This window comes from Apteryx rowi, unplaced genomic scaffold (genome assembly GCF_003343035.1).
Source record: "Apteryx rowi isolate R43461 unplaced genomic scaffold, aptRow1 scaffold_27, whole genome shotgun sequence".
NCBI classification, from domain to species: Eukaryota; Metazoa; Chordata; class Aves; order Apterygiformes; family Apterygidae; genus Apteryx; species Apteryx rowi.
In genome coordinates this window covers 1,905,919-2,040,593 of record NW_020449085.1, presented here as the reverse complement: position 1 = coordinate 2,040,593, position 134,675 = coordinate 1,905,919, and the positions used below count along the sequence as shown (strand labels likewise).

The 134,675-nt window shown below is 41.0% G+C and overlaps 2 protein-coding genes across 2 annotated transcripts; one reads left to right on the top strand and one right to left on the bottom strand.

Annotated features, from left to right (window-relative positions):
• Positions 1-14,647: 14,647 nt before the first annotated feature.
• On the top strand, positions 14,648-57,668 carry NPTN (neuroplastin). Its single transcript, XM_026068362.1, has 9 exons — positions 14,648-14,730; positions 24,234-24,634; positions 29,473-29,641; positions 34,130-34,224; positions 43,146-43,279; positions 44,879-45,152; positions 55,292-55,313; positions 56,053-56,126; positions 56,601-57,668. The coding sequence occupies exons 1-8, from the start codon at positions 14,648-14,650 to the stop codon at positions 56,111-56,113; spliced, it is 1,239 nt and encodes a 412-aa protein (XP_025924147.1). The 3' UTR covers positions 56,114-56,126; positions 56,601-57,668.
• Positions 56,695-86,891, bottom strand: REC114 (REC114 meiotic recombination protein). The gene is made up of 6 exons (XM_026068361.1): positions 86,691-86,891; positions 85,542-85,631; positions 68,771-68,854; positions 63,758-63,970; positions 61,381-61,449; positions 56,695-57,908 (listed from the first exon to the last, which is right to left on the bottom strand). The coding sequence occupies exons 1-6, from the start codon at positions 86,889-86,891 to the stop codon at positions 57,747-57,749; spliced, it is 819 nt and encodes a 272-aa protein (XP_025924146.1). The 3' UTR covers positions 56,695-57,746.
• Positions 86,892-134,675: the final 47,784 nt, after the last annotated feature.

The window sequence follows — 134,675 nt, the reverse complement described above, 5'->3', positions numbered from 1 at the left end:
CGGGGCCGCCGGTGCCGCGCGCCGGTCGCCCCCGCTCGCAGCCGGCCGGGAGGAGGCTCCCGCGTGGCCCGGGCGGGCGGGCGGGGGGAGCGGCGCGCGAGGGGCAGCGGTGCCCGGGACGCGGCGGCCGCTCGCTTTTGCCCCCCTCGAGGCGCTCGGGAGGCGCCCGATGCCCCGAACGGCGTGCGGAGCGCTCCTGGTAAAATGGAACATCGCTTCCCGCCTACTAAAGCTGCATCTGCTGAGCTGCTTTAAATGATTTATAATGCAATAAAATTGTAGTTTCTTAGCAACTAAAGGGATCCTCTGATAGGACCACGGAAGGGAAAAAAACCCTGCTCCGGTTCTTATAGGGTAGTGTGATCTAAATCTAGCATAGCATACCTCCTCCCTGATGAGTTTGCAGCCAAGTGCATGACAATTAGTGGCAGAATGAAGCGGGGCCAAGAGGCTGGCCTAAATGAGTGCAGTCCTAGCACTTGGAGGAAGATCCTGCGGAGCTTATAAAAATGCATGTCTTATCATGTGATCCTAAAGCTGAATGTGCACCGTGAAGTCAGTTCTGTGCACTCCCAAAGTGCGTAAGCAGAGTCCTTCTGGTGAGTGCTTTCTTATGCAGCATCATGGTAGACCTGAGAAAGGGAACGCGTTAGCGTATCGACGCTATAAAGGTCAGGGGTATTTGCTTCACAGGAGACCCAGATTTGTGTGCGCTGGGAAAACCTGTCTAGATGGAAACGATACCTTATTACTATAACAGTGGAATGCAAGTTTTCACCCTTTCTCATTCTTTCTCCCTCCCTCCTTTCTGCTCTGCAGATACTATGTAGACCTAGCAGTTGCCCTCTCTTGAGGTGAGAATTTTACCTTGCAGCATGAGGTCAGCTTCACTGACTGCATGCTCTAGAATAACCATGAGGCTTTCAGTGTGTTTGACAACTGTAATAGAAATGTAGATTATAGTAATAATGGCCTGAAGATCCAAGATATGAGTTATTGCCTCAGTATATGCAGATTTTGCAGTCTGAAGCAGAACTGAGCCCCATGTCTGACTACGTTAACCAAATAGATGCAGCTTTGGTAGCCACACTATGTGAATGAAAATTGTGGGCTTCCTGCAAGACCAGGCACTTTGTGAGGAGCCTAAAGGAGTCTGGGCAAATTCCACTGGAGTTCAGTGGGAATTAAGCATCCGAGTCCTGCGAGCTCCCAGGAACGCGCTGGTTGGATGGTGGTGCGGATAAAGTCTGGTTCTCTGTTGCAGGGATGCAGTCTGATTGCTGCGACAGCTCTGCTATCTGAGCAGCATCCTGGCAGAGTTATCTGCCTATGTTATGTTTCCCGTTTCAGTTGGCTGGAGGGAGGTGAGCGGTCTTCAGAAATGCGAGCTAAATGGGTCGTGTGCCTGAAGCTGTTCCTGTGCGGAGTTAGCAAGCAAGGTGTCAAGTGCTGGCAGCTGGTATAAAAATTCTGAGTAGCCAGTTGATGGGCAGTGCAAACACTTGTTGTTTGACAGTGGTTACATGTCTGAAGCTCAAAAATGGAATAAATTTTTGGAGGTGGATGGAAGGCTTTAGGCTTTCCATGTGTTAGTCAGGACTCCCATTGCTGACATGAAGTTAGCCAAGCAGTACCAAATGTTAGCATGAGGTAAGACTGGAGACCCCAGATATATTCTGAAAGCTCATTAATTTTTATTTGGTTAGCTAGGGACATCCTAGCAATTATATGGTAAGGGAGACTGAGTTTCTGGGCTGAGATAGAAGGAAATGTGCATAGGTGCGTGAAAGTGGTCTCGAAAAGGAGCGGAGCGCTGAAATTGTGTAAAGCAAAGGGAAAGGTGGAGATCCTTCTGAAAAAGGTTTATTGCTGCTAATTGAAGTGCTACTCCAACCTGAATGTGAAAAGGAATTTAAAGATTGTAGGCAAGATTGTAGGAGCTGTTTTCTTTCGGCTAGTAATGGCCAAAGAGACGCTTACCGAAGCAGAACAATTCCTCTGTGCTTTCACATGAAGCATGTGTACAGCCATTTACTGAACTGTGCATACTTCTTGTAAGTCATTGGAAAAATATTGTTCTTTGAATAGGTACGTCTAAATACATCAGTGACAACTTGGTTAAAAATCCCTATGTGAGTAGTGACAGGTACGCTCTTCGAAGGATCCCGGAGCGCGTACCCAAGAATCGCACCATCTTTTATTGATACGTAGCCATCGCTGTAGTGGAAGGCGATGCTCCAAAGTGTTTTTGAATGTAGAATAACACTATGGCAGCTTAGGATGAAAAATGAACAGTAATGTACCTGTTGAAACTGCAGGAGAGGTCACAGTGTTTGATGAAACCACTTGCTTCACCATAAAATATGTGCTGTGGAATCCTGAGTGTCTGCAGGAAGTCGGCCTCTCTTCTGCTTCTGACAAGAGATCGCCACTGAATTGCCAGTGATTCTTTTTTTAGAATTAATGTAGCTCAGAATATTTGTAATTAGAATCACCTACAGATTTAAGCCTAATAAAACTGTAAGTTGTTTTTGGGGGCGTTTGTACGCATTCTTTTTAGAGCTCTTACATAAACACCTGAAGATCACAGAAAAATTTACATGTCAGAAATTTAAACTTTTCCTGAGGAGTCTTCTGAGAAACTTGTCAGGTTCTGCGAGACTGCGTTTCCGATGCATACTAGTTTGTCGCTTGTTTGCGGAGCGTGGCTTAGACGAGGTGGCAGAAGGGAGGGAGAGAAGAGAGATGAGGAAGCATGAGGAGGAACAGCTGGAAAAAGTCAGTCTGTAAAGAAGATCCGTGTAAACCCATACTTCCCAACGGATTTTTGTTGGAAAATTACTTTAGCGCTTCAAACCAGATGCTATTCTCCTGATTGACCTGGATGTTTGTTGTTAAAATGACATGCCTTTTCTGGTTGCTGTTTTTTAACCGTAGCAATATATTTGCTTCTCCAGCTACTTGCTTAAAAATAAAGACTTCAGTGTACTAATGCTTTCACTTTGGAGTGTTTGGATTTAAAGGAGCATGGCTATATTTTTACTGTTGTCTAAAATAGATGCTTGCGCTGCCCCTGTTAAATCCCCAGCGTTTCTCCAGTGCACCAACGTGAGCTGATTTGTTGTCAATTTTTAAAGTTAGTGCTTCCCTTTTCAGAGCTCTGGTCTGGCAAAGTGCATCTGAAAACAAACTCAGTCACGTTTTATGTAGAGGAGTGAGTTCTTAAACATCACTTATTTTAAAATATTGTGAATGCTGATTTAATAAAGCTACATAGGATATTCAAAGCTAGACATAAGGACAAATAAAGGAATTTAAGTTAGGTGGTACTTGTTTTATATCTGCTCTTTTCATACTCTGATTGGATGAATGAGAGGGATCTAGCTGATTTAAAAACATAATGTGGCTTTTCTGATGGCAGAAACCAGTATAGAAATGACCACAAAATTGAGGAGTAGTTGTCTCCTCTTAAAAATGCAAGCAGAAAATCTTCCTTTTATGCTTGCAATGCTCTTTCTGACTGCTGGTTCTCATCCATTTTGCGCTGATTGTATTCTGACAAATGATTTTAATGGTCCCTAGGTAAAACTTAGAAACAGTTTCATGCAGCATTTATGGAGACTGAGTGTGGGCTGAGCATGGAGAAAAATGTTCAAAGTTCTATTCTCTTTCCCACCATTTCTTTTCTTCTTCCTCCTCCAACTCCCCCATAGGAAACTTAAATACAAGCAATATGACTAATGTGTATACACTTGAAAACTGCAATAAATTCTAGCAGATCTCTGCTAACAGGTTAGGAGGGAATAAGCACTGGTACTAAACATCTCAAACGGTATTTTTCATTCTGGCAAAAAACAGTTCAAACCCAGGAACTCAGTGGAACTACTTTTAAATGGTGACATTTGCTCAGAGCTTTACGTACCCTAACAGTATGATGCTTTATGAAGACTACTTGCTGTTACGCTCATGAATGAGGCGCATTCTCTCCTTCACAATGAGCCGCTTCTCTCTCTGTAAGTACTACTTTAGAGGAGGCAATTGTAAAACACAGCGTTGTAAGGGACAGCGCTAGCCTGTGATTCATCCTTCTGTTGCAAAGCCAGAGCAACTGTGTTTGTGCTGTTCTTCTAATGATGGAGGTGCTCCAGCTCCCGGTCACAAATCTGTTACGATGAAAGGTCGATAATCTGTTTCTGCTTATCTATTAGCTGGAAAGATCTTCCATGAATCTAACCTAAACCCGCTTTGCTATCGTTTTAGGCTTTTTATTCCTTATTCTAAACGGTGTGGATATGGGGAGCAGTGTATTTACTTGTCATCAGCAGCTACTTTCAGCGCTCCTCCAGGTTAATTATCATGGTTGTTCTTCATAAGTTGCATCTTCTTGACCGTTCCTGTTGCTTTTCTGTGGATTTTCTCCAGTCACGTTTCTTGGAGTGTGATATGTAAAACTGGACACGATTCCAGTTGGGACCAGACCAAAGTTCAGCAGAGTGGAAGGATCACTTAATGTGTCTTGCATATGGCATTCCTGTTTGCATCATCATACAAATGCTTTTGTACAATATAACATTGTTGACTCACGTCCAGCGGGATCCCTTGTGGTCGTCAGATCTTATTGTGCAGAGCTGCTTCTTCACGTTCTATTGCTACCTAAACCAAGTAGTTCATGTATGTTCTTACTAAAAAGGCATCTTATCTAGTTCTGATGTTTTATCCCAGTAGTCAAAATTATTCTGAAATCTTATTCTATCTTCTTGAGCACCCACCACTACTTCAGCTTGCTTCTAGCCCATCATTGGTCTTATATTAGGCTGTTTTCCACCTACTCATTTACTTACTATAATGTAGCTTCATGAACCATGTGTGTGTTTTTTAAGAGATAGAGTTTTATTTTTGGTTATGAGACTCTTGTATGGGGCAGTATTAAAAGCCTTAGTAAAATTAGGAGTCCTCCACAAGTACTGTAGGATGGCTTTAATTAAACCCAACAACCTGACAGCATCTAACTTTCCGAAGCAATCTCTGACGTGTTCCTAGAGCTCTTCCCCAAGACCAGGTCCTTGTCACTATAATACTGCCGCTTTGAATGGCATATGTGATGGTAGGAGCTTCTTCCAGGCTCTACTGTTCACCTGAACCTTCCGAGCGTGTCAGAGTTGTGCAGGTTGTTTGCAGGAACCCATCTGTGATTCAGGTGCTACTTCTGTCTCAAAGCAATGAACTAGATGTGCAGATTTAGAATCTGATTCTATACACGGTGGATGAGTTCAGTCCATTAGATGCTTGAGGATGGCCTTTGCGTATTTGGTAAAACTCATTTTAAAAGGAACTGTTTATTTGTATTTCAGAAAGATTGTGGTGACTTGCATCTTTTTTTGGGGAGGAAAGAGGGGGTTAATGCACAAATATGAAACCAGACTTGCATAAAGTTGAGGGGGTTAGAATGGCTGTTAAAACATAACTCAGAAATTATCAAAAGTCCGTATTAAAAATCAGATCCAGTTTCTTAAAATGTGGTAATTATCTGAAACATACTTATGTGCCTTCAAAAATCTTACTTGATATATTAAATAGAATTTTACTCTAGGAGTTAAATACTTTTTTATGGTCTGGTACTGCATTGTCTTTTTTATGTTGTCTTAAAAGATCCAATCTAAATACATCTAAGTATAATTTCAGCCTGGATTGAATGTCTGTATTTGTGTCAAAACTTGAAAGTGTTTTCCCCCCTAGTAAGATAACTATTGTAGACTTCTGAAAAGTCATTCCAGGTTGATAAGCTTGAAGCTTTTCTGGGTCATCTCTGTGGTTGAAGTCACAACTTCCGTGCTGACGCAAACTCATTCAAGGAAAAAAGACAGTAGCTTTTGAAGCTGTGAAGGGTTCTTCATCATCTGGCATCGGAAGCTGTAGAGCTCTGCCATAATTTGGAATTAGAAGTATTTTGAGAGTAAGATGCAAGATGGACGTTAGGTGCTGATCTAATGATTGAGTCTCCAGAGAAGGCTTGGATGCAATGTTTTTATAAACTATGTTAGCTGTTGATAACAGATTGGAAGCCCTCTTATGTGTGTCTACATACACATACATACATATGTATGTATATATACACACACACACACATAAACACACACAAATAAAAGACAGGTGGGGTGTGACTTTCTCAAAGAACAAATTTTCCAAGTGATAGCATCCAAACCAGACTAACAGCAGGTAACTAACTGAACAAATTTGCCATGTGAGGTGTGTCTGTATAGAAAAATAAGATTGTAATGTCTTGTTCTGTCTTGAATGAAGAATAAAGCAGGTTTTAGAATCCTTTAATTTGTATAGGTTTGTTCTACATTGAATGTTTTAAAATATCACACTAATGAATCTATTAAGCCAAAGTACTCCTGAGCTTGTTGCCCGTAACTGCATTGCTACGGGAACCACTGCTGGGTTTGAGTATACGTAGGGATCACGGTGGCTCTCCCTAGAGCGTGTGCGCTTGTCTGGAAACCTAAACTACTACACGCAGTCTCTAAGAAGCATGTTGAAGACACGAGAACATAAAAGGAAGGGGGGCTATTCTAGACTAGAAAAGGGAAGACTTGAAAAGATCCCATGAGTCCGTAACTTCAGGTAGTAGCACAAGTGGGAAAAAAAAGACTTAATTCTGAGCGGTTGGTAAGACTGACAAAAGGCTACATTTGGAACCGAGAAAGAAAAAATTGAGCTTAAATGTCTAGCAAAAGAGCTTGACAACGATTTTGTCAGTGCAGTAGGCTCCCAAAGGACATCATAGCAGAGCAAAGGCAGATTGAAATAATTCAGCGAAGGCAGCAGCAGGAGTTAAAAACAAACAGAAAAAAACCCCACATACACACTTGAGTGATTAAAAAAAAAAAAAAGAAAAAAGAGATAGATATTGTGCTGACTGATAGCTTCTAAATTTTTTTGACCTAGTTTATGTTAGATAAGCTGTGTGATAGTTAAATAATCTACCTTAACAGGTTCAAGCTGTAAATGTAAAAACATTTTAATCGATTTAGGCTATAGTTGAAGTGGTTAAGCATGACTTAAGTGATACTAAACTGGTTTAAATGCAGTTCACAGAATCACAGAATCGCTGAGGTTGGAAGGGACCTCTGGAGATCATCTAGTCCAACCCAGTTCCAGATTGGAGTTCAGCTTGTTTCTTTTAGTCTCATTAAACTCATGCAAGTCTCCTCGGGTTAAAAAGCCTATGTCTTTCTGTAGTGCCAAGCACAGTATTTAACAACTGTCCTAAGTTTACAAAATATTAGATGATACCTCACTTCGGTAAAATCTGAAATTGCTCTTACAGTCCAGAATTGGAAGAGCAGTGAAGGTGGCTTTAATAATGGCTTTGGCCATTAGGGTCACTTGCCTTGGAAAGGAAAAGCTGCCTTGACACCGGCTCCAAGATTGTGAAAGGCAGTATGAGAATTGGATGTGGTTCTTTTGCATGTTATTCCTAATACACTAAAGGATAATTAATAGATTTTTGGATGAGAAGGTGAGGAAGAACTAAAAACTTGACAGGTAACTGTCATCGGAGGGGGAGGTAAATGCGACTTGTGAACTACTATGGTCAGTGATACCACCTAGCTTTCCGTGGCGCGATGAAGGGCGGCCCCTTGCCTTAAGGGAGATGTCGTGTTCAGTGTCTGCATATGGTAACAAGGGTTCTGCAGCAAACGTTTTTTCCCCGTTATGACTGCGAGGCTACATAAGCAATGAGTTTGGCAGTTAGCTGCGGTTGAGGCTTACCGCTTCGCTCCAAGAGGTGCCTTGGGGAAGCGATTTCAAAATCCCGAAGCGGCTGAACACGCAGCTTTCGGGGCTGAGGAGCAGCCTGCGCCATGTCTTTGGCAGTCTCCCCTGGATGGACTCCGCTGCCACATTCGCGTGTCTTGGGAACCGGGCTTGCTCAGTCCGACGGATTTTTTTTCTGCATTTTCATGCTTTAAGAAAATCTAACAAGTGGCAGAGCTATCGCTGGCTGGGAAGTTGTATAATATGAACAATCGCATTAGAAGCAAGGGTTTGTAACTAGCCTAGTAGTAAAATCTGAGCGTGTTTCAGGTGTGCTGGAGAAATGGGTGCGGATGTTTCCAGAGGGCAGAGGAGAGAACGGTCTTTGCCAGTTGGCTGAACAGCTAGGCATTTCAGGCATACCTGGAGAACTTCTTAACAGTTGCTCTGTAACTGCTGTTAACTATCAGTACTAGGAGGGAACTCTGCTTGCATTTTGGGTGGCAATGGGGGAAAGATCAGATTGCCGCTCCCTTTAGGCTTCCTGCGCTTCACTTTGAGAAGTGGTGTATTTGGTCCCTGTAATCTAGAAACGAAGACTGCCAGTGATGGCAGTTTATCTTGTTTCCTTCTGGGTCCTTGCCCTCCGCTCTCACGAGCGTCACCCTTTTGCGTGCGCCTGGGGATGACCATTTGTGTCTGGTCTGGCACCAGGGTCTGCAGAATTGCCTAAAAGCTTCTCGTGCTACTTCACAAGATTGTCTGCTCTCCCTTCTGCTATGTTTGGGTTTTATGATGCTTTAGATTGCCTTCACCTTTGGGTTTTCTCCTTTTTTTCCTTCACCCTTCAATATAAGTGCTATCAGCTCTGACCTTTGCACTTTCAGAAGTGTTTGAGCTTTGCCCTATTTATGCTGTTTCTTTCTTTATGCAGAAGGTGTTGAGAAGATGACGCTTGAGTACCTGACACTAACAGTTCTGTCCTGCGAGAGCTTTTCTGCTTGTTGTCAACATGACAGTAGTATAAATGTTTTCATTATTTGTGTTTAGTTTGGTTGCAGTGTAACTCTTTATGTATATAAATATATTTTAGTTTCTCGTAGTCTTTTAGAGGGTCCGGTGGGTTTCTCTTCACAGTCACAATTAGCTCTCCATACTTCAAGTTTTGCAAGTATGGATTTTGCTGATGTTTACTGTGAAGCCAAAGCATAGAATTTTAGGTGTTAATAAATGAAGGTTTTGAAGGTAGCGGTGACAAAAAGGATGGAGTGCGAAGCGATGCAACGGTCTCTTCCTGGCTGTTTGCTTTCTGAAACAACTGCTTCAAGTAATGGGATAGTTTACAGCTCCCCTCGGTTTTAAGAGTACTGAGCTTAGCATCAGACTAAGTATTGATGATTCACCTTCAAATTTGATTTGTTAAAATTTAATTTTGAATTGACAAGTTTTTGAGCAATCTGCTGTGAGGTCTGTAGTGATTTATGGTCTTATTTAAAGGTAAGAGTTAGGTTTGTGCAAAGCTGCATGTTTGGGGTCTAAGAGTCTCCAAGCTCCTATTTCTAGAGCTGTCGGGACCAATTTAAGGACCTTAGTCTTGAGCCATGTAGAGTAAGATGAAAGTCATTTTAGGCCTCTAAGGAGGGAGTAGTTGGGAGAAGAGCAGAACAGACAGGGCAGGGAGAAATAGCTGTGAAGCAGCTATAAATAACGACCACGGCAGGAACTGCGAAAGGGGAGGGATGAACACAGTACTGCTTATGGTATTCTTCATGTGCTTTTCCCCATTTCTTCATCTTCTCCAGTCTTACCTTCACAATAGGATGCGGGCTTTATTTATTTATTTTTGGTCACTGACCTCCTATACAGTTTAAACTGTTTTGCTGAAAAAAATTGCATGTAGGCCACTGGCAAACATTCTCATTCTCTTTTTCTTTCTTCTTGCTCATTATCGCTTTATTTGTGCCTCTTCTAGGCTGGAAACTACTGCAGAGATGATTATCCTTTTCTTTTTCTGGCACCTATCGGGTGTTAACCTGGCATTGGCCGCTCAGTCGGTGTCATGGTACAAATGAGTGTGCCGTGTCCTGCATTGCTGCTGTGCTGTTTTGGGCCTTCGATGTGACAAAAAGGCGGATTTATATTTCCCAAAGGGTTTTCCAAATATCCTGCTGTAGTCTTCCTTTGCAAACTGAAATGAGATGGAAAACTACTAAATAAAGTTTTCAGGTTTTTTGTGGAAATGTAAACTTGCTCTAAGATGGTTATAAAAACATCGCCTCTGTTTTAGGAAATCCCTCAGTAGCAACCTTTTGAAGGCTGGCAGAGTAAGTGTACGCTGGGGGAGCATCGCTAAATGTTTGAGCTGTTCTTATGTTCTTCCCGAGGCCATCGCTGTTAAAGGTCAGGTACAGGATAAGTTCTTTTGATGCTTTGATCTGACCTTTGATAAGGTATTTGAAAAATACCTTTTAATGCTGTTGTAAAATACCGTACAATTTAAACGTGGTCTTTGATTTAAGAGCATGTGAAAGACTGTTCAGTGCAGTTATATACAACTCTTTAACAATGTTTTACAGTGCTATGGTATAAAATAGATGAATAAGTACCTTTCAATTTTAGTTCAGTTCAGAGAGACAATTCCAAAATACTAAAATAATAATTTAACCAAATTATTTAGATCACCATTCATATTCTTCTCAAACACTACAGAATCTCTAAAATGTCTAACATTCTTTTAAATAAATCTCACTCATGCAGTGGCATGATGGTTCAGTGTCCCATAGGACTGGTACATACTGACTGTATAGGTGCTCATCCTGTTCAGTAAGGCAGTTTAAGCACAGCGGGCAATTCTAGTGAGCTTTTCTTGGGCCTGAGATGAGGAAGAGGTAAAATATGTGTTGAGTAGGTTCTTAAGCTTGTCTTATTGATGAGGCGACACAAGTAGTTACAGTGGTAGCTCTTGCTTTTGGGTGCTCTCAAGGAGGCACTTGGACCAGGGGACCCAACCACAGCTATCTCGAGTAGTCCAGACATCAATTCTAACAGTGCAGGCCCCTGAGATCTTGCAGATCCGTTTGGTATTTTTTCTTCTTCTTTCCTATCTCATGAATTTCACCATGAAGTCATCTTAAACCTTGCCTCTCAAGCTTCTGGTTTTTATTCCCATCAAGCTATCCGCATGAAGTGTTGTATCGGTGATGTGACAATATTGCTGCTGAATTCAAAAGATCAGAAGAATTTCTGATGAATGAGTGTTTGACTACTGCTTACTGAACTGTTGGCAGGCTTCTGTCATTCTTTCGGAAGCATTCTAGCAAATACAGTTATTTTTCTTCTGTACGTAGCATTGGTAAATTGACGTTGCTATTTGGTAAATATTCATGCTTACACTGAACAAAGGAACAGATTTCTGTCAGCGTTTTCTATCTTCTCTGTTTTATTCTACCCATTTGAAGAGTCTGAATGTGCGTATCCCTTAGCTGAACTGCGGCCTTTGTCGTAAAGAGGAGCAGGGGGTAGTCTTGGGGTGATCAAAGCCGAAATGTCAGCTGAGAATTCCAGTCTGCCCTTAACATTGTAAGGTTATTCTTCTTAGATAGAGAACCCAGAAGCTCAAAAATGGATTACTCTAACCTTGAGTGAAGTTATTGCTGTTGTTGCCCTTCTGCACATAATTTGAGAGGCGCAGGGGCAAAGTCACCAGATCTAAGTGGTTAAAGTACCCAATCTGGGCAATCACTGTTAGACACTGTATTAATCTTGCCTAATACTGAGCTTGAGTTTTCTCTCATAAATAGCCATATTTGACGCTGTGTAGGAGCTGCCCTTAGAAGTTTATTTGCGTGCAAGGTATCAAACCAGAGTCAGGAGGCCTTGCGAGGTCAAGCCACCAGTCCAAAGAAGGATCCGATTTATGACGCAGCTCAGATGCAGCTACAGATACTGGCACAAAGTAGTGTGAAGGACAAAGCTATTTCTACTGGAATGTCCTATATACAGAGCGTGAGGTATGGAGAGACAGCTCGCTGTGGACGTCTGAGTTAGCAGTGACTTCCTGTGGCCAAAGGCATGTTGTTAGAGTAACAGGCATGTCAGAGCGAGGTGAAGCTAAACGGTGCTGTAGAAATGGTTTTGGGGGAAAAACTATTGCAGAATGCAACTTAAAACAAGTGTCTCAGTTTGCAAAGCAGCGTAAATCTGGCAAATAAAAAGAATTGTGGCATCCTTGCTTCTTAATTTCCTTCCTGCCTTCCTCGTTCTTGTAAGCAGAACACTGTCTGGTGTTCTCCATGTCTTGGGTTGTCCATTGCCGCTCATGTGTACGCTGCACCTTGTTTGACCGGGAAGATCAAGACCTGACCTGCTGGAGAGATGTTTCTCTGGAGTTAATAGGCAGTGATTCTCTCCAGCTGTGGAGAGCATAAACTTTTGATGTAAATAAAGCATCCCTCCTCTAACCTGCACCCCCGGGGCAGGGGCAGTGTTTTACGTATTGTTGTTAGGCAGATCCTGCTCCGTTAAAAGTTGACCTCTCAGATTTGCTTTTTAAAATGTGTTGTACCTTTTTCTAATAATGCTTCTTGGGCACGTATATTTTTGCTGAATGACTTGTTCTCGAGCCTGCCTTGGATTGCATGACCTGTTACATAATCCAGCATTTCTGCAAAGGGCATTTCTTTAAAAAGGTCTGTGTATTAAAATGCCCTGCTTCCTCATCACAGATGAGGCTGAGAGCAGCTCGTACTTCTGCAGAATGCCTAAAAGGGAAAAAATAGGTTTGCCATTCAGTATGCGCTTCCTTCGTACTAAAGAAAAATGTAATCAGTCCCCTTTCAAACACACGTTTGTTGGTTAAGGAAAGGTGAAAACAGAATTGGAAAGTAGTTTAAACCTTGAGCTCTCTAATGGAATAGTCTGAGGATTTTAAATAACTAATCTGAACACAAGATTTTTTTGTTATCCTCACCAACCTTTTACAGTGTTTTCAATATTTTAGGATGCAAATCTGTTTGCTTTTAATATTCCTGAGATCTTCGGCATGCAGGCTTTAGTCTCTGTGTTGCATTTAAACACTGGACACACTTGAGTTGCTGTCTTCTGTGAGAAACACTAGCAGCTGAGCTGTTGGCAGCTCTGCTTTTCTGTGGAACTCTGGTTTTCTGTGTTTTGAAGATGAATTTATTCCCACTTACTTCAGTGGAGTGGGTTCCTGGTTGTTCACATCTTTTTTAGCAACGTACAGGAGCTGCGTCTCTGTGTTTTGGAGACATTCTTGTATGTTTTCTAGCTACAAAGAAAAAAAAAATCTGTAGTGACCTAAAAAAAAAAAAAGGAGTTAAAACTAATAAATGCTGTTTTTTCTTTTTTTTTCCCCCCTAACTTCTGTCAGAGAGAAGCATAAATGGAAAGAACTGGAGAATAATGCCAGCCTTTTCTCCCAACCTTTTCTAAGGATGAGGCAGGCTTAATCTTTGGAAAAAAACTTTTTGAGAAACTAGTCTGCAGATCCTCAGTGGAAGGCAATCTAGTTAAATGCTTCTCCATGGGATGAAGCCAGTCTCCTGACAAGGAGCACTCTTCTGAACAAGCAGGAATTTGAATGCATGCAAAAGCATCATTTGTCACTCAATTATCTCATTTTAAAAATGTTTGGCATAACATCCTGCACTGCACCAGCATCAGGAAACAACAAACAGTCTCGCTTCATTGAGGTGATTAGATTGGGCGTCTGATACTCGGAACCAGTTAAGTGTCTGCAGATAAGAGGACTCTGTGCCTTGAGGTTAGAATACTGATAGCTCAGGGTTTTACTAGAGGGAGGGTGCGAATGCTTAGTAAACTTGATTACAGCTTACAAATGTGTCTTTTGAAACCTTACTCGGTTGATTGCAGAATGAAAACTGCCTTAAATCACTTGACTCTTGCATCAATGCTGAGCCCTTCAGTTCATAGTCAACCCTGGGCAACGTTTGTAGCTCATCCATGTGGCATTCAGGAGCGGGATGAAGACAAACCCCTTTGCCATTGGCGTATTCTGATATTAAACCTGATTTGCACTCTGATGGCGCTGTCCTGAATTCAGCCGGGTGCCCTCTGCGAGGGAACTTGCCATTTTTCTGGGATCTGGGTAACGGCTTTGTCGTTCAGATTTGTTTAACTGACGTTACCTAAGTTGTTGGTCGGCATAAACTGCCAGATGAAGCTAAACAGTCTCGCCTGTTTAAGCACGCGACTGGAACGTCCCATAGCTAAATATAATCCTAATGAAAGAAGTAGCCTGCTTTCGTTACTTAGGATTTGTCCACGGTCTTCAGCTCTGGTATTTACAGTGTATGTGAGCTACTCTAAAGACTGCTATGAGCAGTTCTTGGCTGATGTCCTCTAGCATTTTCTTTGAGATAGGGCTTCTAAGGCACTGACCAGCTGTATGATCTGGATACTGTTAACCGTGCTGCAGAACAGGTAATATATGCTTCAGACTGATCAGAGCTAGCTTAAAATTGTTGCTTTTGATCTTTTGTTTATTTGGAGAGCATTGATCCTAGTCTTAAAAAGAAGCGAGGAATTTTCTGTACTTACATATATTTTTCTATACAAGTAGACTTTTCTATACTACTTCTTGCAGAAGAGAACACTTGATCATGTGTGAAGTGATATCTAAAATGTCTGTAATAGCATACCCTTCTTTAAGTGCATAAAAGGACATTAATAAACTCACACGGCAGTGAAGCTTGGAGTTCTCCAGATTCTCCTTCACTGCCTCTAGTAAGAAATTGGGGTTTAAGAGGCAAGCAGACTTTCTTAAGGAAGCGCTTGTAAACTGACAACGGGGCTTGCGCTCAGCAGAAAATGAGCTATGTTGGGAACTTCCGAATGCGCTATGGGGATGCGCCTGTGTGAAAGCAGCACCCACTTACCCCGTGTCTGCTCCTTGTGTGTCTTCCGAGTAGTTAATTTAGTCAGGTAAGACACTGCATTAGTTATCAGCACTTTTGAGCCCCTCTCAGAAAAATATAGGAATCGGCATGTTATATATCCTTAGCAAAGTTAGCAATTAAATATGAATGTCAAGGTTTTCTTCCTGTTTAAAGTGGAATGTGTTTGGGTTTTGTTTCCCCACTTTTGCCGTAACTAAGTGAGATATCAAGTTTCCCTGTCCTTTGTAAAGGACACAAGCTGGTGTTCCAGTTAGATCTTCAGACTATGATGTCTTGCAGTAGAAGAGATTCAGAAATGTGGATGTTGTGCTTTAAGTAGAAAGAACAAAGGTTTGCAATCTAACATGCTTCAAAACGTGACCGTAGCCAGCCAGCTGACGTCAACGTGGAGCCAAAATGAGGGAGTAGATGTTAATTTCTTGTCCTGAATATTTTTCACTTGCTAAGGTATTCCAGACTTGAATGTATTTTCAGTTCACTTACCTTATGCTATCAAAAATATACAGGCATAGGATTGCTGCAAAACAAGAACTTTCCAACTCATGAAAACGTGTACGTATATGAAAAAGGTGCTTGGAGAAGGTTTCTGGACCCCAAAAGATTATTTAGTAAGAATATATTTGGGGTGAAAGTAGCTTCCTGAAGTTGGAAAGACACAGCTATAATTCCCACTGCATGCCAATCTCGTTCTATGAACGGTGTTTTGACGCGTTTTTCAGGGAATTATAGTTAATGAGATCAGTTCGTGCACAGGTACAATGTGTGGTGTCAGCGCCCGTAAAATAGTAGTGGTGCTTGGAAGCATTTGCTGTGTGAAATAGAGTATTGTTTGTTTACGGGGAGGAAAATCTTAAATAAAAATTCCACAGGTTCCCCGTGTGTGGGAGAACATGAATGAACACCTTGTCATGTGTGTCGGAGCTCCTTGGCCTGATCTAAGTGGGTTTTTCTTTGGGGACAGGGGTTGGACCAGACCCTTCCGAAACCCTTTCCAGTCTGAATTCCCTGATTCTAACCTCAGAGCAGATCACCATGTCCCTTCCCTCTGCGCAGATGCAGGGAGGAAGGAAGCGTTCCTTGGCTACGGGGGACGTATTCCCAGGATGCTCTTGCAGCAGAGAAGGCTCTGAAGCATTTTCTGAAGCATTTACTTTGGTCTCTCTGAATTTTACTTTGGTAAATAATTGATATTAGTTTGTCCTTCACTCTTTTTTTTTTGTTTGTTTGTTTTTTATGTCAAACTGAGCAAGATTTTCTGATGCACAGAGAAATACAGAATGTTGGTCTGAATCCAGAAAATGTTAATCCTTACATCTGTGGACTTGGAGAAAGTAATCTTTAGGTTTCCCTCTCTGTGAAATGACTATAAAGCTGCAGCTTGGACTTGGGCATTTTGGCATGATACTCACCGTATAATGTTTTCCTTCATAACAAGCATAACCTACCTTTGTCTATATAAAGCTGCGGGAACTAAGTTCTTGTATTGCTCCAATTCTGAGTTTTCTCGTAGACCAACATACGCTCGTCTGGACGTCTGATCCAAATGTCCAAGTGCTGTTTTTAAAGCATCTTCTGTTGGATAAAGAGTAGGCAATGGCAAAGTAGACCACAGCAGTGAAGGCAAGTTCTCAGTTCATTGCGTTTATGCCATGCACCTAGGAGACTTGCTGCCGCTTGCCCGGCGGGGCACGCGATGTGCGCCAGTGCCGCGGCGCCTAAGGAGTTAAACTCGTGGGGCCGTACAGCAAAGGGGACAGCGAGTGCCCTGTGAAAATTAAACCCGGTTTTTATCACTTCACTGATAAGAGACTGGTTCTCCTGTGTTGAATGAATGGGAAGCCATTAAACCTGCTAGATGGTAGGCGAAAACGCAGCATGTTTTCCTGTTTCCCAGGGAATTTAAGTATCTTTCTCCCTCTCCTCCAGCCAGCATGTCAGCTGTCACTTCTTTTGTACGCATTTGACTCACTTGAAATGCTTTTTTCTAGTAAAGGTCAGGAGTGGAAAGAAACCGCATGTTAATTAGGCTGTTTTTTTCCCTCCTAACCGGAATAAAAATGCAATACTTTGTCAGTGATGCTGTCTTTTTTTTTTTTTCCCTTCTGGAAAATTTATCACTTAATTAACATCCTTCACTGGAGAAGAAAAAAGTCTTAATTAAGCAGAGTACCAGGTTAAGCAGCAGACACTCAGGCTTTCAAAGCCCAGATGATGAGCGTCTTCGGGAGGGACAGGGCAGGAGGGCAACTTAATGCAGTTTTCTTTTGAAATTCTGATGCCAGTTACAAGTGAGATTGTTGCCCTGTGATAAAGGTAAAAATAGGCTAAAGTGAGTGCAAAGCAAACCCACCTGAGAAGCACTCTGTAGACTACCTGAGAACATCCGTGCTTTCATGGTTTAATGAAGTCTTTATAGTTACCAGGTAAGTTGATCTCCCTTCCTGAAAGCAAAATCCCCCTGGTCACTCCTCTCCTGCTCCAAGCACACTTTGAACCCGTAAATACCTTAGAATGAGGCAGTTGTTTCTAATTCTTTGTACAAATGTAGCCATTCAGAAGCATCTTAAATGTCTGCACCTGGTTATATTGTAGTCTTCACTCTTAAATCCTCATAACTGCAATTTTTTCGTAATTCCAAGACAAAGGATCAAACGATTTGTCTGGTCATTCTGAAGCATTTGCTGGTGGTCATAAAACTTCTCTTGGTTTTTCCTATGCAGAGCCTGGGGTACTTGGGAAGTTTGGTTTTGTTTTTTTTTCCTCAAAACATTCTGCCAAGAGTTGATAATTCAAAATAACAATTAGGAAAAGGATATGAAAACAGTTCAATAAGGAGATCTCCCTGAAAGCTTCAACCTGCATGCCTGGTCTTGGCAGCAGAACCTCAACATAAAAAGTGGTGGCGTTTCCTAGAAGAACGTACCTATCTTGTCTGGGATGCCTTGGGTAGCACTAGCGGAGAGAACATCCGAAACTTCGCGTCGGCAAAGATATTTGGGTGTGCGGTGGTCTGTTCGGGAAAGGCCTTTCTGAAGTCATGTATTTACAAAAATGCGTTACAGTATGCTAAGAAGAACTTTTTTTTCTGGCTGTTCAGAGACAAGGGGGACAGAAAAATGGGCCAGACGAGATGTGCTTTATTCGGTGTATAAACATATGGGATTCCAGGCAAAGCTATCAACCAATATATATAAACAAACCCTCCCGACCCGTGCCGAAGGCCTGAGGGCTGTGGGGAAGCGGTGAAATGTGGGCATATGGCAGGCTAATGGGACAAGTAGGAAACATCAGCCCCGTCGCTGTTTACGTTATGGCTTTGGTTGTAAATATACACAGTCTGCAAAGCGTTCAGTCCCTAAGCAGTCGGCGTTTTAGCTGTGTATTGCAGGGTTGTGCTCGAAATTGGTTGTGTTTCTACCCTAGCTTTGCAAACACTTTTTATTTTATTTTTTTTTCCTTTTTGAGCTTTGAACTCTGTTTTTTCTTCCGCGTATAAGTGGAAACCACCATATGATGGAGACGAGAGGAGCGTTATCATGCTTGACAGATACACGCTGCCTTGCCTCTGACCGCAAAACTGCTGCGGTGTAGTTATATTCCTTGTGACCAAAAACATTTTTGGAAATGTGTTGTATTTCCTTAATTTGGGTCGCCTTTGTACATTTGTGTGCACGTGTTCTTCTATGAATTGGTTTAACTAGTCCTTCACGTCCCTGAGCTACATAACCCTCTTGTTCCTCTGTCTTTGTAGACTCCATTTTTAAGACTATCTGCTCTTCCTCTTTGATGTTGATGGACTTGCACTTTTTTCAGCTCTAACCTTCATCCCCAATACAAGTAATAAATCTAGAGAAATTATAGCTTGTTCTAAGTCTCATTAGGGCTTTTTGCAATCCCTGCGTTTCATTTACTCCTAGCTGCTTATGTCTTTTTGCTGGAACTGATTTAATGTTTTTGTCAACTAGCATTTATCCACACTTTCTTTTCTTAAGGCAAAACCTATTTTAAAAAATGTATTTATTTTAATTTTTTGAACTTAAAAAGATTATTATTCCCCTGCTTTGCCTTTCCAATACCACTGGCGTTGATGCTTTTGCAACCTAGTGTATCCTGTGTGAAGCTTCGGTAACAAAAGCTTGTCTAAATCGATAGCATAAACATTTTCACAAACGAAGGATGATTTTTGGCAGATACTGCCTTCTGGCTGTTCGTAGGTTGGTAGATAGCTGATCGTGTATTTTATGCTAATTGTTGATCTCTCTGTCCAGCTCCTTTTTTGTGTGTTCGTACTAGCAGGTAAGGAAGTGGGGAAGCTCTTTGGTCTTCATGATGCTCTTTTTAAGCTATTAAGGAATCTTCTTCTATGTAGTTTTTTCATTTGGGCTCCAGCCCAAAATGCAAGCTGCCTTACATGCTGTAGAAGCTAGGCTTGGCTTGAATTACAATTAAATATTTTTCTCTGTACCTCTAATATTATTAGGTCTAAATTCCTAGCTGCATGCTGTATTTAAGGCTCCAGTTGCAGGATCGCATCCGCAAGTGGATAAGGTCTGTTCCCTCTCCCCGCCACACGTTTCCATAGGTGACAGGTTCCTGACTGTCCCTGGCGCCGTCTGCAAGCAAACGGTGCAGCTACCGTGTGACGCTGGAAAGGGTATTGCTAGTATGTAAAGCTGTGATTAATTTATATGCCAAAGCTGGAACGTAGCTTAGCTTGGCATCGCTTGCTTTTGACCCGCAGGTAGCTCATAATTATTGGCAGAAGAAAAAATCATCTGAGAAGATGTCTTTCATTGATAAAGCCTCGTGAATGAAAGCAGTTYGCCTAAGAGCAGCGAGGCTAGGCTTTTACATTCGTTTCGACCCTCGATCTTTAGCCTTCTCGTCCCCTCTTCTCCTCTGAACCCTAGAGTGGTTTAACATGGAGCTTTCCTAGCTTTCTGGCTCTCGGAGTCTGCTGCACACGTTCCTCTTGCTGCATATGGAAACTTTTGGCTGCCCTTTCCATTAGCTCTTCGCTTCTCCCCGCTCCCACTTCAAGTCCACCTGTCTGTTTCAAAATACAGTTTTGTTTTGTTTTTTCTTACTCTGGATCTTCACTACGGAACAAACCGTAACTTGCAGCTCTAACAAATGAAGCGCCTGTGCTGTGCACTGGAATTTGTGCGCCTGTGGCAGAACTGCATGCAGAGACTAACCTGTTTCTCTAGTTTTAGAGTATTAGTCTTCTGCTTTCCTCACCTTTACCCTCGCAATTGGTGGGGGAAGATCAAAACTTCAATAAGCAAACAGTGCATTAGAAGCAATTTAGTATAATTGTCACTTGTTCTTCAGTGTCCTGCAGGCAGATAACAGTAAATTATTAAAAAAAAATGCTTGAAAACATGATAGTGTACTTGAATCGGTATACCTTCTGGACCATCTTGCGTTACTTTCCTTGCACTCTGATATATTGTGAAGATCTGTAAAGACCTTGCGGGATTTAGGGATATTTAATGACAGGTTTTCCCTTGTTCTTTTATGCACAATAGCAATTAGCCTTTAAATTTTTTTTTCTTTTAGTGAGGGAAAACTCACTAATAAAACAAAGTTATTAATGATGACAAAAGAAATACAGCTGTCGTTGACACTTTTTATCAAACCTCAATAAGAATTTTTTCTTAAAAGCACTTGAAGATGCTTATTCCCATTTTACTGAACAACAAGGATTCAAATAAGAGTTGGGCTATTCCGCCACTTCCAGTGGTCTGTATGATTTTACAGAGTGGCATTCTAGCTAATGTCTCCTGCTTTGCCCTTACCTTTGCCAGCTTTTGAGTGTTGGCCCCAGTTTTGCTCTGCTCTTCCGTACCGGACTGACACTTGTAAGCTGAAGCGCAGTCAGCGGAGCCCTTGCATCGAGGCCCTTAAAAATCATTCTTGCAACCAGTGCTTCCTGCAGGTTACGCTTCGAAAACTACAGGCAGCCATAAAATATGCATGAGAGCAGTTTTCCAGTTTTCAACTGATAATACTATAATCCCCTTAACAAAACCTTGACCTGTTGTCTTAATCGGTTTGTATTTCGATATGCAGCTGTTCGTTTTGTTGGGCGCCTGTTGATGCTCAGGTCTCTAGAACGGTGCAGAACACGGTAGTGACAACGCAGCGAGTCCTGTGCTGCGGCGACGGCCAAGTAAGGAAGCTGCTGGGCTTCAAAAGCCTCTTATGTAAGCAATGAAATCTGTGTAGTGTCATTCTCCAGCCTGGTTTTGAACAATTATGGAAAATGCCGACAGAAGTGCCAAAAAGCAGGAGTACTCGGCTCGGTAGATCAGGTTCTGGACTTCTGTTGTATTACAGAGAGCATTCCATGTTAAAAAAAATATATATATTTTTTAATATGTCTGCTTGGTACCRATGGATTTTAGCTCTGTTTGCAGCTTCTGGCAGGATATCTTAATCAGAAATGGCTCTGGCAGATGTACAGTAGCTGGAAGCAGGGCCTCAACTTAGTGATGCTGTTTGATGTATATTGCCTTGCTGTTTGTGAACTGCTGAAAATGCAAAACACTGACCGGAGGTTCTGCTGGAGAGTTTTAAATAGCACTGCCAGTCCTTTGTAATGCGGAGGTTTTATTAATCTGCGTGTGGAGGCTTTTCTACCACCTCTTCACATTTTCCCTTCCAGAATTTCCCTTCCCTTCCAGAATTTTCTCCRGAACCTTTCTGAAGAACGATTGTATCTTTAGGACGGGTGGGACAGGGGTGGCTCCCAACAAACCCAGTTTTTTGTTGTCACCATTATTAATTGTCTGCCCTGAAAACACAATTATTCCGATCAAGAGAGAAAGTATTGCATTGAAATTTATGATAATCTGAGTGTTTTTTCGAGGGGATTTGAAAGTGATGGAAACGTAGGATTTAAAACTTAAGCTCCAGGCATGTTTACTAAACAGGCCTTTTGATGCAGTTGTCCAGTTTAATCTTGGGTTTTTTGACTCTTTGTCAGCTTTGTCCGAGCACAAACTTCGAACATTTTTAACAGCTTAGCTGATAAAAAAAAAAAAATACAAAATCAAATTGACAGTCAAAATTGTCAAAACCTGAAAGGTTTTGACAGCTCGTGCCGTTCAAATTACGGATACCCCTTTTAACAAGAGATTTTACCATGCCCCTTCATATTACATGTGTCTGTTGTGTAGCCCGAATAGCAGTTCAGCTAATGGTTGTTTTAAAATATACATGATGCCGAGCGGTATCATGTTGACTGCAGAACATACTGGTGACTTCTTTCTACTGCTCTTTTGTCTTCTAAAGCCCCTTTCATCCCTGCCGCGAGGCTAGGTGAGATGCCTGTGATGCAGACGTGGTTTCTGAGTAGTCTGGGCAGCCGGAGAGACAGGATCGAATTGCAGCTTTGGGTCGCTTGGCCTTTGACTTCAGTGACCCATTTTATGACAGGGTGGTTCACTTTCCTTGTGGATCAGTGTTTACTGGAAAGTGGGAATCTGTAGAGTCGTGGTGACTTTCTGAGCAATCTTCCCTGAGGTACTGTCATCTCGCTGGCTGAGAGTGGCATTTCCAAATTATGGAAATGGTAGGCAGGAAAACAAGACTATCGTATCCAGGGGAGGGAACTAATAATTAAGATTTGGAAAGAAACTGGGTTATGCCATATGCTACTGCTTTAGCCTTTTGATTCTCGTAAACCACGTTCAAATAGATCCAGGTCCTGCTGCTTGATTTATGCCACCGTGGGAATACAAGGTCCTCACTCAGCGTCCCTTGAAATGGGGACAGTCCAGCAGAGCAAGAGCATAACCTGGTCTCTCTTGGTACCCCAAGCAGCAGTGTGATCCTTGTTAACCTCAAGAAAGAGCAACGGTGGTCTCGGCGGGGTTTGTAACCGCCAGCAATGAGGGCACTTCTGGGGGAATAGCTTTTCCTCTCTGTGCCTGCAGCAGTGGCTTAGTTGCAGTGGTGCTTCCGCTGAGCCTAAAGCTCCCCTGCCATCAGTGCTGGAGCACCAGGCTGGAGAATCCACGTCAGGCGAGCTTGTAATTGAAAGGCTTTCCGGCGTTGATCCGATTCTTTGAGCATTTGTTCCTGTAGCTGTTACCTGCAGCCAGCGCTCGGTCGCTCTGCGTGCAGCGCCGTGCCAGCGCGGGGCGACGGCTGCTCGTGCTGCAGAGACTCTTGCTCTCTGTTTTGTCACTTGAACGATTCTTCAGCGAAGCTTCCGTGGTGCGAGCTTCCCCGGGAATCGGCTGGCAACGTACCGCTGCGTTTTGCCGTTTCACGTGTCCTGTAAGAAATGAGGTGTGCCCAAACGATGCTGGGGGGAGCTCTTCGATGAGCGTGCACCAGAAGTTTTACCAGTGCTTTAAACCCACCTTACCTTTAAAAAATAAAATAAAATAACTGAAGTGTCATCCAGCCTGCTTCCTGAAGGTAAAGAATGGATTTGAGGAGAGGGACGAAACCATCTGTGTTTTATCGGCCGTGTGGCCCTCCTAGCGCTGCTCGCTGGCGATGACTCCTGCTGCCCGGAGAGCGTAGCAATACGGCAGGTTTTGCTGCATAATCTGTCTGGCCAGCTGCAGTCTAATCTTCATTGGGAGGAGGGGAGAGGGGAAGAGACTAGCTTTGAAGCGACCTTCTTCTCAACGGATACCTTTGAAAATAGGATTGAAGGGCACTTTTATGTGTGCTCATAACGCTGTCCTCAAGCTGGTAAGTAAGGAAGAAATTCATGCCATAAAAAGGGTTGTTTCAGCCTGATACTGAATTTTAGCACCACTTTTTTTTTTTTTTTTTTTAAAAAGCAAACATCGCTTCTTCTCTTGAAGCTCGCTTGGTGCTGTCAGTCTCCYGAGTAATGAACTGATCTTTTTGCCTGTGCACATACACCCCTAAAATCCCTTTTACCTTAGAAGGTTGTGAGACTTGCAGCTGTGGTGATGTAGCGACTTCAGGAAAGTAGGTCACTTGTATCTTGGGGAATTCCCTGCCTCCTGAGTCCAAAACAGATGGAAGAAAAGGTCTAAGCGGAGTTTACCGAGAGCTGTGTAGGGCAGAAGCTTGAGGGTTTTTTCCTTTTTTCTGTAGCTAGGCTGTATAAAACTAGCAAATTCTTCCGAGAAAGACGTCTGACCTTGAACACCCAACACTTGCCAATTACACGGTTGGCACAACTGAAAAGACGGCGAACCCGTCAGCTGGCTCTCTGTCTTGGAGTGATCTCCTAAGCYGCTAATCGCAAGCGGGGCACAAGCGGGGTGCGGTGCAGCACRCGGCTGCCCTGGGCCGGCTGCCCCGCGTCCATCCGCTTTGCCGCTCCGGAGCCGGGAGCAGCAGCGTTTAACGCCGTGAAGCCGGGCCTCCCGGGAGCTCCCCGCTAGCGAAACAACAACCTGCAAGTGCTCTCTGTCGTGCTTTTTTTTTTTTTTTTCTTCTATAAAAGTTATGTTAACAGCTGTTATTGTGGATGCTAATGTCTTATCTGATTCTCTGTTTTCTGCCACTCATTGCTTTGTTCTTTATAAGCTCTTTTGTTTTCTGCTGGTCTGTCACTGCGTTTCTGCTGCCCCTCCCTCTAGCCGGGTTTGTCAAGTCGCCCATGTCAGAAACTAAACTCACGGGGGACGCCTTTGAACTGTACTGTGATGTGGTTGGGAGCCCCACTCCAGAGATCCAGTGGTGGTATGCGGAAGTCAACCGGGCTGAGGCTTTCAAACAGCTGTGGGATGGCGCTCGGAAGCGCCGGGTCGCCATTAACACTGCCTACGGGGCGAATGGGGTGAGTGTGCTGAGAATAACCCGCCTTACGCTGGAAGACTCTGGGACTTACGAGTGCAGGGCCAGCAACGATCCCAGGAGGAATGACTTGAGGCAAAACCCCTCCATAACGTGGATTCGAGCCCAGGCTACTATAAGCGTCCTTCAGAGTGAGTCCGGCACCCTGCAGTGGTGGTACAGTAGTAACTAGAGGCAGTCTGGTGACCCTTACCCCTCCCGTTACCCTTGGTATAACCCTCCTCCACCTTGTCTTGTTGTTTTGCACCCAGACCTGTCCCTCCACTTGTAGAGCTGAAGTGTCTGCCATCTGTGTCTCTTCTCCTTAGGATCAAAGGACTTGGGAAAACCTATGGATCTGTTCCATAGCTCCTGTGTGAAAACTCGCCCAGTGTCGCTTTTCTGTTCCTTCCCTGCCCCCTTTAGTTTTGTAGTAGGTTTCCAGCCATCCTAATGCTGGCTTCTCCATGAGTGCCTTTATATTTGATTTATATATTCTTCCCAGATCTAACTGTTTTATTTTTATTTCTTCTGTTCTCTCAGAATTTCTCTGAATGCCTTCCGCACGTGGCTTTGGTTGCATATATACTTCTGCACAAATCTTTCCCTTTCAGTTACATGTGACCTTTAATGTGTAGATTTTTCCATAAAATCATGGTGTTTCTTTTCCTTTCTGAACAGCAGCATGTTTCCTAATGAGTTCTCTGATGCGGAAGCACCGAACTGATGCAGCTATTCTTAAACTAGGCTGTGAAAGGGGAGGAAAAAATTCCTTCCCCAATGTTAGACTTAACTTTAGCTGAATGAGTTTCATCTGAGAACGCAACTTTTGGCAACTGAAAAGCTTTCAAAAGTGGAGAATATGGTTGACCCAGAATTGCTTTTATTCTCTGTTTTTACAAGTCTTAAGCATCCTGCTGGCTTTTTAAGCAGTCCCTGACATGTTTGGACATTTATTTTATCAGAGTCAGTATAGAAGAACCCTATTTCATTTGCTAACAAGTAAATGTGTAATGAGCTGTGAGCAGTGTGACTGCTGTGTGGAAGGTACAGGAGAACTTGCTTTCTTGGTGATTTCTCAATGCCTTAAGGTGGAATAGTGGAAGGTAGATACTGTCTTGCCATTGCACTCTGTTTCAATAGACCTTTATGTGCGACTTTGATTTTTGTCTAAGTACAAAAGTGTCAAACTCTGTAATTATGTCTCAGTTATATTTTTGGGCTACCTAGAGAGGTGTGTCCCTAAGCACATCCACCTCTGGCTGCTGTTCCKCTGGGCATTCACTCTCTGGACTGCCTGGTGCCGCGACGGAGCGGTGTGGCAATGTCCCCAGCGCCGAGCTGGAAGAGGGCGAGCGGTCTGCTGCAGTCGGTGCTGGCGGATCAGAGAACCTCCCTCCGGGAAATGGGAAGAACATTGATATGTGTGGAAAAATAAGTAGAGAATGAACCCAATGGTGTGGATCTACTTAAAAATTTAAGTAGCATTGGGTTGTTGGGCTCAAACCTGCTCAGCTTTCAGCCTGAATGCTTGATCCCTCCCTCATCCTTTGAGGTCCCAAAGGACTCAGGTCTGTAGACCGTTTGTAATGCCTACAATAGCAAGAACTGCRTAATTTTAGGAAATGATACTACCTTAAGACAAAGCTTAAAAATTTTTTTCTGCAGGAAGTAGCATCTCCTGGAAATCCCCCCTCTCCATGCCCCTGCTAAGGCCTTTAGCTTCTCTTGCATATGGAAATATCCGAGGTGTTTCTGTTCTCCTCTCCTGGTTGTGCAGTCCATTTGAGTAACCTACGGAGGAAGAAAATCCTTCTCATATGTAAAGTCAGTAATGGTGTTCGTGTGGCATGAATTTGGAAGTGAATTACTGTGAAGATGTCTCCACATGGAAAGCTGGRTTTTCCCTCCTCTCTGGCCACTGAAACTAACCTGTTCTGGGGGTTGAAGCTTAACTTTTCCTCTTCATCCCCAGTTGAAGGCTTCTTGTCATATCTGCATCCAGCACTACTAATTCTGGAGTGTGTACCATGACTCATTGCTAAGTGCCTTGGACCCAGGACAATTCTTCTGGTTTTGTTTTTTATTCATGTTGATGTGAGGGACAATGTCCAGCTAATGCTTTTATGCTTTTGCTCTGTAGTACTGCATATATTAAGAGATCTGACCAACTGTTTGGGAAACGGAGCACACAGATATCAAGCCCCTGCATGACAATACAGAAAATAGAGATAAGGGGGGAAAGCAGACTTCCAAGCAGTTCCTGCAACATGGGAGGCATCTTATCTGAAGCCTCTCAAAATGTCTGTGCGGCCGCTTTGTGTGCGCAAACCCCAGTTTGCATTAGAAATGGGAATTTTCTGACTAAACAGTGTGGGAGTTTCTTGCTGCTGGTGGCCGTTTTGCTGCTGGCCTTATTTGACATCAGCACCGTGGAAGAGGAACGTCGAACATATCGGAAGAGCACAGCTTCTTTTCACTGTCATTTTAAATCATAGCTCGTGTCCGATGTCCCAAATGGCGTGCAGAGAGATCAAGTGCAACTGCTGATCTTAAAAATTAGCACCTGAGAACTGGAATCTGGTATCTATCTCGTTACTAATCTGGGTAATGGATTTCAGTTGTGAATGTCCTTTTTTATTAAAGGAAAAAAAAACAAGACAAAACTGATCTTGCACAAAATTGACAGTTTAAGTGCAGAAAGCATCTTCAGCATCCTGCTCTTGCAGTGGGGCATCTTTCTTTGGGTGTCTCTGTCCCAGGAATAATCCATTTGCAGTTTGTCTTCCAGAATTAAATCAGGCTAGAATTGCCAGCTTGCTCTTTTTACAGATTAAAATACAGTAAATGCAGGTAAAAGATGTAAGGGAGACTGAAGTTGCCTCTAGTCTCCTTTCATTTTTCTTCAATCCTAAAACTTCAAAATGTTGCAAGTCGGACACAAAAGCCCCCAGAAAGCTCCAGCAAAAGCTTTGTTATCAGTTGCCTTTACTTCAGTGTGTTACAAACTTGGGACAGATGTAAGTGTTTTTGGACATCACAGCTTAGCTGAGAGATGTCAGCAGAAATAGTCATTGAAGGCGGCTTTTCGTTTGTGTGTTCTGGCTYGTCAGTCTGAGGAGCAGACCTCAGATCATCCGTTACCAGCAACACGTGAAAACCAAACTACCACCTTCAAAAGCCTTCTGGACGGTGTCCTTGTTAACGTTCTGACTTCTGTAGCCTGGACGCAATTTCCTCTTGGTGACTTTTCCTTTGTTGATAGGATTTGTGTAAGAAATACCTTCCGATGGCCGCAGGCACGCTGCCCGCTTCCAGGCTCGCTGCCGGCCCGTCGCCCTGGTAGCTCGCGGGCAGCAGCGGCTCTTCCAGCTGCTCCCTCCGAATGTGTCGTCTTCTCTTTCAGTGGCCCCTGAGCCTGCGCTGCCAGCTTGCCCTTAAAAGGAAAATACTTTGTCTCTTTTGCGGACTGAAAAATTTTAAATAGCTGTGAAAAAAGTTCTGTAGCTGGCCTGCTGAAGAAAGGAGAAAAGGTTCTACAGGACTCAAATGGCTTTGTCAGCTTATTAGTAGATAAATGTTTTTTCTCCTTGCATCCCTGGACAGCAGTCTAAATACTGCATTGGAGAGACAAATGTTAAACGATGAAAAATGCAACGTTTTTGAGGGTACTGGTATTTTCCACTTCCCCTCATATAATAATTTATTTTCCAAGTGCATTATATCCAGAAGACTGCATGGGTATGACTGAATTTGTGCTCCAGATATGTTATGTGAAGCGTGTTTGAGTTTTTACAGACTACTCGAAACCAGCTGAGACCCCGTAGGCCTTCAGTAGCGAGGTCTTTTTTTCCAAGTTTGGGAGGAAGTTTGTCTCAGCCGGTTCAAAAAATTCATCAGTCTTATTTGTTAGGAAGCAATAACCAACTGCACAATTTTAAGAAAACTCGGTTGTCAAATTTAAGGAGAGTGCCCTAATGTTAGCCTTATCGCTTTTGAAAAGCCTTACCAATAAATAATATGAATKTGACCTTACCAGGTAAGATTGTAAAGCGAAACAGTCTGGCTTCAGTTACCTAGTGCAACTAGCAAAGTCCGAAACTCTTGTGCTCTGTTTATTAAATGAAGCTCAATTTTTTTTTTCTTCATTAATAYTTACATTTAAGGTTACTCTATAAACTAAATAGTTCCTGACTTTACTTTTAACATGGTACGTAATTGGGGTTTTTTTAGTTGTTATGCATTAAGGCCTGCTTTCAGCCATTCTTCATCAGACTTGTGCCTTATTCACGTTTGGTATTTGCTCTAATTTTAGACATCAGAGAAGTTGCACTGTTCAAAATATCTTGTATGCACAGGATGAAACCTTTCTTAAGCTTCATCGAAATGCAGCTTTGCCCGCTTGCTCTGCAGGGTTTCATACTAGCAGAGCTGTGCCTGCATCTTGCGTGGAAATGTGTCCTGGTGCAGACGGGGTATTTTTCTTAGGTGGACATTAGCCTTTCTGCAGAGGGGAAGTCCGGAAATGTTATTCACAAGATTCTAACTTTGAAGGCTTTTCTATATAGAAAAAGGGTTTGTTTTTAAACCCCAAAATAAGTAGAGGAACCACCTAATAGCCAGAAACAAATTGCTTCCCGAAGGGTAGCTGGTTTCTTACGTATTGTCACAGGACCTGCGCTTTCTCTTATGTTGAATAGCGTGTAAAACCAAGTAACAGTATTATACAGAAATCTATAGAGATGCTAAATATTAAAAAAGTCTAAAATAAATAATTCTCTTTTTTCCATAGAGGGAAGCTGATCCCTAAAGTGTTGCCTTCGCTAGTGGTCAGCTGCTTGCTTGTGACTTTCTTGGTGTTTTCCCAAATTAGTGCAGTGACGTTCCTTGTGTAGCCTCCTTCCCTTCCCAATTCCCCTCTCGCTTTTAGACTAGTGTGGCACGATCGTTAGCGAAGATTTGTTGCTATTTAACGTGTCCGTTGTTTCAGAGCCCAGGATCAATGCCAGCGAGGATGTAACCATCCATCCGTATGGTTCAGCCGTCACATTGCAGTGTAACCTCACCACAAGTCCCAGCCCCCTTTCTGCCAGTTACTGGGTGAAGAATGGAGAGGAGATCCCCGGCACCAGAAAATCTACAAACACTACAGAATACAAGTAAGTCAACTAGGAACCATCGTGATATTACGCTGGAGAACAAAAAACTTGGTAGACTTATGRCTTTGAAATAGATGATGGGATGTTGGGACTACCAGGTCCCTGGCTCAGCTTCACAGTGGTTAGACAAACTGCGTGAAGTGATCTGCGTTCAAGGCTCTGCAAAGAGCGCATCTGAGAGTCGTGTTAGAAGAACGATTCTGGAAAGGTTGTTCCCTATAGCTATCTTGTTTGAGTTAAGTAAACATGATATCAACATAAACATACCGTAAATTTCTCTTTGGCAAGTAGCCCATAGTTTCAGTCTAAACTCCTTTAGTGCTTCTCTAGACTACACATGATGTATGGACACAGGCACAGACACAAAGTCTAGTTTTCTTTTCCTCCGAGTATATTGTGCAGTCTATAGCCTGCTTATGTCTACATTGTGTCTGCATTTGTAGCTGTGATTTTTATCATGCAGGGAAAACGCTGCATGTAAATCACTGCTGAAATCGGCTGTTTTAGTTGTCTTCAAGCCTTGCAAGATGAAAGACCGTGTTCTCTGAGCTGTTACTGATGTGTCATCAGAGTACAGTACTATGAAATTTTACCAGATCTTGATTGAACCAGTACAGCTGTATCACTTGTGCTTCTTATTTGTCAGTACATCCATGTTTTAAGCATTCATCTGTCTCACATGTGCATGTTCCGGCTTTGTCTCCATACTTTCTATCTGAAGAGAGTGCATTCAGCCACCTCTTCCATTTCACCGCAGCAGAAATTCTTTGAGGGCTTCTATATTCCTGAAATGGGACTTTCTTGCTGTGCAGTTGATGAGAGCATGGGAGAGTTTGCTCAGTGATGACATCAGAGATCTATTCTGTACCTGTGGTTCTCTTGCCTTTTTTTTTTTCCCCCTTTTGTTTTCTTCTCTTGATGACAGTGTAGACAGCAAATACAACTTTCTCTGCAGTGTTAAGGTAGAATGGAGAACACTTAAGTAATTTAGTCTTTGGAGACACTAGACCACTTCTGACCCTCCTGTTACCTATTTTGCCAGAAAGAGGTGCCTACTTCTGGGCAAAGCCTGCTATTTACACAGCATCTGGTTTACTGTGCTGGTCTCACTGCACTAAAGGATGGAAGCAAGTCTTACGCTCATCTGATTTTTTTTCTCTCATCTCCAGCAGAATACAGTGGGCTCTATCACTAGTGTTGCTTTCTGGCACAGGATTAAGAAATACTCGTGATTTTCATTGCCTTAGCAGAGTATTCTCTCATGAGGTTCTGGAAGTTGTTTTTGATTCTGACAGAAAGTAGGTGTTCAAGTTTTTCCTTGGTTTTCCGCTTCAAATCACTTTGCATTATCTGTTCAAATTTGCAATTGGAAAAAAAAGTAAGTCTCATTTAGTTCTATAATTACATCCTGTTAGTTCTTCAGTGCAATGTTTTACACTGGGAGTGTGTTTTAAAGGGTCCACTTTCTTACTCATCATGTTTATCAGGGACCGGAATTTTATTTAGTGAGCCATCTTGTACAAAAGCACTTGAGTGATGTGACAGGCATGTTATGGCAAGATTGCTGAAAATCGCATGTTACTGTTCAAGAAACTAAGCATCAAGGCTGACTTCTCTATAGCTGTTCCATGCTAGGGTGGACTTTTCCTTCCAAATTCCTCTGTAAAGGAGGAATTAAACTTGCAGTTGTAACTTCCTGCAGAAGGAATAGATAAGGTGGGTAGTCTGTAAAACTGTTACCTCGTTCTTGGTGAATAAGGGTTTTAGTAGAGCCTGCTGCAAACACAGGGGCTGGTTGAGAATTCAGTGAATTTGCATTTAAAAAGTAGCTCTTGAATTCCTACTCATTTGCAAGCCGCTTTGCTGCACTTTGCTGCATGTCCTGGTTCCAGGCTTTGTGTCACTTCTTCTCTGCATGTGATCGCACTGCATTTGGTCCATTCCTTAACTTCTAGATTGAAATTATTATTATTATTTTTTTTTGATCCAGGAATATCAAATTCTGTCAGTGAGGATTCATGGAAGCAATGTCAATATGGATGTAATTAAAACAAGTTATTAAGTTTTAGCCCGAGCAGCTTTTTGATATTTTACTGACCAAAAAAAAAGTTTCAGGTTCTTGGTGTTTCATAGTGATTAAGCTGGTTTGCTATAAAATACAGTTATTACTTCAAATTCAGCTTTGTGTACCATCCAGAAAGCTTCAGACTCATAGGTTAAAACGTTTACCCTCTTAAAAAGCCCTACCTCATATAACGTTAATAGGGAACTCATGTAACATTAGAAATGGAACACATCTTCCCTAATTCGTCATTCCAATTTGATAAAGCTGTTCTTGCTGGAATGCGGCTATGTTCAGAAAAGCCAAAGTATAGCTTTTCAGCAAACCGTTCTAATAACTCTTGTTCATTTTTAATTAAAACTGTATTCTTTCACAAGCAGTGACAGAAAGCGTTTCTGGATGTCCCGTAGTTTGAGGAACGTAGAAATGGCAGATGGCAAACCTGTCACCTGGTCTCCATCTGTAGTTTGGAAGAGAAGAGTGATCACTTGCTTCTACGTTCCTAGTCAGTTAATTCAGAGTTGGGTGACAGGTTGCTGAGCTAAATGGAAGAAAATATTTCTTGCATCTGCTGAAAAATCTACAGCTGTGAAGAGCTGGGCCCTTCCTAAAACCACAGGACTGAGGGAAATTATTGGCCAAGCAAGCTTGTTTTAAGTGCTTGTCTGTCTTTAAGACGTTGCAGCCGTATCAGTTTGCACTTAAGTGGTTTAATAATTTATGGTAAGAATACTCTAGTAATAAGCTGCCATAGTTTCATACTTTAAAAATAAACCTCTGTAGAACTGAAAGAATGCAGTGTTTTATGCTCCCCCTTGTCCCTTAGGCGTTGCCTGTAGTGGATAAAAACTAGAGGTCAAATTGTGATCACTTAACTGTTTGGGTCCTTGACACAGTGACAAAAAGCCAGGTCTTCTCTGCCTTCCAGCAGAACTAAGAGCCCTTCACAATAGCTTAGGAATGGAGGAGATGGTTGCGTGGGGTTGTCCCWTTACAGGTAGGTGGGAAGTGCCCCTTTCCCACATTTTACCTGTAGTCTCAGCGGGCTTTAGTGTTATGAGTTGTTGTGCACTTCCTAAGGATACTTTGCCTGCCTACAGTTTAAATTGCAATTATTGCTGTGGTGTTTAATGATAATAGGGAGCAATCGTTGTTTCTCTTGTTAAGTCTTTAATTTTAACTCTAAAAAGTGGGTATGTTATTGCCTGTCTGAAAAGTTTATTAACTTTATTTATAACTAACTTTAGACTTTCACCAGTGACTCTGGAAAGTAAGTGCTGTAAACACAGTGAGACTTGAGTCGAAGTATTGTATTAAACTGGGGAGCTTTTTCCGTGTGTCTAAGCCGTTTCCTTGTGCAATTTAATTCTTTTATTACAATAGTCTTCTGCTTCAGGGTTTCTGTTCATCTGCATGCTATTCACTTAATGTGTTTAAAAAACAAAACAAAACAACACCAAGGTGCCTTTCAGTAAAGGGAGGGAGGGGAAGAACTAATGATTTGTTCTGTGCTATGGAAAGATGATATGGAAATAAAGATTCCACATCACATCATAGTATGTTTCCCTAGTCTAAGAAAGATGTCTTTTACAGGTAAATATCTGAAGAATATATATGTACAGCTTTTAACTCAGTTATATCCAAAAGCTTTTTTGAAGGACGGCAAAAGCTGGTGGACTTGAAATTAGCACCATCTTTAACATAAATTCTTGATTTTTGTGTTTATTGCAGCTCCAGTTTTCTTCTGGCTGACTTGCATCTATTTTTTCCTCTACTAGTTGTTGTTGCATTAGGGTCTTTTGTAATTTTAAGTGGCAGCAGACTCCAGTGCCGTGTCTTCCTTTTGTGGGTTGACCAGCTTTTGCAGTTTTTCCATGTCCAGTCTGAATCGGAGAAGACTATTAATGGACCAGTTGCATATCTCTTATTAAAAAAGAAAACAGCTTATGAGATGATGACAGTGTCAGCCTTGGTTATATTTGTAGTCTGACACATTTCAATTGGATGTGCTACAAGTCTTCTCCATGCAGATAGTACATATAAATCACATTCTCCTCTCAACGGGAGGCAATACCTGCCTAATCTTCCGTGCAGACTAGTGACTTGAAGATGTCTTGCATCAAACTAATTGTAGTGTATAATATAACAGATGTCAGCCTCTTTCCTTGCTTTTAAGCTCAATGCAGCTTCTCCAGCTAAAATGGTACTGACTTGCCAGATTAGAGCTTACCCTTTTTCTAGGCAAACAACATACTGTATTTCAAGTACGTACACCTGCACAACATACCTTGAATTAACGATTTATAGCTGTGACATTCAGTTGAAAGATTAAAGTCTTTGGGGAAAGAAAAAAATTCCTAGCCTGCTCATTTTTGGTTGCTAACACAGTACCTAACGCGGCTCATGTGTTCTCTCCCTGTCTGCAGGATTTTGAAGCCCAGAGCAGAAGAGTCAGGGGAATACTTGTGCGTGTTTGTGTTTTCAAACTCTCCTATAGCCAACGCCACTATAGAAGTGAGAGGTACTCGTTTTTTGTTTTGTTTTGTTTTGCTTCCTCTCCCCTGAAAGCGAAGTACTTTCACTGTCTTTGCCATCTCACTCGGTGTCCATACAAGACAGCCTAACTCAAGTGGCCTGTCCTAAGAAAACTTCCTCTTGAAATCATGGCTGTTTCTATCTAAYCCGTGGTTATAATTTCTGGGGAAGCCCTGCACCAAATCGCAGGGAAGATCTAACAAATACGGGATTATGTACGCTGCACTGGTGATCCTCACAGAGGGTACTTAAATTTACCTTCTAGCACATAGAATATGGCTGTGCTGATGCAAAGACATCTGTGGTTTCTTCCCTGTTTCACAGCATGGCAATAAATGAGGCCTTCTTCTGAATGTATTCAATGTGCTTTGAATTTCTCTGTGGTTCCTGAATGAAAAAAAGTATGAACCAGCATCTCAAGTAYGGCAGCTTGGAGCTGGTGTACTTCTAGGCTTGTGTCTGGCGACTCTGCTCCAGCTGCTGGGAGAGCCTGGGTTCCACGTTGGACGGGTGCCCCGTACCAGACTGATGGGGTTTTCTACTTTCATGCACAGTTGTTGTCCTGTGTGTTTTAGTGCTGTTCTGACATCTTTAGGAGCCTAAAATTGTGGACAGAAACTGCAAAATGCCAAAGTTGCCTGAAAGAGAATTTTGCACTGCAACAAATCAGTGTTCCTTGGACTGAGTTTTACTATAGACGCTGAACAAGAGAAGAGTGTTTCTTTTATAGACATACACAACAGAGGTAGCATGGAGACAAYAGTGTTTTATACAGTGTTTAACTGTATCTAGAATACAGTTATTGTTCCCTGAATAGCTGTGGAAATTCCTGGCCCATGTAAGGCTATGGCTCRCTTCTCTGCAGTAGCCGTTGTTTTCCCCTTGTAGCAACACAGAATGATGCATTATGTCAGCTTTTTAATCAAAGACTGATAAGATACCGTGAAATGTGTTAGTCTTGCAACCAGTTTATGCATGTCTGGGATTGTACTGATGCTTGTTTTATGAAGGTGTATTGTAAATTTGTTTGAGACCTAATTTAGTGTTGCTTACCATCTTCATTACGTCTCCAGCTCAAATGTAGAACTTCCTCTGCTGCTGTCCGGCCAATAGCAAGTGGGAAGGAGGATGGTTCATGTTCATTCCTGGTATTCCTCTACCAGTGATGGAGCCTCTCCTGATTTATTTTGTGATTGTTGTTTAAATTAGGTACCACAGATCTGTAGTAAAAGCTAAAAGCTTGCTGATTGACTGTCCTGATTTTTAAACAGTATTTTGGGGGTGTTCTTATGTTTTTAAGGATCTTTCATAAAGTAGCCTATCTAAATATACCCAGYGTTTAACCAAATCTGGCCCAGAAGGTATCTCTGCAAGGAGAAATGAASTCTGCAAAACATGTGCTCGTATGAATGCACCACAAATTCCTGTTGGCCTAGCCAAAAGGTGTAAAGTATGTGAACACACGAGGAACTGCCTATTACTGCTGAAAACGTGACCGCAGTTTCAAAACTAATCATTGCCTTGCTTAGATCAAGTTGAACTCAAGTTCATGCTGTACTTAGTGAGCTTGTCTTCTGGGTTTTCAAGAAGGAACATAAGTTTTTTGATTTTTTTTTTTTCTTTTTTGCATTCTGCTCTTATTCTCTTATTTTGCCAAATCTKCTAATACTATCTTACTTAAGATCTCACTCCTTTCTGCCTCTTCCAGCCTGTTTTCAAGGGCGACAACAGCCACTCCCAGAGACGGGAAATTTAGCTTTGATAGTGGATTGCATAAGACCTTCTCCAGCTTGGTATAATCTCTCAAAAGATCTTACRGAAACATTTGGCTTACGGCTCCTCTGCTGTACCACGGTGGGTGGGAGCATAGGGACACCTGGAGAGCTTGGCAGAGGGGATGCTACAGGGACACCGACTTCAGGATTATAGCAAGAAAATTCAATACATGTGATTGAACTACTGGCACAAAGGGCAGGAGCAGAAACGTAACTGATCGTACTAACAACTTTCCATGCATCATATATAAATACCAATGAGCAATCATCAGTTATAAGTTAATGACTCCAGCACCACTCCTTGGAGGTATAAAGCTTTCTGCTTGCTCAGCAGTCGTAATTAGAGGACTGGCTAACCCCGTTCTCTGGCTCCTCCTTACAGCGTCACAAGAGTTGCTTGGCCTTGAATTTTCCCTGAACGTAGAGAAGTATCAGGGGTTGTCTAGCGTGGGAAGCACCCTGTCAAGTCCTCTGCAAAGCAAATTGGAACATGTGTATTTTTAAACTGAAAACATGTTTTTCTTTCTAACTTCTATTAAATGGAAACTTATGTAGTGGCAAACTGAGACCACATTGAAAGCATGAGTTGGAGAACTCTGTGTTTGTAGTTTCCCTGCAATGCTAGGGCTGTACGTAAACTCATTCTGATCAGAATATTCATTTAAGTTACAGCTCCTGCAAGAGCTGTACAGCTAGAACTTGTACGGTTTGACATATGTTCTCTTGGATATAAATGTCCTTGAATACTATTYGTGCTAGTTGCACAGACTGCGCGAGACTTTTCCGCTCTGCAAAGGAAGGCATGCTTTGCAGTTCCTGCAGTTCGGTGGTGGATACTGTCCACCTCCTGCTAAAGCAGTTCTAGTTCTGCAGTCAAGCTGATTTCGGTACTGCTTCATTTGTGGACGATGTTACATTCTCGTTAATCAAGGAATGTATAAGGTAATACAGCAGTGATGATTGTTTGACCATGCAGGTGCCATCATTTAATGCTTACCGGCATGTGTGGCCTGTCACAGTATTTGTGTACACGCAAATGTACACAATTTTAATGGTTTAACTGGTGACTGTAATTGTGCTGCAGTTGCTAATTGCTGATGCACATAGAAAAGATGGTTCTGAGTCTGAAAGTGCCTGTGGACCAAAATAGTGACTTTTTGACAACTTGTGAACAACTTTAACAAATACCTCGCAGCAAATGAAAGCCAAGATACAGCAGTGCCATTTGCCTTTATGTAATATTGCCTATTTTGTTCCTGCATATCTGAGTGCTGTGTATATGAAGATAAAAATGCAGAAACATAAGTGTTGCTGTTAGAATTGCTACATGTGCTTGCATATTAAAAGCAGCTGTTCTTGGTAAAGGAATTATTAGGCTAGAACTAGTATAAAAGCTGTTGAACTGGAATACTGGGGTTTAATGGCGAYCTTTGGGAGGTCCCAGGAATGACTCAAGTCCGGCTTCGCCGATACGCTGAGCTTTGGATGAAGCGCCTGGCGCAGTCTTTGCACGCTCCTCTCTGATCCCCTCCGAGCTGTCAGGGGGGCATTGCACGAGTACAGCTTTAAGCGTGGAACTGTAAGCCGAGCAAATGTGGATATTGCAAGACTTCTGCCTTGGAATAGGGGTCTTCTCCCACCTTTTGCTTCTGCATAGAGGTCAGCTGGCTGAGAGTGTTGCTAGTGACCAGCCCATGTTGGATGATGCGGTTATTTGTCAGCAGGGACCGYGAGGATGATCAGAGTCACTAGTCAAGGTGCGGTGTGCTAACTCCTTTCTGTCTCAAAGTAAGCTGCTTTTAATTGCTCCATTGCCACAAAGTGGAAACACCTGCAGTGCTTTTGCTGCATGGTTACTTTGTTGGAGCTCTACTGAAAACTTGAAGACTCAAACAAAAAACCTCTGCAACTGTTTAAAGGGTTTTGTCTTTGCAATCCTTCTGCTCTTACCCAGAACTTGGGGAGGAAACAAGTTCACCCTGCGTCTTCTGATGCTCTTCAACCCATAGTCCTGGGCAGGGCAGCAGCAGTGTGAACACGATGGGGAGGAACATGCTTCCAGTTCCCTCCCGCTGTCCAGAAATAGTGCAAGGACCAAAACATCGAAGTACATAAGATGACGTAGTGATGGCGTACATCTCCTCTCTCTGCCCTGCCTTCTCATCAAAGGTTCCTCTCTTTCCATACCCCTGGACAAGCAGAGCTTTTTATTGCCTTTTCCTCTAAAGCCTTGCTGCTGTCATTGGATCAAGGAGGTTCTCCTGATTTCTCTCCTCATTCYCCACTCCAGAAAGCTCCTTCCTCTCCTCCTGTCCCCCCCAGGTAGTTGCTTTCCCARTAGCAAAGGCTCAAACAAGTCCCACTGCTGCTGCGAGAGCATAAAACTTAGCAGCTCTGTAAAATGTCCTGTCCTGTGCTGAGCCAGAGGCTTTTGTGTCACACACGATACCTGCACCCGGCACATGATTCTTCAGCCTTCGCTCTGGTGCTGGCCAAGTGGCGTGCTGGAAAATGAACGGTTATTTCAGCAGCCTTGGAAGATCTTGGTTTCTGATTCCTGGCTGTCTCRGGAAACCTTTACAGCAGTTTAACAATGTTGTGCCAGAAGTGAATTAAGAAATCTGGCATTTTCTCATCACAGCTGCATCTTGGAATAGTCCTATACATTGAAAAGAAAAAAGGAAAAAAAAAAAAAAAGGCGTTTCACGTTCTGTCTTCGCAGTAGCTTTAGTGCACCTTTTTAGCTCTACACCCAGACTAAAAAGGTAGAAATTGATAAGAATTCTCATGCAGAAAAATAAGACTTCTAGAGCCCTTTTACTAGGTCATCCTTAAGACATAGCGGTTTTGACATGCAAGAATATTTTTAGGTGCTTTTGCCCTTGCTTTAATTTGGTATTTTAATGGGAAAACTTGAAGGGGTTTTGTTAACTGGGACATGGTTGGGAACTGTTATGCATATTAGTTGTCCCCTCCTTTTTAGTAACTCCAGTCAAATATCTTGAAAATAACCTGGAAACAAAGGAGTGAATCCCTTTTTTGTATAAAAAAAATGACATTGCATGCCCTTTAAGGGAAAAAAAAAAAATCTTTTCAGGGCAGTATTGAAAGAATACAATTCCTGAAGTAGCTGTGCAGTGCGTTTTGTGCCTACTATGTACTTGATGCTTGAAGATGCAAAGTTTACTTAGGCACAAACCCTTTTTCTTCTGTGATGTTTTTTAAAACTATCAAAAGAATGATGCTTATAAGAAGTTTACTTTTCTGTTAAGAATGGCTATACCTATATTTAACTTTTTTTTTAACAATTAAATCCTGTCTGTCTTTGCTTTTCTATATGCTGTTTCAATCAAGTCTTTAGACTTTCAGTATTTAGTCTTCCTGTTCATAATGTAAGAATAAAAACCCTGCTTTATTTTATCAGGGGCATTGACTTGGTTTCATTAAAGTGGGACCTGATGGAGAATGTTTTGTCCACGTCTCCCCAGCGAATTGYATCTGAACTGGGAAGTGAATTCTGCTGAACGCTGCCGCTTAAAAGCGGAAGCGAAATCTAAATCCTTTATGAACAAAAACTGCTTCATTCTGTACTTTATATCTTGCTGGTGCTGGAGCAGAATAGTGTAAGAAATCTTGACTAGAAAGGCTGCACAGGAGAACATTGCTCTGTTGCTAATTCTGTGATTGAGGTCAGCTGCAGTGATATTTTAATTGTAGTTTGCACAGCAGAATGCAATTAGCCACATATTTTGGTAGAATAAGTACCGGATTAATATCTCAGATGTAGCTTGAAACCAGCTAGCATAGGATGCTCTGAAATATTAATATTCCATGTAGTGCTCCCCTCAGACTGTGCACAAAAATAGTCCCTGTCCTAGTAGAGCTGGAGATGGCTGCTGCGTGAGTGTGCCCGGCGACGAAAAAAGCAGAATGTATTCTTGTCACTTGTGCTCTCCTTGGGATAACCCAGCAAAGATGTCCTCTTCTTCGAGAAATGTAATTATCTCTTGGCTGTAGGAGAACACTAGGTCACCCTGCAGTGGAAGTTGCTTTGTCCTAGAAAGCCTTCCCTCTTCCTTGCTCTTTCTGTATCCATCAGCGGCCTCCTGGAAGAAGTGGGCCAGCTTCACGGTGCTGACGTACGGCATGTTCCTCCCCTGCCAGGTTCTGCTTTGCCTCTCTTTCTGCTGGTAGACAGCAAAGAAAAGAAGTGCTGACAGATGGAGGCTGTGTGGGGCTTCGCTTTAAGCTGATGAATCCTATTTCTTCTTTTCCTCGTTGGAATAATTTGCAATTGCTTTTGACAGCCCATCAGTGCCAGTTTGGGGACTGTCACCTTGCCACCTTAAGTCTGTTTCTTGTGCTCCACTTCTGGCCTTTCGTTAAGTTGGAAGTAATCTCTGCGTATCACCTTCAAGTAAGGGGAAAAAAAAATCGCAAGGAAATCATTGGGCCTACTTAGCTTCTGCTTAAATGAAAACTTTCCAAACTTAGCAGGGATGAGATGGGACTTTTCAATAGATCGCAAGATGAAATTGCTTCTTACTGAAGAACCACTTTCTTTAGGAATAAACATAATCTTCTTTTTGAGGCTGTAAACAGTGTTTCAAAAGAACATTGCAGGTGCTTAGTGGTTCTTAATAAGACATAATGCAGCCCACTTAACCCTAAAGCAGATTTCTTTTCTGCTTAGAGACCTTCAACTTGAAAATTTAATTTCTTCTTAGAAATACTGCCTGTGCCAGTATCTGTGGTTGCTTAGCAAGCCTGGGACGTTCTTTCCTTTCCAGCTGACTTCAGTTTATATATCTAAAAGCTACTTTTTGCATAAGACCAGAGAATTGTCATGGCCTGGTGTCTTTGTTCAGCTCGTGTTTTATTTCCTTCAGATTTTTCCTGTTCGGCATCTGTAAAGATACATTTTTAGAAGTATTTTTTTAAAAAGTCTTAGCATGGTTTTTATCATGGTTATGGTTAGCAGCACCTTGCAAATAGTCAGCGTTTGTCTAGCAGCATCCACTGATCTTGTTGTACCTTTTATCATGTATTTTGAAAATTGCTAGCAAAGCTCTTGTTTGTCCATGTGAATGCTGAAGACTTGAATCAAGTATTTCCTTCACCTTCTGCCTTATAAGACAGGGATGTTACAATCCCAATGATATTTCTCTTGGCTAATGAATAGCCCCTTGCTGAAAAGGTGTTCAGCTTAAAATCAGAAAAAGAATTTGCTTAACATGTTAAAATACTTAAAAATGGCATAAATCCTGTTAGGGCTCTGCCAGAAATCCCTGGGGTTAACTTCAGTTTCTGGTGGGCAGGGTCTGCTGCGGGATTGGGCTCCGCTTCCTCTGCAGCGGCCTCCAGCAGGAGGAGGCTGCTCGGCCTCTCGGTCCGTGCGAAGAACAGCTCCGGCTGCTGCTGAGTCGGAGCAAACCTTGCGTTAGCAAATGGGACTGGAAGTTAGGATTTCTGTCAGCAGCAAGTCCACATTTCTTCATGTGACAAATGGTCAGAATTTCTGCAAAGGTGGCAGATTAGAATTTTATTATTTTTATTTTTTTAAAATACCTGGGTAGATTCAAGAGGCTGGGTCGGCGAATGTCTCCTGCTGATGTCTCTTCAGACGAACAGATGTGTACTGAAGAATGCTGTAGCTTAAGTATTCTAATGAGCATGGGTTTTGGTGGTTCAGAAACCTGTTTTATGCCTCCTCTAACAGTATTATCAAGCAGTTGCATTCCTGTCCTAAGAAGATCTTCCAGGAGAGCGGCATGGGATATTTTATGCATTTGAAAAACCCTTGCATTGGAAATACAATTCCTTTAGCGCTTAAACTGGCTGGATGTTTTCCCAAAGAGTTGTGATGTAATTCTTGGAAGAGCAGCAAGTTGCTCAAGATGTTTTGCTTGTTCTTCCTTGCTGACGCTGATCAGAACTGTGAATTTTGTCTAATTCTTTTAACTTGCCCTTGTGGATATGGTGTCAGGAGCCCATGCTCCCTTTCTACCCCTCTCTGCAGGGGCTGCTAGTGATGAAAGGAACTTTCCTTGAACAGACCCTTGTAATAAATTCCCATGCCGGAGGGTCTGTTCCTGGAGCGCTCGGATTGGACTTTGACTGGATTAACAGATCAGCGTCCAGCGGTCACACAGCAGGCCACGTGTGACATAATTAGCAAGCCAGAAAGCAAATGGGCTTTGAAGGTGGTCCCTGCAGCACCAAAGCCATCCGCTTAAGCGAGGGTTCGGCTCGGGCAGTCCGCTGAGCCGCAGTAACCTCTCGTGAGGTGTTAGGCTGCAAGAGGCTGCTGTGACAAACACGGCAAAGTGAATGACGGGCACTATTTCTAGGCAAATTAATTCCGAATATCCTCCACCGGTATTCGAGGCTGTTTTGCTCCGGGTTGCCCCCAGCTTATCTTCCATCTTYCTTAGAGTATACATTTGTATATAGGCTGAATGAGAAGATTCCGTATTGGCGGGATTTTGACTTTTGCCACGTTACAGGTATCTGACAGCTCCAAGGAGAGGTATTGCTGTAAGATGTAAGAAGTGTGAAGTGTAACAAGTCGTAGCAAGTTGGTGGATCAAACCTAAAATCCCACCGAAAGGAATAACGGCTTGACTGAGCTTTCAGAAGCCCATGTTAAGACGGGATCGGTTCAAAATCCTGAAACGCTGGGCAAGTTGCAAGCAGAGTCCCTGCCTGCTGAGCTGCCAGGCCGAAAGCCCCTGCGGAACCACGGGGAACTTCTGAGCGGGGAGGGAGATGGGGCGCCGCTGGGCAGGGGGGAGCTTCCGTGCTTCCCGCGCCGCAGACGGCTGGGCCGCTTGGGCTTTGTAGGTTTGTGCTTTTCGGTAGGTAACTAAAGTGCGATGTTGAGATGTCTCCTCTGTCCCTCCCCTTGCCTGGCAAACCCATCCCGAAAGACTTTCTTGCGGAGCTGCAGTTGAGATGCTGGTGGGAGAGAGAAGGGAATCGCAATTTCCCTTTTGTAAGTTGGGTTCGGCTTGGGAAAGGTGATCGCTTCCGGGGAATTTGTCGCTTGCATGGTCTGTTCAAATTCTCAGGGCTTAAGATCGTTACTTCTTTAATGAGCAGCTTGTAAACACAGAGCTTTTCTGTTTTGCAGCTATTCCTGACATCACTGGCCACAAACGAAGTGAAAATAAAAACGAGGGGCAGGAGGCAGTCATGTACTGCAAGTCCGTGGGCTTCCCGCACCCCGAGTGGGTTTGGCGCAAGAAGGTCAATGGCGTGTTCGAGGTAGGTGAACTGTGATACCGGCACGAATTAACCTGCTGAAACCCCCAGTGCGGAAGGAAATGAGCACCTTCCTTTTGGGGGTATATTAGTGCCTCGTAATTTCCCAAAGTGCAGTTCCTCAAAAGTCTAAGCCATCAGTGAGCGAAGCAGAAGCTTTTCAGTAGCAGCAAATAGAAAATGAATAAATATTTATAACTTAGTTGTGCAAATGGAGTTGCTTATTGCATTGCTACTGGACTAAGCTATGAATTGCCAAGAAAGATGCAATATTCAGGGCACCTGCTGCAAATTACAAAAAGCGAGTTGTGAAATCTACCTTAATGCACTTAGTTTTAAATTTCCTAAACTGTTTCTCAGTTTTACTGGTTGAGCTCACAAGACTTAGTATGAGGATGTGACAGTGACACCTTTTAGTATGTAAGTGGCCGTATTTTTTCCATGTGGCAACTGGTCTGTTGAGTGACAGATTTGACCAGCAATTGAAATAGCAGAAGAGAAGTTGGAGTCTGCTAAATCCTGGAGCCCGTCTATTTTCACATGGCTGTGTCGTCTGCCACAGCCGTAACGACTCGCTTGATACATGGGGGAAAAAATGATCGGTAAATAAGAGGATGGACTGATTGCTCACTGTTAGGTGCTAGCTTAAACTTTTATGAGGACGCTGAACTGAACTGCTGTGTGAATGGCTTGTCAAGGTTTGCAAATCATCAAAGTCCCTTTGTGGTTCTGTAGATTCTCATGCATGGTGGKTTTTTTTTTTCTTATTTTTTTTCAGGTTATTTGATAACCTGAAAGTTATTTGATAAATTCATCCAAGGTTAACTTGCAGGAAGAACAAACTTGTGTCTGTTCTCTTGTTCTTTGTTCTGCCAAGGTTTTGTCCCTTTTTAAAACTTTAATTAAGCGTAAGCAGCTCTGGAACTCTCTGCTCCAGATGTCGAAGGGATGTGGTGCCCCAAATTTCATGTTCTCTAAATATGCCTGAAGTAGGCAGCTTAGGCTGCCCTGCGCACAAATCTGTAGGAAGTACCTGTGTTTCTCTGGAAAACATAAAAAATGCAAGATTTTAGTAGGCCCTTCATACCTTAAACTGTGTGTGTGTGTGTGTATATATATATATATATATATTTTTTAAAGGCTAATGCTATATAGAATAATCTTAATTTGTACTGACTTTTTTTTCTTTTCTTTCTTTCACCCTCTACATTGAAATCTGTTTTTGTCCCCTGCTAGGGAACCTACCTTGTATGCTGTTACTTGTCTCATGTTCAGCCCAACCTGTTTCATCCCATTACTATAAATTGGTGAATGGAATATAACCGTTTCTTTCAAAGCACAAGGCTGAGAACACTGTAGCTTACGTGATCACGACTGTCAGCATTTCATGGCTGATGCTGTTAAAGTAGTTGACCACAGCTTGTCAGTCAAGATAGCAAGTTTTTTGTTTTGAAGCAAAATTCACTTTAGTGAGGGGTACAGAGCAAATGCTGGCAGTGGGCTGTTCTGTTGTGTGAAGGAACCAACTTCTTTGCAAGAATTCCTCAGAAATAAAAAAGACAACTCCCGCTCTTTCCTCTCCCATCTTTCTCCTTTTATCAGGACATCAACAACTCCTCTGGCAGGTTCTTCATTACAAATAAAGACAACTACACCGAGCTCAGCATCACAAATCTACAGATAAACGAGGATCCTGGCGAGTACCAGTGCAACGCAACCAACCTGATCGGCTCCGTCTCTGTCACAACCATCCTCCGTGTCCGCAGCCACTTGGCTCCCCTCTGGCCCTTTTTGGGGATTTTGGCAGAAATCATTATCCTCGTTGTCATCATAGTTGTTTATGAGAAAAGGAAGCGGCCGGATGAAGTCCCAGACGGTAAGTGCTCTCAGAGCCACTTATAAGAAAAGAAAAAGAAAAGGCAAAGAGGACTTATGGCAGCAGAGCAGACTGGGGCTTCCTAGAAGGAAGGATCAGCAGCGCAGTTCGTTCAGCTTTGAGAAGTTCTTTGACTTGTCAGCTGTTCACTCTCCAGACGTTAAGCCCAGTAAGCATACATGGTCCAAGTGCTGTGCAGTCACTGGATTTCCTCAGGTTCTCCAGCTGTGGAACAGGAGGGCAGTGATTTCAGTATCTTTAAAGCTTTTGTTGCAGAAGGTGGGCCTAATGCCGCCTCCTGCCTTTCCTGCTTCAGTAGCCCTGAGATGCTTCCCCCACTAATCCCGACTGGTGCTCCCTCTTCAATCTGGCATCTGGTTTGGGCAGTGTGCGGGTTTGAAAGGGAACATTGCACTTGGAGGGATTGTGCCCACAGAGATGTTAAAAAACATTARATGTTTTCAGCCAAAAAAAGAGGCAGGGGGCAGCCTCTCTTTGGTATGTAACTGAGTTTGTAATGAATTTAAGGAATGCTCTGGAAGTTTTGTCTAACTGTAACGTCTAGCAGGTTATATTTTCTGAAGATCAGGTTATTTTACCGGGTTTGATGGTAGCATTGATAACTGTGTGGGGTATACAGAAAAGTTCTATTTGTTTTATCTTTGAGCTTCTGCATATCTTCCTCTTTTAAAGATGGGGAAAGGGGCAGTCTGAGGCTAAAATGAGTATTTGAGAGAACCGACTCAATGAACAGACTTGAATGTAACACCTAGTTGCTTACTACAGTGTTTACCAAGAAAACCTGTCCGAGGAGTCCGTGTGAGAAACGGATGGTATGCCGCTTTGCTTGCTGTAGCAACGCAATGCATTCAAAAAATGGAGCGGGAGCTGTATGAGACGCAGTGGGCTACGCACTGAGTCAGTCTGGGGAAGCACTGAATCATTAGTGTTTTCCAAGTTTGGACAAGCCTTCTAGCACGCTAGAAAACTTCCGAAGGCAACTGTGTGTCGTAACTTGTGCAGCAATGACTAGCTGTTGTCGAGCTGCACAAGAGAGTGATAACACAGCAAGACATTCACCTTTTGGGATGAAAATATAGGTGCTGAAGCAATGATCCGCTTGTGAAGTTTGGGCAAAAACGACTTCACTGGTCCTGAGCTATATTGCAGAGAAGGGGAGGGGAAACGGGAATCTTACTAAGCAGATAACAAATTTTAATACCTTGTCTCCAAATGGATCACTTTGGATCAGTTTGGATCACTTCCGTAGCAGACTGAAACTTTCTTAAACAAAGAATAGTGCATACCTAGAGGAAACTAGCTTTTTTAATCTTAACCACTTTAGTAGCATTTACTAACTGCTTATAGAGCATGCGATTGAGACTGTTGAAATTTTGTTGGAAATGCACCTAGGAACGATGTARTGCATGTATGTCTGCATAACTAACAGCTTTACAGTCGTTAAGAGGTTTGTACCGCCAGCGGTTTGTCTTCAAAGTGGCTCTTAACCAGCCCAGAAAACTTCTAAATGTATTTGAAAAAATAATTCAAACATTCTCTTGTGCTTCTCCCATATTGCTGGGCCTTGTTTGCCTGACCTTGGGTAGCCAGGAGGAGTCTCGCCTCATTAGTGGCTCTTCATAGTTCCCTGCATTTCACAAAGACTAAAAGTAGGTATTAATGGCTCTAATTTAATGTGGGAATACTCATTGTAATCAGCCTCAAATGGACTTAATCCAAAAGAAATTGGTTTTGATTTGACCGACTGCAAATATTGCCATGCCTGTGTTAGCCCAGTGGAGTACACCCCAGAGGTGAACTGTATATCTGAGTTCGCTACCTGTTTATTCCAAAGGCTGAAGTTTTCCTGACTGGTCTGGCCACTCTTCAGATGCTTGAGGAATCTCAGGATCATCATCTCTGATGGCAATGTCCAAGATGATGAACCAAGTAACTGAGGTTACTAAGTTTGCTTGCTTGGTTTGCTATTATTTTAAAGGCAGCTAAACTTGAGTTGTGGAGAGTGATGCGCCTCTGTGGTGGAGATGTTCTCTCTGCCTGCTTTTCTGGAGGAGGAAATCAAATACTGACTGTCACAGTCAACGTTTGTATATTAGGTTTGCTTGGATGAAGAGACACAATTGGCATAAAATCTACTCACCTTAAAAACTGACTTAAGTCCTACATTCCCTTGGTTTTCCTTGTGCTTTTTGTAATTGCATTTAAAACCTTCTGTGATATTGTGGTGGGAAGCACCCGATAAGCAGGGGCAGCGTTTACAAATGTGTATGTGAGAAATCCTTCAGAGCCTGCTGATTTCCACACTTGAATGTTTTACTGAAAACTCAGGTTACTCTTAAGTTTAYTGGTCCTTTTATACACATGGTTATGAAATGCCAAAGTTAATGCTTAATGCCACTGTGTGCTTATCATTCAGAATTTAAATTTGGTGCTTCCAAAATCATATATTCCCCTCTGCATGCTGCAGTGAGCAGGTAACATCAATGGTCTAAGGCTGGGCCAGTGACTTACACAGATGCCTATCATAACTCTTCATTAATTAGTACTACTCTAAACACCGTATTACTTAGTATAAATATCATTTGGAAACAGCTGTGGTCTCTATAGACTATCAGCTTGTTTCCAAGCTGTTTTTAGCGCTGGTTTTGACATTTTAAGCTTTAAGGACAAGGGCTGTGGTTGTATCAGATGTTCATATGAGGCTGCTGCAGCAATAAGCAGTGCAGTGACTGAGCTGTTAGTGCCTCCGCCCTTGCGTGGGCAGAAGCTGGTAGCCGAGTAACTTCCCTGATGGCCCTTTTTGCAGGACTTTGTATTTTAGCCTTGGACCTGTCCAAATTTTTCCTTAGAATCTGTGAGATTCCTTAACGTACCCCTCCACCACCCTGCTCCCTGGTCTCCCTCCTGTCCTGGAGTCTACTTAGCCGTAGGATTTCTCTGAAGCTCTTTGTTTTCTCTAGAGGARCAGATAGGAGCAGCCAAAAAGCCCAGTCACGTCTGAGGATGGATGGCCATTTCGTGTGTTACTTTGAACCGCTGCCCAGCGGATCGTTATCGTTCGGCTTGGCACGGCTCCCTGCTGCAGGCTGTCTGCCTTCGCTGATAAGGCGGCTGCTGCCGGTGAACAGCCTAAACGTTGGGGTGCAAGTTCTGTGCCTGCTCTCTCGCCACTCTGCGGCGCTTTGAGGTGGCCCGTGGGGTGCCTTAGATCCACCTAAGGGAGAGGAAGGGAGATGTCTCCCGTGTTCAGTCATTCCTCCCTGCCCCCCCCCCTTTTTTTTTTTTGAGAATTTAGGTGTATTGGCTAATGTTTGCCCCTTTGAGGGGATCTTTGAGTAATGGTTTCTGTGCAGACCTAGTGCAAAGATGACTTCAGATATTCTTATGTGTCCTGAAATAGAAATTACAGTTCTGGAGAAAAATGATTATGTTAAACTTGGCAACTTCCCCTGTATAAGGAAGAATGAAAGCCTTCCTTGAGCTGAAGGAACTGTTCGGTCGGCAGCCTAGAGGTGGTAYGCCTGCAGCCACGCCGAGCCTGACCGGTAGCGGCGTACGTAGCACGCGGCTGCGCTGTATTTATCCGGGGTCTTGGGCAGACGCCCTGGCCCACGCTGAGCTCTTGCCTCGTATGGTACCCAGCTGACCTAGATTTTAGGTCTAGCTCAGTTGAGCCTGCACAAGTTACAGGCAGCCTTTCAGGGTGTGCTGCATTTATACCCTCTGACAAAGCCAGCCCAAGCTGCAAGTTGGAGCGGGGTGGCCTCAGACTCGGCTAATAGAGAGGATTCACATCAATGCTTCTCCTACCTTTCTCTTCCCCAGCTGCACCAGCCTGCCCTCGCTAACAATTCACGGTGCCACCTTCCAGAAGCCGCCTGTCTTGCCGCTCTTTGAGAATGCTGTACTCAACCGCTTTCCCTGCCTCTAACGGATCATCCAGTTCGRAGCAGCACCATATCCTGAGGGTCCCCCGCTACCCCCGACTGATAGGGAACTGCTTTTAGAGGAATGTCATGTTTCCCAGGCAAAGCGCGGATAGTTAACCCTTCAGCAAACCACATTTGTAATGCCACTGGTTGTGTTTGCAGTGCACATATATACAGGCAAGAAAGTGTTTGCAAGAACATCGTAGAAAAGTGAAAGCTGCATTGGCTTAAAAAGAAATAAGCAAGGCTTGTAGGTGGAGGGCGGTACCTTTTTGAGGAAACTAAATAAATAAGCACCAAAACAGGCTTTGAAAACTGATCTGAACAGCAACGCTCAGTTACTGGCAGAGGGATGTGACTGGAGAGAAACGTTATCTCTATCCTGGAAGATGCCTGGGATGCTTTCCAGAGAGCTTGGGAACTCTACCTGGCCAGCAAAAATGAGATCAACTGCATTAATTCTTTCCCTTCTCCTTAACCTCTGTTGCACAGGCTAAAAATTGCCCGTTTCACCCCTAGGAGGTAACTTTGGTGGTGTTCCTCTTCCCCCATCCTCCTGACAGCCTTTCTGAGAGAGAAGAAGTTGGTACCCTGGGATGGGTAGAGTGCCCAGTACCAAGTTAAATTTGGAGCAGTTCTTCTCAACTTGCTGTTTAGCTGTGCAGTTTGCCACTTAGGTTTCAGAGGCAGGGGGAAGGTGCCTGCGTGCTACAAAAGACGTTTTTACCAATGTGCTAGCTGGCCTTCTAAAAGGCGCTACCTCCGTCTGGAAACACTGCCGTGCTGGAGGAGCAAGGACGGTCCTTTAACTTTGGCATTTCCTGACTGCAGTTTTAACTTTGCATGAACCTTGCTTTTTGTGTTTGGTTTAATTGCTTTTTCTGCCACAGAACAGGGCTGCTCAGTAGCTCCTTTGCTAATATTTCCTCCTTCACATAATTCAGATGTTTGAGCTTTTTTTTTTCTTTTTCCCCTGCTGCTGTGTAGCAGAAATAGGAAGTTCTGAATCGTGCAGTCTGTATTTGCACTGAAAGCTGGGCAAGGCTGGCATTAGTGGGTGCCCAGTGCGGGTCCTTGGTGTAGTGCCTGTGGATTAGGGGCATTCCTGCCCTCCTGGAGCGGAGGTTACTGCAGTGAGCACCTCCTTGAACTTGCTTATGGATGCGAACCCTCTTGCATTCAATTATGTGCTGGAAGGAAGAAGGGAGGGGGAGATTGCGCTTGAATTTCTGCATAATTTCAAAATCGGAGTTTGCCTTGCATTACACATGATAAAGCAATACGGCTTACATACCTTTTCCAGAGAGCAGATAGGTTTTGTGAAATCGTGGTGGTTAAACAACGTGCAGCTTCCAGTGGCTTTTGGTGATGAAAGCTGCATGAACACAGCATGTTTAGGCCAGAGATGTTGGCACTTCCCTGCATGTGTGATCAGAAGCAGAGTTTCAGTAGAGGATTGCTGATGCATTTTGCTCAGAATGCAAGTTGCTTGGACTTCACTTTACAATAAAAGGAAGCAAATAGCTGTTTATTCCTCTGTGGTATAGCTTAAGCTGCTTATAGACATGGTCATCAGCTGTTATTACCTCAATATAGTATACCAAAGATTTTTAAAGTGTGTGKGGGGGGTTGTTGTTGATGAATCAAATAGCCTAAAATTGGCAAATACGCTGTTTTAAAGGGTGTGTTCTGGGGTAAGTAGAAAGTAAAAACTTCTTGGCTGCATTCCCCCCTAGGAATGTAAACAGTTTTTACTTTAAAATCCATATTCTACATAATCTTTAGCACAAACCCTTGTGGTAACTGGGTTATAATACATGCTTTTTTATTCTTCCCTTCTCATTTGTCAGTTTAATACAAAAGCTTTCCATAAATGTATTTCTGCTCTGGCTCTGCAGAAGCTTCATCCATATCCCCACATTCTTTCTAATACTTTTTTTTTTCTTGACTTTTCTCTGTTCCTGCTATTACTGTAAGTAATTTAAAAAAAACAAAATGTTTTTACTTAAACGGTTTACCTTGTAACAAGCTAATTTTTGGTTTCTTTTTTTTCCTATTACTGTCATCTTTCTTTCCCACGCCTAGAATTTATCAAGGGGAGAAAATTGTCAGGCACACACATTATGAGACYGTATAGCTATCAACTATACCTAAAAGCAAGGATCACTGTATCACGGTGGTAGTCAAATAGCCTGGCTTCTATGGTCCTATATACTAACTTGTTAGACGCTATTATAGGATCAGAACTCCTTAAGTCTGATGTAATTGATCTTGGCCAGATATTCTTCATTGCAAATATAGTTATGCCTTCATTCCAGTTCAGAACAACTGCTTTATTTTTATTGGTTTGTTCTATGGAGCCCGACGAGCGTCTCCGTTCATCTTTTCTTTACCCCTCTGTCCAAAATATTTCCATTGTTAATGAAGCAATATAGAAGCGTTACACTAAACCTGGCAAATACTGCCTTTAAATCTCTGCACGTAACCAGAGCTCTAAATTGTTAACACAGATCGTAACGATTGTCCCCGTGAACAGCCACCTTGTGAGAATGCATCGCCGGCCTGCGTGGCGGAAGTCAGTAGATGCTTTGAGTGGTCATCATGCCCCGTTTTGGAAGCTTCTGAATGTTTTCTGAGTTAATAACTGAAAAATTCATTACTTTTTTCAACTTGGGCAAACGCATCCGAATTCTTACAGTTGTAAATATTCTTCTCAAAAGTTTTCAAACTGTCAACGTGCACCACTGTCAAATTTTTCTCTTCTCAGAAAGCAAACTCTTAAGCTAGTTTTTAAATATAAAAATTCTCTAGCAGTTTCTGTAGTAGTTCTAAAAAATTGCTTTGCAGACTGTAGAGGCTGTATTGTAACAGAAGACTGAAGCAGCCATAGACATTGGCTTTTTCATTTGAGGGTGTGAACAGAATTTTAACATAGGTGTTTTCCTGCTCGGGTRTGTATTTTAATAATGCTCAAGTTCACTATTGATATAAAGGCAGGTTTCACTCTTGCTATGTGTCAGTATAATAAACACTGTTGAGGCTGTCTCCTAACTCCTCCTTGTGTAGATTTCTTGGAATTTTTTTTCATTTTTAACTTCTGCCAGTCATAAGAGGCTACAAAAGATTAATTTGATATTAAAAATAAATATTGTAATTTTTCAAAGGAGATAGAATTAACTGAGTAACAAACAAAGCGACTTCTAAATTAAGGCTGAAAGTAATGCAGGGTTGGGGACACAAAGAACAACCCCCTTCTCAGACTATTGTAGCAGGAGAGTTATACTGCCAGACAGTTAATACACACACGACCTCACCAGATGCACAAGTTTGAGGAAAGCTAAACTATATCTATTTGTCATCATCATACAATTTTAATGTTCAGGGTTTTTGGCTGGAAGGATTGATTATACCTGTTAGAATTGCTACTACCTTTAATACATTGCATAAAGTTTCACTTTAGAAATCTGCTATTTGAGGGCAACATTAAGCAGATAATCACTGTACCTACAAGGAAGGCTTGGTAATATTTTTAATCTTGTATTAGATAAAGAATGATTTATTGGAGTCTGCAGATCCTTTCCAAATTAGAAAGCAAATTCCTGAAAAATGAGGGGTTTAATGTGGTCAATTATAAAATTAGAGCTCAAGCTGTAGTATTTCGGGAACCTTGCAGGTACTGAATGGAATGAAGCAGCATACTCGGAGGCATGTTCGCTATGGCCATATGTTTCAAATATTATTGCATTACAGACAGACAGTTACTAGAGCCAGGTCTTCTGGCATAAAGGTTTTGAGTTATATTGATATTTGTCGGTTACTATGACTTCTTTTTTTTCCCCCCTTCAATTGCATCATACCCTTAAAAAATGGTGGTAAGTGAGAGATCTGCATGCTTTGGAGTTTGTTTAATCTCCGCTTCAGTCTATACAATGCACAAGTCATAATGTTAACACTTTTTCTTAAAACTTCTTCATTCACRTTCACAACTAATTTGGATTTCAGTTTGCTGTTTTTAATCTTTATTTAGTCTAATTTTGTACTTATTTTTCTGTTGTTCTGTTCCCCCTGATTTCGCTAGGGTTTTGATTCTTTGTCTATACTGTATTGCACTGTACTGGGGATGCTTCTTCAGCAGTTAAATGGCTGTCCAGGAGACTATTGCGTAAAGAAACTWTTCCTCAGCCTCTCTGTATCACCTGTTAGATTATAGATGGGAAAGGGGTGAGTGGTGGTGATCCACTGGTCTTAGACCTTATGCATAATCATAAGTATTCCAATAGGCATTTTTGTTGGATCTTTGCTAGGAAAACAAACACTTGCTGGCAGCCTTTATAAACCTGAAGCATTTCTATTAACACACAAAACTTACCTATCTGAAATATGCATCTAAATATTTTAATTGAGAGGAAGAATGGTTATTATAGCAAGAGAGAGCTTGTATCTTAATGGTGCAGTTTTATATTTCTGAAGTTCAGCAAAACAAACTCTCCAAGATGTTGCTTATGCTTATAGAAAGCCGAGATAACCAAGTCTGAAAGCAGAATGGCTTTGGTAGCGCTACTGAGTGTGGAGGGGGGGGAGTAAGGATTTGCTGTCTGTCCACTTCTGTAAAAACATTCTTCCCACAGAGCATACAGAGTACGTAGTATAGTCTGTTTTGAAATCTTTTGTGAATCAAAAGATATTTGTGGAGGGAAGATCTAGATTTACTCTACTGTGCTTTGTGTTTCAGTACCTGATGTGTCTCTGTATATCTCCACTGTATATACAACAGCACATTGATGTCTGGTTGTCCTTACTAGTCCTAGTTTTCTCTGTATCTTGTCCGATAGTGTACTGTTGCTGGTAATGGACTTCTGTGGACACTGGTGTGTCGCTAGTATGTTATTTTTGGCTGTAAAGCTATTGGTTTGTGGTTAGTTCTTTCTTTTTTTGAAATATTTTTTTGTTCCGGTCACTGTCTGTGCTAGCGGTGGCTTTGCCTATCCGTTGCCTTGAAGGTACAGGTGGAGTAATGTCCCGTTTGACAGACATTACTCCTAGTGTGTGCTCATGCGGATGCCTACACTGTTTTAAGACTGTAATTTCCATAACTGCTTCATGTGCACTAAGCCCCCTTGTGGAATCCTGCTGAGAGTTTCTTAAAGACTTCAGTGAAGAAAAAAAAACCCCARCCTACTAGCATGAGGGGGAACAGCAATCATTAATATGCTAAAAATAGCAGGTTGTGAATTGGTCCCCCAAAATAGTTCTACAGGAACATTAACTTTCTTGATTAATTGTGTACTGCTATTTAAATGCACTTAATTTCTGTCTTCTGTACTGCAACTTGTTGGCAAAATAACATATTTGTAATTCAAATAAYGTTCAATTGGTCATGAAAGAACTAATATTACTCATTGAAACATTACTCATTGGCAGATATTTTTCCAATTCCTAAAAGAGAATGTTTTTCCCTGGCTTTTTGCCAAGACACAGGCAGAACAATGCTGTCAGTCTTCTGTAGCTGAAGTCTGTTGTGTCTAGGGGTATTACAACACCATAATTTTTTCCTAGTGTTTTGGGTCCTGTTTTCTATTAGATGCATGCATAATGCCTGCTGCTATCCAAGGACTATGTTTGGATATTGGAATAAAGTATTGCACCTTCAACCTCCTCCTAACCTGGTCCGGTGTAATTAGACCTCAAGAAAAATGGAATATGAAATRGTTGTATGATCCATGGGAGAAGATGAGCATATGGTATATACCCTGTTGTGTATATACCAATAATTACCCATCAGCAGTTGAAGAATGGGTTTAAAAAAAAAAAAACAATGCAAGAAAACAAACAGCAGGATTTTACAACTGAAATGTTGGTTTGTCTTCTCATCTACTTTATGAGATTGAACCACTGGAACTTGGGGACAAGATGAGTATGACCATATTGCAACAATCTGTCCGCTACAGTTGCAGTTCTTCATGACAAGCATTCAAAGTGTTAACTAAAACCATTGAAGCAACATACTTGCCATTAAAACTTGAATCCAGAAAAATAACTCATGAATTTTGCACTACCAAAGTGGAATGGCCTTTAATGCTGTAGATTGGTTTGCTGTTTCAGTTCAGCTAGTGTACGGTACAAAGACTGACTTTGTTTTTCTTTCCTTTCCTTGTCTTTCACTGGATTGCATCTGAACTCTTGCTGCAGATGATGAACCAGCTGGGCCAATGTAAGTGCACTTTAAGAAAAATATTACTGAGATTACTCAAAGGGATCTGATAGTTTACGGGAGTTTACATTACTTTAAACCTACATTACATGTGACATTACTGACTGTGACAGTCTGAAGCTTTATTAAAGATCAGCGTGCCACATACTATATTGCTACCTAAAAGCAGGCAAAATTCTCACTCCAAAGAGCCCGTAAGCTGACCTCTTCTGATTTGTTGTTTGGGCAAGGGAGTAAAAGTCTGAGCATAAGGGGACAAGCCACAAAAGTCAATGCTCTCAAGTAAAGCAAGCCTTTCATCACCGATACTTGGGAACTCTGGCCTTTTGTCATTTGTAAGCACTGGAGTAGAGAAGATTGAGATTTCCAAGAACTTTGCTATAAAAACAATGTTGTTGAAAGAGTTAGAAACAAATATTCATGCTAAAGCAAAAAGTGGTCTCCTGACTGTCTTGCATAACATATTTGATATATTACAAATATAATAAGTAACTGGCAAACTGGAAAAGCATGCTGCATCAATTATAAAATGTAAGTGGTAAAACTAGGAAGCAGAATGATTTAGGAGGCGAATACACTAGGCAAGAAGGTATCAACATACATGGCTAAAAGTTGTGTGTGCTGTCTTTAACCACCTAGAGACAGGAGGGGGAAGAATGAAACGCTATTTAACTGTATGTTCAAAGAAAAGTTTTCCTATACTTGTGAATGACTTTGCATTTTCTCTCTCTTTCTCCAGGAAAACAAATTCTACAAACAATCATAAAGATAAAAACTTACGTCAGAGAAACACAAATTAAAAATGCTTATAATGTAAGTATGACTTGCACACGGGTCAGAAATGGTCAGACTGAAGTCCTCCTTTTTGGGTAGTAATTGGTAGGGATCGGGATAAGTAAACATAGCTTGTCCATGCATTTAAAAAGCTGTCAGCTGTTCAGTGTATAGCACTAGTCCTCCTGACTCTGTCATGTTTCAAAGAACACACGGGGTTATCAAAAAATTTTTGCATGAAATACGTAGGTCTTTTAATGATTCACTAGCTGCAGAACTCTAGGCAATCACAACTGTAGCTTAGCAAACTATAGCTTAGCATTTCTGGTAGAAAAATACTACTAAAAAAGCCTCCTCATTCTATCTTAAATCTGGAAGCTAGCCGTGGCTGGGAAGCCTTTATCTCATTTCACAGCAAATCAGATGTTAACGGCTTTGTTTATGTAGTTATGGCATGTGACATTGAAAATGCTGTCAGTCGTTGACTAATACCTTTTCTCATTTCTTTTTTAGAGCTTTAAGTTTCTGAGAGACTGATGGCAATATGACCTGCTAAATTTAATGTTTGGAACTCTTGGTTCTAGAACTTCACTTCTGTCTTTTTTTCTTTTTTTTTTTTCCTTTCTCCTTTTCAAGTGAGCAACAATATGACTGTCTAAAGCATGCCTTATTTAGCCTCTCCTGTAAGGATGACCTAGCCAGATAAATTTTAATAATGCTTCAGTGTAGAAGGTGTAAACTATTTTGGGCTTGATGTGCTGTGAATGTTGCTTTTTTTCCTTAATATATTTAAACAGTAGAAGTAGCAAGTTGAATCATGCATGCGCCATTTTTTACTTAAGGTAGCTGTTAAATTGGCCAAGCTCTAAAATGCACTGCTGCCATCTAGTGATACTTTTTTGTAAAGTACAGCAAAACTTAAAAATATATACAGTATATATTTATATTTTGGGGGAGGGGGAAAACCAAAATACAGTAAATGTGTTTCATTTTTAAGCTGCTGATATTCATTCCTTACTGTATGTCTGAAAGATGAGAGAATTATACTGTTCTGGTACTTAGAGAAGTAATATAAATTGAAATTATCTTAAGGGCTTAACCTATATAGAGAGACTTGGGTGTCCAATAATCAGACTTCAAAAGCTGGAATGGTTCAACAAAGTGGTGGTGGTGAAATGCAGTTAAAAACAAAAACAAAACTTCAGTTTATAAATATATATATATGATTGCTTTTTAAGTGATTTTTTTTTTGTTAAATCATGTAAATTCTCAAATCCTTTTGCACTGATGTGTTCAACATATTCTTGTACATTCAATTCAGGCAAACTTTTATAATTTTCTTTTTTGTTTAAATGATGATGAAATGTTACGGCATGGTGATATTCTATGCAACTAGTTATACTCTTTAGTTTGACACTGTAATTTCTCATGATTTAAAGATTGTAGAAATAGACCTAACAGGGTTCTCATGATGTGCGTAACTGTAGATGCATGAACTTGTGTTCTGTGTATTTGTTGAAGTGCAATGATGTATAAAAAGTGGATTCACCTGTTTTTRAAAATAAAACACTGACAAAACTGTGTGAGATTTTTTCAGATAATTAACAATATTTAAGCTTGTGTATCCCGAGTGCTGTATATTCTAGTAGTAATAAGTTCTCAACCTTCTGTTAATTTTTTCAATTCCTTCTCCACATCTTCCACAAAAGCTGGGAAATTTTGATCCATAAGACATAAGCGAATAAAAGGCCCCAGCTCTTGTGCACTCCACACAGAATGCCGATACACGAGGGGGAGCTCAAACTTCGATTTCAGCACAGACTGCAAAAGTAAAAACAAAGGTGTTGTATTAATCTTGTACATAAAAGGTAGTATTACATGTTTTTTGTAACAATTGAGTTAGCTCAGATTTTTCCCTTCAGTATTTAATAAAGACATCTGCCTTGTTAATATGCTGTTTGAATACTTTCAATCACATATGATTTCTGTATATAATTTTTTTCTGATACTTAGAGCCAATTCTAATATAGCTTTTTATGCAACTTTGAATTCTTGACTGTACAATTGTTTAAATTAGAAATGGTAATTTCCTGGGTAACAGTGACTTTTGCCTCATAGTGAATCCATTCTGTGTAACAAAAAAGGATCTTTTATAAAGTGTATGTAATGCTGTTAGAAGCTAGAATTACCAGAGAGTTTGTTTCAAAGACCTTAATTTAGCAAGATGTCTCTTACAAGTAAATTATGGGGCTTTTTAAAACCTAAAACCCACTTTCATCCCTACTTAACCCCCCCCCCCAGCATTTTTTTTTTCTTGTGGTGGTGATGGTGGGGAGGGAATATGTGTGTCATGTCATTTTTCAATATAAAACTAGTTGCAGCAAAATGGGAGATGTGCTGCATCACGCTTGAGGAAGCCTTGACTACTTTCCATCGTGTGTAGGAGATGCCAGCTCTCATTCTTTGGATACGCTGGAGAAATGCACAAGCCTAATGGCCTGATAGGCAACTCCTAAGCACTTTCTGTGCTGCTGCTACTATGACAACAATCCGAACCAGCTTGACTAAAACTTTATTTTGGTTGGCTGCCAGTTTTCCCTGCTGGATGTGAGCTATATTGAAGAAATGGCATCTTCMCCATTTAAGGGCCCTACTGTAGTCAGTGTTGCTGCTCTTGTTAAACTGCATAATTCATAATATGCATTAATGTCTCTGAGACTTTGTGTACCAAAACTTTTCCATTATTTAGGCTGTGCATCTTCTACAGCCCTCACTTCCCCCTCACTCTCTTTACCTATCTCTGCCAAAGTTATAATAGCAGGAGCATCAGTTACTGCTGATGCTTTTTGGATTCTCTGCATGGGAGAGGAAAGTAGAATTAAAGAAAGACTGAAACTGTACTTTCATAATGCAGTAAGGGTGATGTGCAGAGGCAGCTGGGGATCRTGGTGAATGTTTGCTGTGTTATTTGGGGGTGGGGGAAACACCTAACAATAATTAGTCTGTGTCTTGTTTTAAGGAACTTCAAAGGCACAGTTTGGCCYATTTTTCTGATGCACTGATTTGGGAGATGCCTGGCCATCTGGAAAAGTCAAAATTGCTATAAACTGCTAAGTCAGGCCCTAGCTTCCATAGCTTAAACTTGTAACAGTGTAGGGCAACTGCCAGATGGCCTGGGCACACTAACATTTGGGGCATACCCACATTTGACTGGGGAGGGGGGGATATATCCTAGTATTTTTGCTCGTCTTATTATTGGTTCACACTGCAGTATCATTTTTTTCCTGGCTCATGTCAWAGTCCTGAGTTGAGAACAGTGTCCTTAAACACAAATGGAAGTCTGTTGGATGTGTTTAAAAAAACAAACAAAAAACCCCTGGTAGAATGCTTAAAGCTTCTGTTAACTTTAAAATGGTGAGTGGAGACCAGAAAATGTCTCCTGAGGTGGCAGAAATGGGAAATTTAAATTCCAGAGCATAAATAAGCCAGCTGAAAGGATATGTCTCTGAAGTAGAACTAGGAAAACGAGCTCAACCCTGAATGAACTTGGGATTGCAAGCCCATGGGCCAGAGGATGGGAAACACCATCTCTGAGCACAGCTGTATTAAGCTGACTAAAAAGCAGAGAAACAAGTAGAGGATGCTGTGCAGAAAAATACTACATCAAGGCATCTTTTTGTGCCAGGGAACTTGCTATTTGTTCAGAGGAGAAATGGATGAATGTGTATGGCAAAGAAAGGTCTCAGTACTAGAAAGCCTTTATCAGAAGCAGGAATTTTTAAAAGCTAAATTTTTCTTTTATAATGCTGGTTTTAATTTACCTTTTCTAGTATTGTCTCAAAGCAGAGCTTAGTCATGAAAAAATACAGTTGCTAAAGGCCAGCTGTGCCTTGTTTGATCACTCTATACTGAATAGTGAACACAGATCTAAACTATGTCCAGGACAGGAAAGGATTGCTGTGCCCKGTGCAACCACTGTCATTAATTCCATCTGTTCCAGGCACCTGCTCACTGGTAACATCAGGCTATCAGGAAGGTCTGAGATAGTCCTGAGGCTGCCATTCAGGTTGTCAGTAAATCCCATCTGCCCTTATTGCAGAGARGAAATGTAGTAAACACTGAAATATAGGTGCAAGAAAATAAATTTTTAAGGTGTTGTCAGACTTCTAGCTTGCTTTCTTAGCCCAAGCTATGGCCAGGTAACAGATACAGCTTAAGTTTGCACTCAGCTCAGCTGCACAGCAGTGTGTACATACAGATTTCCTAGCAACTTCCTAATATACTGCAGTAGCGCAAGTAACTCAGTCCCACCCTAAGCAGCCACTGCTTTATTTGAAAGTACCTAATTATTTGAAAGTGCAGATAAAAATTAGAGCCTGTTCTTAGATCCAAAACAAAGTGAATGTTAATATTTTTTTCTGCAAGTTATCATGCTTCAGCAGAACTGGAAGTACTAAAATATAATCCACAGATCTGTACAAGGATAAGAACAAAACTGTTGGTAGTTGACCAGCAGGACATGTATACAGCTCTCATCATTGAGATGAGCTCAGAGAACTCTACTTTCTTGAAACAAAGTGTTTGGTAAGTCTGTTCCTTTATACTTAAAAGGCTTTTGGGATTTAGAGATGACAGAATTGATGATAGGAATTGTCCCTTAAACCATTGATTTGAAGCATTGTCTTGATCATTCTATCCCTAGGAAAAAAAGTGCAAGAAAGATCCATTGGGAACTTGTAGAAAAAAAAAAAAAAGGTTAGAAACAGTTGTTTCTCCTCAATCATCTTATTGTGAATTTCAGACAATACAGAAAAAAGTAAGTAACATTAACATCAAACTATTTTTAAACACCATTTTACTGTGGACTTCTTGGTGAAACTATCAGTTGAATTATGGATGCTTTTGCTGCGAGTCAAGTGTGAYGATTGATATTTTCAAACTTAAGCTATAACTGCAGGAAACTGCAGGGATAACTGCAGACTGGAACACTGACAAAATCATTTATTTGTATGTGGCATGGGGGTATTTGTTTGCTCTTTGCTTTTTTTTTTTAAGCAAATGTTTAAATTATACCATGAAATCTCCTTTTTGTAGCTTATTTCCTAGGTCTAGATCATTACACACAAGATCCTGTGTTTTTGCTGGTATGGCTGTAAGTAAATGAACCATTATTGCTGATAGGAGACTTCACTGAGCATCAGGATGCTATCAGATGTCTACAGGGTACAAGATAGCTCACTCTCTCTCCATGCCAGAGAAATGAAGTTACAGGATCCAAGCATTAGATTTTTACCTGTGCTAGCTGTGTTATAGATCTTCTTTCTCCAAAGCTTGTGTGTGAATCTGGTAAAGGCTCATCTGGCTGGAAAATATCAAATGCAAATAAAGGCTTCTTAGCAAGAAGAGTGTGGGTATGTGCAAGAAGGGTAGTAGTTCCATTTTTAGAGATAACAGGAAGAGAATGTGCTCAGCTACCTTATGTAGTAAAAAGGCATCTTTTTATGAAACCTGAATGCACATGTGTTCAGTCTTTACTTTTTAAAGACATGAAATAATGGACCTATAGTTAAACTGCCATGTCTAAACCAAGATAACTTTTAAACTACTTACACACTGGAAGAAATTTTAAAAAATAATSTGTATGCTCACAAGGAGCATGCTTTTTTCCTTATGGGTCACACCACCCAAAAAAATGGTTCAGGTTCACATTTCTGTTTTCAGAGTGAGGCTTTCAGTCCAACTTCTGGAGTGAGAGCATAATTAACATTTGTATGACTGCTTAATGGCGTTTAATGGTATTCTGCCATTAAATTCTTTACCTTCCATTCTTTGTTTTAGCTCATCAGAAAATGAGCAAAGCCCAAAGGAGAGGCGATCTGCTTCAAGTTGAACCCATAAATCTTGGRGATCAGCTGCTGAAGGTCTTCTTTCATGCACCCTCTGGGAAAAGGTGTGAGTCAACTGAGCAATGTATTTTCCCCTACTTTCTTTACCAAATCTGACTCCACTGTCCAGTATTGCAGGACTTGCCCAGGTTCTATCCTGAAAATGAGGTAAATGAAGACTCTGAGATTCCCCTTCTGGACTCAGGCTTGGTCTTCAACATTTTATCACATGCCCCAGAATTTTCCTGGCTGAGTTAGCTGCAGGGATGTTTCTGAGAGCTGGTAAATGTGATCCTCTGGATGCCCAAGAGTATGTACTCAAGAATCGGTCACCCTCAGAAACATTATCTGCCTTTTCTAATTGCCTAAGGACTTTGTCTTGGAGAGGGGAGCATTTTGTTGTTACCCTGAAATCACTTAAAATGTATCGGGTTAAGTTAAAATTGATGCAACTATTGTATTTACAGATTCTATGACTGCAAAACAGAGGAGTAGGTAAACAAAAAAAGGAGAAAATTCTTAGTTGCTTGAATGACTCTGACCATTTTTCTTATCCTGTATAATCTAGCTGAAAAGCTGCCAGGTGCTTCCCAGCAGTCTTAGATGAAGAACACTGAAAGTCTGGACACATTTTCTTGGTGACAATTCAGCTCTTATCCTCTGTCCCCTATTCATATTTATTAACCTAAGCAGAAAGCATCTAACTATTTTACCAACCCATACCCCCCTCTGCTTGGGAGTTCATACGTGTCCCTTGGATGTAGCCTCTGTTGTTATTTCTTTAGCAGTAATAGCTTCCTGTGTTTGCCTGAGCCCCTGCATCAATTGTTTGTTTTCTTCATTTTCAGGCTCCCCAGCTTAGAAGTTCAAACCCCAGAGCAAAGCTTTTCCCACCTAAAAACCTCGTTCCATAGACTTCCTAATACAATCCTCCTATAATCACATGAACTGCATATATTAACCTTGGTTATGACTGACCTGTTTGAGGCTACAAAGGTGGTAAATGATTGCTCTGAGGTTATAATAGGCTCGAGGAGCTAGAACCATTTTTTGAGGGTTACTCTGTTGACCTTTCTTTCAGGCACACTAAGAAAATAGGAAAATTATAGCCAGCTTCAATAGCTCTCTTCCTGGATAACTCCAGCCCAGTTCACTACCTATTTTCCCCTGCATGTAAACTGAATGTCAGGTTTGGGTTTCCCAAATTTTCCTATCCAGGATTCCAGGAAGAGTAATTCAGTTTCCTGAGACATGAAATACAGATCTTAACTAAGAAAAATAGCTTAGAAGTGATGCATCACTCTAGTCATTTTTGGCACCCTCTACACAGTTCAGGTATTGTGCCAAAAAAATGACAAATCCTTCAGACTTCAACCTGAATCTACCAGTTAAGATGCATAAAGCAATTAAAAAAAAAAGTCTATTTCCTAGAACAGTGACTTTAAAAAAAGAACTGAAGCTTTTCATGATTAAAAAAAAAGTCTAATAGTGGCTAGCATTTTCTTCATAAAAAATAGGGGCTGATAATGAAACACACCTAAAAGTCTTTTTCCAGGGAAATTATAACTTTGTAACAGCTGAGACAAGCCATCAACAGTCAAGGAAACATTGTTTTAACTTGTTTTTAGCAGGACTTTAATGATGGCTTGTTGCTCATTTTTCATATATGTCTAGCAGTTGCAAAAGATTGTTTTGCCAAAGATGCACTCAGATATCATTTACAGATCTAACACTACGAGGTAATTATTTTTCTATTTTCCAGTCCACGTGCTCTTGCTTACTTACCGTATGTAGTAAGGATGCATTTTGTTCAGAGTCCTTCACTTGATTTTCACCATGAGCCAGCTGACTGAGACTTTGATAGAGCATCTGGCTTTGTTCATCAGTTACTTGAACTGGTACATACTCTGCAAGCTTCTGCACGCAATTACAGCAGTGTTCCAGCATCTGTTCTTTTGACTCTCCACCAAACTGAACACGGAACATACGGCATTCATTCTGCTCAAAAGCAAAGAGAAATTAATTTAACTCTGCATCTCCTCAAACTATTTAGATTTAATTAAATTCCTGTTCATTGTTAGGAAGAAGGTGATAGCTCTTGGATCACTGCACCAACTTAAATATGAAGAAAACTGTTTTCCCTATGGCATCTTCATCTATCCCAGTAGCTAAACCAGAAGAACATCTGATTCCCAGTTCAAAAATAAGTCAAAATCAGGGAAATGGTAAGCAAGCAGGGTCACTTGTCAGCTAATCAAAAGTCTAGCCACATGAAAAAAAAAACTTGCCATGACAACAGGATTTTATTTTTATATTTTTTAAACACAAATATTGCAGGGAAATTAAGTGCTTACTGCTCCAAGTAGTATTCTAAAATAAGCCAACTCTGACCAGCTATTGATGATAAAAGTGAAATGGCACTAAAGGAAGCAGAAGTTAACTAACTTTGGAAGCTAAGCTAAAAGTTATGAAAACTCTGCTTTCCATTTAGGATTTATGTCACCTGTCCAGCCTTACCTACCCAATTTGCCTGTGCTTAGCTAAATATACAAATTCAATGTAGAAATCCGAATGAATGCAGATGTTCCTTGAATAGAAACCACCACAGATCATTAAGTGTGCAAGAAACAGATGATTTAGTAAGAGAGATACTATGCAAATGAAAAACTCTTCTCTAACCTTTCCTCAAAAACAGCCCTTGGAAATGTTCATACCAAAAATCAGCTACAAGTCTAGTGTTCTAATAGTGATGCTGTTGGGCTAGTCAGACTCTGACTCACTACGGTTGTCCTTAACCATGAAATATGGCAGATTCTATGTACACCAGTAACACAGGCTCATGAAGAGCATCTTTTCATTATTTAATAAAATAGAGAATTCCTTCAAGTAGTGAAATAATATTAAAAACTAAACAAATATACTGGACAGAGTTAACCTCCAATGCAGGTTGTCATGCTGTATAATAATAACAGAAATTTCAAATATCTGAGCTCCAGCAAACTGCACTGAAAATGGAGGGCTGAAAGGCCTGTAGTGCATCATAAGCTTGTCCCAAGCACATTCACATGCCATAAGGCAAATACAAATTGAACACTCATTTAAAGAATGCATTACGGGGACTTTCAGGTTGATCTTGAAATTTCAAATGTGAAATAGGGTTAAAGTACCAGAAAAGGAGCAAATTTTACTTGGATTGATCTGGCTTATTTGATTCTTCCTGAAACTTCAAAGCCAATTTTTTTTTTTAATGGCTAGACATACTGTCTGCTGACCTGAATAAAAGGACATATTTCACTTTCAAGATTTTGTCTCAAAGATGAACCAGCTCTTCATGGCACAGTCTGTATGTTTACATGCACATTATTTTAAGATGTACCTATGTGATTTTTAGGCACTACATGCCTGAATGCATAATGTGATTTTTAGGGCACTGTAAGCATAAAAGCTTGTTCTAATGCCTTTTAAAGGGAAAACGTCAGTCCTCCTTTTACCAGTGCCCTGTTACTTTTCCTCTAATTGGCTAAGATGTTCTGGCAAGTGAGTCAACTTCACATAATGGAAAACTGATTTGAGGATATGCCAGACAGGTAAGTTCTCATTAAAATGAGAGAAAAGTAACTTGCACCTTAATTTGAACTCCTTTTGGAGACCTTCAGAAGGACATCTATTTTAGTTACCCTTAAAATCCCCAAATCCATTTTTAGTCTGAGCTGGCTGTATTCTTCTCTACTTTTTCATAAGGACTGTTATACATTTAAGATTAAAGTTTATAAACAACAGTAAGTTTTCTAAATAAAACTTTTTTCCTTTATGAAAAAGAGGTAGTAATAATTAAGCTAAGACATGCATCAAGTTTTAGCATAAACTGTGAGTACTGGGCAGTAGCACCTGAACTACACAAGAGCTAAAGTATTAATGAGCTTTGAGATCACTTGGATCATAGAATTTGCACGTTTTTCCACTCTGAGGGGTGGACTCAATGAAAACAGTACGAAGACAAATAGCTTAATACAAGAATATTGTAAATTATTGTCTTCGTACTGTTTGCAGATTTTTATATTAAAAAAAAATTGTTTTTTATTCATAGAGGCATGTCAAAAACTGACATGAGATCACTGATTACCAGAGACAGACGGATATAGAGGGCAGTCATAGCCATGCAGCCTTTTGTTTCAGATAAATAAGACACATACATAGGTCTGACAGATATGGCTTCAGAATTACACAGCCATACATGTATGCTTCACTGAATAAACTAACTTCAGATAGTACATCTCAATTTCAATAGTATACCTGTGAAAGGTATCCACTCTACATGTCTTTCTCCCTTAAGTATACTTCTAAGTTTCTCAAAATAGTTTAGAAATTCATTCTGCTACCTAAGAGTCCATAAAGCCCTGGCCCTGTTAAAAGAATATTTTGTAAGAAATTTTTCACTAAAAATGCAATACTAATGACTTATGAAAACCAATCTGTTAATGTTCACACAGTTTTTTCTAATGTACATAATTGCAGTGATTAAACTCCATGTTTCTTTGACATGAATTATTCAAACTCTCTACAGCTGCAAAGCAGGTAACAAGGAGCAAAAGAAAACAAGAATAGAAAAGCAGTGAAAAAACTAAAACCAGTGCAGTAATGACAACAGAATGAGAACAAAGAGCAAAAAGGTAAAACAAATGATAGCTAGTAAAATATTTAGTTGTACGTGCCCCATAGTTGCCTTGTGCACTCAAATATAAGAGCTGTGTTTTGAAAAGGTAACTTGCTTTCCTCTGCTTAAACGGCTTCTACTTCCTTCTGCTTGACTCTTTGCTTCATAGTACCTTTTGTACTTATGTCTACCAAAGACAAAACACAGGGAGTTATGTGCTGTGGCTGGCTTCCTGAAATGTTCTTCGGTATTTTTAAAGATTAGCACAGAAACTATATATACATTGACAGCATTTCAGGGATCGCTCCAGCTACCRTTTAGGATATAAAGTAGAGAAACTGTATGATAGGACCACTGTAATACCACTAAATCCAGTTTAAGTTGTGAGAATTTACGGTAAGCAAGCATTTGGATGCATTGTCTTCATTGAAGACTGAGTGAAATGTCCCTTAAARTTTTGTTCAAGCCTCAAAATGATTGTGATGTTGATTTTATGTTTCTTCTGAGATGCAGCAGAGTCTCTTAACACTGTGGTGGGGAACTGGTTTTACTAACTGTTTTATTAACTGAATCTACTGATTCATCTAAACTAATTACTGCAGCAGCTCCACAGTCTTCTCCAGTGATGTTCCAGATTGTTATACAATCTGACAAATATCAGAGAGCAAAGGTATTTTGGTTTCAGGTTGCAAGAATCCATGAAATTAAAAGAGGTTGAGATACTTATTTTTGCATTTCCTAGTGCCACTATCAGGCTAGGCTTATTCTGAAATGAGATGATGACTTTTTATTTGAACAACATTTATTAGGCCTCACATCTGTTTATATTTTGCAATTAGCAAGACATTCCTCTCTGCAAACTATACTGTTTTGTTTGTATCATCTTTTATAAAAGATATAAAACTGTATAATTGGCCAGATAAGGGATCCAAATGTAAGTAAACGGGCATAGGTGCAGTTTTCAGCTACCCTTGATGTTGCAATTATCTATGATTATAATAACCCAGTCTGTACCTCCCACAAGAGCTCCTGGCAGGGAGAATGCTAGAACAACTTAGAATACTTGGAATGTTTTTATGCCTTAATAGTCCTGTGAATCTTTAATCTTAAACGTTTAGCAGGAGCTAAAACTGGTCTCTAGTAGCTACTGAACAAGGGACTTATCTCCTTCCAGAATTCCCATTTCTAACCTAGAGATGAATTCTCTTGTCAAGTACAAACAGTTAAACTGAAGGCAGCTGTTTCTTCTGCAACAACAAAACCGAGAAAGTATCAGAGTATCAGGGGAGCAGGGAGAGCTGTTCACATTTTGAAACAATCTTTGTTTCTGAATAACCTGTCAAGTGCTCAGCATAGCTGAATAAGTAGCCTCCCAGAGTTCATTTAAGAACTAAGAAAACTGAGATTTTATACATACGTTAGTAACAAGCAAGTGCCATTTAATTATTTAAAGGCTAACCAACCATTTTTCATGAGATCTGAGGGGAAGACCAGAAGTCCAGGTCTCTTTCATTAGCTTCAATACCAAATGCCTGGATCGCTAACCAGACACTACGGTGCCAGGCCTCAGGGGCCAGGAAATGACCAATTGTTTGTTTAGATATTCAGCTGGCCAAAGTGAGGTGCCAAAATGGAAACACCAGTTCTCTGAGATATAACCCTAATGGCAAGCTTGAGAAAGAACGGGAATACATGCAAAACTAACCTGTCTTTCACACATTCCCAAGCAAAGAAATGTTTAAATTTAATTGCCAGTGTGGGAGATGTTGTATATGCAGTTCAAAATGATTGATAAGCAGCATTGAAGAATGTAAGCCACAGGTAAGACTCTCTTGATCTTTTTAATGGTTAGTAGTGTGGTTGTCACCACGCGGGCCCATTTTCAGGTTTTATACATTCAGATCAGCAAATTCTAAATAAATATCAGTCTAGCTATTTTAGTAGCTCACTCTCAGAGAGTAGTCCAAAAGACTCAGATAGTAGGAGTTGCAAAAGACATTAAGATGATTCAGTCCACTTTATATATTTACTTCATATGGACAGTTTACAATATCTCAGCATTTCTGGTTTAATTTGTCTGGTATTAAATAACCCTATACAGAACTGTGTTGGCTATTAGAAATATTAGAAGCAACTCTACTGACCTTTGACTTTGCCCCAAACAGCAGGCAGTCTGCTCTTCTTACTATCTTCAACCACTTGTGGGAATCAATTAATGAAAAGCCTTCCTGAAATTAAGCAGAACATGAACTACTTGAACAGTGAATACGCAGCCATCAGAAGTAAATGCTCAAGTTATCTAACATAATTTCATCCTTCATAAAGCCTATTTGCATCTGTTTGTGTATCTTTCTTACATATCTGTGGGTCTTATTCTGCTGTATTAATCATAAACATAACAAGACTTCCCTATGACCCCCCACCACGCAGCCCAAGGAGCCTCCCGGGGCCACCAGTGAAGCGAGAGGCATGTGTCATTGTGAATTCCAGACCACAACGATATAGCTTCCTTTCCTAAGGAGCCAGCCAACAATATTTATCACATACTTGTAAAGAGCTGGTACTTAAGATTTCAGAAATAGCCATCAGCTACAAACTTGAAAATATTTTTTCATTAAACCTGAAAGATTTACTATCCGTAAACCTAATGGAAAATTACATGGAAAGCATACAATTGCCAATACCTAATTTTTACCACACTATGAATTAAATTAGAATCTGTAGCTCCAGCAACAACACTGTGTCAGGATACATCTTAATTTCCATATATATTTCAGAGTGTATATATTATGAAAGTCTCCTTGACATGCGTAATAAAACAGCTGCAACAGAGAGTTTTAAATTCTCCTTCCGCATCCCATGAAGTTGCTTAAGAGGGCAGCAGAGGGCAGGCAAACCTGGAGAATGGGACAGCAGTTGGCTTATCCAAGACCCAGACAGGCATTTTCTCCAGAGAGAATTCAGGTAAACAAGCAGCAGCTTTTATAACTTGATAAAGATATTTTTATGCTTCAGTTGTGTTAACTGGTAGTCTCTTCAAACAAGACAGACTGCTTAGCATTCTGTAAAAATATCCCAGGAAGCTGAAAACTTCATATAAACACGGCAGGGCAATGGACTGTGCAATTCCCAAGGTATTCCACAGACTGCCACATAGTCATCATTGGACAAAGTCTGGGGAGGGGGGGAAACTTAAGGGCAGGGAGGAAATTACTTGTCTGTCTTATTTCTGTTTTATCTGAACAAATAATGGTTTTCAATTGCTGTGACTTTTCACATAGGCTAGCCCTGGCTGCTTTCAGTAAGTGTCCTAAGGGTCAAACAACTTACAAGTCAGGCCCATCCTGAACCACCAGCAGCATGTTTTTGCCAGTCAATATCCATCTTATGCTGGTCAGGCTGGGAAGCCATCTGCCATTCTGTTTTGGTACAAGAAGTCACTGCAGTAAGACTGCCCTTTTAAGGTGTCGACACTGGCTCTAGCCTCACACAGCAGTTGCATGTGGACCTTAACTGAACTGGGCAAGRGGGATGTCTAAGAAACATTGAAGAGTGGAACTGAAGGCAGTCTGGCTCAAGGACTCATTGCTGAGCAGATATTTACTATTATAGACTCCAGAATGGTAAGACAGCATGCAAGCATCAGCCCCAAAAGACTTAAAGTCAGAGGGAGAAAATTTCCCTCTATAGTTTTTGGAAAGGCCCTGACAGCAGGTAAGACAGGGCAGTCACTTGGCAGCATGTCTGTTTGCACTGAGCGCGCCCAAAATGCTGCAAGGTAGGAATTGCTAAGGTGTGAAAGGCCTCAAGGTCAAAAGAATAAGATGACCTCACTTTGTGACGGAAGGAAAGTGCCAGGCCATCCTCTACTCTTACAGGAGTTATTTAAAGGAACTTGGATCCTAATAGGGACAAATGTCAAATGGCAGACCTCTCACTAGAAGAGAGCATCTTGCTTGGTAAGTCAGTACTCCACAGCCACAATACACAATGCAATTAGCCTGCTGAAACAGTGGAGCAGGAGGCTGCATCCACCACACTGAAGGCATCCTCCTCCCATATAGAGACAAAATCCTCTCCAATTTAGAGTCACTGTCCCAGAGACAAACAAATGAAGAAGCAATAACTCCAGAAAACAAGGCAGCAGAAACTACAAACAAATATGATAGATCCAGAAGCAATTCCCAAACCAAATCAGTATAAGTGCCAGCAAGCTAGGTGCCATAAATGTAACACTGTAATGCAAACAGACCTTGCAATAAGTTTTATCTCAGCTCAGCTGCAAATTCAGAAAGGTTGTACCTCCCATATTGCTGCAGGAGATTTTATACTTATTTTCATTCTTCAGCTCTCAAGGAGCCTATAGCACATGTACCTCCCAACAATATCTCACTGACCAAATGCACTGGAAGCTGAGAAAGCCTCAGTGAAATTTATCTTCTTATTAAAATTGCCCAGCAGACCTTGGCAAAACTTAGTGATTAGCCTTACTATGAAGAGTAAAATAAGAGTAAAGTAACACTGACAAGAAGGATACAGTGGCATAGGGTTCATGGTATGTAGACTGAGAAGATGCTAATTTAGGTAGCTAATCCACAGCAAGGCTGGTGTTGCCACATATTTCTTCACTAAGTTAATGAGTTTGAATAGCAGTAGCACATCTCTTCAGACTGAAGTTTCACCTCTGGTTCGATTCAAACTAGAAGGTCTGAATAAGGGAAAGGAAATTGAGGACTCATACTGCAGTTGTTGGGAAGGAAAAACTGAAGAGATCCTTGTGTGTAGCATGGCATTACCTCACCCGCTGTCAGCAATACCTACTGCCATTACCACCAGCGTGATGGCTCCTGAACGGGCAAGGTTTATGAGCTCCTCAGGAACACAGAGTATCCACTTCAGCATGTCAATATTCCACAGTTAAGTATTTTCTTGATTTTAAACAGTAAATCTACTGAGGAATATACATGTTTCAAACATCATAATTCATTTTCATTGTTAGTCCCATTAGGAAGAAGGTGAGATCAATAGGTTCAGAAAAGAGTGCAGCACCCTTAGAACATTTCTAGAATAATCAGTAGCACTTCACATGTAATATTTTCAAGTGCATAGTATATTATATTACTTTGATATTTGGCTAATCACGTTCTTAGTGATGCAGAGATTGGCCGCAGAGTATTATTTAATGCTGAGTATGGAAAAGCATTAGCAAGTTAGGTTAATGATTGTGCACAGCAAAACGTTACGTCAAAAATTTCAGTCATGCCAATATCATCCAAGTAAAGTGTGGCATCTGCCACAGCGAATTAAGCATTAGTTGTGCATAAACATTACAAAGAGCTCTCAGTACATGGTTGTACAAAATACAAAAATGCAGATTTGATTTGTGTACATTAGAAGTGCTTTAAAGGTGTACTTTAAAAGAACATCAATCTATAACACTTATCAGCTTGTGCTATGCTCATGCTGCCATAGTTGACATAAGGGAGCCCATCAAGGAAGCAAGCAAGGAAAATGGAGTTGAAATTATATTAGTAAGGTACAGCCTACAGTGCATTCGAGATGGAGAACTGGTTGCAGAAAGGTAGAGCAAAAGAGCTTGGATGGGGTAGGGGACAGGTTCTCTAATCAGAATGGAGAGAAAGACAGGATATTTAGAACTGGAATTTATAAAGCAGGAGGGGAAAAAAACAAAAAACAACAAAAAAAACCCACTCTCCCTTCCAGGAAGGGTATATTCTCAGGGTTTATACAAGTGACCTGAAGACTRAACATTATTGTTGTTTGGAATGCAGTAAAGCAAGTGCTTTTGCATTTATTTTTGTGAAACAAATACAAAGCAACATGAGGTGAATTCCATCTCAGCACAAGGACTTGATTTCCCTAATTTCAAGTAGTAAATGTTGAACAGCTACTTTTAACTTGCTGAGATTGATGGGAATATCCATACCTCCTCAAAACAAATGGGCCAGTTCAGAACCATTTACCCTGGATAGGCACCCAGACCAAGTACTGGACAACCAACCAACCTAGGAAATCATTTGTGTTGGACTACGACCGCTGCCTGCCGCAGGGAACTTCCCCTTCGCCACTTCCTCTCCCTCTGCTTCCACTGCTGAGTCCCAAAAGGCTGTCGGTGAAGCAATTCTAATATCCCATTCTTTTACTAGGCCACTTTCGTTAAGTTGTGGCACCTAGTGCTTGCTCTGTACATTTCAAATACTTATTGTTTTTGATACACACCAACTGTGTTTATTAAAAAACAGCTATTCCCATATTAAGTTTACTTTAATAGTATTTTTCCTTTCACTGTAAGACATAGAAAAATGTTTTCTCTTTAAAATAATAACTGTTTTCAAAGAGATCATAAAAAGCAGGTAACATTTAATTTTCCTATCAACTACTTCACTGACATTTCCCAGGTTGTCATTCTTTTATACCTCCTTTTTCTGAGGTAAAGCAAATTGAAAAACAACAACATTTGGAATTTTTACTTACGTACTTTAATTATTCAATTCCAAGAGCAGAATTTAATTAACTGAAATTTAACTTCAACTTTAATTAGCTAACTGAAAAACAAAGCACCAAGTATTTCCTTTATTCTTGCACCCCTGGTTGATTCCATATTGCCAAGCAGAAACACATACAAAACTAAGAAAAGCTAACCCAAAAAGGAATACCTCAGTGCAATGCTCAAGCAATACAACAGAGCTCTTCTGGTGCAAGCAAGCTATCTGAAAAGTTATGGACAAACTCAAGTCTGCAGAACTACTCAGACTGAACTCCATCCTTAAATTGTTTACATCATTAATGGACATTACAATCAAGATCCTCTACATTTTCTCAGTTCTAAGCGGCAAATAAGCCTGATTTAGCACAATATTAAGAAGGTCCATTCTGCTCCTCATGGCTTTTTGCATGTTACCTCAATCTGCAAAGACTCTATATTTRGGGCTGCTTGAGAGAGGGCAAAACAACAATGGTAACTATTTCATTCAACAAGAGAATTACAAATCTGCATATGAAGTTAAATAAATGAATTCAGGGCAACAAGAAGGAAGATCACAACAAATCTGTCCCTTGCTCCATTATTCAAAAGCTAGAGAATTAGAAGATCTCTGCCACCATCCAGGAAGTACGGAGTAGATTCTGGAAACTGGATGGCAATGTTCTGAGATTATAGTTCAAACAAACAAAAAGGCAGGAACAGGGATAGCTGTGGTCACTGCACACAACATCCACACCTGCTTAACGTGGGCTTTGAGCCCAGAGCTGGGCTTTGCTGAGCAGTATTGGGCAAGAGCAAGGACAGGTGGCAGTATAAGATTAATCAGGATTATAGACAGAACAACAACATGGAACTGGTCAGGAACAAAATACCCCAAATGTTTATGATTTGAAGATATAAAAGGGAGCTCTTCTCTAAGATCATTGGCATTCGATCATGCATATACTCCTTATGTCATTCTCCAGGGTAATAGTTGCAATAACACCACATTAAAGGAAACCAATTTCATATTTTTCTAATAAAAATATTAAGCCTCTCATGGTCCTATAGAGGAATAAAGCTGAAGCAGAAAACATTTCCCAAATATTTTGGAACCAGGACAAGACATAACCACACCTCACATCAGGCAGAGAAGTCAAATAAGGCTGGTCTAGCCTCATACCTGCCTGCTTCATCGCTAATTGGGAAATGCTTTTGTTCCGCTTTTACATTTCTGCATTCAAGAAGCTGTCGAATAATGAGGTCTATCTATATGTTGCACGGTATTGCCTATTATTACAAATATTTCTATTGTATTATCTGGAAACCTCAAATATGGTGCTAAGCAACATATGAACACAAAAAAGGTTATTTATTCTATGTTTAACTGCAAGATCTTTAGGGAAACATTTTAACATTTCTTAAACATATATTACTCTTTAGTTTTTTTGTGTAGCAGACATAGTTCAGCTACACTGGCTTACATCAGTTATTCTGGATTCACTCATTCAGTATACATGTTTTTAAATGAAACTGAACTGCATTTAGACAGTAAGTTAGAAAGAAGTAAAACATTTCTTTTTATCACAAACATTATATACTCTGCCTATTTAAATTATAGCCAATATTAAAAAAAACAGAAAAAACAAACACATTCTTCCCTTTTTAGCTACCACTTATAACACTGATGAAGTGCAAACATAATGGTCTGTCCCCAGAGTTCACCATTCAGATGGGTGTATACCTTGTATAATGAATTAAAGATTCCATTGCGTATCACACAGACCGGGAATGCGCGTTCATAGGAAATGATGAGTTCAGCATGAGATCAAAGGAACTTTATTGTGTTAATAATTAATATCCCAGTGCTTTTCAGACAGGACCCCTCTGGCAGCTAACTGAAGCAAGATGGCAAAAGAGAGAAGCTCAAGGCCTCATTATCACAGCAGAGAGGTTGAGGGCGAGATTTTCAACACCTGACCCATGGAATCAGTGCTCTTCTGTCACTAAAGTCAAATAGACTAAAGTACTTCTGAAAACATTTGCTCATCTGTGATACTTCCCAGTTTCCCCTCCTCTCCTGTTTTGTGCCCAATATTGAAAATAAAGAAACTGGCATAGAAGGGACCCAAGACTCTCAACTGATATGCAACAAGCTTTTACTTATTGCTTAAGTTTATCTGTTCCTGAGTACTGAAGAGCAGTCAGATCTCTTCTCTAGAAAAAAATTTCTCTCAATTTTTCTTCTGACCAGCTGTATCAGGAAAAAAGTATCCCTTTATCAGTTTCTAAGATAAATTTCCTGGAATAACCAGAAAATAAATTATTCCTTTAGCCTTCTCCAGTCCTTCAGGTGTTTTACATTTGGTAGAAGTGAGGAAAGAGGTGAATGTTCACCAGCAGGTGAATGTTTTGAAGTGTAAATGTAAAGATGAACTGACATACACTGATGTACACTGCAGCAGAAGGAGTGCTGCTAACTCCAGTCTGATTACAGGCAACATTGCTTAGATGAACCAACTCCTTGCTCTTTATATGTTAGATTTTTTTTTTTTTTTTTTTGAAACAAAGGATTTGAGTAAATGCTCAGAATTTCCAAACACGATTTTGATGATGCATAATTGTCTGCTCTGCAGAAGTGTCAACTGAGGAACAATTCCTTCACTCCAAAATATATAAGCTTCACACTGCAGCAAGCAATCGTGACAGAGTTTGAGGCCATCAGGGAGGCTTCCCTTGTAGACTGATTATAGATACATGCAATTCCTTTCCAGTCAGGCAGTCCTCCTTCATGAGGTTAACTGCAATTGCAGAAGAAGTTGTGGAAAGAAAAAGAGCTAAAGAACTAAATTATGGGTGAACCAGCTGCGGAAGTTGTAAAGCCCATGCTATGGCACTAAAGTGAGAAGATGCTGAGAATCTGTTGGTCTCTGTTAAATATTTTTGAGCTGCTGCTTTTCAGCATGCCCTCACCATGTCCCCTGATGTCATTCAACCACAAAGATTTCCTCTGTATTCTGTTGGAGAGATAGAAGTTAACTCCCCAAAAATCATGCGTTTCTGTGTTGATACACATAAGAGAACACTACTGACCCCAATTCTAGATGAGGGTTAATCAGCCAGTAGCACACTAACAAGATTTCCAACCAATCCTTGATCAGAAGGTCTTTTAGTATTTGTAAAAATTTAAAGCAAACAAAACAAACACACACACACAAAAAAACATTTCAGGGAGTGAATTTTAAGTTTAAGTTACAACAACTTCACACACTTAAATTATAGACTCATCATTTTCCTTCTTAGAACTGATATACAAGTTCACTTCCTTTGGAGGAATTATGCTACCATTTGTTTACAGCTTTAGGACATGGCCAGACATCCTGATTCTATGGCCTATGTTCAGAAACGCTTAGAGCACTGAGAGCCATATGTGCTAACTGCAACCCAACCATTTCTCCCCAGTCCCATGCTTTCTGCCTCTCTTCATCTTATTTCACTCTGTCTCCAAAGCAAGACCTCAATTCACACTCATGTGCTTCCCTCATCAAATCAATTATTTTTCTTCTCCCCGAGACCACCTGCATTCCAGTACTCCCAGTAATAAAGCTGCAGTCACCACACAATCGCCAAACCTTTTGCCTACCCGCGAAATCCTCTGCAGCTTTGTCTGGGCACATCCAGCTCCAGGATATCTCATATTCCCACCCAAGCCCATGACGTCCTTTTTCCTCCCACCCAAACTCTCAGTGGTGCCTTTAACACATTGCCCTTGGTTGTATTCCTGCTTCAGCATCTTACTGCTTACAGAACTACAAAAGCTCTGAACCCAGGCAACAAATGTGAGTATGCCCCTGCAGCTAGAGCTATCCCTGACATTTGCAGTAAATAGAGACCCAGGGAGAAGGAACAGCATCTCACATAGGTTACCAGCGTAACCTGCTAAAAGGCAAGCTGTGCCCACAGCCCTCCCTCAGCACCTAGTCTGATCCTGCAGACAGACACCTGCAGAAAAGACAGAAAACTTCAACTGCACCAGCACCAAGCCACCCTCTCACTGTCATATTGTAGAAGTAACCACAGTGCCATAGCATGGCTTGCCAGTCCAAATAAAATTTGATTTGAATGCAAGCAGTCACACTTCTCTGAAATATTTTAAAAACTACTTTGATTTCTGTAAGAACAGATACGCAAACTTTTAACAAAGAACAAAACAACAAACAGTAATTTTAAATTGAGATTCTGAAGCCACAGTAAAGCTAGACTTCATTTGCATCATGAATACTGAAATACAGTATTAAAACTCCAAGATAGACATCCACTGATTGACCAGCCAAACAGAAAAAGAAATGGATTGTGAATCAATCCCGCCAAAAGCTTTGCAGCAGCTCTGAAATAGAGGTTTCAGATGGAAATTTTAGAGGTATTATGGCTTATCAGTAAATAATACATACTTCCAATGTTTTCTGTCCAGTTCAAGTTGCTGCTAAAGTTTAGTAGGTCACTCTGAACAGGTCAGAATATATTTCAGATATTCAGTATGAATTAGTTTTGTTTTGGATGATGTTTGCCATAGAAAGTTACAGAAGACAAGAAGGTGTACCTTTCAAAAGATGTTGCATCCAAGAGTAACAGGAGAATGTACTGTGCAAGTCACCCTGCGCGTTTGGTGCAGCAGTAATGGTTATTTACATGTATGCCAAGTCCCTACGTATTTATGCGTAGGACTGCTCCCTGGCACTGCTGGCGTCTCAGAGCACTCTGTCCACAGCGTACCACTGAAGGACCACTTCAAGCTAGAGATGCAAAACTTCTGACACGCAGCACTCCAGAGAGGCACCCTCTGAGCAGCCCTGCTTGCACCTTTCTGAAACAGGCTGGGGAGCAACATGGTACACAACAGTTTCCCAGAAAACAGAGCAATCTCCTACTCAAGACGGCCATGCTCAGTTTCCAGGGAGGCACCTGTGGCAGTCCCTTAGTCCATCCATTTCCCAAAATAAGCTACAAAGACACAGCTGGGGAGCATGACAAGCACAGTGTTCTTCACAGTGCATTTGCAGGGCAAAAGAAGAGGTTTGGGAAAGTCCTTTTCTGGGGAAGGCTGGACGACTCCTCTGACAATGACCCCACCTGCAAACTCAACTTGAACAGAACCTGAGAAGAGAATGGTAAAGATCAGAACCCTTTAAAACTCCTTACTGTTGACAACCATCAATGCATAAGGATTATACAAAGGAATGTATCATTATATCCAACATAAATGGGAAAACTGATGGAGAAAGATATTCAGCTTGTCCAAAATAATCATCTCAGTAGCACATGCTGAAATAAAAAAAAAGATAAAATAAAATGTTGATTTTTGAACTAGGAATTCTACACTTTCCAATACCAATCATGGGACCTTTTATAAAAAAGAACCTCCCTCTAGCTTTCCAATGGATTACCAGCAAGCAGGACAGTTTAGCAATCTCTTCACTTCCCTAGGTGTCAAATGTCCTCATCTATCACACAGGGACCTTTGACCACTCAAGTCACTGTTGTGAATATCATCTCAAAAACTCAGTGCATAAGTTTTAGGCACTGCAAATAGAGCATCAAGAACATCAATTCCTCTGCTGAATGCTTGTACAATTAATGAGGTTAGAATCTACTGTGTCCTTAGCACTACTAGCTTATTAGAAGTCATGAGGGGACCAGGAGGGCACTAAGGACATTTAGTCTACACTTCAAAAGATCAGGTCACAAATCAATTACTCTGGATTAATTTCATCCTATTTAATAAGACCTCTTCACAATTTCAATTTGTTTAATTTGTAGGATATTAAGAATTCCAGCACCAGAATTAATTCCATCCAATAAAACACCAAAATATAATTTTCATGATGTGCTGATTTGAAGGATGAAAGAAGAAGAGGAAATAAGAGCTGTGTGTGTGGTACGCAGAACATGATGCATCTTGACAGTATGGCCAGGAATGGCCAGAGATGCCGTTGAGGTATTCCTGTTAAAATCCTATCATCCACCGTGTGCAAGAATGAGTTTTTATATTGTAAGATAAACAGTCTGGCAGGTTACACTACTGCAAAAACATGTCCTAAAAATGTTATGCAATTTTATTCCAAATTAAGAACTTTGCTTTAAAAAAAAACACACCCAAAACAAAAAAAAMCCCTTTCATTCGCATTACACATTAGGGATTTTTATGTTCCACTCCTTGAAGTTCCATTTACCCTCCTCTTCACTCCATTTGACTGATCACAGGAAGCAGATTGTATTTTTAAAGGAAAGCAGTTGTTTCCTTATTAAGACAGATTCAAAGACAAATTCAAGTAAGTCTCTGGCACCATCATTAAAAAAAATGTTTAAAACAATCTTGGAAGTATACCCATTTCCAAGAACAGTTTACCCATCAAAATAAATTGTTTTCTTTGTGCAACTGATGGAAATGCTGAAATTATACACAATTATTTGTTACAGCACCATGAACTTGTGCTTTAATCATCAATTCTGAAGTATTCTCAGATACTATAATCAATTCTGTCAAAGCTATAGCACCTCACCACACAGCACCGTACACAGCACAAGGTATTATACTAATCTGACCGATGTAAAATAAGTGCTGAGACTGAATTCTTTCTGGCAAGAAAATGGTCTTTCAAATTCCATTAGCAAAAAGGTTGCTAGAAAGGAATTCATTAAATATCCTACTATTTTAAGGCTCATAAAAATTATTCTATAGTCTACTGTATGTATTAAAAAAATCAATTGTTAGGATGTATGAAAATTTTATTGCTATTTTATAAATATTCCTCTTAGAGATGGATCATAAAAGAGTCATAGTCTCACCTTACTTGGCTCTAAATAGCTACAATTCTTTAAGAAAAATAAAAGGTTTCTTACACACCTGCTTTACACATTCTCTCCTTTTTATTTTCTTGAATACATCCATTGTAGAGAAAGTATTTTGGTATAAAGTTAGAAACACTTAAATATTTTTTCCCAGAATGGATGAGATTAATCCAACCACCAATTAAACACAGATTTTCTATTTCTGAATAAATGTCTTTCACCTCAGTTGTGTGCATATGGAGATGTAGTGAAAGCTGAGCATAGCTGAAAGGTAGACACTAAACAAGAGCACTCACTGCCTAAACTCACACAAAAGCTATTTCCTCTTGTTCTCACACTGACTGGAGCAAATGCTACAGAAAATAATTTATGTATTTTAGTATTTCATAAATCATCACTGGATATGAACACGTTTCAGGGAAGAATCACTAAGAGAGCAAACATTTGGAGCTATTGCTAGAATGTTGGCCAACTGAGATTAGTTTTGCAGAAAATTAACAACAAAGCTGATGAGCACTGGGTTCAGGCAACCACTATTTCAGTTAACACTAACATTTACTACAGAAAAATAAACAAAGAAAAGTCCTATGTGAAACACAAAACAGCCAAGGTCTGAAGTTCAGAGTTGTATGCGACTTGGATATTTTGCTGGACTTTTTAAAAAGCATCCACCCACAATATTATCAGCATAAAGCAGAACTTGCTGGCAGCTAAAAGGTTCTTTTTAGCCTTTGTAAAACACACACCATTGAAGAACAGATGTACGCTCACTTTTATCTTAGTAAAGAAAATAGACAGTACAAAACAAGATAGTCTGAATCCACTAATGCACTGATTTTACTACATTCCCTGCCAATTTCAAACCACAAGAGATAAGAATAGTTCATAGTACAATATTGTTCATTTTTAAAAGTGTCCAATTAATAAATTTTCTTTGTTACAGATGTTAAATGTAATTTTTGTGAGCTTTTGGGGGTTTTTGTTTTTAAACCTCTTACTTAGAATAGTTCAAAATAAAAGTTAGGGGGTGAGGGGGGCTCCTGCTCTTCTGTTACTGCTACAAAATGCTACTGCAAAAAAATATATTATTAGGCACTTTTAACATTTAATGATTTCCTGAATTTAGTTACCAGTTCAGTTCATTCTTGGATTACTGTTAGCGGGAGAAAAGGAAAAGTCATTTTTATTACTCATCCACAGAAATTTTACAAAAATACAATATAGTTATTTAAGTTGAAAAGGAAATGGTCCCTGTGACAACAGAGTAACTGCCCACTGCTGGGCTTCATTTGTCTTTTAAATGACTGGTTGTAACCGGTGGTTGAGATAAGATACCGAACTTGAGGAAACATTTGCTTGTGTCAGATTACAATTTCTGTAATCATACATTGGTGATTGCTTGATGTTCTCCCATGACAAAAATATCTACTTTTCCAGAAAAGTTCTATAATCTTAAAAAAGGCTATTTTTCTATCAACAGCAACTGCCTCAGGAAAGTCAAACCAGACAGGAAACTGAGGAGCAGTGCTTGTTGCAGGTTTGGGGATTTTTTTTTTTTAATACATTAAGTCTTATGTTATTCAAAACATTAGTATGAAACATCCAGTAGTTCTTGACCTAAATTACACCTCCACAGTAAACCAAGTCTAACAGTGTCCAGACCAACCATGCTTAAGCCAAGGAACATCATTCCTAGGAGAAGATCCTTTCTATCATTCTTTAATACCTGTAAACTGCAAACTGTCTTCATGGTACACTATAAAGAGAATAATGACATCTATCATTTGGTTTTCTCCAGGGTGTTGCAGCCAATGAGAATCCCATGAAATTCATGCATGAGCACCCCAAATAACCAACAAGACTTTTTTTCAGAAGTAGTATTCAACAGGGCTATGTACAGATCTTGTGCCTCACTGTCTTCCTCTGCAGAGGTATGAGGCACAAAGCAACTATAGTTGTTATCCAGCTTCCTCAAAACCAGGAGCCTATTGTACTTCAAAGAGCCTGTAAAGTAGGGATTAGAAGACAGATCAAAAGACTAGACTTCAACAACTTAAGGGATGTAGTTACTACATAGCAAGAAACAGTTTTGTAAGTACAGCAGAGGGAATTCTACTGCAAGTGAGTAAGGCAGCAGGCAGCTGATAGAGAACACTTTGGCATTTAAAAGGAAAGACTCAGTGGCCCATGCCAGCAAGCACAAATGAACTACGCAGTAAGAACATCAACTGAATCACTCCAGCTGCAGCACTCTATCAAACTTGATGCATTCCCTCTGGAGCAGAAACCTGTGCATTTCACATTACCCTCTGTGACAAAACATCCATTGCAATGAACTCCCAGCGAGAAGATTTGGTCTGTGATAGTTTCAAAGACTACATGCACTTGGCTGTGCAATGCCTGTTTAAATATTGCGACCAGTTTCTGACAACTCCCGGGAGCTGGAGACCACAGGGAGACAGAACCAGTGAGATTAGCCACTTCTCTAATCTGATTATTTCTACAGCAATAACATACAATAACATACCAGTAATGAAACTTTTTTGTTATATGGCATCTAGACAGGGAGCATGCAAGATTTCGTCTATTGCTTGTGAATGTTTGGCTAGRTTTGTGATGCACCATCTCATATCCCACACATCACTAGAGTTCATCCGAGACATTGCTGAGTTCAAATTCAGTGCTTTTCTATTACCTGGAGAGACAAACCCCCCCTCTTCTTTGATACCTAGTTACTAATCTGTTGCAGATGCGTAAACACTTTATTTAACCTACCACCTTACCATGTTTGGGCATAATTTGTCACAGCCAACATAAAATCCCAGCAGAAAAATAGAGATGTATTTTAAGACTTCCACGACCTGTCTTCTAATGGGCTCTACCTCTTACCAGCCACTCTTAATATAGTGATAGCCAGATGTGAATATCCATTTTAATTAACATGCCATCATTACTGCCAGCTATTTTATACAAACTTCATATACATGCATGCTGACTTTTGGTCAAACTAGGAGATATCTCATTTAGGCATTTAGAACCTGAATTGCTTTTACCTCCCATTGCGTGACTGAAGGAAATAAGCAATCTGCCCAAAGGCAGAAAAACTGTAGTTGAAAAGTTACTTTAGAAGATTAGCACATCCTTAATATGGATGTCTACTTCTTATCAGATGAATCACACCCTATATGTTATGCTGACATAGGATCAGTTTATGTCCTAGTCTCAAGCCTAAACCAAGACTGGACCAAGAAAAAATGTCTGGCAGAGTCTACTGCACTATAAGCTCTCCTTCTGTCCAGATCCTATTTTCACCAGGGCTTAGAAGACTTCTGTACAAAGACCTTGGTATATCTGTCCTTAGATGAYGATACTTAATTTCTAGTACCCCTGCCTGCTACTTAAAAAAATATATATATATTCATAGATCCAGTGACAGTCATACTTTGATATTAATGCTGATACCAGCTTCTGGCCAACAGCACCAGTGCCTGTGGTGTCCTTTTCAGCACAAGCCCTGTGCATTGCTTTTCCATTTGATGACGCTGGCTTCTCTGCTAAATAGACCAATTGTTCCTCAAAGGCTGAAAAGATACTTGTGGATTGGGACAGTCCCAGAAGGGGGTGTTTTATCACCACGTCAGTCTTATAAAGTGTACGGGAAAGGGAAGTCTGTCTGGGAGGACACGTATCTAACTAATGAACACGCCTAAGCAGTAAAACTAAGCCAGATGTGTAGGACCAAATCACTTGTAAACAGGAAACCCAACACATATATTTAAGAGGGAACTGACAGAGGACTGCAACTGCTCTAATCTGCTCATAGCTCTGTCCTCTGTCAGTTCCCTCTTAAATATATTAGACTCACTGAAAAACCCAGCAAATATCTGATCAGCTAGTTCAGAATATGGGCAGATATCTGCAAATTGTGTTGGGTTTCCTGTTTACAAGTGATTTGAGAGATATAAATAGGTGTAGGGCACGTTGCCACATTGCACCAGTGCATTTCACACTACTTTAGCTCTGTATGCACAGAATGCACCTGCAACATGATCCTAATTACATGTAGTTAAGAACTGCATCCAAAGAAACTGACAATCAGGTTTTAAAATACATATAGCAATTTTTGTATACCTTTTCTCTAACACCTAATACAACATCGGTGGTGGTGGACTTAAGGTTGGTGCAGAAGCATTGCTGAAATAAATGCTTTTTCTTAAAAACGTTTTTTACTCTATCACATACCTGTCATATTTACCTAGCATACCTCTTCTGTCCCTGTTCTACATTATTCTTAAACTGTGACCATTACTGCAAAATCCAAATGTCTGTTAGAAGCTGAAACAACCAAGAAACCTAATAGATCTCCTCAGTAATTCCACATGTTGCATTTCAATCGAGGCAGTTACCTTACGTCCACACTAGCCACTAAATTCAGTTAACCATTCCTTTTCCTTTTCAACACATAACTGCCAGAATACTTTCCACGTTCCATTTTTACCTTGTCCAAGGACATTCAACTTGTCCTCCCTAAGTATGACAGCTAAATGCCATATATTGTGTCTGGGATCTCCAGACTGACAGCTGTCTGTTAGCTCATTAATTATCTATTCAAAACCCTTTACACATTCAACCAAATATCAAAAAAAACCCTCAAGGGTACCTTGGCTCCCCTCCTATACTTACAAGATGTTTCTGTAAGTTTAAGACCTTTTAAGATGCACAGCAAAAGCTAATTTATGGCATTGTATGTATTTAAATCTACAACATACACTCTTATGCATTCTCTGTAAAAGTTTTTCTCTATCTTCATAGTGCCACATTTTCCAGTAGTTTGTAATAGTTTTCTACTATTTATCAGACATTTTCTACATCTTATCATCACTGAACACATATGATCCCACTTTCCAGCACAGGCCTTCTTCTGTCATGAGGCATAGTGCAATCCCAGCATCAAACCAATTTCTTCAAAATGGAGCGTTTCTGTTCACCTCTTTGGCATCACTGTGAAATCTTTACAATTTAGTGCCTGAAACACAGGCTACAGCAAAACCAGTTAATACAGTTTTGAAGATGTTGTTGTTGTGTCTCCAATATTATAAGACATATTTTAGATCACATAATCCAATAGGAAAAAAAAAAACCACTGATAAACCAAATTATCAAAATATAATGCCAATATAATTGTTGGATTATACAGTGAATCTTGCAGGAAATTTCCACATTGTAGTTATATTTTTATCTATTTCTTAACAGCATATTTACTCTATTTGCTTAGGTAAAAGAATCATGTGGAAAAAAAAAAAACAACCTATGTTTCAACATCAGCAGCACCAAGTATTATATCTTACTCTACATTTTTAGAGCCATAGAAGGAACACTGTACTCCAGTATGAAATAGTGCATTAACATCATTCTGATAAACACAGAGAAAAAAATACCACTTGAGATTTTCCATGAGCAAAATAAAACTGGCAGTTTCCTTTCACTGGCGAGAACATGAAGCTTAAAAAGGGAAAAGAAGTCAAGACTGATGCTAACATGCATGGAGAAATGTTCTTTACATACGAGGAAGAAAAGCTTACCAGTACTGCTCGTCCTTGGGAAATAAAGAAATGGCCAGATACAACAATGGTAAGGATAAGATGGCCTGATTCTTCATTTGACTCAAAAACCTTTAAAAAGAGAGACCAAAAAAAAATTAGCCRTATAAGTGCAGAATCTACATATTCCATTTTCAGTGTAAAACAAAAGATTTTAAATACAGGTGCCAGAAATCAGGCATATAGAATTACTTCTCAGTAATGCAAATTGCCCTCCACTCCCACAGAAAGCAGGCATATTCGAGCAGTTCTTATAAATTAGAACTCTGTATATGAATTTAGCTACTTAGCTCTAAACAACCACATGAACCCTTCCAACTTAATCCATAGTTTTCAACCATTTTTAATACCACAAGTCACTTCTAAAGGAGGAAAAAAAAAAAGTGAGCCAATACCACATCATTGAAGTGTTCACATTAATAATTCATGAAGCAGAATCTCTCTTGACTCCTGCATTAATTTCATATTTGCAGGCTGAACTACAGTACAGAGATACSCTAGCCAGCTCGAAGCAAGCTAGCTCAGGAGCAGGAAGAAGCCTAGATTCCACAGATTATTCTGCATTGTTTCACACTGAGCTTTAATCTAGCTATTGCTAAAAAATAAAAGAAATACTTCTACAAATTATCTAGAGAAAAAGAAATTCCAGTTTGGGTTACAGCTACAAATCCACCAGCAATCCCAAAATATGGTGCATGAAGAACCAGGGACTGAGGCTATATAATGCACTAGGTAATTTAATAAGGAGTTGAGACTAAACAATAGCACTGGAGAGCCAGGATTTAATAAAAAATATGTGCACAGACCTCAAGTTACTATTATTGCCTGTTACACAGCAGCCTCCTGGACCCGCCTGCAGCCCGCTACGGCAAAACCAAGCAGCCAGGCCTCCTCAGCACCCCCCAGCCCAGCCCAGCCCCTCCCCAGCACACAGACCTCCGACGGCGGAGGCCCTCGCCCGTTTCACTCCCGCACACCGGTTTAGGGCAACAGAACAGGAAAACCCGGCCGGAGGGGAGCGGGCCGGCGGGAGCGGCGGCCGCAGGCGGGCGGCCCCGGGGGCGCAGCCGTTGGGGCGCAGCCGTTGGGGCGGGGCGCGGCGCGGCGGCCCCTCCCCCCACCGCCTCTCACCTTCCACGAGGTGCCGCTTCGCCCCTCGTCGTCGTCGCCGTCCGCCGGGGGTAAGAAGCGGCCGTAGCGCTTCAGGGGCCATGTTGTGGCGCTGCCGAGGAGCGAGGTGGTGCCGGCGCCGCCTGGCTGGCCGTTAGCACGGGCAAATGTCTGCCCCGACCCCGAGCTGCGGTCCGGATACCCCGCACCCGCCGCCGCCATCCCTGCGCTGAGGTGACAACGATGCCCAATAGGGAGAGGGGCCGCGCAGGCGGCTGTCAATCAAAATTTGGGCGGGAAGAGGGAGCCAATCGGCGGGCGAGAGGGAAACGAGAGCCAATGTGGTTGCGCGCTTGGGCTCGCGCCCGTTTTCCTCAGGCGGCCGGTGGCGCCGCAGCTGTTCCTCTCGCCTCGGCAGCGCGTTGGGCTGCCCTTGGCCGCGGCGTTTCCTTCCGAGGCTGCCGCTTTCCCGAGGGCAGCGTGGCTCCTGTGTCCCCTTCTCCCAGCAGCGTCCGAGGGCGYGGACGGAGCGGGAGAGAGGGTGGTGCGGGCCGAGGGGCAGGCACGCCGCCGTTTCATGGGGCTGAGGGAGCGCGCTCGGGGCTGTGCGGCGGGGGAGCCACCTGCGGTGCCTGGCYCAGGGAAACGCCTGCGAAAGCCAGCGGCGATGTCAGCATCCGTGTGTCCTCAGCATCCCTACCCAGGTGAAATAGGTCTACGTCCCTGCAGAAAAGCTGTCCTAAACTCTAGACTGCCTTTTCAGTTCTTGGGGCAGCGAGGTGTTGTATGTACTTTGTCTCTGCTGTTTTGCAGTCTCTTCTGGAGACTATTCTCAGAGTGACTGTAAAGCACTCTGGGACTTCTGAATGGGCAGCTATGTTAAATTTTAAAAAGCAGCTCTTTTTTTCCGCTGTGTGTTGCCTGTCATTAGCCAACCCAGGTTTGTGTAGCTGGATAATAAATAGAAACTGCACTTTTCTCTCCCTGTTTTGCTTCCTCTCTTATTAGTATTATATAATCCTAGGAGCAGCCTACATTTTCTCTAGAAAAGGAGTGATGGTGAGATGACTCATAATAAGGCTGCACTTATGTATTCCATTTATAGTATGTGCCTTGGCTCATTCACAATAAAAGCATGTGCATTAGCCAGCCAGGGTCATTGAAGTGGGCATGAAAGAGCCTCTGGTCATTCATAAAGATGTGAATGAGAGTTTGTACTAACCTGAACTGACTTAGGGATGCCTGGTCACCAGCAGCCCCTGTTAAACCACTTCTTCCATCTGCATGCTTGACCATGTCATGCCATTAGTATTAATCCCAGATCTGAGCATTGCTTGTCACTAGCAGCACATATTTGACCAAGAAGAGGCTTGGCTAAATAGTCACGCTTCTAAATTAGGCAGAACAACAAAGTTTAAGCCAACTTTTTTGCTTTTTGTCACCTTTATGGTTTGTCCTTATGCAGYTAGCATAGATTATGTGAGTAAGGTTAAAGTGTTATGAGTAACTACTACCTCATCTGAAATAAAGCTTCCAGGTGCAGGGTTAACCTGTTAGTTATTTTCTAACAGATTGAACCATTGCTGTTTACTAATTGGTGTTTTTGTTATGTGGCCATTGTGTTTTTCATCTGATGTTGCAAGACTGAAAGCCAAATTAACTGCTTGATGAACCATTTCCATAGTAAACAACTTTACAGYGTTTCGAAAAGGAAAATGTTTTTCTGACTGTTTTGCCCATAGGGAAACACAGGCAGAAAGGAATTAAATGACTTGACAAGATTGTCGAGAAAAATCAGTAATGAAATAGGAAATACAGAGAGGGCCTCCTAGCCACCAGTTGCTTTCTCTAATCACCGCTGCTCCAAGAGAAGTTCTCATATTGCACTTGCCAAATGCTCGGAATTGGCCTGTAAACTTAGGGACTTCCTTGGAAACCACAGAAGAAGGTAACATAAATATCAGAGAAAGAAAGTATGAGTACATATATTAATGTATTTTCCCCTAATTCAACTGAAGTTGTGGAAAATGATTTGCTTGCAACATCTTCTAGTGTCTGGTTTTGCAAGAATGATTTCTGACAGACATGCTAAAGGCTCCTGTAGGAGGAAAACAAAAGCTCAATCTTTTAACAAAACAAAAATTTTAAAATGTGATTTAGAAAGAAGCAGAAGTAAACAAAGACCGTCAGATGCTCCCATCAAATTCTTAAAATAACCTATTTTGAAATGGCCCGTGAAAGGAAGGAACTATTAGCAGGATATAAAGCTAGTTACAGTGTGCAAAAGGCTATACAAATTCTCTTTCCTTCACAGCTTTGTTAGGGCACTTCAGTCAGGTATACAATATCTGCAGTTAATTTAGACCTGAAGCTCAGCCAGTACAGCTCAACCTTGATTCTGCAGTATCTCTTACTTTCCCCATGTAGAGGTATCATAGCCACGTTTAAACATGATGTTGACCTTCAAACATGATTCTAGTACTGTTAATTTTCTGATCCTAGGTTTTGCTTGAATGGGGAATGCTACTTTGCTTCTATTTTTTTTGACATGAATGAGTTACAGGAGGAATATCGCATTCTTTTTTTACACATTRCAAAGTAAGGTTTGAAACAGGGAAAAAAATAGTATTTTCTTAAGACTGATCCACAAGCTTTTGCTGATTCAGAGTTCCTTGGGAAATTGCTTCATTAGTTTTGCGGTCAGAGGGTAAAGCTGCAGGAAGGTAGTTAATTTTTTTTTTTTTTTTTTTTGCAAAAGGCTGTTGATGTTTCCAATTTTTTTTAAATTATAAAATAGAATATAGAAAAAGAGGCTTCGTAGGTGAGCCTGAGAGAGATTAAAATGTGTCCCATCAGAGATGAGATAGCAAATCTCACGTATGTGACAAGGACTACCATTGTTGTGGTACACTTCAGATTTGCTTGAAACTTCACAGACAGTGGTAAAAGTTAATTCTAGTGCAGCAAAAAATCACATAGTCCTGTTACTAAGTTAGAAGAAAATCCTTATTAGATATATAGTATCTGACAAGCTGAAGCAATTTTGTGTCTGTTCTGTAAAAGGCAGTAGCATTATAGAAAAGAAAAATGTAAGCAGTCCTGTCCGCCTTCTAAAATTGCACTTTCTGAGAGTTTGGGGGAGGGAAATAAGGGTGAAGGTAAAAAAAAAATCTTTTTATAATTTGGGGCAGGGGTGGGAAATTTTTAATTTATGTAATCTCTTAAAAAGACAGATTCCCATAAATAGATGAGGCTTAGAATTCCTTCCCTCTTTTGTCAAATCAGAGTGTGGTTTTATTCTTATTTCTCTCATTCTTTCAAATGGTAAAGGCTGGTTTTGTGGGGGGAGGATTTTGTGTGTGTATGGGGTGTTTTGTTTTGTTTTTCCCCAAGATGTTGGTTTGGTACTTATACATCTGGGTGTTATCTTTCAATCAGCTAACAATATACTCATCGCTTTCCAGCAGAAAAAAGCAGACAGACAGCACATCTTCTTTCCTGCTTTAAAAAAAAAAAGCCAGAACAAACAGCAGTTATAAATTGGTGCATTTAATAATCTACAAAATGCCCCTAAGACCTAACAAGAAAGGGAKCTTTTGGTAAAGCTGATTTATTTTCATGAAGGTGAATTGTTAAAGATCTCTTATGTGTTGCTCTGTTAGCTCTAGAATTTTCTCTCTGTCCCCAGCTGCTTTTGTTCTTTCAAGTGTACCCTTCCCTCCTCATTCTTCTTGTTTCAAGCAGAGGTGGTTTTTTTTTTTTTCATTTTGGATTGGATTAAATCTTGTCTCCCTGCAACCTCAACTTGCCTTCCTTGTGGTCAGCACTTAGAGATTTGTTTCCTCTGCAAGGATTGCCAGTAGGGTTTAGTGACCAAGCAGCTTTGTTACTATCTACATACATAGCTAGAGGGTATATAAATATAAAATTCAGAAGGAAAATGTTACGGAGAAAAGAGATTGTAAAGCAAAAAATATGTTTTCCTATCTTAAAGCTTGCCATACCCCCAATTTCCAGATTATCCCACTAGCTCAACCTTTCCTGATGAATGTTCTTGAAATTGAATTCTGGTACTTCCCAAGAAAGCTTTTGAACTGTCTGCTGTTCTTTTGATTACTTTTCATATCATTGCCAAAACAGTTGTGTCCACTTAGCTTAGAAATATTCACTTTTATTCTAATGTTTCCGTTGTTTTGTTTGAGAATTCTTTATTCATATATGTGATTTCGCTTTTCAACTTGTTCTTCCAGTGGCCTCTGGTTAGGCTAAAAACATAATAGTGAAAATTTTACAACCCAATATACAGGGACTTTACCTTGTCGAACATTTAAAGATTTTTAGTTCTAAAGAGCAGGAAGCTCTTTAGAGGTATGCAGAAATGGAATATGGATTTGATAATGTGCTAATAGCATGGGGTTTTTTGTTTTTATTTTTTTTTCCATAGCAAAGACCAGAACAAATTTGTGATTATTTGGCAATAGAGCAAAATGTAACAGTAACTTACTCTCTGGATTGTGTAGGCTATATACATGACAGTTATTTTTGGTACTAGGCATTTTGCTGAGCCACCTACAAGATTAATTTGTAATAATAATGACGGTGATAACAGCAGTAAAAATAAAACTATGGTAATATGTTTGTTACTGTGGGTGTAGGTTTGCTGTAAATGCAAATGATGAATTTGATTAACTTATACAAATTGGACAAATAATGCATTAATAAAATAGAGTCTACCAGATGCATGAGATTGATAAAATAAGCAACAAAAGTTAAATCGAGGCTATTTTTGAGATTTCTCTGTAGTACTGACATCTCACCATCCTCTTCTACCCAGCTGTGTTAAAGTGAAAAATAAGATTACTCAGAGTGGCATAAATAATAGAAGAACACTTTCATTGGACTATTCAGAATACTTGACCGACTGCTTTGATTTTATAATGAACAGTGTTACCTTATGCTTTAGTTGCTGCCGGTAGTCTTGTGACTTCCTCAGTATGTGACAGGTTCGTTCCATCAATCAGTATCATTTATTTAGTTGGTCCTACTTTCATCTGAATGTAATCTGACAGTCAGCAACCTCACTGCCCAGATCTCTTAGTGCTAGTGAAGTTACAACATCTCAGTGTTTGATTATTACCCAGCAGTTCTGCACCCACCACAAAACTATATCATTATGAGGTCTGCCAACATATGTCAGCGTTGAGGAAGATGGACTTAGAGGAGTTCTCATACCCACAGATTTGGAGCCAAGGAGCATGTAGTATTGTGGGCTTTAGTGAGATGGCCTATATACCTGTTAAGAGACCTTTTTTTCCCAGCAGTTGGACTTCAGTCACTGAATTTTACTCATGGCTTTTATCCTGTTTCACGTTTTTCTTTGCCAAAATCTATCCCTTGCAATGAACTCTTAACATCTTAAGTAAAAAAAACAGCAACAAAATAGCTGCTTTTCTGATGGACTGTACTTCAAGTATTGTTGTAAAAGCAGGAGTGAAGTCTGATGACTTGTATTAGACGTCAGGCTCAAATAGTATCTTGCAGATGTACTTCATAATTGGTCTTTTCTCCATGATGGCCATAWCAAGATTAAGAATTGATTGAGAGTCCTCCATTTAAGCACCAAAGGAGTTAAGGGATTCTTTCTGGCTCAGGCTCTTCTAGAGTTTTAAACAGTTGCTTCTTCTTTTTCTCCAAAGTCAAAACGTTTTCTTCAATGAAGTCTTCAATGCTCCCTTCTTTTCAGGAGTTGATTACTCTTAGTGTGTCTCCAGAAGCTGTTTCCATATGCTCGTGTGTTGTTGCTGTTTATCTAATGGTGACATTTGTAACTATACCTAAATGACAAATTCAGCTCGCTCCCTAAATCATATCATTTGGATATTTGTCTTTCAGGATGCTTAACAAGATTTACAAGGAAGCTAATGAAGCTGTAGAACCTCACTTAGCAGCGCATGCTGATGCGCACATTCCTCATTATTGTGAAAAGAAAAGTAGCTATGCAGTGCTGCAGTTTATCTATCTTACCTGTCACTGCTGTGGGACTTGCTAGACAGTTTCAAATTGAGTCAGAAGCTTTAAATAGGTAGGTGAATGTAGTTGTCAAAAAAAAAAAAATCTGTCTACATGAGGTCTCTTTGGCTGCCATGCAACAAGTGGAAGAGTCCTGTACCAGTTCTTTCTGGACAGTCTCAACAGAAAGCAGAGCTCGTCCACTGTGAGCAGGGACAAACGAAAGACACCGTAATTTTTCTTGACCCTTGACTTAATGATGTCTTTGGCCTGATCATGTGTTTTGACACTCTGTTACCCAAAGTCTTGGGATTTCTCTAGGGAAGGTGACATTTATTCAAAGCATGATTTATTTACACTGCTTTTAAGTCTTCTAACATTAGCACTCATAAGGCACAGATGAAAGAGCCTCTGCCTCACAAATTTTCCATTTACGTTAAAAAAAAAAAAAACTTCACTGTCAGTGCATCCATTTTGCTGAGTGTCTTTCATTTTCCATGACCTTGAAAGCATAAGGGCGTTTATTAATTAATTCAAATTTACAGATGGGTGGAGGGGAGAATTGCAGATCAGAGATGAGCAATTTGCTGTATGCCCCTTATTTGATGAGGATTGTAGAAGGAGAAATAGTCCTTGTCTTTGCCAAGATTTCCCGTCCTAATCAACTGGGAAACTTCTCATTTAACCACTGGTTAAATAACGACCTGGGCAGAAAGAGAAGAGTAATTATTGTAAGCTAAATTCCTGACAGTCTTGGGCATGGGCAGAACCTTTGGTTATCTCTGCTGCTTTAACTTTTCAGCTGTTTAACTCTGGATGTTTCCTAATGTCGGCCCACCTATGCTGGTATAGACTTAACAGTCATGAAGGGGACTTCTGAATACACAACTCTGTCAAAGTTTGTTTCTGCCGAAATATGTACCAGACCCTTGAAAAGAGAGAAAACAAATTTTGTTCTTAGGCTGCATTGCTGCTTTTAGCAGTTCTTGCAGTGAAGTCATAGGGAAGATGCCCCTTTGAGTCTCTCTTTATGTCTCAGACCAAAAGCTGATGTCAGTGAGAGTTATATGTGCATAAAGAAGAGATTATGGCTTGAGCTCTAGAGCATCCTCAAAAAGRAGTATTCTTCCCTTCCCTCCTCCCCCCCATTAATTTGGCATGTCTTTCTTTTCTACTGGATTATCATGTGTTCAACCTATGACTTTGTGCAGGAACAGGTAGAAAGAAGTCCCTAAATRTGTATAGGGCTTTATGTATGTTACCATAATGCACGTTAGAGCCACTCAGAGTTTAATGATGATAGCTGGGTCCAAGACTCAAAGCCTCCTGTTTCAAATACACTGCCATTTAAACTAGAGGAAATCTTTTCTAGTTGTTAATCACATGAGACTAAATTTGACATGCAGCTGAGCAGCTCCTATGCCTTCCAATGAGAAGTAGACTATATAGTACACTTAAACCCATCTTCCCAGGAGCAGCAGGTGGAATATTAAAACAGGCCAAGTATTTTATGAATCAAATGCATGTTGGCTAAAAATCCCTTAAGGAGAAATACTATCAGCTCCTTTTTCATGGTTTAGGTTCCTATATTCTTAGTATAGTGGTTGATTCCTTACAGCTATTCTGATTCCTTTTTTTGAGTGTAACAATGATTCTACTGTTGGAGAAAAGTAACCTCAGTCTTATACTGAAAATGAATAAATTAAAAGAGGATAGAAGGCAAGGTATTTATACTAGTCATAAATAAGTAAAATACTGCTTATTCCCAGAAAGAACCTTGATAAAGTTTTCCTATATTTTTCAACATTTTCTAATGTTTTGATTAACTTTATAGAAACTGTATGTACTTCATTAATTGAACTGAAGCCATCTAGCTTCTGAAAGTCCTACTGTCCTCAGCCAAAATTCTGACTGATTTTTCTRTACTAAACTGTGTTCTCAAATAAGTTTAATCCTCTACCTCTAACAGAAACTTATTATTAGGAATGCCTAAAGACTACTCTTTTATTTATCTGTTCTGCACAGGAATAGAGAAAGGAATCAGCTGCATAATATCCGTTCCTGTAAACATAACTACTGTGGTATACTCTACCATAAGGTGTCCTCACTGGCACAGTGTTCATTGACATCAGTGAAACTTCAACTGAGTCTCAAATGCACATCTTTATAAATGACAGAAAACAGGGTTGGAATGGACCTCCCTCCATCCCATCACCTTCAAGCTGGGTCACTATATCCATGTCATTTGTGAAGCAAGCAAGGCTTGTAGGAGGAAGCGTGATGAGAAAAATTAGATAAACCTCTCGGCGTGTGGTTGCTTCTTCATGGATCTGCACTCGTACCGAAAGTGTGTCTGTTATTTGTAAGCTAGGCATGATAAAATATTTTTTCCTTTTCCTACAGACTTTACCCCTCTTGGCAAACCTGTTGCAAAAATCTTCAGTTACAAAATTCCAGAATCTTCTGGGTAGTCTATTCCTGTGCAGAGCTATCGTTAACATTTGAAAACTTTTGCTAAAGTCTAAATGATCCTCACTTGCTGCAGTGCGAACTCATTCTTTTTTGCCCTGTCCACCACAGATGCAGAGAACAGTCTCTAGGTCACTGCCTCTTTTATTCTGTGCATTTATCATTTCTGTACATTTATCATACTATGTGCATGCTCAGCATCATCTTAGTCACTACTGTCAGTACTGGCATCAACCATTTATCATATATTTGTGTCATTTCTTTCTGAGGAGGGGGAATGATGGAAGAGTGGCAGCAGCACAATGAGGTGTCAGCACAATTTACTGTTCCCAGATAGTCACTTTACTATTACATGAAGATAGAAGTGATCCAAAGTATCCTCAGGATTGCAGAGGTGCCAAGAGCTGAATGCAGCAACCATGATAATGCAACTACGTATGGGTATAGGTGCCTGCCTGACACACAGTCTGGAATATGTGCCCCACCAGAGGGAGTCTCCAGTCCCAAAAGGTTCCACACTGTTTAGGAAGCAAGCAGCAGAGTGCTAATAAATTTAATTTACTTGCTTAATCTCCCCTGTGTTTTGTATTAATATGAGTAGCATTATAGCAGCAGGGATGTGCTTATATAACAAAATGTTCTCCTTCAGCCTAAGGTTAATGGAGTTGCTCGTATTTACCACGCTCATAAAATGGAGGTCTTAATCTCCTGCAGCAGGATACGAGTAACTTCCATGAGAGTTAGTTATAGCCTGTGAGGCAGGGAATGAAGTATCAGGGATTAGCAGTTTCCGCAAATCACATAACATTGGGTACTGAAGACATTCCTGTCTCACCAAACATGACAGAATCGGTACACGGAGGAGAAAAAGAATTTTGAGCAGGAGCATGTCACACATGAAATCTTTGTTTAGTCTGATAGCCTAAAACAAAAAACTTCAGACCTGTTCCTTCCCCAACACTCAAGGACTTTTGCTTTGACATTGAATTGCATATGATGCCGTGCAGAAATTGCACTGTACTGTACTGAATTTACACTATGGTTTTCTTGATAATTAAAAAATGTATGACTCATCATTTTTTCCTGTCAACGCTTTTGGGTCAGGTTCCCTTTCACCCACATTGATGAAATCTCATTGATGTTAGTAGACCAAAACCACGTAACTCAAAAGAGAATTTGGCTATTTTTAGGCATGCATAGGGAAGAATTAAGGACAATGCACAAAACTCTGAAAGATCCAAGCTAAGGTCTCTTCCCAAAAGTGGAAAGGTGTCTTCACCAACCTCAGACTTGGAGGAATGGGTGAGCCATCCAGTGGATCCTAACGATGAGTGTTTTCAGACTTGAAATAGTGGGCATTCACAGAGGACATGCCATGCACAGTTTCTTGATGTTCAAAATAAGAAAATATTCTATCAGATTATTTCTTCCAAAGCCATAACATGCATATGAGCTCTCCCAATTCTAGAGAGATATCTTCCTATATATCATAAAAAACTCATGTCTGAGGTTGTAGTTTGGCAAACTAACCAACCAGTTAACTCTTTAAAGGAGGAAGCTACTCTTTTGGGCCTGATATTTATCAAGTAATCACACATTTTGTACACTGCTGCACCTAAGTGAGACGACTCTTCTGTTATCATTCATAGTACTGGAAATTTAAGGGGGTTTTCTGGAGTTGCAACAGAAGCAGAGTCTGGGGCATAAAGAGTATATAAGCATATATCACTTTCTTCGGTTACTGAGTGTGTTTCTGAAGCTTTCCCAAACCAGATATTCTGTATACAGTCAGGCAGGTGATTCAGGCCCCRGCAAGCAACATTTTTTCCCATGCAGAGCTTAGGGAAAACTCCATTTGTTACATAGGAACACAAGAATAACCAATGTCCTTCTAATCCAGTTCTCCCTTGGCAAAGGGTGGTGGGCTAAGGAGTGTGTGAGGACAAGGCAAGGATACAGTAACGCTTCCTTGGTGCATTCTCTTAGTCTCCAGCAATTTCTGCCTAAAGAGTTCCTGGGCTAGAGTTGTTGTCTTTGTAGTTTTTTCTCCATAGATATGTGTATTTGTTTTTTCAAACCACAGAAAATGTTAGCACTCACAACTTCTGAATCAAGAAATGCCACAAATGAAGTATGCGCTGTGTGGGAAAAGTGCCCCTTTTGTTTGCTTTGAACTTACGTGTGCCAGTTTCTTTTGATGCCCTTAATAGTCGTATTGAAAGAAGCAGGAAATGCATCTGCCTGCAGGCTTTTCTTTCCCATGCGTGAAAACCTGTCTTATTTAATGATTTCTTTTATGCCACATGTTTTATATCTTTGATAATCATCCCATCATTTTCTTGTGTATCCCTTTTGAAATGATTTTGCAAAATACATACAGTATTCATTTTCACTCTGGCATAGAAATCTTTCTTCTCTGGTTCTATTAATTAAAACTAGTGAATACTGAGGTGACGTTTTCACAGAATCACCTAATATAACCCCATGATCTTGTTCCTTAGTGGTAATTGTTACTTGAAAGCACATCGCTGTATAAATAAAGTTAGGGTTGGTTTTTCCCCATATATATAGCTTTATAAACATTCAGTTTCATCTTCCATTTTATTGCCTAGCTGTGTGGAATTACTATGGCTAGAAATCATTCCATTGGTGTGTTCAACTAGATCTCATACCTATGCTCAACAACTAAAAAGACTGTATATGGGCTGAGATTCTCAGGAAATCTTGCAGATTGCAAACTATCCATGGATAGCTGGAGAGCAGAAGTAAAGACCTGGTGCCACCAGTCCGTTTCCATAAGAACAGTTTCCTGTGTAAAATCAACTGGCCCTATAGTTGAGGGAACTAATGGGATGCTAAAGGAAATAAAGAGAGGACAGACCCTGGCTTTAACTGCTACTCCTCCACTCCCCTTCCTCTTCTTCTCTCTAGGATTTATATCTGCAAGTCACATCCCCAGTAAGTTCTGAAGAGGCCTAGGATGGGTGATTATACAACACACATAGTTTAAGACATGCATTCAGTGCCTGAAATAGTAATTACCCAGAAGATATTACCCAGAAATCTGGGTTTCTGGCATTAGTAATAGTCGGTTATGATTTGCCACCTGTTAGCATTATTTGCTTAGTCTGGTTCCTGTTATCTCTAATGATCTATCAAAAGCCTCTGTAAAGAAACTGCTTTTATAGTTTTTCCTGTAGCTTGCTGGATTTAGACTTGGGCGGCAAGCTAGGCAATACAGGTTTGAAGATTTGGGTCTTCTGCTGAAAACCCCTTAGTATTCCCCGTAGTGAATACAACCTGGTCCTCTTCCTAGACTGTCAATTAATAAAAGAGACTCAAAAGGCAAAAAACTTGAATTTTTCATATATGAATTTGGCCAAGGCGTTCCTCCAATGAAATCTTTGGATTCTACCCAACATGCAGAAATGCTGTGATCTAGAAAATGTTCTTTGGTATTCACAGACACGCAATCTCTAATGCATCATTAGGGATAGCATGTAAATACCCTGTAACAAACCAGGCCCCATCAACCTGAGAGGCCTCCAAGGCTTAAGTGCAAATATCAGTATCTTATGCTCCCCTGTGCCACATAAGGCCAAACGCAACTCTCCTCCACTGTCCCTGATTTCACTGGGGCTCGTTGCCAGATAGGCAGGCATGACTGAGCTTTGGATATTTCTTTAAGAGACACTTTTATAATAACACATTGACTTCTCTGTTGCCTGCCTTCATACCTCTGGGACAAGAGCTATTTTTGTTTTTCCATGTTTATAGAGCCAAGCGTACTGTCAGCACTTCATAAATATGGAATGTCTTCTCCTTACTGTATTATATTTTAGTTAATTTTAATGCAGAAGGCAGTTGCTTAATTCAGCCTAATATAATTGCTGTCTGAAAACTGAGAGATATCTGTTGTCATTCTTTGCAGAACCTGGGTATGATTCTGATCTTCCAKTAAATTTACAGCAGAACAGTTCTGCCAGCTTCAGCTGATTACTTCCTGAAATCCATTGACAGAAGGTAAGAATGGGAGCCTGTCTTCAGTCTTATTTCCTGTTGTTACACAGGACTTGAATAGACAGGGACTCAAATAAGCATAATCTTAGTTGTTATTCTCAGCAAAAAAAATCAAGTATGATAGATGGAATGCCATCTGGGATATAAGATGTTTTGTTTTCCTATCTTAGCATTCCAGAGATAGGGTATTTACTAATATTTAATAGTGGCCTGGTGTCAATGGAAAACTAAGATGTCATTTTACATAAGCTCTCACATTAATCAAGAAAAATGTAATTTTTAAGAGACATTTCTGTTACCTGGATAGAGATGAGGCTTAGGGTCAAAATGGAAATTTGGAGATTATCCAAAAGCTGCTTTTTCTCCCCAAGTGCTGCAAAACAATGTTTTTCAAAACCAGCCCCTTTGCAAAGTCATACATTCTGATGGTTCCACTATGTTGATTATGAAAAGTAAAAATGTATTAATTACAGTAGTGCTAATCTCAAATAATTGGTGTGTGTCTGTGTTTTAAGAGGCTGATAATAGAATATTTTACATTGAAGAGTAAGGGAGTGGAAGGGGATGGTTTTAGGCTGTGCTAAAATTTTCAGTGCCTCAGAATCCCTTCCACGTTCTGTGGAGCTGTATGACTCCCTAACTGAAAACCACTTCTGTAGAGAATCTACCAGCCACCTCAATTTTCTGTCACTGGCATTTCCTACAAAAAGATGATTTGAAATGATCTTCACTTATCCTTCACCGTTTTTTCTTACTCCCCAGATGGTCAGGCAAAAGCATGACAAGGAAGGTATCGTAAAGGCTACTGCATTGAATTACATTCAAAACAGAGTGAAACTTGCTTGCATGCTGATGAGCTTTGCCTGTTTGTCTTGGCAGTAACAGCTTGACATTTTTTTAGGATTTGTACTCCTAGCCATGGAAGTCCAGCCCAGCTGTATGTACTGAGGGTAGTTTAATTCCATAGAGAAGACACTGGGCAAGAGGACCCTGATTATATCATGAGTGCTGTCCTTTCTACTTGCAGATATCTCATTCGAATAAAAGCTGTCATACCAAAGAGGTTAAGTACTGAAAATAGCAACTTAGCAGCAATTTGAGAGTATTTGGCAATTCTTAAGGCATTATTGGACAATGTATAGTGGAGAATACTTGATTTTGCTTTTCAGTGCCAGTGCAGGCTCATATGTTTGCAAATAAAGCTAACCGCTCTCCATATTTAGAAGAAATGATCCTTTAAAGCTGTCTCTGCTTTTCCTTTACATTCAAAGCAGTATAGAAGGTGATGCAATCTGCAGCTTTTCATTTCTTAAGGTCTGAAAAGCAAAGAAGAGTAGGCTGCATTAATCTGAGAGCTTTTTGTAAAACAAAGAAAATATATTATTTCATAAGTTTAAAGACTTTATTCTTTTAAAGAAAAATGTATAAAGCTACAAAAATAAAACATACTTTACTCTACAGCACCCAATTAAAACATGGGCCTCATTGCCATAGGATGTTGAGGATGCCAAAAGTTTACATGGGTCTGAAAAGCAATTTAAAAAATTCAAGAGAAAAAATCTACAATGGGCTGTTAAACATAGAGATATCTGTTATGACCAGAAAGTCCCTGAGCCACAGCTTGCTAGAAGCTTTGAGAATATGTCAGGGAAATTTTGTTACAGGATTTTCCTGTTTTTATACTTTCCCCCAGAGATCCACTATTGATCACTGTTCTCATAGATTCCCTCCCTTAGGAATAAGCAGCAGACTTTCCCTAATGAAAGTTAGTACCCTGTTTCCCCCTCGTTCCCTCCAAAAAGCAGGGAGAGAGGTACAGGAAACAAATTGGTCAGGAAGAAGTATAAAAAAGATTAGTTCAGGGGACAACAAATGAAAAAAGAGAAGGTGGTGAGGGTTAAGGAGTCAAAAATGTAGGGACAAAAGACAGATGGGGACGCTGAGCAGAACACTCCCAACTGCCCACTGGTCCCTCAAGGCGTTCAGTGAGACAGTAGCTGCTGACCAGTGGTGCTCTGCCTAGAGTCGTGGCAGGATGAAAAAAAAAAAGAGAGAGAGGCTTCACAGTCGTCTCCTGTTTGCTGTGGAGGGTGGGCTTGATCTTGGCTAAGATCAGAAGGAGGCTGACAAGGAGGTCTTGCAGCTTGGTGCAACTTTGAATGGGGTGAGTATAAATAAAAAAGAGTAAGAACAGAGCTGAAAGCGTGACTGCAGCCTGCACACAGAATGTATACGTGTGATCTCCCTCTTTCTTCAGAGGAAACATGAGTCAGGAGACCCTATGAACTGCGCCATGAGCATGACTGTGCCCTCACTACTGACCACTGCTCGAGAGAGGATACTAGCTAAACCAATCTTTGGTCTGTGCCTCTATGTCCATTCTTCTACTCTAAGATCCTATTCTTCTTATGTTCAAAATCTTGGTTTTGTAGTTGCCCCTTTGAATTGTAGAAACCATATACACGATGTATTATGCATGCATATTTTTCAGGAAATTATATCAGGCACAAAAATCCAGGTACCAGTCTTTATCAATATTACAAAATATTATCAATATTACAAAAATGCCATTTTAGTCATCCTTTAAAAAACTCAGACAACCCAGACTAAAAGATACATATGTACAGCCTCTGTCTCTTACCTGCTTTAATAATAAGCTTTCATGAAGCGAAAACACATCTTGCAATTTCCTCTGTCAGTTACTAAGTGCTAAGTGACCTTTTCTAGATTTGCCAAATCATTTAAGCCTAAGCACCACTTATCAGTATTTAATATATACCATGAAGTGCTACTCGATTTTCAGATACTTAGCCCCGAACTCAGCTCATCTCCTCATACAACTTCTTTGCAGAGTCACTGTTTCAATGAGGAAATATTTCCAAATTACTGCCTGTTATCAGAATGGAAACAGGCAAAACTGGGTAAATCCATAGCTAAGTGAAATGTGCCAGTAGACAGACATTAGAATCAGGACTTAAATGTCTGTTGAACACTGTCATTTACTTTAAACTCAGATTTTCATCTTGCCTTAAAACTATTGCAGTTTTGTGAGAATGGCCTTCCGAGTCAGGGTCAGCTCCTGATTCAGCTAGTGATGGGGGACACTGCTTGTAGTGCTCAGCAGGACGGTAGGGTGGGGAAAAGGTATGCAAAGGACCACAGTTTTCTACAGCTCAGAAGGGATTCTGCAGTTCTGACTGATTTATACCGCTTATCAGAATGTAGGCGCCAGCTAGGCTCTCAGCAGTTGCACATCATGCACCAGCAACATCTTAGGTAACTGTCCTCCCCCATGGCCTGTACCTGTGGGCCAAAGAGGGCATGTTGGAAAAGAATGCATACAACAGGCAACTTGGCCTGATTCAGAATACGGGATTTCTTTACCTGTGACATGAAATGTCCCAATTGTTGTAATAGGTCTCTCTGAAACAGTGTCTCTGAAAAAACAATAATCAAGAATTAGTAGGTGAGAGGTAAGAGTGTCCCGTTACGGTGAATTATGCAATTCATTGTGTCTGAGCAGAATAACGTGTTTGCTTATTCCATGAACACTGCAGGATATTTTTATTATGAAATAATAATGAGACCAAAAGATTCTTTTCAGCCTTGCCGTAAGTTCCTGTGGAATTAGTACTGGCAAGCAGCTACCCTCTTACTCCATATTTTGTATTTTATAGACACTGATGGACAACCTTTGGCATCAGTGTTAGTTCCCAAGCCAGTTCGTTGGCTTTTTTGTTGTTCTAGGGTGACTATAGACTTAGACTCTCATTGTGTGTACATAATATTTCCAAGCTCCAGTTTGCAAACATGAGGGCTAGAGATATGACTCTTTTTTACAAGAAAGGTGGCATCATCTATTAATGGTATGACACTAAGAACTGAGGACCTCAGCATTTATAACCTCTAAAGCTTAATCTGGGTCATGTGCCGGAAGGGTCGTGAAACATAGTATTGTTGAAGTGTGATTAAAAGTGTATAGAGGAACAGTCAAGAAAGAAATGTCCAAAAAGTTGTTAAAGTCAAATAAATAAAAGACAAAATACTACTCTGTCCAGGCACTTCAAAGTGTCCTCTGAAACAGTGTGCGGATCCAGAAGCCACTCTGGCAAGTCATTGCTGATTAAAGAGAACAAGTCAGGGAGTTCAGGTTCCAGCTGATGACGTTTTTATATAAAAGTTTACAAATTCCATTACGCTCATGTCAGCTTCAGAATTGTTCTTGCAAACTTTCTCCATTAAAGTGTGTAGCTTGAAACTTGATAAAATAGAAAAAGTAATTATAAATTTGGCTCAAGAGTCAGACAGGAGCTATGTCTCGTTGGATCTGTGGCTGTTCAATATTCATTTTTTCTTCTTCCTTTTGCACAGTGAAAGGGCACAATTTATTTTTACAATTGTGTTGAGATACTTGCTTGATGCTATCAGATGAACCCTTTAGTTGGAATCTTCTTGCTATACCTAGAAAAAGTAAACTCTTTTATTCATATACCATAGAATTCAGACCTCAGGGAAAAAGGAGGAAAAAAGAACAAACTTCATGTGGTTGTCACATTGCTTAATATACTATTGGAGGATAGATACAGTGAGGAAGGCAATGCACTAAGGAACACTACAGTACGATTCAGGACACTATTTTACAGAAAACAACTCCGCTGGGAACATTTTGCTTGACTTCTTGTATACCATAAGCAGTAGAATTTAACCCAGTGCTTCTTGGTGCAGCTTGTAGATGAACTAGAACTCTTAGAGTGATTCAGTTGTGCTTTAAARCTACCACATGGTGCTGTGCCATTTCAAAACAACCACCTCAGTTAGGAAGGGAAAGCTTTAAAACAAAGTCACTTCATAAAAATAATACTCCTCAGCTTGGCCACTCTGTGAGGAGTAGGGAAGGCAGAAGCTGAAGATCATAACACTGTGTATACAAACCCTTGCAGCATTCAGCAGAGAGAGTGTGCTCCAGAGTAGGCCTTTTACTGTCACTGACTCTACACTTTCTGTCAAATTGCACATTGTTCTTGCTGTCACTCTCAGTACCTCTCACTGCCCTCAGCAGGTGATACTAGCACCRTGACTGCTTTTCCAGTTTGAAGTTAAAAAGCTTCTTGTTCCTAATCCCCAGGCAACGCCATGTACCTCCTTAGATATTGCACCGCATATTTTCTTCTTTGGGTGTATTATTTTCAGACCTGTTCCAACAGTTAGACGTTGTTCCATTCCTTGCTGAAGGATGAGTGTGGAAGCAGCTGAAGATAATTATGAAGTGGTTAAATGAAGTGGAGTGTGCTTCTCACTGGGAGTCTAGGGAAGCCCTGGGTTATGACATACAATATAGGATAGATTTGTCAGTTTGCCCTGACAGTCATTCCTGCTGGGTTTCATGTAAGTGCCAGATGCTGGGGTTAAAAAACTCACCTGACAGTTTAGTCTGGAAACCATGGATGCTATTATAGCTGTCCGTAGAAAGGCAGATGGGAGGAGAACGTGTTCATTCCTCCATGAGGTCTTGGCATGAGATTGCACAGGAATGTAGCCACTGTACACCATTCAGAGATACAAACCTGCAACAGATGCCGTGTCCTGACTGGATCTGAAATTGCAACCAGGGGATCAAGGGTGTCTTAAAGAGTTGCTGATTACGCTCCTCCCATATCCTCCATTTAGTCTAGTCGCCTGTTTGCTTCTCTCCCCATTACCTATATCCAGCTGTGAGCATACAAGTCAGAAGACTGAAGCTTCAGTGTTTGTTCCTAGCCTACCAGGTAAGCTGCAGTTAGGTACTTGCTTACTCCTCGTCTGCCATAAAAGCAGTGCTGATTCCTGTAGTAATTTAATGGGGTATTTCTACTCCAAAGGCATAGTCTGAAAAGGCTAACTTGTTCTACCAGGGATGGCAAAAGGACCCATCTGCTGAGCCACCTGGAAGGCCTCTATTTTTAGACTCTTTCCTCAGAGTGGTTGTAATTTGAATTGACATGTTGTTGGCTAGATGCATGGCACATTGAGCAGCAATTCCTCTGGAACTGTGCAAGTAGTTGATTGTTAACAGCACTAGAAAGAGGGGTTCTAGTGAGAGCCAGTTTGCTTTTCCAAGCAGGGAAACAAGCGCTGAATTTTAGTTGGTGTAGGACTTGCTTTCAACAGCCAGACCTGAACAGTCTTAACAAATCCGTTGCTCAAAGAGAGCAAAAGGATTAAGGACACATCTTTTGTCTGTCTGCRAAGAATGCAGACTGTGTCGCTTACCAGTTGATTCTCGAGGCCACTACAAGTAAACATACAACCTGAGATACACTGTTAAAGTCAGATACCTRAAGCCTAATCTGCACACAACACGTGCGCCTTTTGGCTAACATTGTTTTTCTTTAATAAATGTAATAAAACTAGCAGCCTTTATGAATGTATTTAGTTATGAAATGATTTCTTCAGCATGTTCACACAGTTTATGTGAACTTGATTTTGAATTAATGTACAGTAAACCATACAACTTTTTGTGCATGAATCAGCTACCTGTACATACTTGACTGACCGTGTCATCTGAATGGCTTCTTGCTTTGGCCGTTGCTGTTTTACACTTGGTGAAAGGCTTCTGTGTGTATGTACATTTGCCTGTTCAGAAAGAGCATATGTTGCTTTATAGTTGTTTCCCCCACAGAGATAATATGCAGTGTACGCCTGTCCTAGATTCACAGAAGTGAAGAGCACAGGGGACCATTTCACCCATCTATTCCTCACTGAAGTCAGTCTGGCTGAGACAAACATTCCAGGAGGACATCAAGCCCTAATATAAAGATATGAAGTGACAGAATTTGCCATCTTCTTTGGCAGTTTGTTCCGATAGTTAGCTTCTATTAAAGTGTATTCCTTCTTATTTATCTCACTCTTACTTCTAGACATTTGTTATTTTTATGTGTTTCTGTGCTTGCTTATAAAGCTCTTTAGTTACTAATATAATGCCTCTTCATAAATGATCACATCACCTATCAATCTCCTTTTATGACAAATTAAACATAATGAACTCTTCTCTTACTTTAAGGCATTTTTTTCCAGATCTTTCCACTTCCTCATCACTACACTGCTGCTTGTAGTCCACGGTCGCATAAGCGCAGAGCACTTATACAAACAGTCCTTTACAGGGTCACTACTTTGTCAGGATACAATCCCCCAATCTGTAGATACTTCCATATTTTGTTTGTACATATATTGCTGTGTTAAAACACATTTGGTTAAATCATCTCAATTTACCAAAGTGCTCTTCGCACTGTGCTTACAGATAAATCATTATTTAGGTTGCTTGTGCGTGGATCCTCAGGAAGTAAGTTTGTATGTGTTTCTGAGTGTATTTGTGTGTGTGTGTACACCTGTGAGTGTGTGCATGCGCATTTCTGTTTGCTTTATCTCGCTTAAATGTTGGATCTGGAGCCATTATTTCTGTACCCTTTTTCCCATATCCCCTTTGACAACAACTCCACAAAGAGAGATTTGCTTGGAAATCTGATTTCCTGGTATTTCAGGAGGTAAGACTTGTGTTTTAAGAATAGAGAAGTCTAATTTCTGCCCCAAATTATAGCTCTGCAAGAAGCCACTTGATGAAGTTTTACTGAATGGAAAACCTGTGGATTCCCAGGAAAGCATTTGCGGGTTTTGTCTATCACTTGTACAACAAAGACTTGAACAAATGGATGCAGTTTAGGTGCTAGTTTTGTTAAATTGTGAACAAGGGAGCATTTTGACTCCACTCAGTCAATTTGTAGCAGTGCTTCCTTGGTCTGAAATACTGTCAAGATCTCAGTAATCTAGATCCTGCCTCTACAAAATGCATTCATTGAGATTAAAATGATTTCCAATTACTTTTGTGTTCAGAAGGCTGCAAACTTGTAGAGTATTCAGCAATTTGAACTGACTGTAGCAGTTTTGTTCTGTAATATGAGACAGTATCTGCAGCAGTACCAAGGTGAGTAAGTCAGTAGAGTACCGGTCTGTTTGGTGTCAGACTTTTCGTTGAACGAATGTATTTGCCCCAGATGTACAATCATATCTAGAAAATAGGTGGCCTAAGGCAGTTTATGTCTGCTGAAGTACAGAACTGTTCTTACAACACYGAGGGGAAATTACAGGGTAATAATTGAGTTATTGATATAAGGGCAAGGGTAAAGATTATAAAATCTGCTTGTTGATATTGGTTGCTAGGCAGAGCAATGTGGTAGTCTTTGGGTCTTCTGTTCAGATCTCTGCAATTCCAGCACGTGTTGCCTAGACATTGCTAAAGTAGAAGTGTAAAGACTAATAACAAATGAATGAGGATCCTAGAACACAGAGATGTAGGAAACTGATGGTCATTTTCTGGTTTGCTCACAAACGTTCTTTGCACTAAATATATATGTATGTGTGTGTGTGTGTGTGTATATATATTCCTCAGTCTGTGCCTTGGTCCACTAGTCAGAAAATCAGTATGTTAGCACTTTATTTTATGATTGTGAAGGGAGAAGAGTAAGGCTAAAATGAATCACAGCTGGGATGCATTAATACAGCAAGAGGATGAGGGCAATGTGACTGGATGGATTAAAGCTGTTTCCTAAGTAATGCTTAATTATTTTGTTAGATCCCTATTAATTACAAAGAAATCCAGCTCCAATGTGATCCAGCTCCATTGTGATCCTAGGGAAGGTCAAGCACTTCCACCAACAATATGTTGCCACTAGAATTTATCTGCTTCCAGATAATATAGCAAATAGTTCCAATTAATCAGACACTGCTACTGTACCTCAACTCACGAAATACTGTAGCTCTTCAGAAATCTGGGGTAATTGTGGCATACACTTTGACCTTACCTGTCAAAACAATCAGTAACTCAGAGAGGATATCTACCAAGGCTGCAGCATATTCCTGTGGGATATGGAAACTTCTTCCCTGAGTAATGAAGGACATGATTAATTTTGACTGTGTTGACACAAGAAGGTAATTGAATAGGATTTCCTTATAAATGGGCAAATCCATTCCCAACAGAAAACCATTACAAAGATGTCAACCATACTCCCATTGTATGTTAAAAAAAAACCACACCAGGACTGCATAAAAACAGCTCAGGGTGCATGCAATTAAAAGTTAAAGAGACGCATCTGTGAGCTTGTGCATTATGCAGTATCATGTAGTTACCAAAAGTGTGGAGAAGACTCATTTTATTTAGGAGAAAGGTTAGCTCTGCAGCCTCTCTGAGTCTCTTTCTCTGGGTTTTCAATGGCAGCTACCCATTAGGCTCTGAAATTCTGTGATTTGGGTTCATACTCCTCTGTTTCCAGATACTCTGGCTCCCAGTCAAGGCAATATATAATCACATTCTACATTTTAAGCAAATTATCAAGTCACTGGACTCTGTCCGTATTTCACCACATACAACCACTTTGGCACCATCTGGAATGAGATCAGCCCGTAAAGGAAGAATAAATGGCAGCATTTGGAGCTGAGTGAGGCAGCCACGATGCTGTTAGGTAGGGAGAAGTGTTCTTCAGTGCTTGTAGCCTCTGCTGTTTGAATGCAAATGCCTATGAACACTTCAGTTAGTGACTCAGAAGGCTTCAGAAACCTTTCCTGGCAGTGAGGGTCRGATTTGTCTCCCTCAGTGTTAGCTGTTCACATCACGTCTGATCACAGAATAGCTCACTTTATAGCCAGTGAACGGAAAGAGCTACTGTAGAACGTCCAGCCCGTTACAGAAGTATATGTACATTCAGACTGTAATTGTGCCTGGAAGTTTCTGTTTCTCTCCATTGATTATAACGGGAGACGAATAAATGACTTTGATCTACACTGCAGACATCCATGTTTAGCCAAACAAATCATACATCTGCATTTGCTGGTAAGCACATGCGTTTGTGTGTACGTATGTGTGGGCAAGGGAAAAAGGATCAGAGAACCCTCTGATGTTTCTGGTCATGGGGTACAAGAGTGGCCATGCAATTTTGTAGCCCTCCCATATACACTAGAGCTGCAACCAACTTGTTCCCATCCTGGAAAGGCCTGATAGTGCCACCATTACTTGTGCTTTTGCCACCGACTGGATGGACTATAATGCTGCAATGGATTTTTCATCGTTTCGCAAACTCCAGCTGTTATGGGACCAGGCTGGATGAACAGTAGTTCAGCCCAGTGGCATTGCAAGAAAAGGAAAAAGGAACCCACTATTCCAGATCAAACCAAAAGAATACTTAATAAAAAGCTTTTGCAGCTTTGAACAATGGAGCATAATTTAAATACCAAGTCAAGTTTAACATTTTATTTTTAGTTTCATGAGTATTATTTTAATCTTGTAATTAAAAGAGAATTAAAGGAACTATTTTAATGAAATACTGTTTTGAATAGAAAAATAGATACATTAATTTTTTGAAATATAAAATATATATTAGTGTTGCCAAACTGCCTTTTTTACTGAAAAATGTTTTGTTTTCAAAATTGTTCCGAGTTCTACAAAGAATACTATCACATAACTCTTTTGTAACCCTAGCTACTATGAACATGTCAAATTCATCCTCCTCTCCCTTGATAGGCTTGGCTTAAAATGTTAAATCAATTTCTGTGCCTTCAAGACACAAAGGATATCTAAATAATCTTCCTAAATTGTGGAATGAATAMTGTGGCCAGCAGCTGTGCTGTGCTCTTTACAGCACCATGGAGCTTTCTACAACAGCTGAAGTTCATCTTTGTGGGACACAGAGGGATTTTCCTGAGGGCCTCAGCTGGGACAGTGTGGGATGAATTGCTCTAGAACTAAGATCCTTCACAAACCTGATCATTTTCCGCTTCAAATGTGAGTTGCACATCATCTCTGACATTTGACAACATATCTGTGCATATATAGGTGGGTAACAGGTCAACTGCATATGCTTTTCCCCCCAGTGAGAGGATGTGAAAACAAGTAAGTGAAAGATATTACTCATGGCGCTTTAAGCACTGTTGAAAGATATTCTGGTGCGTGGTGATGAATGCAGTCTAGATGTGCAGAATTCATGTTGAATTCGGTCTCATTTAGGTGTGCATTAAAATTGCTTGGGTGCTACACTGAATAAGGTAAGCTTCCCTTAGACAGCAGTTGCCTTTCTATTACTCCATGAAGCTCCCCGAAGTCAGTGGAAAGACTCGCAGCTATTAAAAGCCACAGGGAGATAACTATTACCTCTCCATGAAATTCTAAAATCCTGCTTTAGCAACTGTTAAAAGCTCTGCCATGACTCATAAAGACATTTTTTTTAGTGACAGTTTCTTGTAGGTACGTTTTGATGGACAAAGCTGTGTGTCCTTCTGGAAGGTACAGATAGCTGTGAATGCCATTTGATAGTTTGCTCATGCCACAAGAGGGCCAAATACATCAGCACAAAGTATTACAGCAGTTAATGGCATTGGGTATAATTGCAGGGCCCCTTTTACTCTCTCCCTGGTTGTGTAGATTCCCGTGGAAGAGTTTACTATTGATCATGGTCATAACATGAGAGAGTGCTTGACAGAGCACATAAAGGCTCAAAATGAATGAGGAAAAAATTAGACTGTTCTGTCATCTGAGTCATATATTGGACATCTTCTTCCTAGAAAATAAGGAGGACCCTGCAAAGAATCAGGAAATTTTGTATGTTTTCTGGCTGTAAGATGTGCTAGACATGTGGTGGGCTTTGAAATTTATTTCTTAACTGTCTCAAGCCCTGCCACAACATTCTGCGAGCAGCAAGTCTCTTAAAAGAGTATCAGGAAAGATACTGAATGGTATTAGAAATTTCACTGCTACTGTAAGGATGGTTTTAGGAATCTCACTTTTAATACAAGTTCACGAAGGCAATGCATAGATCCTTGTGAGAAGAACCAGTTCAGAATATGTTTTCTGTCCTCCAAAAGCCAATTTAGGCTATGGGATTTTTGAGCTTCAAGTACTAACTAGTATTTCATATACATGACTGCTGGATATAACTTACATATCACAGATTCTTCAGTAGCAACTAATATATTAAACCCTGCAAATACATAAATCAACTAAATCATATGTTATTATTCATATTGTTGTTAGTGTGATATCTAAGAATCTGTGCTCCATTTTATCGGGACCGATCCTACTGACCAAGTAAGATTTGTGCCTGAGTAAATTCTAAATAAAGATTTTAGTCTTTGTTGCAAAAAAAAAAAAAAAAAGATAAACAAGCAAATGTATCTATCAGTCGCACAGCACTGTGCAGTTTTAAGGCATTGCATGAACACAAAACGGTGTAATTGCAGCTGTAAGCAGACCTTTAAAGCAGTGTTTTTAGTCTTTAAGCATTTAATACGTTATGCTATTAAAGGTTATTTTCAGCATTTTACTTATTTTAGAATTTCATGAGACTCCAATTAGTTGCCTGATCTATTTACTGTTTCTTTTATATTTTAACTGGTTATATGCTTTCTTCTGTTTCTGGGCACTGGAGGTGGAAACTTTATAGCTTAATTATTCAGTGCTTTTGCTATTTTTATTGTCAGTGTGGGATTTGGAATTGGTTAAAGGTTTTCTTTCTCTTCTTAGCAATGCTTGGACCCATTTGTTTCTTGCCATGTGTGTGCATGAGAAAAGACTGCAGGCCTAAAGAACTTGATTCATAGAGTCAGGGGAGACTAATGTTCTCAGAAGCGTGAGGACTAATATCATGATTTTGGAATGTATAACTTTAAGCGTTGACTTCAATTATACTTCAGCACATATGTAAAGCCAAGCATGTGCTTAACTGCACTGTGCAATTAACCTACCTTCAAGAGAAAGGTGTTGGTGACAGAATAGCTGCTTATTTAGAGTAAATCTTTTTCAAAGCATGGTCAGCTTTTGTTCAGAATATCTGGGTTTAAACTCTGCTCTCAGTCTTACTGGGTAAATGCACAGGAATTTATCCCAGTGTCATCAGTGGAGTTACTCTAGAGTTTCCTATATTGGATCAGACTTTTTTTAATTCATTGTTCTACCTTGTGTGGCATAAGGAATTCAAATTGCCTTTGCCATCTGGAGAGGACTGTTGGATCATTTTTCTTGTGTAAGTGACGTGTCCACTGGTAGAAATCTGATACACTTTAAGTCTGCTGCTCTGACTGAGCTTGTCAGTTGAGGCAGTTTAAATACAGTTTCTTCAACAATATAGTTAGATCTCTTTTTTTTTTTTTTTTCTTTTTGAATCTCAAAGTATGTGGTACTTCTCAGTGCAACATCTTCCAAATTAACAATACAAGGCAAATATCACAGATTCCTTTTGTTGCTTCTGGTGTGTGTTGGCGGGGATGGAAGATTACCGTTTGAAGATGCAGAGAAATGCCAAATGAATTTTTAGAGAGTAATTATTTTAAAGCAGATTTCATGATTTTGAGGGCCTGATTCAAAACACGTGAAGTGGTAATGCTAAAGTAGAAATTCTAAAGAGATATTGAAGCTGGAGATTCAATATTGTGCAAAGTATGTCCAAACCTGAGTGAGGGCATCCATGTACATGTGTAGGAGGTAGTAGAGAAGTGTGATGGAAGGAGAAGAGAGTAAGATAGTCAGGTGAAAAGAAAGATATTCCTGATAATATTAACTGGCTTTCTTCTGGACAACTAGGTAAGACAGTTCAAGACTGAGATGCTATTGACAATCAGGAGATAAAACCATTCATTTTGTACTGACTTCCAGGGTATTTATAGTCCATGTTATTCAGCATCAGTTGTCTTATGCCACAAGTTATATTTATTTGGGGTGGAGGGAAGAGTAGGCAGGCAGTAGGTTCAGGTGCCTGAAGACTGGAAGAAAGCCAGTGTCACCCCAGTCTTCAAAAAGGGCAAGAAGGAGGACCCAGGGAACTACAGGCCAGTCAGCCTCACCTGCATCCCTGGAAAGGTGATGGAGCAGCTCATGCTGGAGGCCATCTCCAAGCATGTGGAGGAMAAGAAGGTGATCAGGAGTAGTCAGCATGGCTTCACCAAGGGGAAATCATGCTTAACCAATCTGATAGCCTTCTCTGATGGAATGACTGGCTGGGTAGATGAGGGGAGAGCAGTGGATGTTGTCTACCTAGACTTCAGCAAGGCTTTTGACACTGTCTCCCATAGCATCCTCATAGACAAGCTCAGGAAGTGTGGGTTAAATGAGTGGACAGTGAGGTGGATTGAGAACTGGCTGAATGGCAGAGCTCAGAGAGTTGTGATCAGTGGCACAGAGTCTAGTTGGAGGCCTGTAGCTAGCGGTGTCCCCCAGGGGTCAGTMCTGGGTCCAGTCTTGTTCAACTTCTTCATCAATGACCTGGATGAAGGCACAGAGTGCACCCTCAGCAAGTTTGCTGACGATACAAAACTGGGAGGAGTGGCGGATACGCCAGAGGGCTGTGCTGCCATTCAGAGAGACCTGGACAGGCTGGAGAGGTGGGCGGAGAGGAACCTCCTGAAGTTCAACAAAGGCAAGTGCAGGGTCCTGCACCTGGGGAGGAATAACCCCATGCACCAGTACAGGTTGGGGGCTGACTTGCTGGAAAGCAACTCTGCAGAGAAGGACCTGGGAGTGCTGGTGGACACCAAGTTAAGCATGAGGCAGCAATGTGCCCTTGTGGCCAAGAAGGCCAATGGCATCCTGGGGTGCATCAGGAAGAGCGTTGCCAGCAGGTGAAGGGAGGTGATTCTCCCCCTCTACTCAGCCCTGGTGAGGCCACATCTGGAGTACTGCGTCCAGTTCTGGGCTCCCCAGTCCAAGAGGAATGTGGCACTACTGGAGCAAGTCCAGCGAAGGGCTACAAAGCTGATTAGGAGACTGGAGCATCTCTCTTATGAGGAAAGGCTGAGAGAGCTTGGCCTGTTTAGCCTGGAGAAGAGAAGACTGAGAGTAGATCTTATCAACGTGTACAAGTATCTGAAGGGAGGGTGTCGAGAGGATGGGACCAGACTCTTTTCAGTGGTGCCCAGCAACAGGACGCGAGGCAACAGGCGCAAACTGAAACACAGGCAGTTCCATCTGAACATGAGGAAAAACTTCTTCACTGTGAGGGTGACGGAGCACTGGAACAGGTTGCCCAGAGAGGTTGTGGAGTCTCCTTCTCTGGAGATATTCAAAACACGCCTGGACGCAATCCTGTGCAAGGTGCTCTAGGTGACCCTGCTTGAGCAGGGGGGTTGGACTAGATGATCTCCAGAGGTCCCTTCCAACCTCAACCATTCTGTGATTCTGTGATTCTGTTTCTGCTGTGTTGTGAAATTCCCCCTTTCAGTGTAGAAGGTTTCTTCCTGTAGCTGAAAGGAGTAATTTTTGATGATAGCAGTAGAGTCTACTGCAGAAAGAGTAAATCCTTATCACAGGCGCCAAAAATAAGCAAATTCTAGATATAAGGACTGCGTACATGGAGGCTGTATTCAGCCTTGTTGAACATGTCTGCGTCAGAATAGCACTGGATGTGATGCATGACTACCTAAGTAAAGTTTATTTTTAAGTACAAATATTTAGATTTGGTACATATTGAATAGGAAATTCTACTATTGATATGTATTTCTTTGTGTTCATTGCCTATGTACATACATACATATATAAATTTTTGTAAATGCACACACATGCATGCATATCGATACAGGCTTTGGAAATAAAACCTTGGTTTTGAACTTGTGACTTGGTTGCAAATCTGCCTATATGACTGGGAGAGAGCGTGGCAGAGACTTTGGATTACTGCCAGAGATGGATCGTTCCTTGTTTTTTGAATGCTGCAATTTGTATAGTTCAGTATTGTCCCTTGGATTAAGTCTCACTCCCTTTCTAAGAGCGCAGTCAGGTTGGGATGTTTTGTTCYGCCGCTTGAGGTTGCTCACTCTTAGTATCGGTTAGGGGACTTGCTTTGCTGTACCCCCAGTCAGTAGGTTCCTGAGAACTGCGAGGGAATGTTTCATGTCCTCCATGTGGCGGCTCTCTAATGATCATCTCTGGACTCCTTTGAGAATGTTGCTTTGATAGCCTCATCTTGGTTTTGACCTGAGATAAAACACTGGACCACCACTTCTAAGTTCAGCTTCAGCTGAAAGACTAAGTTAGGGAGACAAATACTTGCTAGTAAATGAGAACAAAAAGAAACGCATAGCTTATTCAGAACAGGGGTGTATACAGAATATTGTCAAAGCTGGACAGTATTATTGCACATACATCAAGGCTAATGTAAATCTCAGACAAACCCATAAGAACCCCAAAATATTTGCTTCAGTGGGGCAAAACAAGTGAAAATATATGGTGCAGAAAATGCCTTTTATCACAGCTTGATTACCAGTAGGATGCTTCTTTGTCCAAGACTGATCATCATCATCAATTACACCTTTTCTCCCCAGAGCTGTATACCGTAAAAATCTATTTCTAGAGCTGTATGTAGTAACAATAACAAGAAAAAAGGCAAAAGAAACCAACACTTTACCCTTCAAATACAGAGAAAAGGGATCTATTAGTGGTAGGGGATGCTATTTTAGAAGCGTTACCACTGTCCCATTTATTCGCTGGTCTGATCCATCCATCTACCTTTCAAAGATCTAACAGTGGCAGGAAAAAAAGGTTTTTGAAATATATGTGTGTCTTGCTCCTGTTTAATTGGTGTGTTGGGTGACTGAGCTCAAAAGAGTTTTTCCTCGTCAGTCTCTGCCCTAGTTCCTGCGCTGCTGTGAGAGGCTGTCCTCGCCATGTTCCTACTGTGTGTGACACAATGCTCAAGCACAGCTGCAGAAGACTTTGGGTCCCTCTGCTGTATATTGCTGTCACTGACAGCAGGAACGAAGATGAACTCTGTCGTACAGCATAGATGTATATATTGCTTTTTTTAACTCTGCAGAAAAAGTGCTATTAATTTCTAACCACACTAAAGAATTTAGATGCTTTAAGTGCATCAGAATCCCCAATCTGTCCACGCCATGCTCAGCACAAACCTGCTAAGGCTGTTGGCCGATTTTGAGGCTCCTTGTGTTAGAGGCATGCTGTGCCAACGCACTCCCTGGAGGGAATCTGAACAACATGAAGTTTGATCTAGATTACACTGTCCATCAAGTAGCTCTAGAAGCTGGAAGTCATTGGGGTTCAGTGCACAAATCCTGGCCTTCCTTTTATCTAGGTAAACTTGGAGCAAGAAAAGTCAATAGCTTATGAGTACAGTATGTGTGACAAAGAATCCTTACAGGGTTAGACCTGCTCTGGCTTTAAGGAAGTTTTGTTTCTGGATATCTTCCCCAGTGTGGTAGTTACACTTGAAATGTGCTTTGCTTAATGATTGTCTAGTGTTTAGACTGGAAATCRAGAGGCCTACATTCATTTCCTAGCTTGGACTAATGTGTGCAGTGTAGCTTTGGAGAAGTCACCACATTGACTGTGAACCTATTTGCAAGTTTGGGAGAATAATCCTCTTTCAAGAAGGGCAAGAAAAAGTGTGTTATGTTCATGAAAAAATGAAAGTTCCTGGTATGAAAGCGAGATCATCGCAATTCACATGTTTGAGCGAGACGCGACTATAATTTGCTGTGAGCTCCTTAGCATTAGCAATATTTTCTTCATTCTTTTTTAATGAGATTTTTTAGTTTCATTACTTTATAATCAATGTAACATGAAGCCAGAGCACCCCTGGAATGAAAGCGTACCTCGRTGCATACACTCCTCCTTTAATGCCATTAGACAGGGGTACCTCCCAATGGAAGTAGTTTGTGCCTATGTTGTGAAGAGCTTAAAACTAGAAATTCAGGCACACAAGTCCTTCAGGTTACTCACCTGCCCAAAAGCTTGCCCATTTTTTTATAATTACAACACTTCCACTAAATGTGTATAACTTTCATAATAGTAAATATTTAACAGCCCTGAAGAACTCAGACTTTTACATGTCTGCCAAACCATTCAAGCAGAACAAACTTGTCCTRTCCTTGCGTGTGCCTCTCTAAAAAGGGAGAGCAAAAGTTTGCTTTCCATGGCTTATCCAGTTCTTAGTCAATGAAAGCCAGTTTTGTCTGGCAACGGGACTGAAATCATTTAATATTTTCTATCCAATAATCAAGAGAGGGTATCTGACGTGAGCTAGATTTGTTCCCGAGACTCTGATTACCAGTACCATTCTCTATTCACTCTGTCTTCTTTCTAACCTCCATTCCAAGCTCATGAGCCACCATTTATTGTATCCTCCATCCTAGTTAGTTCTGAGACTATCATCTCATTTTGTTACTGACAGTGAATTAAAGCTGCAAAGCAGAAGTGAGTAGAAGAGAAGGGGACTATGAGAAAGTAATCGTGGAAGAATTGCTTCTTTAATTCCCCCACGCACATCCTCTCCCTTCCAGACACACTGTGCCATCACCAGGTGGGTGTAGGTCAAATTACTATCAGGGAGCAGCAAGAGTAGGGCTGTTCTGCAAGGAAAGGCAAGCCAGCAGCCGAGGGTGACCACAGCACAAGCAAGGGCAGTGCCCTCACCAACAGGGCACAGTCCCACAGCTGGGGAAGCAGGGCAGGGCTGGCGACAGTAACAGCCATCATCAGGTAAATCAACAAGTCAGGTCTAAAGTCAATCCAGGAAAGCCAAACAACAGCTCGGGAACAGGTACACCTACAACATAGCTCAGGCCAGCACTGCGTGCCCAGGCTGGAGCTTAAATGGAGCTGCTGGAACAAAGGGCAGAAGCTGTGTGGGTGGAGGTCCCACGGGAGGCTGACTGGGGCAATTAAGCCTATTGGTGCACTCGGGCACTCATGCACCCTGACACTAAGAACTGAAGATCTAATATTGCTCTGTCTTTAAAAGATCAATACTAGCTTTCCTGTCTCCTGGCGGAGCACAGTGCTGGCATTGTGAATGCAGAGTTGTTGCTCCCTTAATTCAAATGGAATGGATCTACTAAAGCCAGGCTCAGCCTGACCGTTGTAAACAATTTATGGTAAAACAATTCTATTGTTTTCGAAGGTGTCATCACCAGCCAATTTGAAATCCAGGTTTGTCTTCCCCTTTCTTTAGTTGCTCTTTCCTGCAAGTTCACATGATAGAATAAATGAAGGTCACATAATAATAAATTACTGTTGTTGAGGCTGCCTGATGTCCAAAACACTGCAGACAGAATGAGATGTCACGTCATTGTTATGGTGACAGCACAGTCAGTGAAGGATGATCCTTCCCCCACCCTCAACTGTAGTCATGAAAACTCGGCTGTCGCATCTTTTTAGTCTGTGATGTGTGCCAGCTGTCAGTCATCAAGCAGCAGCCATAGAGCATTTGCATCCATCCCACCACATACGACTGACTAACCAACTATTGGGAACCTGTTTCAGAGGAAAGAGGGCAACTTGTTTCTACCCTCCTTCATACCTACAACCACCTAACATGGGGCTATCTGTTCTTCCTTAATTTCTAACTATTTATTTCTGAGGCAACCAAACAGCTGACTTATTTCCTAACCACTGTACTGTCTTCAGAGCTTACAGGCTCTTCCATGGGTTGCTGCTGAGCTCTCTCTTTAGACGTTGCATCTTGGCTTCTGCTCTACTGGATACTGGGAGTTTGTCAAATGTCACAGTGCTACCTGCTCCTCAAGGTGTTATGCTACATGGGGCTGACCGCAGAATTTTAAACAAACCTCTTCAGATTGGGTTTCCACTGAAATCTATCACAGTGATTCTCAAAAGAGAAATTACATATTTCAGTCAGGCACTACAGTCCTTTCAGCCCCAAACAGAAGAAGCACTACAGAGCAGCTATGTTTTCTCCTTTGGTGGCCTTGTTGTGAGGTGCTGTTTAGTCATATGTCCTGAACCTTGGGCCTGCCTGAGGCATTGTGTCTACAAAGGCTATTTTAAAACATACTTTGCTTCAGATTCCTGAGAGTTAAAGACAATCTGACAACATTTACTGCCAAAACTGGTCTTCTTTGGTGTCCCGCTTAGCCCATTCTGCAGTAAGGAGAGCTTTGTGACAATCCCCCCCCCCCATCCTGCAGAAACTTGGTTTTTGCCAGGCTGCAAGTTTTGTGACCTGTAAAGGTGGGATTTGGGGTATAGATGCACTCAGGAGCACTGTCTTTCTTATACCTGACAGGATCTTCCCAAGAATGTTCATTCTGATTCTCAGCCTCTGCTTTTCAACCCTTGTTTTTGGCTACTCAGAATTGTCTTTGGATCCGTGAGTTTCTTCCACAGATCAGCTATGACAGAACTGTCAGCCTTTCTCTTCCTCTTTGGTGAGAAATGAGCCCCACTTCTACTGTCAGTTTATTGATCAAAGAGAATGCAACTGCCTGAGTTACTGCTTACACACTAAAGGACCAGAGGGATCTCTCAGCTATGTGATTCTCAGTGATATAGAAATTAGCCTCCAAAATAAAGATGTGGCAAATATTACTAGGCATATAGTTTGAAATCAGTTGGAGGAATTGCAATGAAATAAAATACAAATCAAAACTCAATTTAATACCAAAGCTTTTTTTTCCCTGAGGCTCAGCAGAGTTTGGAAAATTTGTTTCTTAAGTGATCTGTCATTATCATGCTTCTCCCCACTGCCTGCTTATAACTCAAGGTGAAAGACCAATAATATTGTGAAGATTGAATTTTTTAATAGGTATTTTTCTGCAGGCCACCAACCAAACTTTCCTATGTAGGCTAATATGTTTAGTCCTTAGAAATATACCAGTCTGACCTAGACTAGGACAGGTGACCCAAGATCAGAAGTGCAGTATCTTCTTGTCCTACCAAGCCATCTCATTTCAGAGAAGAATAACTGGTGTTCTGATTAATAAAGGAACCCATTTTCCATTGTCCCAGAAGGAGCCATTGCTTTCTGTAGAAATCCATCGATCTCAGACTCAAAGAACAGGTCTGTTCACTATGATCTACACTGAAAGGTTTCCTATAAAACTASGGAGTCAGGAATTTGCTCTTGAATGATTCATAAAAATCAGAAAGAAGTTGATCCCAAGGAAAGTCTGATGGGTATTTTACAGTTGCATCAGGATCCTCATAGACTTTCTTCCCTTTGTTCAAAGAACAGCTTTGAACTCCTTCTTACCAGTCTGCGATTTCTCTCTGGCTTGCCCATAACCTTCCTGACTGAATCCAGGCACTGGCAATTCTGTTGCTGTCTCCATTAAGCTCACGGCATTCATTTCTGAGTTACCACATTGACAAGGATTATGTGACAAGCAAATGAAGAACCAGTCAGATAATGTTTTTTTTTTAATGGGGATTACTGGTGCTGAAGATGTAATGGCCTCTTTAATGCTGTTACTATCTATAGCATAAATCCTTCTCGACTCTGGACTATTGACCTGGCATACTGAAAAGGCTCCTTTGCAGCCCATATTGTCCAAAGAAAGGGAAAAGCTTTGGGCACAGACATCTTCAAGGCAGAGGAAAAACACAAGGCCAAGAGATAAGCTTGGTAGTTTGAGGGCATTTTATTACTTTCAAGCACAATCCCAACATTTTAGCTGAAACTGATATCCTGATTTTATCTGCGTTGCCTTTTCTCTAAGGTGTACACTCAATACTTCGTAATTTCTAAAGATATCCTGAGCTGAGCTCCTCAGGGCCAGAGCAGCATCCTTGCAAATCAGCGTCTGCGGAAAAGGACTGTCTAATGAGATTTTGGAAAAGCAGTTGTCCCTGACACTTCAGCCATTGTATCTCTTTGACTGTCTATATCTCTGGATATACAGTTACTACCCAAGAATAAACAAATAGCTAGATTTTGGAATAACTAGGTTGATTGATCTTGGTTGGGAGATACCAGTTAATGGTCATGGAGTAATCTGTAGAAAGGTGAGAATTTTTATCCTTTGTCTGTGACATAATGCTAACACCCTACAAACCTATTAACGTAAAAAGAGCCTTTTCTGAAATCTACAAATATGTACTGTTTGCACTTCCATCCAGAGATCTCTGAGTTCTTCACAAATAGTTTATCAGGTTCATAGTATTCTGAGGAAGTAGGGAAATGTAATTTTCCCTATTTTACACTTATAAGGCAAAGAGTTCTTTCCTGAATTAGGGCAACATTATCTGGCTCTGTTGCAGAGTTGTGAAAACTGCCTGCAGGGACTTAACGAGTGTAGCTAATCTACACACACACACACACACACACACACACTTGCACGCTCCGTGGCCAGGTTTTCTGATAAGTCTCTGGTTATCGTGGGAGCTCTGTGCGATCATGGGTAATTAGAAGATGTCGCACCAGTTTCAAGTTCCTCTAACTTCCATGGGTAAAAGAAAACTAAGGGGTAAGGTCAAAAGCTACACTTGTGTAGATGTCGTCAACCTCAGTTTTGCCTCTGTTCCTCAGCTGCGTTCAAGGGCAGGCACATGGGAACTAAGAATAGTGGGGCTCATTCAAGTGCCTTTTCATAAGGATACCTTATCATCGCTATCACCACGAGTCTCTGTTACGGAACAGATGCTGTCACTCAGTGCATGAGCAGGCCTCCTGCTACTGCTAACATATTTGTTATGTTACACTACCCGTGTTCACAGAGCCCGGTGCTTCCTTTTCCTTGATGCTCCACTGATGCCTGTTCATAACTAAGGATTCAAACGAGTTGTCCAGTAGGTTGAAGTAGGTGAGGTGTACCTCTACAGTGACTTAAGAGTGTTTCCCAGGGCAATATTGCTTTCCCTTTCTATGCTCCAGTTGGGTGTATCAGAGCTGTTCAGGCATTTGTGCTCTAGACCTCTGTTTCCTTAGGTTTAGAACACGTGTCTCCTATCAGTTGTCCTGTTCATGCAGCAGCAACATCTTGCTGTCAGGAAGCTCTCCTTGGGCTTTAGCCTATGCTGCCTTTTCTCCATTTCCTTTTCCTTTCTTCTCATTACAGCACTTCATAACATAATAAATACCCCTCCTTCCTTGTGTGCAAACCTTCAGCTATTTGTAGATGGTTATCATGGGCCCCCAGTCATTGCTGAGCCAACCTATACCTATTTAATATTGTTAATTTAATCTTTATTCTCAAGTCAGTCCCTTCAGCTCCCTAATAATTTGTGTTGCTTTTCTCTGAACTCCCTCCAAAATCTGTCAATGTCTTTATGGTAGTGAGGAGCCCATCAGGACACAGTGTTGTAGATGCAGTTTCACCACGGTGGGAGAGAAGACATTTTGCTGTTCCCTTGTTTCATAGCACAAAACTACTGCAGTTTCTCCCTCAAAATTGTTTTGTTTTCTGTTACTTTTTGCTGACATATTCCAGTGAAAACTTACCTCTAATTTTCTGTTTACCTTAAGGCCTCAGGTCTTGCCCAGGGTCACAYATAGTGTGTAGGACTTGGGGAAGTTTTGGGGCTTAGATTATTTGAGAACCGTCCCTCTTCTGTTGATTGTATTTTGTCCCTGGTAAGGACTGTGGTCTTATTTGTCAGGGTGGAGAGAGCTAATGGCAGGAGTCCCTCAAGGCATACCAGTTTAAATTGAACTAAATTCATGTAATGAGTCATTGCCAGAGCTGAGAACAGAAGCCAGAAACTCTGGTTACTAGTTTTCTGCCTCGGTCTTTGACCTTGCACCTCGGATACTCAAGCACCTTTTAGACTGAGAAATGACCCCTATCTGAAACTGCTTGCTTTTAATTGCCCATGGCAAACTAGAGGGAATCAAATACAAATGTACGTATATCTAGTGTGCAAGCACACCAGAGCTAGTTGTCTGCAAACCCCAGGAGAGGGAGTCAAAGCTTATTTACAGAAGCAGCTCTACACATTCTAGACTGCACCGTGTGAACTGATCAGTTTAGGCTGGAGCTATTTTAGGTGTTATCTGTTGTATAGATAATGACAAGGTGAAACAGTGCAACAGGAAAATTAGTTGAAATATCAGAAGTGTCTTAACAGAGAAACAACATTGATATGTGGAACTGGATCAGTACTCAGGAGACCTTTTCACTGTCCCTGCATCCACCACTGAGCAGCTATGTGAGCTTGGTAAATCGCTTTGCCGCCCTGACCCTCTGACCCTTTATCTACAGCATGAGCCCTCTGGAACAACAGCTGCCTGTCAAGTTATGTTTTATGCAGTGCCTAACACACCAGTGGCCTGATTTTTGCTAGGATTCTCCTATAAATCATCATAACGGAGCCTATCGCAGTAGAACAGACTCCACAGAAATGCACGGGAGTGACTGTCCCCCTCACTAAGTTTTGTGAACCACAGTGGGGCTCAGTTCCACAGAATTTACTGAAGAGAAGGCTGATAGAAAAGGGAATGCAAGTAATCTAAGATATATATGAACTAAAGGCAATACTGATACAAGAATACATAGCCAGAAGTTGGCCACAAGTAAAGTTTAGGCTGAAAAGTAGGGAAAAAGCTTTCTAAGCATCTAACCAGGGATGTTCTGGAAGAGTCTTACACTGCAGATAGTTGGAGGCAAAGGACCTAACTTTTTAGTTGTTTAATTTGTTTAGTTTAGAGAGAGCTAGATGTTTTAATGGAAAGAACTGTATCCTGTGGTTGCACATTGCAAAGATGATGGGAATTGATGTGCCATGAAATCCCTTACAGTTCTTTGTCCCTAACTATAAGTGCCCCCTTTACAGTTCACTAGTAACAGGATCTGGGTCTTACTTAATACTTTATTAAGGTATGGGYGAGTCATGAAATTTAGACAGATTCCTACTCTTCCTTCTTTTCCTGCAGCTATGTCAGATCTTCCTCCCTTCTCTATTCTTTTCTAGCTTTAATTTCTACAATTAATTTCATTCAATTAGCTTGAACAAGAATCTAAAACAAGTTTGTGAAATAAATTAGGCTCACATCAGGGAGTTTGTCCTGTCCATTCTAAACCTTAGAAACTGGCTTCTCAGTGAGGACTCTTAGCAGAACTTTTGKATGGAGCACGTGGCTGTAATGGAGATAATTTGTCCTTCGATTGCATGAGTCCACTTAAGTAAGGATGACTGCAAATTAAGTGAGCAAGCGAATGCACATTCTTCACTACGAGTATGAATCCAGCCTCTTCTCCCCTGCCTGCCACATTTGATTTATGCAGCACACTCCCTAGGACTTGCCTGTTTCTTAAATAGGTCAGTCAATATGTAAAGTAGAACCTTAGCTAGTTATCGCAGGTGAGAAAATTGGTGTCTTGGGTTTCAGCACAATCTGCTGATACAACCTGGAGGGAAAATGACTTCTGTGTAAAAAGCTACTTTTGTGAAGGAACAAAGAAGAGAGGAATTTGAATCTACTTCAGAGCAGGTGAGAAACTCCGCTTGGGATCTGTCTGCCTTTGTCCCACCTGACAAAGCATTTGCTCTACAGTACATAGCAGAAGAATGAGCCCAATACTTCTTTGGCTGTAAAATCGTAGGAATTCTACCTAAGCAGATCAGTGTTACTCTTGGGCCAGGAGCATTTTTCTGACAGAGAAGACTGCTCGATGTGGAGTCTAGTCCAAGCCAATTGAAACCTCAAGGCCCAAACAACACTTGCTTGTAAGAGCTGAGTTTACAGCATTTATTTCTGGAGGGTTCTGTAGCGTGATGCTGTCTGGCAGGCTGCACAATCTTGACCCTGCACTTGAAGAATTAACACAGTATGCAGAATGGGAAATATAGTCTGGATCTGCTGTTTCTGCCCTCTGAGGTCTTCCTCCAATCCGTGATCCACTGTTTTGTGCTTTGTCACATGGTGACTGGTCATTTAAGGAGAATCACAGCTGCTCTGTTCTGTGACTGGAGTTACTGAAGATAATCAGAAAAGCACAAACAGGTTAATTTTTGCAGGAGAGAACAGAAGTGCCTCTGTGGAGTTCTTGGGACAGCAGAACATGCCTAGGTCAGGTGAGTGCCAGAGAGGTGGCTTGTACTTCATGCTCTTGTCAGATATAGGCAGACTTTCACAGATGACTGTAAGTCAAGGAGAGATGTATGTTAAATAGCTTATTTTGAGGAAACAAAACTTTGTCCTTTAAAAATGGGGGACTGAAATCCTCTGGTTGGACAGCACATCCTGGAAAATTTGCTTCTGGCTTTGAAGCCTGTCCCTTTCTTACAGACAGTTAYGTACGCTATTGAAATTAGAGTTGAGAGACTCCTGTAAGGTACTAAGCAACGCTTCCAAGTCGGAGCCCAGTACAGAATATTCTTCAGGGCTTCCAACACTTCTTTCTGAAAATAGCTCAGCAGTTTTCCTGGCAAGGAATCCTTTCCTGATGTTTGTCTCTACCTTAACCTGTTGTTCTGTGTGTCAGAGTGAACCTGATCCAAGGGATCACTGCTGCTGAAAGAGGGAAGTTTCATTCCTCAGCTCCCTCCTCCACTCTGCTGCTTACTTTTTACTGCCTCTGGTGCTCATCATGTGCTTTAATAAATTGATATCGTCCACTAATCTGACAGACAACTAACCAACCAAAACAAAAAATTAACACCTTTTTTGGATTAGTAAATAGAATTTTGGGGCAGGTCCAGTGAGTGCTGGAGCTGGTACAAGAAGTGGGAAGGGAGAGCAGAGCCAGAGGGGGAGCAAGATCTCGCCCCTTTTGGCATCTGCCAGCTAATAGATCAGCTTGTGAAGCCACAGCCATCGTTTTTATCCCATTATTTTCTTAAACATTAGGAAAAAAATGAAAAACTAGAATCAAATTTCACAGCTCAGGGAGGTCTCCCTCCTGACTATGCAAATGTAGCTAGAGGGTAATTATCACAGACCACAAAGCACATGAATTTAGTTTCCCTTGTAGTTCCTATTCTAGGTGTATTCTGGCAGAGTTCAGCCTTTATTAGTGAGCATTCTTCTACTTGTTTGGAGCCTACACTAGAACGAGCAGCTGTATAAAGGTAGATTCCCACTTTACTTACACACACACACAAGTCCAAGCTATCCCCTTCCTGGGGTTCAGTTTTACTGGGGTTACACTCAGAGCCATGTCTGTAGAAACTCACTGAGGGCTGAAATATCTTTGGATGATCAAACATTAACACTTCATCCAGGATCCTCCCGCACTCACTTGCCACGCAGTGTTTCTCTCATCCTCCCTGGATGGCATCCTGCAGTCTCAGTCTTCACCCCAAGTGCCGTGTTCCCCAAATCCTCTGCACTGCTCTTCCCTAAACTCCGCACCCCGTTGCTGCACAGTGCTCCTTAGACCCAGGACCCCCATTTTGCACTGCTCCCCCTCTTCCCGCTTCCCTACCCAGGCCATCCTGCACCCCCTTCGGGTACAGTCCTTCCCCAGCCCCCAGGGCACACGTCATGGTTCCGGTCCAAGGACCCCCATGCCGCAGTGCTCCGCAGGGCCGGCACGCATGCCTTCCCCCGTGTCTAACGTGGCCGTGCCGCGCACATCCGTATCTGCCACCCTGCGTAGCACACTCACCTGGAGCCTTCACACCCCGCACAGCGCTACATGTTGTCTGCTGCCTCAACTTGCCGTTCGCAGCACAGAGCTCCTCCAGTCCGTGGTGCAGCTTACAGGCTCCGCTCTTGGGAGTGAATGGAGAGGGAGAGGGAGCCTCCTGTACCCTTGATGTCACACAACATTCAAAGTCACAGGCCACATTCGCAGAAATAAGCTGTAAGTTCCCCATCCTGTTCAGGGCATATTCCCCCTGGTGGTAACTTTTCCAAAGGATCAAGCCATCTGTCTCTTTCCGCTCGTATTTCTCTCTTGTTGTTTTTTGTTTGGTTGTTTGGCAAAACCCACAACTTTCCTACACTCCCAGGGCACAACAAATTAGACCGCGCCTGGGAAAGTGGTTCATAGTAGGATCTCGGGGGTGTCGTGTTAAAAAAAAGGAACTAGCTTGTATTAGCGAAACGTAGGGTGGTGACTGTTGGTATGTCTGTACTGCTGTTAACATCTTTAACACGTTACTCTGGATGCAGGCTGTTCTTTTCTGCTTCATGCGTAGCCTGGTTTCATCTATCTGGAAATGGCAGCAGCAAGAGCTTTGATAGATGGATTGAAACGTTGTCTAGCTTCACTGTGAGTGTCAGCCTCTGAAATTCTGTTATATAACAAGCTCCTCAGTGATTCACAGCAGCCATCCCTGCTGGAGCCGCGAGAGTCAGCTGGGAGAACCGTTCTCCTGCTCTCTAGTGGTAGAAGCACCAAAAAGCCAAAAATGATCTGCTTGTTCAGAACACGCTCATACATTCGTGCCTGGTTCCTACAGTGCAGGCCTGAAAATGGCTGACAAATTCCAGGATGGTAACTTGGAAAATGGAAGAGTCTAAACTACCCCAAAAAGAACAAAAATTAGTTTAATCTAGTATGTATGTATGTGTGTAGTGATACCTGAGAGTGTCAGAGCAATCCTTACGCTGAATCCTGGCAGCTTGAAGGGTCTCTTAAAGCAAGAACTTTTTACTTTCCTAGGAGCCTATGCAGAAATGATTTTGCAGAATGAAAAATTCTCACCGCCGTTAGCAGAAGAGGGCCCAGGACACACAGCTGCTCAGTTTGGTTCCAGCCAGCAGATAGCAGCAGTAAKCAGACTCGCTCACCACTTTACTGCCACTTGATGCCTGGATAGCCAGAGCAGCACTCGGTGAAGCAACAGAAGCTGCTTCATGCCTAAGTTGAACAACCGTGTGACATGGTTTAGTGCAGAATGAAAGCGGTGTGTGAGTCCATCCTACAGGCTAAAAGAAATGGTCAGCCTGCTGCAGAAGATGGTCATCAGCACTGTCTGCCAGGGGCGTTTTTTAAGCCACTCATGGCAATTCATGGAATGTCAGGGAAATGTTTTAGCCTCCTCCTCAGGTGAGTAGGACTCCCCTATACAGTCATGCCTAACTGACTTCTTGTGAAGGTCTCTAAGCAAGCGAGTATTTTCTTTTTTAGAGACTGGGAAATTGACAGATCAGCCAGTAAAACCGGAGGCAAAATTAGAAATAATGTCCTTACCCACCTCTGCCTCTTATCTCAGGGGTGGCTCACGAGACTCCACTGAAGACATCAGCTGCAATGCACATCATCTGTGATTCTTTGTGCTGGTGTACCCACCACGAACTGCACCGGGTGATCTGCAGAACTTTTCCTCCACCTGAGGCTGGGCTCATGCAGCAAAAGCAATAATAGCAGGGAGCCTACAGCTTCATTGGCTGCCTGTCAGCTGAGGAAGGACTGGATACCCTATCCTACAGACACATATATATAAATATAGTTGGGTCCATACTAAATTAAAGGTGGGTGTTGATTTCATACATACAAACGTTGAAGAACTGTGATGTGTACTGGAGCTTCTCTACTACAGCCCTGTATAATAAAGTAAACAAAAAAGTTCCCTTTAAGGCTTACTTTGATGCTGGCAACTCAGAACAGATGAGTCAGTGATGGAAAATTGCAGATTGTTGCTTCCTCTCTCCTCATCCATTCCAGTGCCATCAAAATTGGAAAATAAGAAATAAAGCTTTTCCTACACCGAACTGCTAACATATGAGCAGTACATGATTTGATACACTGATAGACAAACCTCAGCTTAGCCGCCTCAGTTGATAAAGAATCTATTTTAATGAGGGTTGCACAGCACCCTCTTCTGCTGAGATACTATGAGAAGTGGAAATTCCTGGTATATCTCTCTTTTTCTGTGTCTGTTGGGCATTTATATACTGAAAAACAGGGCAAGTATAAAAACTCAATTACAGCAAATAGGGGAGAATCTATAAAGGAATGAGAAGCTGGCAGCCACGCAGGTGGGGCTTATCTCAGCAGCAGAATCCTGACACACAACATTACAAGAACATAGAGTGCTCAGATGAGTTATGAAGAACTGATATTTATGGTGATGACTTGCAATTGTGCTATTTAAAAAAACCACCTATTTGGTAATGAAAACCTGTTGGCAAGATCTGATCAAAGGGGTGAAATTGCAGGAAGACTAAAATAAGATCAGTAAATCAAATGCTCTAAATCATCTGTGAGGCACACTACAATTAAAGATGAATTCAAGAAGGCAGAATTATTGGAATTACAAGCATAAATCCATGCCATGCATGTGCTGTTCTTTCTGCTGAGAAACATTCTCACCTCTAGCATTTCCAGACTGACCTCTGTCAAGGGCAAAAAGATAACAACTGTCTCCTAACATAATGATTCCCACTGACTGAAAATTGTTCCAGTTCAGCACAGGCTTTGAGGACCTCATCTTGCTTACCTTAGGAGGGCTCTCAGACTCTGTTTCTTCACTTGGCAGCTTTCACATCAACTCACATGGAAGGTAGTTGGTGACCATGATGTTCACCTGCTCAAGTGGCCCGAGACACATACAGTTGGAAAGGAGAGGAGGGACAAGGTGGCTGATAGTTGGAGGCCCAGAGCTCTTAGCTGACTGTGGCTGGGAGATTGTTCATTGTTATTGATCTGATATGCAGAGCAACCTTGAAACAGCAGTGTCTCCTTCCTTTTCTGACTACAAGCTGTGTCTCTTTTTTTTTAATTCCACTTGCTCTGTTTATCTCATGAAAACTTCCAGTTCCTAATAATATACGTGCTAGTGCACAGTATCTACAACACAGGAAGCAAAAAGTGAGTAAGACCCTCTGAATAATGCAGTGTACAAGTCAAGACAGCCAATGAAAGAAAAAAATGTTAAAATGTCTGGTCACAGAGTTCCAGGCTGGGATTTCTTCTTTGGTCTGAGATACCTGGTTAATACATTCCTATCAGATGGAGATAGAAGTGGGTCCTTCCAGTTTTAATGTTTGTGGCAGCTGGTAGATCAGGCTCAGTGGCATCAGCTTAATTTTGGTTTTAAGAGGCAGTGTTGAACAAGCACAACTGGAAAGAAATAGCTTGTTCCAAGGGACTAATTATGGGATGAGGAGTTAGGAAATCCTGTGTTTTAGTACTTGGCCTGCCACTGCTTTGCTGAGAGGCTTTGGTGAAATCTCCAAATTCTCTGTAGCAAGCATCTCAATTATGTCATCTTAGGCAGCGTTAAAACTCGCTTCAGTGAACAGTCACAAAGACTAGCTATTAGATACTGTACAAAGGTACCTTGCGTTAGAAAATGAAGCAGTGCTTATGGTTTCCCTCTTAATTTTTAGTGGACACAAATATACTGGCATTCTGCATTGTCCCAGCAGTGCGCACGGGCGTGCTAATGTGTGCGAATTGCCCATTTCTGTTGGGGAAAAAGGGAGATCTAGGAGAACTGCTGTCTAGTTTTCCCCTGTTTCAAGAAATCCTCTCTCTCTTTGGTCCCTTTGCAAAGAGCATCTAGAACATAAGACTGGATTTATAAACTATGAGCCCCTCAAACTAATTTGGATTTTGGGGGATTGTTAACTTTTTTACTTTCGTCCCTTGTAGTAACCTACAGGACAGAATGGTGACTACTAACTAGAAAGTGACAGCAAGTCTATTACAGGTTTTTAATTCTGGGTCTGATCTTGACTTTGTTGTGGTAAGCTGGGCAAGATACTTGCTCTTTTGCCCTCCCTTTCCCCACATACAAAATAGAGAAAAGGTGCTGAAATGAGTTTGTGCCCATATAGCAAACAGCATCTTTGGTACAAAGTAGACTGAACTTATTTTAGTAGCTTCATAATTTTCATTCTGTGTATGCAGAAAAACTGCTAGAAGGAACTTAGCAGATGAATGGTTAGTTATTCAGCCTTCAGAATGGCTCCATCCAGTTCTTTAAAATGCTGGTTTATTAGTCATTTTACTTAGCTACAAGGCATTAATAAAACATGAAAGACTAAAGCTGACTTCATCACACTTGGAAATCCATGCAGTATAGTTACACAGACTGGGAAATTTAGATATATTGCATTCATTTTCCATGGGAAACTGAATATTATGCACCAGCAAAGTTGACCATTTGTGGGTTTTAMTTTGGGATTCACCATTAAACGTCACTGCTACGCTCCTGGCAAGATATTTGTAAGAATCAAAAAAGAGACTACTCCAAGAATCCATTGTGAGTTTTTCTTTGAAGCAAGTCCATATTGAAACTGGAACTGTGATGGTCCAGTCTGGTAAAAACTCTGAGTTCTCAGCCCATTTTAAAAAATGTCTGTAGGGACCCCTGTTTAGTGCAAACACCATCAATAATGTTCACAGTGATGCAACTCATCACAAAATTTCAAAACATGACTTAGGAACAAAAACCTGATATCTACCACTCTTCATGGTTATTCTACCTCGACCTGGAGCAGGGGTGCAATTTCTGGACTAACATTGTTTCAGTGCATTTCTTGTTGTAGCATTAATTCCCCTATGGAAAGTATTTACACAATTATGACAATAAGGAGGGCATGAGTTCAGCAGAGAACAGGCTGTTATGATCTGAATGAAAAGCATCAGGATTCCTTTTCTGAGGTTCACTGATCCACTTTCCTTTATTTCCATTTCATGTGGGCACAAGCACCTGACAAGTGCATGTGACCCATCAGAGGATAACGACAGGGGATATCAGCCACAGAACGCCGTCACTGCGCACGCAGGTGTCTTAGGAGTTCCAGCCCCCTTCAAGGGTAGGAGAGAAGCCTGGGAATGGGGAGGAAAGGTTTTATCTCGGCTTCAGACACATGTGACAAACAGTTCCCCTACAGGCTGATTTTAATCAGAATGCCAGAGCTGGCACTGAAATTATCAGAAATGTAAGCAAAACACAGGGCTGAGTAAAGTAGCTGGTTAGATTTCAACAAGGAGAGYGTGGAAAGATCTTGGCTGACTTGTAAAACTACATAATGAGATAAGGCTTGATATTAAGCAAGCATTCTGCTATATGCAAAATCAAATAAGCGATGCACAATTCAGCATTCTCATTGAAGTCATGTCCTTTGAGTACTGTACCAGCTGACACACACCTTCTGTGTGCACTAGGATTTATACAACTGAATGTTCATACCCTCATTCTTGCTGCAGTTCTGCTTGGAGAGATACTGCGCACTCCAAGCAGTTGAGCAGCGTGCGTTGTCAGAGCTGCATCGTGGCTATAGCACTGGCAGCTCTTAGAAAGGAAGAGGGAATCCAGTTCTGTTTTATAATATTGGTTATATAAATGACCCATGCAGCACCTAGCTGCTGTTCTATTGAAAGTGCAGGACAACAGAATTTGTGAATGGCTAGCTGTTTTTCCCAGCCTAAGTGGAAATCTTAAATAGTCAAACAGATCACTAGAACCAAAACCAGAATCCTACAGAACAGAACCTCTTACAGAACGTGGACCTGGATAAATACGCTCTACTTTGTTCTACTTGGGAAAAGTCAACATGGCTTCTGTAAAGGGAAGTCCTGTTTATAAACCTCTTGGACATCTTTGAAGTATCATCAAGAAAAGGAGTATGGGTGATCAGATTGTTACTGTCCACTTGAATTTCCAAAAGGYTCTGACAAAGTCCATCATCAAGTTTTTGAGAAAGTTAAGCAGCCAAAGAGGATAAGGGAAAGTACCGACGTGGGTAAGTAGTTGGTTAAACAGTAGAAATAGAGAGTAGAAGTAAATGGTCAAGTCTCACAACAGAAGGATAGAGCCAGTGGAGTTCCTTAGGGATCCGTGCCAGGTTCCAGGCAGCTCTGCATGTTCATAAATGACCCAGAAAAGGGTGTGAGCAGTCTAGACACTGTTACTGTTTATTTGCTTTTCTAGTTTCCTAGATTTTTTTGTAGAGGGGAACATTATTAACACTTACTCAAGCCTCCTGTATGACGTATGAATTAGGACTTCCCCAAATTAATTCCATATTCACATCTTGTATCTGGGGTTGAGCTAAAGCAGATCTTTTAGAAAAATATCCAATCTTTTTTTTATAATTTCCTGGGATGGAGAATCTACCAAAAACTTTGTCAGGTTAATCTAGAGGTTAATTGCCCTCAACATTAAAAATGAATAATTTAATTCTGGCCTAAATGTGTGTAGCTGCAAATTTCAGGCAGCATCTCATTTCCAGCTGTGTCTGCTAGCATGACGAGTCCTCTGTCTTCATATCTCCACCTCTCCATGAGGTACTTACAGATTGTTATCAAATAATTGCTTATCATTCCTTTCGCTTAACTAAAAAAAGACTGAGCTCCCAGGTTCTTTCCCGTTAAAGCGTGTCTTCCAGTTCTTTTCCACCACGCAGGGTCTCTGGCGTGGATCTGGTCGCATCCTTTACCCCAGGCAGCACAAGGCAGTCCGAAATACAGTTTAACCACCTCTTGAGAGTCTTCAGCACTGGGGAAGCCTTCCAAGAAACAGGGAAGGGCAGAATCAGCAGAGCAGCTCCRTAATCACCCTGTTGCAGAGCAGGGGGTAAGGGCAGGGTTATATGGTCTGGCTAGACTAATATTAGACTAATAAAGCCTCCTGTGAAAAGCCAATGTAAGCTAATGAAGTATTCAGACTACTCAAAGTCACAGAATGGGTCATTTAACAAACTCTGTATCAACCCTGGGCTTGATGGGAAGATGGAGTCATTCTGAATCTGTATTCTTTTGTTCTCACAGCAAGACTCGGTCTTCTCCATTTATTCCACTCCAGTCTTCTCCCTGCTAGAAAAAGTTAAGCATCCTCTAGTACTGAAAAGTGTGGGTGGCAAACACCTGATCTGAACCTTTTCCCCTACTGAGAAGTCTGAATTTAAAAAAGCAACAACAAAATCCCAAGCTTTTTCCCCCATTACTCATGAACAGGGAAAAAAAATGTGTATTTTTGTCACCACACATTTCTAAATAAATCCTGTCACCTAATCCTGTTAAGTGAAACCTGCAAATCCAAGGAAGTTGAAGTCTATTGCTCTACTAAAACCGAGATTTATGATGGGTTTTGCAAGGCAGTGAGAATCAGAGACAGAATTAACAAGCACAGAAATGGCTAATAACATATAATTTTTCTTCTAGCAGGCTTTGAACAGCAGCCTGTCAACCATCCACTGTGACAGGAAGTTGCTCAGAAGGGGGAGAGGTTTTTGTTGTTGTTGTTACTGTTTTTTAACCTAAAGTGCTTCCTCTGGTGTAGAGTATGCACTGAGATGTCTGCAGCTTCAGAATGCTGTTTAATCTGACATCTCCGTTTGACATCTTGTCATGAGAGCAGGAGGAGAAAATGACTGCAGTGTCCAGGTCTTSTAATTGTTGAGTCTGCTTTGCTATTATATCCATACACACATACACACAATCTTTTACAGCAATAGTGAACAGAAGCAGCCAACAGAAATAAACACATTTTGCTGGTAAATTTGTGCTAGACACTGTATAAACGCATATAACCCAAGAAGACAGACATACAGACAGATTTCGCATGTGACTGTAGGCAAGTCTTTTATGCCAGATCCAGTGAAAGATGTAGGTGCTCAAAGGTGATGTACTGCGGTGTGTAACTCCCAGGGGCTTGACCAAACTTTGCAGTCCGGTGCCCCTGCACGGGAGCGCCAGGACTGGCTCTGCAAGGGCTTGCAGCCAGACTCACCACAGTCCAGCCATGTTCAGGACTGTATACACCTTCTCACCATCTAGAACCCACTGAGAAAGACTGAAGCTTTTTTTAAAAACGTTGGAAAAGGTCTCGCTGCTTTCTCCTAAATTGTGGCTGGTGAAGCAAGTGCTAGTTTTCTAATGTCCCAGAGGAAGCTTCTCAGTGAGGCT

What these genes read in the sequence shown, in the direction of transcription:
- NPTN (XM_026068362.1), top strand. Translation starts at nt 14,648, where the DNA reads ATGGGGATGCGCCTGTGTGAAAGCAGCACCCACTTACCCCGTGTCTGC. An exon ending in ACAAACACTACAGAATACAA is followed by an intron (nt 29,642 to 34,129) that starts GTAAGTCAACTA and finishes CCCTGTCTGCAG; the next exon opens with GATTTTGAAGCCCAGAGCAG. An exon ending in CGCCACTATAGAAGTGAGAG is followed by an intron (nt 34,225 to 43,145) that starts GTACTCGTTTTT and finishes TCTGTTTTGCAG; the next exon opens with CTATTCCTGACATCACTGGC.
- REC114 (XM_026068361.1), bottom strand. Translation starts at nt 86,891, where the DNA reads ATGGCGGCGGCGGGTGCGGGGTATCCGGACCGCAGCTCGGGGTCGGGG. An exon ending in TGTTTGGGGCAAAGTCAAAG is followed by an intron (nt 63,971 to 68,770) that starts GTCAGTAGAGTT and finishes GCTTTTGAGCAG; the next exon opens with AATGAATGCCGTATGTTCCG. An exon ending in CTATAACACAGCTAGCACAG is followed by an intron (nt 57,909 to 61,380) that starts GTAAAAATCTAA and finishes TTACTTTTGCAG; the next exon opens with TCTGTGCTGAAATCGAAGTT.